The following is a 144,179-nucleotide window of genomic DNA, read 5'->3' as shown; positions in this document are numbered from 1 at the left end:
TGAGAATGTCATCAGGGCATTTTGTACTCCTTATGCCACTGAATCAAAACTCAGAAAAGGGGGTAATTCTGTTGGCTGGTGTGATTGGTTACCAGGGTGAATTTAGGGTGCTACTTCACAACGGAGGCGAGGACTGTGGAATGCAGGGGATCTTCTGGGGGCACCAACAGTAAAGGTTACTGAGGAAACTACAGGAATCAAAACTTTTAAAGTGAGGATTATTGAGAACTCAGATTCTTAGAAATGAAGGTTTGGATCACTCCACCAGGTATAGAACCCTGACCATCTAAGGGCCATGGGTATGTAGAATAAACAGTAGAAAAAGGAGAAATCCATACACTTTAACTCTGGCCTCTTTATCAATTACAGAAATGAGAACTGCAGTAGTTTTACAGGTTTTTTGTACTTTATGTGTATGAGTGTATTTGTATGTTACCATTTGTATATTTAACCATTTTCTTTTTTTCTTTCTTCCCTTCATTATTTTACATATAAATTGTTGAATGTAAACGCCGCAATTTAGCTTTTAGGTAAGAGAATGCTCAAGGGAACTGTGAGTAAATTTGAAGAGTAAGTAACATCACCAGTGGAGGATATAAATGACTGTTGAAACTATCTCCTCACTGGAGGCAGAAGTGAGAAATTCTGCACTTCTATGAAGAAGAACAGAGTTCTATGAAGCTTTGTGTTGACAAAGTTCAAATACGCCTAAAAGGATGCGTGTGGAAGTCAGTAGCCAAAGGAGGAGACTGCTGGTTATTGGCTCATAGCCTCTCAACTCTAACTCCACCTGTGCTGCCCTAATCTGGGCTTCCCTGGTGGCTCAGATGGCAAAGAATCCATCTGCAACGCGGGAGACCTGGGTTCAATCCCTGGGCTGGGAAGATCCCCTGGAGAAGAGAATGCCTACCCACTCCGGTATCCTTCCCTGGAGAATTCCATGGATAATTCACAAAAAGTTGGACACAACTGAGCAACTTTCACTTTCTTTCACTTTTTGCCCTAATGTGGACTGTGTAAACACATCTCTCTTGCCATCTGGTGCTATGTTATGTTTTGTTGGTAGAGTGTAGGAGGGCTACTGCAAGGTATAGCAGAGGAAAGCACATTCCTTCTTCATTCCTCCTTGTCCTTCTTGCTCCTGTGGCTTGCCATCTGTGGCGAGTGGATGATCCCCCACAGTGGCATCACTGTCCAGTGGGAGCTTCCCACTGAGTTTCCCGGTAAATAGGCAGCTTGCTTGCCAACAGTATGTGGAAGACTCAGTGGCGCCCACCTTCCCATAGGTCTTGCCAGATCCTAGTAGGGCTTTCCTGGCTCACTGCTTGGCAGCCCTGGCGAATGGCAGCTCATAAAACTTCACCATCCAGTGGACCAGTCTCTCTCTCTCCAACAAGGTCTAGATCTCAGCCCTCAGAGGAGGGTAACCCTTTCCCAAGTTTATTCCTCCCTTGAGTATTCTTGCTCAGCCCTAGAAGGCATAGCTGCTCCCTATGCTTTCTATTCCTGTGTTCTTTAGCATTTAACTTACCCCTTTGCACTTCCCTGGGACAGAATCCGCCTGCAATGTGGGAGACCTGGGTTTGATTCCTAGGTTGGGAAAATCCCCTGGAGAAGGGAACAGTTACCCACTCCAGTATTCTGTCCTGGAGAATTCCGTGGACTATACAGTCCATGGGGTCGCAAAAAGTCGGACACAACTGAGCAACTTTCACTTTTGTAGTTAATTATCTTTTACTACTTAATAATTATTTAATATGAAATTTTCCCTATTCATATTACCAGTGTAATTTCTATCTCTTCATTAGACACTGACATAATTTCCTTCAGGAAGGAATCCACTTTAGAAAAGTTCTAAGTTTTCCCACAAATGAATTCAAAGTATTTCCAAAATTCTTGGTGTTCAGTCTCTCAGTCATGTCCAACTCTTTGTGACCCCATGGATTGTAGCACACCAGGCCTTCCTATCCTTTACCATTTTCCAGAGCTTACTCAAACTCACGTCCACTGAGTCGGTGATGCCATCCAACCATCTCATCCTCAATCATCTCCTTCTCCTCCTGACTTCAATCTTTCCCAGCATCAAGGTCTTTTCTAATGAGTTGGCTCTTCGTAGCAGGTGGCCAAAGTATTGGAGCTTCAGTTTCAGGATCAGTCCTTCCAGTGAATATTCAGGATTGATTTCCAAAATTACAGCACCTAGGATCTTTCACCTAGGAGATACTCAATAATTGAATATTTGCCAGTTAAAATTGTAAAATTTGCCTTTTCCAAGATGGGGAGAAATTGGAAGCTTCATATACTGCTGGTGAGATTATAAAATAGCACAGTCACTTTGGAAAACAGTCTGGCAGTTTCTCAAAATGTTAAACATACAGTTACCGTGTGATCCAGAAATTCCACTTTTAGGTATATTCCCAAGAGAAATGAAAACATATGCCACCCAAAAACTTATCTACAAATGTTCATAGCAATATTATTCATACTAGCCAAAAAAAGTAGAAACCATCCAGATAGTCATCAATTGATGAATGTGTAAATAAAACATGGTTTATGCATACAACAGAACATTATTTAGACATAGAAGGCAACAACGTATTTACGTAAGTCATAACATGACTAAAACTTGACAATGTTATGCTAAGTGAGAGAAACCAGAGCCAGTCATAAAATACCACATTTTGTACGATTTCATTCATGTGAAATGTCTAGAACAGACAAATCCATACAGACAGAAAGTTCATTAGCTCTTGCCTCAGGTTGGGGGAGTGGATGGCAGGAATGGAGAGTGATTGCTAATGGATATGGGATTACTTTGGTGGGAGGGGGTGATGAAAATGTTCTAAAATTATATTGTGGTGCTATTTGTTCAATTCTGTGAATATGCTTAAAAAGGTGAACTGTAAGATTTAAATAAATTTAAATGCATGTGAATTATTTCATGAATCTCTTTTGAAAATTTGCCTTTTAAGTGGCTTTCATTCTGCAGCTCTACTTCATGAAATGTATCAAAGTGCAACTGACACTGAATGAATTAACACAATCACAAAAATCTCTATTTTAAAGGGCATATCTGGATACTTATGTTTCATTTTATTTGCTTTTAATAAAAATTGTTTTGAGAAACATCTGAGAGAACAATGGATGACTTTTTTTCAGCTGTTTTATAATAGGCTAACTGTTTCATCAGAGGGCCTGAAGGGTATGCTTTATGACTGTGATTTCATGTGTAATAACTCTGAATCCATGTCACAGCCCAGCTCATGAAAGGTAACAAGCAGGAAATGTGATGGGAAATGCCACAGGGTGTCCTTCTGGCTCTACGTCTACAAATAAAGGCCAGTGTGTCAGAAGGCACCTCCACCACCCTGGGCCTCCCTTATCTGTTATAAAAACACGAGTGTTGAAAGAGATGGTCTCTGAGGGTCTTCGTGTCTCTGACATTCTGGATGTATGAGATGATCATGTAGTTGTTAATTAATACTCATATATCAAGGATGGGAGGCAAAGGCAAATCTGGGTGAAATCTAAGCAAATTTGGCACTGGAAGTAAATTTTTGATGTTGAACGCTGAAATGTAATGGCCTAAATGACCATCAGATATGCCTGGGAGCACAGTCTCTCCAAGGTCATCAATGCTACTATTCTTTAGGGAATCAGTCAAAGCACACTAGAGGCTAGATGGGAATTAAAACTAACCTGACTCTTCAGAATGAAAACCTTTGAAGGAGGGTACAAAATTACTTATTATAGTTAGATGCTGTATTTATTTGCTGTTTTCCCTAGGAAAATTGACTTTTTTAAATGAAGGCTTCTGTAGTTATTGCTGGTGGAAAAAAAATGGGCAATTTAGAAATAATTAAATCCTCTATATAGGTTTCTTTCATATAACTCATCTATCCTTTTGCTCTCTGAGGATCTTGCAAAGCAATGCACCTTAGGAAAAATACAGGGGAACACAACTCTTTTTTTCTCATCTTTCTGTGTGCAATAAAAGAGTACCCACAGGAGCTTTCCATCATAGCTCCAAATGTATAAGCTAAATCTAATTGCCACTTACATTAGCTAATCTCACGTTTAAATCATGTTGACGGCATCTTATCAAGACTTGGAAAATTGCTTAAGCATTATGTTTACTTGAATGAATTGTAAGCTAGACATTGCTGAAGGAATTTTTTAAAATTCAAGTTTATTCCCTCAAATTTCACCTCATTTCTTGTAAATTGGTCAGCTGTTCAGTGGATGAAAATCTTCTACCCACAGAATAAAAAAGGAAACTAGACATTTACCCTTTATCTGAGTAACATAAAGTATAAATGAATATAAAGTGAATAAAACCATAAAATATAAATAGATATTTTAATAAAATGAATATATAAGTACATGTAGACTATTTGACACAGGGACAGAATATGAGCTGCATTAGACAGATTATAAAATATTAAATTCAAGTGAATATTTATTTAAAATTAAAAAAGAAATTGTTAAAGTAGAAACTTCTAAAAAGTGGTAAAGAGCATATTACAAAATCCAGAAGTGTATAATACTTGTATTAATTAACTGCCTGATACATTTCCATTAATATAATACTTGTACTCCTACAGCTTTAGCTTGCCCCATCTTATAGCAATGATTTTCTTTTTCCAAAATATCTAATTAAGAAACATTTTTGTCCATTTATGTCCTGTTTGATATTTCACGAATATTATGGGATCATGATTTTTCTGAAAAAAGTCATTAGCCATCGTTGAATGGAGTAGTGCTTATCATAAGTCATAATGGGAGATGAGTGGCAGTGTTAGCTGCTCAGTTGTTTCCCATTCTTTGAGACCCCATAGACTGTAGGCTCCTCTGTTCATGGTATTCACCAGGCGAGAATACTGGAGTGGGTTGCACTCCCTTCTCCCGGGCATCTTCCCAACCCAGGGATCAAACCCAGGTCTCTTGCATTGCAGATGGATCCTTTACTGTCTGAGCCAGCAGGGAAACCAAGAGTACGTATCAAAATCAACGACCAGCTATGGCTGATCTTCATGTCCTTCTGTTGACTGTACAACTGACATTTTCTTTTCTGTCCTTTTCATCTTCCTGCTGCTTTTTCACTTCTCGCTTGAGAAGGTCCTAGTCCTTATCAACATCTTTATGTCTTCTGTCTCCACTTTTATGAACTATATTCTTGGTTGTGCTTAGTCGCTCAGTCATATCTGACTCTTTGTGACCCCATGTAGCCTGCCAGGCCCCTCTGTCCGTGGGAATTCTCCAGTCAAGGATACTGGAGTGGGTTGTCACACCCTCCTCTAGGGGATCTTCCCAAGCCAGGGATCAAACCCAGGTCTCCCACATTGCAGGAGGATTCTTTACTGTCTAAGCCACCAGGGAAGCTGGTATACTTACTCTTATAGTTAATACTGTACACATTGACTTATTACTGAATGTTAGGGGTTTGGCCACTTGAATACTTCCCTCTTCAGGTTTTTTTTTTAATCACACCTGCCATTTGGGGTGTGCCATGTCATCCGGAACCACAGGATTTTATCAGGACAACATGCATCTGAAATGCTAAAATAATCCAATAACCTGGCAAGCAAAAAAACATGTCACACACAGTTTATAGAAGCCATTACCACACCAGTGTAGCTAGCAGCAACTTAGCTCTCCCTGTATATTACCTTCCTATGACTGCTGTAACAAGTTACCACACGCGTGGTGGCTGAGAACACACACATATTCCCTTATGGTTCCAGAGGTCAGAAATGTGAAATCAGTTTCATGGGTCAAGATCAAGCAGGCCACCCTCCCTCAAGAGGCTGTAGGGGAGAATTCATTTCCTTGCTTTTCCAGCATCCCTTGGCTTGTGAAACCTTTTCTCCATCTTCAAAACCAGCAGTGTAGCCTCTTGCTTCCGTGACCATTTTGCCTTCTTTTTGTGTCAAATCTCCTCTGCCTCCTTTTTATAGGTTCACTTGTGATTGCTTTTAGGACCTTCTCATACAGTCTCCCTGCCTCAAAATTCTTCATCATATCTGCAGTCTTCTTTGTCATATAAGGTAACATTCACAGGCTCCAGGAGATAGGACCTAGGCATCTCTGGGGGCCACTGTACAGCCCACCACACTATCTAAGTTTTATACATGTAACCTGTATGAATCACACATAACCCAAACTAGGTGAATATCCAATTCAAACTCCCATCAGCTTAATTCCAAGTGTCCATGGCCACTTAACCATCATAATCTGAAAGGAAACATGACCCAAAATTTAGAGCAGAAAGAGCAGTCTCAATTAATTGAAGTTAGAATATATTATTTTTGTGATTTTTATAAAATCTAGGACTTTATATCAACTCAATCATCACAACTCTTAGGTTTTATAGATGAAGTACTTTAGTTTCAAAGACAGTACAAGTGCCCCAAACAGGAACTTAAAATAGGAGCATGCACATGAGGGACCCTCTGACTAAAGCTGCAGCAGCTGCAGGTAAATCCTTCTCTAATACTATTTACCTCTCCCAGCATTGTGTTTTTGTGTTCTTGGTAGTAAATAAGAGAGACTATATTTGTAGTCAAAGGTATCTCTATGCAGATTTTCTAGTACTATCTTGTTTTGGTTTGTTCATTTTTTAAAATTGAGGTAAAATTCACATAACCTACAGTTCAGTACATTTCAGTCCACTCACAGCGCTATGTAAACGTCACTTCTGCACACATGTTTAGTTCCTTCAGTCATGTCCGACTCTTTGTGATCCCATGGACTGTAGCCTGCCAGGCTCCTCTGTCCTGAGATTCTCCAAGCAAGAATACTGGAGTAGATGGCCATGCCCTCCAGGGGATCTTCCTGACCCAGGAATCAAACCCACATCTCTTATGTCTCCTGCATTGGCAGGCGAATTCATTACCACTAGCTCTACCTGGGAAGCCCAAACATCACCTCTCTAGTTTCAAAATATTTTCATCACCTCAAAAGAAAATGACTTCTTTAAGAAGTCATTTTCCATCTTCCACTGGAAACCACTAACCTGTTTTCCACCTCTGTGGATTTACCTATTCGGATATTCTATATAAATGGAATCATATACCATGTGACATTTTGTGTTTGAGTTCTTTCACTTAGCATAAAGTTTTCAAGGTTCATCATGCTGTCTCATGTATCAATTCAGTTCAGTTGCTCAGTCATGTCTGACAGTTTGCTACCCCATGGACTGCAGCACGACAGGCTTCTTCCCTGTACATCACCAACTCCCAGAGCTTGCTCAAACTCATGTCCATTGAGTTAGTGATGTCATCCAACCATCTCATCCTCTGTCATCCCCTTTTCCTCCTGCCTTCAGTCTTACCTAGCATCAGGGTCTTTTCCAATGAGTCAGTTCTTTGCATCAGGTGGCCAAAGTATTGGAGCCTCAGCTTCAGCATCAGAACTTCCAATGAATATTGATTTCCTTTAGGATTGACTGGTTTGATCTCCTTGCAGTCCAAGGAACTCTCAAGAGTCTTCGCCAACACAATAGTTCAAAAGCATCAATTCTTCGGCACTCAGCTTTCTTTATTGTCCATCTCTCACATCCATACATGACTACTGGTAAAACCATAGCTTTGACTAGATGGACCTTTGTTGGCAAAGTAATGTCTCCACTTTTTAATATGCTGTCTAGGTTAGTCATAGCTTTTCTTCCAAGGAACAAGCATCTTTTAATTTCATGGCTGCAGTCACGATATGCAGTGATATTGGAGGCCAGGCAAATAAAGTCTGTCACTGTTTCCATTTTTTTTCCCCTTCTATTTGCCATGAATGATGGAACCACATTCCCTGATCTTAGTTTTTGAATGTTGGGTTTTAAGCCAGCTTTTTCACTCTCCTCTTTCACCTGCATCAAGAGGCTCTTTATTTTCTCTTCACTTTCTTCCATAAGGGTGGTATCATCTGCATATCTGAGGTTACTGATATTTCTCCCAGCAATCTTGATTCCAGCTTGTGTTTCATCCAGCCTGGCATTTTGCATGATATACTCTGCATAGAAGTTAAGTAAGTAGGGTGACAATATACAGCCTTGATGTACTCCTTTCCCAATTTGGAACCAGTCTGTTCCATTTCTGGTTCTAACTGTTGCCTCTTGACTGCATACAGATATCTCAGGAGAAGGTAAGGTGGCCTGGTATTCCCGTCTCTTGAAGAATTTTCCAGTTTTTTGTGATCCACACAAAGGCTTTGACATAGTCAATAAAGCAGAAATAGATGTTTTTCTGGAACTCTCTTGCTTTTTCAATGATCCAACAGACGTTGGCAGTTTGACCCCTGGTTCCTCTGCCTTTTCTAAATCCATCTTGAAAATCTGGAAGTTCTCAATTCACATACTGTTGAAGCCTGGCTTGGAGAATTTTCAGTATTACTTTTCTAGCATGTGAGATGAATGCATTTGTGCAGGAGTTTGAAATATTTGGAATTGCCTTTCTTTGGGATTGGAATGAAAACTGACCTTTTCCAGTCCTGTGGCCACTGCTGAGTTTTCCAAATTTATTGGCATATTGAGTGCAGCACTTTCAGAGCATCATCTTTTAGGATTCGAAATGACTCAACTGGAATTCCATCACTTCCACTAGCTTTGTTTGTAGTGATTCTTCCTAAGTCCCAATTGACTTCGCACTCTAGAATGTCTGGCTCTAGGTGAGTGATCACACCATCATGGTTATCTGGGTCATTAAGATCTTTTCTGTATAGTTCTGTGTTTTCTTGACACCTCTTCTTAATGTCTTCTGCTTCTGTTAGGTCCATACCATTTCTGTCCTTTATTGTGCCCATCTTTGCATGAAATGTTCCCTTGGTATCTCTAATTTTCTTGAAGAGATCTCCTCTTTTCCATTCTATTGTTTTCCTCTATTTCTCTGCAATGATCACTGAGGAAGGCTTTCTTACCTCTCCTTGTTATTCTTTGGAACTCTGCATTCAGATGGATATATTTTTCCTTTCTCCTTTGCCTTCAGCTTCTCTTCTTTTCTCAGCTATTTGTAAGGCCTCCTCAGACAACCATTTTGCCTTTTTGCATTTCTTTTTCTTGGGGATGGTCTTGATCTCCGCTTCCTGTACAATGTCATGAACCCCCGTCCACAGGTTTTCAGGCACTCTATCAGATCTAATCCCTGGAATCTGTTTGCCATTTGTATAATCGTAAGGGATTTGATTTAGATCATACCTGAATGGTCTAGTGGTTTTCCCTACTTTCTTCAATTTAAGTCTGAATTTGGTAATAAGGAGTTGATAATCTGAACCACAGTCAGCTCCTGGTCTTGTTTTTGCTGATTGTATAGAGCTTCTCCTGGAGAATGCAATGGCACCCCACTCCAGTACACTTGCCTGGAAAATCCCATTGATGGAGGAGCCTGGTGGGCTGCAGTCCATGGGGTCGCTAGGAGTTGGACACGACTGAGCAACTTCACTTTCTCTTTTCACTTTCATGCATTGGAGAAGGAAATGGCAACCCACTTCAGTGTTCTTGCCTGGAGAATCCCAGGGATGGGGAGCCTGGTGTGCTGCCATCTCTGGGGTCACACAGAGTCGGACATGACTGAAGTGACTTAGCATAGCATAGCATAGCATAGAGCTTCTCCATCTTCAGCTGCAAAGAATATAATCAATCTGAGTATTGACCATCTGGTGATGTCCATGTGTAGAGTCTTCTCTTGTGTTGTTGGAAGAGGGTGTTTGCTATGACCAGCATGTTCTCTTGGTAAAACTCTGTTAGCCTTTGCCTTACTTCATTTTGTACTCCAAGGTCAAACTTGCCTGTTACTCCAGGTATCTCTTGACTTCCTACTTTGGCATTCCAGTCTCCTATGATGAAAAGGACATCTTTTTTGGTGTTAGTTCTAGAATGTCTTATAGGTCTTCATAGAACCATTCAACTTCAGCTTCTTCAGCATTAGACGTTGGGGCATAGACTTGGATTTGTGATACTGTATGGTTTGCCTTGGAGACGAACAGAGATCATTCTGCCATTTTTGAAATTGCTTCCAAGTACTGCATTTCAGACTTTTATTGACTATGATGGCTACTCCATTTCATCTAAGGGATTCTTCCCCACAGTAGTAGATGATATAATGGTCATCTGAATTAAATTCACCCATTCTGGTCCATTTTAGTTCATTGATTTCTAACATATCGATGTTCACTCTTGCCATCTCCTGTTTGACCACTTCCAATTTACCTTGATTCATGGACCTAATATTCCAGGTTCCTATGCAATATTGTTCTTTACAGCACTGGACTTTACTTCCATCACCAGTCACATCCACAACTGGGCGTTATTTTCACTTTGGCTCCATCTCTTCATTCTTTCTGGAGTTATTTCTCCACTATTCTCCAGTGGTGTATTGGGTACCTACTGACCTGGTGAGTTCATCTTTCAGTGTCATATCTTTTGCCTTTTCATACTGTTCATGGGGTTCTAAAGGCAAGAATACTGAAGTGGTTTGCCATTCTCTTCTCCAGTGGACCATGTTTTGTCAGAACTCTCCACTATGACTCATCCATCTTGGCTGGCCCTACACGGCATGGCTCATAGTTTAATTGAGTTAGACAAGGCTGTGGTTCATGTGATCAGTTTGGTTAGTTTTCTGTGATTGTGGTTTTCATTCTTTCTGCCCTCTGATGGTTAAGGTTAAGATGCTTCTTGAAGCTTCCTGATGGGAGAGACTGACTGTTTATCTTGTATCACTTCCATCTTTTTTATGGCTGAATAACTTTTCATTGCATGAATAGAATACATGTGTTTATCCATTCATCAGACACTTGAATCATTTCCACTTTTTAGCTACTATGAATAATGCTGTTACGAACATTTGTAAGCATTCTGCACCTAATACCGTCCTGTATGTGTTTTCCCTATACCATTGCGTAATTCTACACCAGTTGGACTGATTGATTTATCTTATAATTGAATTCTGACCCTCTCTACCCAGAGATATCATTAGATTCCACAACTTAAGGGTTCAGTCCTACAAGATTGCCCCACAACTTCAGATGCCAGTTTCAAGCCCAGGTTGCAACCTGTGCTTCTGACTACAGATAAAAGCATCCAACAATCTCTCCTTAGTTCAATTAATTTGCTAGAGTGGTTCACAGAACTCAAAGAAGCAGTTTACTTGCCTTGACCAGCTTATCACAAAAGAATATAGCTCAGGGGACTTCCCTGGTGATCCAATGGCTAAGACTTTTTGCTCCCAAAGTCGGAGGCCCAGGTTTGATTCCTGGTCACGGAACTAGATATCACATGCCACAATGAAGAGTTCACATACCACAACTAAAGATCCTGCATGCCTCAATAAGACCCAGTGCAGCTAATTGAATAAGTAAAGTTTTAAAAGTACATAGCTCAGGAACAGTAGGATGGGAGAGACATGAAGGACAAGTGCTGGGAAGGGGCAGAGGCTCCCCAAATCTCGATGCGCTCACCAACCTGGAAGTTCTCCAAAATGCCTCATTTTGGGTTTTTATGGTGACTTCATTACATAGGTGCCTTCCCAGATGGTGCAGTTGATAAAGAATCTGCCAGCCAATGTAGGAAACTCCTGTTCGATCCCTGGGTTGAGAAGATCCCCTGAAGCAGGAAATACCAACCCACCCCTGTATTGCCTGGAAAATCCCATGGACAGAGGACCTGGTGGGTTAGAGTTCACGAGGTCACAAAGAGTCAGACACAACTAGCACACATGCATGCACACATTACATAGACATGACTGTCACTGGCCACTTATTGACTCAACTTCCAGCCCCTCTCCTCCACCAGTTGGTCAGGGGGTGGGCCTGAAGGTTCCAACCCTCTTAACAGATGATCTGTTTTCCTGCCAACATGCCCTGGTCATCAGGAGATTTCCAAAAGTCACTTTAAGACTCCTCATGTAAGAAATTCCAAAGGTTTTAGGAGCTGTGATCCACAAATGGGGTGAAAACCAAATATATATTTCTTATTATAAATCACAATATCACACTCAAGTAGAAGTTTTTGTTTGAACACCTGTGTTCAATTCATTCGGTAGAATTGCTGGTTCAATAATAATTTTAAGTTTAATTTTGAGGAACTCCCAGGGGTTTTTGCAATTTAAACTTTGTCACTAAGTGAAGAATAAAAAGCCATTTTCTTAACATGGTCATGTAGAGTTATTTTGAGGGGAGACTGGCTAAGAAAGCCAAAGAAGAGAAAATGAAACATCCTAGATCAGCTTCTCAGTGGCTTTTGATCCTGGCTGCACATTGGAATCACCTGGGTAAGTTTTTTCCACTGGCAACTAAATGTCAAAGGAAAACTTGACTGAAAGAGATTAAAAAAAAAAAAAAAAAAAAACACCTGGAAAAAAAAAAAGGTGACTCCACCAAACATCTCCCCTAAAATGTTTGAGTGGAGTTGCACCAGCCAGACAAAGCCGTGATAGCTGGTAGTCCTGAGACGGAGTCCTGCCCTAACCCATATGTAATATCTTCTCCAGCCCTGGGAAGACTAGACATGAGACAGTCCTGAAGAAAAGTGAAATGACTAAGAATCATTTGAATTGCCCATACTTGTCAGCAAGCCATTTGAATTAAAATGACAGTTGCTGAATTAAAACTGAATTAAAACATCCCTGTTGGAGATCTTACAATAATAGGGGCCATGAGATGGAAACAGGTGGTAGGAGGCACTTACCAAAAGGAAAGCAGAGAGGTCAAAGACAGCCATGTTACCACACTGGGACTCTTGTAGTAGGATATTGTTGAATATATGCCCAATAACCATTTGTCCACTTTTCTGGCTCAGTAACCCTATATAGCAATCTGCCAGCCACAGGAAATAAATTATGAAATATGTAAGTCAGCACTTTCTAAGCTATGGAATATGATACACTTGTGAGTCATAAAGTCAATTTTGTGAGTCAAAACCAACAACAACAAATTGTATTTTTTAAAATAAAAGATATCAACAAATGTTAACTTCAAGTTTTGTGAGTTAAACTAATAATACATTAAATATACTCAAGAATTTAGATGCATCTTACTTTTTAAAAAATAAAATCATGTATTTTAGACTTTAGGATATAAAGTCACTTAAATAAAGACAAGAATCACACTTTTTCAGGGCCTTTACTATATAATAAAGTCAACAGAAAAGTGAACCCTTGAAAAGAATGGCTAAATCCATTAATCAGTAAATGTCCATAGAGTAAATCTGTAGAGTACAACAAATATTGTGTTTCATATATATTGTGGAAATTTTTTTCCCCAACCCAAACTATTTATAGGAAAGTAAGCTATCTATGTTTTCTATCTTGAACACTTGGAGCATATTTTAAAACAATAATAATAATAGCAATAGCTAATCTTTATTAAAAAGCAGAGACAATACTTTGCCAACAAAGGTCTGTCTAGTCAAAGCTATGGTTTTTCCAGTGGTCATGTATAGATGTGAGAGTTGGACTATAAAGAAAGCTGAGCACCAAAGAATTAACGCTTTTGAGCTGTGGTGTTGGAGAAGACTCTTGAGAGTCCCTCAGACTGCAAGATCAAACCAGTCCATCCTAAAGGAAATCAGTCCTGAATATTCATTGGAAGATCTGATGCTGAAGCTGAAACTGCAATACTTTGGCCACCTGAGGTGAAGAACTGACTCATCTGAAAAAACTCTGATGCTAGGAAAGATTGAAGGCGGGAGGAGAAGGGGACGACAGAGGATGAGATGGTTGGATGGTATCACCAGCTCAATGACCATGAGTCTGAGTAAATTCCAGGAGTTGGTGATGGACAGGGAGGCCTGGCATGCTGCAGTCCCTGGGGTCACAAAGAGTCGGACACAACTGAGCAACTGAACTGAACTCTTTGTTGAAAATTCTCTTTGCCAGACACTGTTCCAAGCATTTTGATTACATTAGCTCATTTACTCCTCCTAACAATTATTGTGTTTTAAAGATAAAGAACTTTTATGCTCAAAGACATTAAATAACCCCCATATGTTTAAAAATAAACTTCTATATAACTCATAGACCCAAGAAATGATAGAAATTAGAATACATCTTAAACTGACATAATAAAAATAAACATCAAAATTCACAGGAGGTACTAAAGCTGTGCTTAAAGGATAATTTATAGCTTTTTATGCACACAGAAGAAAATACAAAAATCTGATAATCAATGATCTAAAGCATTAATTTCACAAAGTTGAAAGAACAGTAAATTAAAGCAAAGAAACAGAGTAAAAGAAATAAAGATGCAAACACAAGGTAAAGAAACACACACACAATAGAGAAGTCAGCAAAGCCTAGGACTGTTTCTTTACAAGGGGATACATAATTTGCCTAAATAACAGAGGGAGATACCAGCCCAAAGCTCCTTGGCTCCCTAAGCAAAGCTTTCAGGCTGTGGTCTAAAGAGCAACCCATAGCCACCATCTGGTCCTGAAGCCCTTGAAGCACATGATCTTAATAAAAGCAACTTTGTTTATAGACGATGGAGCCAGAAATATAAGTGAAATCGGCTTTTATAAATGCACTCAACAGTGAAATCATTCTTGTTGCAACATATTGGCTAAGTTTTTGACGTCCACATCTTTTCTATGTTAGAGTAACTCTCAAGTTATTATTTTATAGGGAAAATACTGAAAAAATAGTAAATTGCTGCTTATGTGAAATAATATTTCATTTTACACTGAACAAGAAACAATCTGATTACTATTTTATACTAAAAGTAGAAGAATTTTGTTAAATAACATTCTCCATGAGATTAATAGAGTTACTTGGAAAAGTCTTAAAGTTACTGTGAAGATCCTAGGTGGCAGGAATTGTATACACTTACCTGAAACACTCCCCAAACTCCTCCTGTTAATACTCTGCACTCTGTGATATTTCACAAACATTAATTCAAAGATTTACTGCCCTGGTTTCTCCATTTTACCTAGGGTGTTTACACACCCATTTGAGCCATAAATCTCTGTGGATCTTGGAGTATGGTATCAAGACCAGCAGCAGCGCGGGGGGCACCTGGATTTGTTAAATATGAAAATTCTCAGGCTGCCTCCCACACCTACTGAGTCAGTCTCTCCAGATGGAGCCCTGCAATGGGGCTTAACAAGCCCTCCAGGTGATTCTAATGCATGCTAGTGTTTGAGAACGACTGCTCTGAGTTGAGAAAGTCTTCCAGAAGCATCTCAAAATGTCACCTGCAGTACTAGCTTTAGGCAACTCATAGGGTTCAGCACATCCACAGGTGTTGGAAGTTTTTGCAGAGTTTGGCTCTGATAAAGCAGGAGATGGATTATCAGAGGAGGAGCTTCCGTAGCTCTCAAAAGAAGACAGGTTCTACACTGCGAAAAGCAGCTGTAAACAGCACTTCCCAGCATACTGCAAGAAATGACAGATTTAATGAGTTTATAACACCAAGAAATACTTGCCTGACTATTTGATCATGCACCAGAGTATAGTTGTCCCACCCCTGAAAAAAGGTCATTACCAGAAAAACAGAAGTGAAGAAGTCAGCTAAAAAAAAAAAACAACCACGATTTCAAGGACAGCCAATTAAAAATGACTCAATAGAATAAAAATAAGAAGCACCAGCACTTTATCACCAATTATGCTAAGGTGACAGTGGCTGTATTTACTCATCTACACTTTCCCCTGCCTTATTCCTGCCTCTATTTTGAGAAGAAAATGAAGAAAAATGTTTCCCCTGAGTTTCCCCAAGATCACACTTTTTCAACTTAAAAAAAAAAAAAAAAGTGGTCACAGTAGCCAGGAGAGTCTCCTGGGAGTTTAGGAACATTAATCTCTTAACAAAGAACAGAACCCTTGCCTTTCCAGCTATGTTTTCTTGTTGTTCCTTTTTATTTTTTTTAACATACTTTCTTCCTTCCAAAGCAGACAAGAGATTAAACTGAAGTTCTGAGTGAAACTGCAATGATCATTGGTAAGGGAGAGGATAAAGAAACGTGAGCACACTTTACACTTCTCTCTCCTTTTTACCTGATTTCTCACACTGTGTCCAGGTGATAGCACCACCAAGTAGAGTTTGCTATAGGTCAAGGCTCTGGCTACCCTTGGGGGGACAGAAGAGCATTGAGCTGGGGGTATAGCAGCCTTCTCTCCTGTCTCCCCAATATCAAGGCACAGGTGCGAACTCTGCCTTTTCTAGAAAAACATCTCTTTTTACAGTTGTTTATTCTACTTATTAAACTATAAACATTTGATGAATGGTCATTTTAACAAAAGAATCCAAAGATGCACCTATAATATCAGTAATGTTTAAATAAATCTGTAATGAACATTTGTGGGGAAATCTTCTGTTGTGTGAATTTAGGTGGGATCAGATTCAAAGAGCAAGACAAAGGATTTACACATCCCATCTCCCCACCTCCCCACCCTCCTATCCTCCCATGCTCAGGCTGTACCAACACCCCTACTGGGACTATTACATCTAAAGGAAGTGATACAAGAGTCCATGGCCAGTTGGCAGCAGTGGAGGTGAAAATCTGAGCAGTGAATTTGCTAGTAGGAACACGCGAAGCCACGTTACTTAGTAGTGTGACCTCTACTGTGACCTCCTGTACCAAGGCCCTGCCAAATTCCCAAGCCTCGTGCTTCAGTCTTAATCTTCCAACCAGTTGTGTGAGCGCCTTTCAGCCCATACTTTGGAATATTCTCAATAGTGCAAACGTTTTCTCTTTAAGGGTAGATTTGACTTTTGAAACAGCCAGAAGACATTTGGAAACAAGCGATGATACTAATTCATACTATATATGGACAAACACATTCATACACACAAATGAGATATGATTATAAAGTTTTGACATTTTCCTGCCTGAAAAAGACAAAGAAAATGATGCCAAAAATGTTTTGAGCAACGGAAACATTGTTAAAATGAGTGCATTTTAACACTTCTTAATATCACTCTTTAAAAGATGGAACTAATTTGAATGTTTATTCTTGTATTTGTAAATTAAAATCATCTAATTACTGCCTACTTAGTGTGCTACTCATCTCCACCCAGACACAACAGGACCTCACATAGACCCTAGAAATACTACATAATTGATATGACAAAGCTAGGCTTCCAGATACATAATTTAATTACCTTAAACCTAGAAAATAACAATTCTGCTCTATTCTGCCTAGTATTATACTCCTTACACTGTAATAAAGCAAATTAGCTTTGTCCTGATGGTTTGTTTACCTACCTAAATACACTATTTAGAATAGCATTTTTATGATGATCTTCAATAGAAGCAAATGTTTGAGTTCTCTTGTTTTAAATTACTGTGCACTTTTGATACTCTTATCTATCTGTTTCTAGTAGGAGGTGCTGAGCCGTATTTGTCTTTTTAGTTCTATGCCATGAACTGGACACTGAGTTTTTATTTTCTCCTGTGAGTTTTCTGATTTTATTGAGATATGTTTCACATACCATACAGTTCACCCATTGAAGGGTAAAATTCAATGGTTTTTAATATATTTCCAGTTGTTCACCCAACACAGCTGTGATTTAAGAGGCATCAGCCAAAAGAAGAGGGACAGAAGAGGAACTCCTTCTCAAATTATGTACAAATCCATACTGTGATTATTTTGCCTGATACACCCAAAGCATGAAGCTTTGGGGTAGCAAATTCATCCACCCTCCACAGAAATGGCAGGAGGTGAGAGGGAAAGGAAAGGAAAGGAATTTATTTATGGTAGCTGGTCCAATCTTACTATAAGGCTCTACCCTATGGGCACTAAGAAAGTCAGGATTTGCCCAGTAATCCTGGACAAATATAAAATTTAAATATATCAGATGCCTTCTTATCTGACATAATCAAGACTGATATTTGATTTAAAAGTCAAGTGAGGAATCATGAAATATTTAACAAATAGCTATCATAATTATTTCCATTTAAACCATATATATTTAATAAAATGAGTCCCTTTAGCCTGTCAAGATGATATATGCTTTTTTATCACATAGTCCTTCCACTTTTTCATTACAATATTGATTCTGTCTGACACTTAATATTAATAGTGAAATGTAGGGCATCATTGGCTACTGTTAGTTCTGAATTTGATTCTCTTTGCTTCTTTTTTCCCAAACAGATTAGCTTAATTCAGAGAATACATGATTTCTTCATTATTCATGTCACTATGATCTGAATGTTTGTGTCCCCCAACAAAATATATATGTTGAAACCCTAATTTCAATGTGATTGTATCAGGAGATGGGCCTTTGGGAAGGAATTAACTTGGGAAGTCTCCACCCTCATGAATGGCATCAGTGCCCTTATAAGGAGAGGCAACAAGCTACTTTCTTTTTGCCATGTAAGGACACAGCAAGCAGCTGGCAGTCTGCAAGTGTGAAAGTGGGACCTCACCAGACAGCAAAGCTGCCAGCACCTTGACCTTGGACTTCCCAGCCTCCAGAACTATGAAAAATAAATGTTTGCTCTTTAAGCCACCTGAGTCTATGGTAATTTGTTACCACAGCCAAATTAAGACAGTTCATAATTTTCTTTTCCAATAAAGCAGCAAATTAAATAATCCATTCTTTTATGCCTTCCTATGAAGTTATCAGTACCTTCAATTGTCTCAGATCAATTACTATATTTATGATTATAGTCGTAAAATTCAAAATTTCCTACAGCAGGAACTGGCAAAATTTTTCTGGGAAAGACCAGACTGTAAATACTTTTGGCCTTGTGGGTCATTTGATCACTGCTGCGATTCCTCACTTCTGCCTGTAAGCAGGCAGCTTCTCTGCCAGGATTCTTTTTTTTTTTTTTTTTTTAATTTTATTTTATTTTTAAACTTTACATAATTGTATTAGTTTTGCCAAATATCAAAATGAATCCATCACAGGTATACATGTGCTCCCCATCCTGAACCCTCCTCCCTCCTCCTTCCCCATACCATCCCTCTGGGTCGTCCCAGTGCACTAGCCCCAAGCATCCAGTATCGTGCATTGAACCTAGACTGGCATCTCGTTTCATACATGATATTTTACATGTTTCAATGCCATTCTCCCAAATCTTCCCACCCTCTCCCTCTCCCACAGAGTCCATAAGACTGTTCCATACATCAGCGTCACTTTTGCTGTCTCGTACACAGGGTTATTGTTATCATCTTTCTAAATTCCATATATATGCGTTAGTATACTGTATTGGTGTTTTTCCTTCTGGCTTACTTCACTCTGTATAATAGGCTCCAGTTTCATCCACCTCATTAGAACTGATTCAAATGTATTCTTTTTAATGCTCTGCCAGGATTCTATGTGGTAGTGGGTCTCTGCTCTTACAGGCTCCTCACACTACAGTCTCTTCACTCTGAGCTAGCCCACTGAGGTCCCCTGGCCCTTACAGCACCTCTGAGGATGTGGAAAACTTTAGACATGATCCCCTGTACACCAAGCACAGGCCCTGGGGAGCCAGGCACACAGCCTGTCTTCTTCTTCCAGGTTCCTCCAAAGTAACTCCATGATGGTGCTCTCGCACTGCACTGGTCACGGCCCAGAGTGACAGGCTTGTGTTGACTAAGAACCAGAGTCCTTGCCCTACCTCATGCTTTGACAGGGAGCAGAGCACTAGATCAAACATTCTCAGACCGCTCCATGCCTTTCTGACATTTCTATACTCTCTCCATTTGACTCACAGTTCTAAGATGGAGAAATCAAAGACCTTAAAGAAAAAACAGGAACCATTATCTTATGAAACCAAAAGGGTAAAGCCTCTGCTTGCTCTAATCCAAATCCTTCTTCCTAGAGAAATCAAACCCTCTGGACTCAGAGAGGACAGTCTATGCTCTGAGCTAAGTGAGCTAAGTCGCTTCAGTCATGTCCAACTCTTTGTGACCCCATGGACCCCATGAGCCTCTGTCCATGGGATTCTCCAGGCAAGAATACTAGAGTGGGTTGCCATGCCCTCCTCCAGGAGATCTTCCCCACCCAGGGATCAAACTCAAGTCACTTACATCTCCTGCATTGGCAAGTGGGTTCTTTACCACTAGTGCCCCCTGGGAAGTCTATGATCTAGCCCTATCAAATTTTTCTTTTAATATGTTCCGAGGCTTTAAAGAAATTTGGGAAATTCTTTTTTTCTTGACAAAATCAATACTTTCATGCTGCCAGTGCTATTGAAAAACATCCTATTGTAACTAAAGGCTGATCTTTGACTTTTTTCTTTGCATTCTTTTGAACTGCGGTGTTGGAGAAGACTCTTGAGAGTCCCTTGGACTGCAAGGAGATCCAACCAGTCCATTCTAAAGGAGATCAGTCCTGGGTGTTCTTTGGAAGGACTGATGCTAAAGCTGAAACTCCAATACTTTGGCCACCTCATGCGAAGAGTTGACTCATTGGAAAAGACTCTGATGCTGGGAGGGATTGGGGGCAGGAGGAGAAGGGGATGACAGAGGATGAGACGGCTGGATGGCATCACCAACTCGACAGACATGAGTTTGAGTGAACTCCGGGAGTTGGTGATGGACAGGGAGGCCTGGCATGCTGCGATTCATGGGGTCGAAAAGAGTTGGACACGACTGAGCGACTGAACTGAACTCACTCTTAGTTCTAGAATTTCCCATTTTCCCACACATAGTTACAGAAAGATGTCTCCACCTGACTAGGAATAAGGTCATATACATAGACATTCAAGAGAGGAGAGTACAAAGTATATTTCAAAAAACTTTATCTCTTGTTAACTTTCATTAACTGAAGAGAATAAATGAACAAGTTGGAAGTTTATCTTGTGAAGAAAGATTGAAACAGAAAAGCTCAGAGAACATTCAAGAATGTTTACTCAATACACGAAGTCACTGAGATCATGAATATCTGGATATATAAAATATATATTTTATAAACATATAAAATATTTGGATATATAAAAATATATCCAAAGGAATTTGACATCAGGATCTTGAAGAGATATTTGCACTCCCGTGTTCACTGAAACATTAGTCACAGTCCAAGATATGGGAGCCACCCAAGTACCCACCGATGGACAAGTGGATGAAGAAACTGTGGTATATGCATACAATGGAATAGTATTTAGCCTTAAAAAGAAAATCTTGCCACTTGTGACATGGATAAACCTGGAGGACATGATACGAAATAAGCCAGACACAGAAGGATAAATATTTACTACATGATACCACTTATATGAGAAATTTACAAAGGTCAAACTCAAAGGAGGGAGTATAATGGTGATTACCAGGGGATTAGGGGAGGCAAAACAGAGAGGCATTAGTCAAAGGGTACAAAGTTTCAGTTATGCAAGATGGGCAAATCCTAGAGAGCTACTATGTAATGTAGTGCCAGTAGGTAACAATACCATATTCTGTACTTAAATATTTGCTAAGAGGGTAGATCTTATGTTAAATATTCTTATCACACACACAAAAATAATATTAAATAAAGAGGGCAGGAGGAAACTTTCAGAGGTGATAGAAGTTTATGGCACAGATGTGGCACTTATCTGTGAATGTACACTTATCTCCTAAACCATAAAGTTGTATACATTGAAATTGTATAGCTTTTTTATGTCAATCATAACTCAACAAAGTAATTTAAAGGAAAGAGAAAAATAAAATGCCACACTTTATAAAATCTAGGATACCTTTCATTTTTGTGCACTAAAAAAAAAAAAAATGTTTAATGCTACCAATTAAACTGTGACACAGAATCAATTGAAAAATGTATCCTAGTTTCAGAGAAACTGAATCATGGAAATTCTGCTGATACCTGAAGAGGGTGCTGAACAATCAAAGTGCCTAGTTAATAGGAAAGTATAGGCCTGTCTTACAGCAGAATGACTGACCTAAGAAATTCTCAGCAATACAGAGCTACTTTGAAGATATTTTCTGGGAAATGTGCCCAAGCTATAGAAAATTTGATGATCACTATACCCAGTTTGGTTCTGCTTAAAGAATAGCAATCTAATCCCTGCCAATTACCCTTTCTTACCATCTGCATACCCATGACATGCATAAATGATAGAAAAAATTACCTTTCATTAAAATAATACAAATAAAACATAAAAAGAATATAAAAATTTTTAAGACTTCATCATTCTAGACTCTGTCAAAACAAATTGAACAATCAGAAAGCCATAGCATCTAAGTATGAAAAATGTTAGCTGCTTATAATCCCCTATTTATATCTACTATTGCTATTGCTAAGTCACTTCAGTCGTGTCCGACTCTGTGTGACCCCATAGACTGCAGCCCACCCGGCTCCCCCATCCCTAGGATTCTCCAGGCAAGAACACTGGAGTGGGTTGCCATTTCCTTCTCCAATGCATGAAAGTGAAAAGTGAAAGTAAAGTCGCTCAGTCATGTCCGACCCTCAGCGACCCCATGGACTGCAGCCTTCCAGGCTCCTCCATCCATGGGATTTTCCAGGCAAGAGTACTGGAGGATTTAACAAACATTTATACAGTTGGGCTTTTGATTTTGAAAATATTTCACATTGATAATGGGAATATTCTGCATCTTCTGGTTCATACAAGGCTAATCAAAAACATTTTAATGAAATGAGGAATAATTTAGAGATACTTATTTAATAATCTCATTTTATATTGTCAACTAAGGAAAAAAAAACAAATAACCTCAGTTTTGACTTAATGATAAAATTTGAAACCAGGCGTCATGGCATGAGTCACTTGATCTAATAGGACAACGTGAAGCCCTATGGCAGCTCTAATACCACCTTCCCAAACTACTGAAAATTACCATGAATATTAATAATGGTGTGAAAATGAAGCCTGGTTTATATAAGTGCCAGTCAATACAAATAGGGAAAGGAGCATTTATTGTGATGGATGTGTTCACTGAATGCAAAAAGCAAATTATTGAAGACAGAGTGAAAGGGAGAAATCTATAAATATCCAGGGTCCCTGCAGTAGAAGGGGATTAACTACATGGAAATTAAAGAAAAGCTAAAGGAAAACATTGAGTTCACATGTGGAGAAAATATTAAAAGCGTCTCACTGCAGGCAACAAGATTAAGGCAATGCATTTGCAGAGCCAGTTCTAACATTCATTAAACAATTATGAAATGGAACAGTACAGACCCAGAGGCATGGAATATCAGGCTGTTAATGGAAAAATAGAAATGGGCAAATAAAAAGGATCACTCTTATAAGTAAATCACAAGAAGATTCATCAAAAGCAACAATTTTTTGCAACTTTTGGAAAAGCATTGGTACAAATGAACACTGGCATGCCCTGTGAAAACTGAGAAAGAGAATCCACGGTGTAGTAGCAACATAAAAAAGATCCAAAAGTTAATTCCAAGGAGCACTGGAATCTGGATCGACTGGCCTGGAATAAGAAGAGGAAGTCACCTTGGAAAAGTTACTGGAGAGATGCCATGAAACTCCTCACTTACAATAATTCCCCTGCTTACTCTGTCACATTCATGAAATCTCATTACTTGTGCCTTTAGATAAAGTCATTTAAGATGCTCTATTAAAATATTATTATTATAGGGACCACGTGGAATTATTTCTAGCTGCCACTAGAGCCTTATTTCATGCTGGTCCCATTGAGGGAATGCCTTCTGCCTTGCCTTCCTCACTGATGGACACATTCTTCAGGACTCAGCTTAAGTATCAGCTGCCGAATGACATTTTCCATATTCCTCCAACTGCCTTGGAAAAACTGCCTTTCTCTCCTCTGTGACTCCTGCACCCTACCAGGCTCTGTGGCACTGAGGTCATCATCTAGAGTTACATGTAAACAAGTTCATCTTCCTCAGTAGGCCAAGGTTCCTTCAGAGTTATAGCCATCTTCTTTCGATGTGGCATATTAATACTCTTTAAAAAACCAGACAACAACAAAAAACATGACTGAGTCGAAGATCTCTAACTACTTGGATAGCTAGCCAATCTTTGTAAAGAAATGTAGTGCAGCCCGGATAACTTATACTGAGTGCAAAGGTCAGCATCATAGTGATGACCCTGAAGTGAGAGGGCAGTACCATGCGGGCAGTAAGCTGTTTCACCAGCTCCTAAAAGGTATTTCATACAAAACCGATGTTCAACATGCATATGAGCACAGCCATGGAGGTGAGGGGATGAAGAGAAAAGGACTCCAATAAGAAAGAAGAGGCACAGGTGGAGGATATGGGGAACCAAAAATAAACGCCCCCCCGCCACCCGGCCGCTTTCATAGATTTGTTTGGATCAAGGCTACATACCTTGCCTGACAGTGACAGGATTCCACAGGGATAGTGTTGGTGAAGTGGAAAAGTACCAGATCATCAAAGAGAAGACCAGAGTTTTGCATTTATAATTGGGTACCACTCTGAACCCCAGTTTCCTCATCTGCATCTGTCTGGTATTTGCAAGGATTAAGTCAGAAAATACCAGTGAAATCACTGTAAAAAGTGCTCATGGAATGAACAGTATATTTGTTTTGGTCTTGCTGGAGACAATGTAGGTGAAAAGCAACCTGCTAGTGAAAATAAAACATCTGTAAAGAGACTAAAGGTTAGCTCCACCAATCCAGTTGGCACAAAGCCTACTAAAATTTCCTGAGTATTTTATCAACAACTTTGATGAAATAGGTACAGATATATAACACACAAATATTGACCCTAATGATGGAAAACACTCATTAGCTACTGTGGATTAAACCAAGTGGCACAATAACATAAACAGGGGCAGAGAAGTTAGGTATATTATGACAAGCTAAGGATGAGGATAACATTTCTCAGAAAAAAAGCATTTCATGAAGCATTAGCATTGACTTTAAAACCACCCTGATCAGCTTTTATTCTATTTGATGCAGAACTAAGCTTGCTGACATGAGAAGCTGTTCTACTCAGAAGAAAAAAGGATGTAGATAGAAAAATAAGCACAAGGCAATGAAGAGCTAAGTGTGGGAAACGGTTTAAAAAAAAAATCACAAAACACTAGAACTGGAAGCGACCTTACAAATTGTTACTGAGTCCAAGCTCATACGGCTTGCCACAAACCAAGGGACAAGTTGTTGGGGCAAGGAACAGCAACTTTATTTGGAAAGCCAGCAGACAGAAGATAGTGAACTTGTGTCCCAGAAAAACAGCTTGCCTGAGTTAGAATTCAGGCTTCTTTTATACTGAAAGAGGAGGGGATCAAGTGAAACATTTCCTGGTTCAGGCCAGCCTCTGAAGGAGATGTGTTAATTTCTTTCTCCCTTCAGTCGTTCACAGCTGGACCTGGTGTTCTCTGTGAACCAAACAAAGGTACTTTAGGTTAATGCTTTATTACTTGGGAGGCAGGGTTTCCAGAAATGGGCCAGTATATATAATTTAACCGTATAGACAATGCCCTTTTAGTGATTAACTTGTAATAGAAAACAACGGTTCTTCCCTATTACAAAATCACCTAAGCCAAGATCGTCACGTCAACACTTAGGATTAGTTTGACCAACAGGAGGCATTCAATACTTTTCTGCTGCTGTTGAGTCTGTGACTTGCTCAGGTCCACTTGCCTAACTGTTTACTAGTAATGCCAGAAATTAAAAGCCAAATACTCTCATTTCTAACAATACTGGCACTACAAATGCCAGTGGGAAGGACCCTGGGGCGATAATTTAACTGCAAAGAAAGGACTAAGCATCTTGCCTTGAGGTTTTATTTGCTTTATCATGTTTGTTTCAGGTATGGCAGATGAAAGCCTCCCCGAGCTACCCTGTGCTATCACTGCTGTTGCCAACACACTGATTATCTCAGGAACCTCTAAGATGTTTTCTGGGCAATGCTTCTCTGGCTGCTTATAGTATGTTGACATCAGAACCACCAAAGGCATTATCTGAAAACACACATTTTATCCCAGATTTCCATCTCTGCATCTATTATAAAGTGCTTGGTTTAGAGATCAAAAGATTAACTTAGTCTCAGGGATGAGAGTAAAACAAGATTTATGTTAAGGAAAGAGGACAGGCAGTTATTCCCACATTGTAGAAGGCAACTAAGGCAAGCAACTGACTTGCTCAAAATCATCCCACCTCTGTGGGATTTCTCCCTAACCTCAATCCTGCAGGCAGATTTTTCTACTTTAAAGGCTAATAATCTGATATTTATCCCAAATTATCTGCTGCTGCATTTAGATAACTGCTCCTTTTTACCATTTATAGCTCACTTTGGGATAGTAATTAGCAAGCCCTCTGAAGCTTTGGGGGAAAATATGATAATAGAGGAGCCAAAATATTACCCACAGTTACTTTTGTTGCAATAGGGATGATTATTTTTAAGTTTCTTCTTTCCACAATTAATGGCTTAGTAACTACTCAAATATACTTCCCTTTTAAGTAAAATCCTTAGTTTTTCTTTTGGTACAATAATTACCAACACAAGACTGACCCCTACTGGGAATATCTGTTCTTGTTATATGGATCATGACTTGGGAAAAGTGAAATAGCCTAAACCTCCTAGGGCCTTAAGAGATGACTTAATTCAATTCTCTGTGAAAAGGCAAAAGAAACTTTTGAAATCAAAACCATAATCTTAAATTGTATCTAATTATACTTAGTAGTTTAATAAGTAGGAAAGTGAAAGTGAAGTCGCTCAGTCGTGTCTGACTCTTTGCGACCCCATGGACTATAGCCTACAAGGCTCCTCTGTCCATGGGATTTTCCAGGTAAGAGTACCGGAGTGGGTTGCCATTTCCTTCTCCAACAAGTAGGAAGTTTTAAGAAATTTACAAATGATATCAGTATATGTTTTTATTAGTAAATGTTAATTAAATGTTAATTTGTCAGTAAATGTTCATTATTGCTTCAGATCAAACACTGAAGCAATATTACCCAATCAGATTTGAACACCCTGTACATTCTATTTAGAAAAGTCTTAAAATCCTTTCTAGTATCAAAAAGCTTTTAAAGGATTGGAGTCTTTTAGACCAAATTTGCATATGGACAAAATCCACATTGAATAAATTATGCAGAATCAGTAAGCAAGAAGGCTGATACCATTTTTTTGTTTTCCGTGTTCAGATCTTATGTGAAGTAATTTTTCCACCACATGACTCTAATCTTCAAAAGAGTTTTCCATGGTGCCTTAGTTTTTTTTTTTAATAATGATTCTAAAACACACCTGATTTTAAAACTTCAGTCAGTTCAGTTCAGTTCAGTTCAGTCACTCAGTCGTGTCCAACTCTGTGACCCCATGAATCGCAGCACACCAGGCCTCCCTGTCCATCACCATCTCCCGGAGTTCACCCAGACTCACGTCCATCGAGTCAGTGATGCCGTCCAGCCATCTCATCCTCTGTCATCCCCTTCTCCTCCTGCCCCCAATCCCTCCCAGCATCAGAATCTTTTCCAATGAGTCAATTCTTCACGTGAGGTGGCCAAAGTACTGGAGTTTCAGCTTTAGCATCATTCCTTCCAAAGAAATCCCAGGGCTGATCTCCTTCAGAATGGACTGGTTGGATCTCCTTGCAGTCCAAGGGACTCTCAAGACTCTTCTCCAACACCACAGTTCAAAAGCATCAGTTCTTCAACGCTCAGCCTTCTTCACAGTCCAACTCTCACATCCATACATGACTACTGGAAAAACCATAGCCTTGACTAGACGGACCTTTGTTGGCAAAATGATGTCTCTGCTTTTCAATATGCTATCTAGGTTGGTCATAACTTTCCTTCCAAGGAGTAAGCGTCTTTTAATTTCATGGCTGCAGTGATTTTGGAGCCCCAAAAAATAAAGTCTGACGCTGTTTCCCCATCTATTTCCCATGAAATGATGGGACCTGATGCCATGATCTTCGTTTTCTGAATGTTGAGCTTTAAGCCAATTTTTTCACTCTCCTCTTTCACCTTCATCAAGAGGCTTTTTAGTTCCTCTTCACTTTCTGCCATAAGGGTGGTGTCATCTGCATACCTGAGGTTATTGATATTTCTCCCAGCAATCTTGATTCCAGCTTGTGCTTCTTCCAGCCCAGCATTTCTCATGATGTACTCTGCATGTAAGTTAAATAAGCAGGGTGACAATATACAGCCTTGACGTACTCCTTTTCCTATTTGGAACCAGTCTGTTGTTCCATGTCCAGTTCTAACTGTTGCTTCCTGACCTGCATACACATTTCTCAAGAGGCAGATCAGGTGGTCTGGTATTCCCATCTCTTTCAGAATTTTCCAGAGTTTATTGTGATCCACACAGTCAAAGGCTTTGGCATAGTCAATAAAGCAGAAATAGATGCTTTTCTGGAACTCTCTTGCTTTTAAAACTTAGGTACATAAATAAAGGTATCAGTAATTAGAGATAAACTGGACTCGTGGGCTCTCAGAAAGTCAGAACTCATGGGCTCTCATAAAATCAGAGATTGCATTTTATCCCAGTAAAACTATTTTTAGCAGCACACTGTTCTGCTATCATGGTTAAGTTACCACTGTTGCTAAGATCCGTCAAAAGGTCACAAGTTCTTAGCGGAAACAGTGAGCAAAAGGCTTCTTTACTCCCATGTTGGATTAGCCTTACTAACTGATCAAAATAAAAGTACTTCAATTTAAAAAATCAAACATACTCTACCTATAAAACTAATCTTTAGTCCTTTAAAAAAAAATAAGACTTTGTTTTACTAGACTACTTAAGAAGACTACCATGTTATTACTATCAGAGAGATGCTGGCAGCAATGTGCAGAATCTGTGGGGGATGGAAGAGAAGAGAATAACTTGTTACATTCGCTACAAAAGGCTCTGAGTACTGTAAGTGTCCTCAATCTTGGCAAGGAGCCCCAAAAGAGGTATGATAAACTGACAGGACGTAGACAAATACATATATTCTTTTCTATTTTGAAATAGGCACAGTTTATAAAAAATACATTTTAGATTCTTGAAGCAAACAATTCACATAACAATTCTCCAAGATAGAATTTGCCAAAACTGTAAACAGATTTTTAACTAAATCTTAGATGCACTAGAAATGATGATACTTATGTAGCAACACAAATATGCCCTAAACAACTGAAAGTGACATTTTTTTATTGGGCTGGTAGCCTTTAGTTCCATTATTCTTCCCATTTTATTTCTTCAAATTAAAAAAGTTTGAACGTTAATCTTAAGTAGACACTGAAACACAAAAATTCCATCAGAAGTTACTCATTATACTATTAAATTACTGAATACATCTTCCACTTATTCCAGGTGGTGTATTTTTTATATAAGATTCAATAATAAATGCATTTTCAAGTTGACACAAATAAGCAAATTCTCTGTTAATGAATGTGGTCCCAAATTTCAAATCACTTGAATACCCAGGAGCATGTAATTTCTCTAAGGCTTGATAATCAGTTTATGTTGTTGTTTCATCACTAAGTCATGTCTGACTCTTTATGACCCCATGGACACGGACAGGCTCTTCTGTCCATGGGATTTCCCTGGTAAAATACTAGTGTGGGCTGCCATTTCCTCCTCCAGGGGATCTTCCCAACCCAGGGATCAAACCTGAGTTTCTTGCAATCCTGAATTGGCAGGCATTCTTTACCACTGAGCCTAGGGATTTCAAGGTAAATACTTTCTCTAAGGCTTGATAATCACAGTTTACATTTTACAGTAATTTGTTTGTATGGAAGATTCAACATGCAATGATATAAAGGTATTATACTTTTTTGCAGGTTATATGGCTTTAAACAAGGAAATGCAAGAATGATTCCAAATGCCATAAAATTAGAAAATCCAAAGAAATCAACCCTGAATATTCATTGGAAGGACTGATGCTGAAGCTTCAATACTTTGGCAGCCTGATGCAAAGAGCCAACTCGATAGAAAAGACCCTGGGAAAGACTGAAGGCAAGAGAAGGGGACAGCAGAGGATGAGATGGTTAGATAGCATCACCTACTCAATGGACATGAATCTGAGCAAACTCCAGGAGATAGTGAAGGACAGAGGAGCCTGGTGTGCTGCAGTCCATGAAGTCAAAAAGAGTCAGATATGACTTAACAACTGAACAACAACAACGTGTCATTGTGAAGTGAATACTTCAAACATGCAAATACTATGATGATGGATAGACACACGGCTAAATTGTCTCTGACTTTAGTAGGTAATAACACTCTTACTTTACTCCAAGACTTTAATGTTTATAGGCTTTTACTCTTGAGGGTAAAAATAAAGATATAATGTGATACAGCTAAGCACATATAGGAAAATGTCTCTTTAACTGATTCCTCTTTTAATCATGATGAAAGATTTTTGTGACACTGCAAGATAGGAATATTTAGTTTCCTCTTCTTGTACATTCAGATGTGTATATCTTTCCTTTTCTCCTTTGCTTTTCACTTGTCTTCTTTTCACAGCTATTTGTAAGGCCTCCTCAGACAGCCATTTTGCTTTTTTGCATTTCTTTTCCATGGGGATGGTCTTGATCCCTGTCTCCTGTACAATGTCACAAACCTCATTCCATAGCTCAGATCTAGGCCCTTAAATCTATTTCTCACTTCCACTGTATAATCATAAGGGATTTGATTTAGGTCATACCTGAATGGTCTAGTGGTTTTCCCTACTTTCTTCAATTTAAATCTGAATTTGGCAATAAGGAGTTCATGGTCTGAGCTACAGTCAGCTCCTGGTCTTGTTTTTGCTGACTGTATAGAGCTTCTCCATCTTTGGCTGCAAAGAATATAATCGACCTGATTTCGGTGTTGACCATCGGGTGATGTCCATGTATAGAGTCTTCTCTTGTGTTGTTAGAACAGGGTGTTTGTTATGACCAGTGCATTTTCTTGGCAAAATTCTAATATTAGTCTTTGCCCTGCTTCATTCCATATTCCAAGGCCAAATTTGCCTGTTACTCCAGGTGTTTCTTGACTTCCTACTTTTGCATTCCAGTCCCCTATAATGAAAAGGACATCTTTTTTGGGTGTTAGTTCTAAAAGGTCTTGTAGGTCTTCATAGAACCGTTCAACTTCAGCTTCTTCAGTGTTCCTGATTGGGGCATAGACTTGGATTACTGTGATACTGAATGGTTTGCCTTGGAAATGAACAGAGGTCATTCTGTCGTTTTTGAGATTGCATCCAAGTACTGCATTTCGGACTCTTTTGTTGACCATGATGGCTACTCCATTTCTTCTGAGGGATTCCTGCCGCGATTGATGGGGTCGCAAAGAGTCAGACACGACTGAGCGACTGATCTGATCTGATCTTGTACATTAACAGTTCACAAATACCAGCTCTTTTTAAGTTACATTTTCTATAAGAAAGTACAGAAACTCTCTTCTAGAGGTGGGAAGCAGAATCAAGCTCCTGGACACCACAAATGCTAAGTCATGACCCTTATGTCTGTTACATTTGCTAGACCCCAGATATGACTTCCCTGAAGGAAGATGCAGGAACACGAAGTGCTGGGAGAAATTAGAATGATGAATGATTGAATTCATCACTAAGCTCATACACGTGGTATATTCAACCTGAAAAAAATTGCTGTGGTACTCTCAGATTTTCTATACAGAACACTCATTTGATAAATTCCTTACCACAGTCTCTCAGAGCAATGATAATATCTTGAATATTTTTTACTGATTATACCTAAAGATAAAAGCAATTATACATAAATATTAAAAATACCTTAAAAACCATATCTGTAAGTAAACACATAATTGCATCCGTACAGCTTCAGAAACAGCTTGTTTTCATCATTGTTGAAGTATTTTTTGTGGGAATTTGTGGAAAATACAATGGAAAACCATCAGCAGATATCTGTTGGAAGTGACCAGAAGAAACTGCAAGTAAATTTGGCAAAATGCTAGGTAAGACAGTGAAAACCCAAGTTCAATCCCTGGGTTGGGAAGATCCCCTGGAGAAGGAAATGGCAACCCACTCCAGTATTCTTGCCTGGAGAATCTCATGGACAGAGGAGCCTGGTGGGCTACGGTCCATGGGGTCACAAAGAGTCGGACACGACTGAGTGACTTCACTTGACTTGAAGATAGTGAAAACACTGCAAATCAAAAGGCAATTTGAGATATTAATTAGATAGGAAGATAGAAAGTTAGGCTGAAAAATAACATGTGAGCTTATACATAAGATCTTAAAAATGCTCATAAAAATATAAAGCACACTGTCTCCTTGGGAGATAATAAGACACCTTAGTAAGGAGCCTGGGCTGTGCAGTCAGACAGAGTTGGTTGTGACTGCTTATTATGTTACTTACAAGATGGGTAGTCTTGGGGAAGTTACCCAGTCTTACTGAGTCTGTTTCCTGACCTATAAAATGAATGTAAATTTCATATAGGTATTTAATAGTAAACTAGACACACCTAAAGGGAAAAGTGTTGAAATGGAAGAAAGACTGAAGAAATTACCCAGAATGCAGCACAGAAAGACAAAATTATGGAAGCTGGAGAAAGATAGAGGATAGAAAAGATCTAAAATATGTTTAAAAGAGATTCAAAACCAGAGTTGAGATTGTGACAAAGGCAGTGTTTAAAGTGACAGAAGATTTCAATCTTCTTAAAAGGTCCTATAAATCTCAAGTAGAATAGTTACTTAAAAACCTCATCATGTATGTTAGATATAGCATCAAAAAATGCAGATCACCAAAGACAATGAGAAAATCTGAAAAAAAGCAGTTTGCACAGAAAAGATACATTACCTACAGAGGAACGACAGCGTGGCAGTTTACTTCTCACCATAACACAAGCCGGCTAACAAAGAAATGATAACTGTAATATATTGTCACCCTGCTGATTTAACTTATATGCAGAGTACATCATGAGAAATGCTGGGCTGGAAGAAGCACAAGCTGGAATCAAGATTGCCGGGAGAAATATCAATAACCTCAGATATGCAGATGACACCACCCTTATGGCAGAAAGTGAAGAGGAACTAAAAAGCCTCTTGATGAAGGTGAAAGAGGAGAGTGAAAAAGTTGGCTTAAAGCTCAATATTCAGAAAAAGAAGATTATGGCATCTGGTTCCATCACTTCATGGGAAATAGATGGAGAAAAAGTGGAAACAGTGTCAGACTTAATTTTGGGGGGCTCCAAAATCACTGCAGATGGTGACTGCAGCCATGAAATTAAAAGACGCTTACTCCCTGGAAGGAAACCTATGACCAACCTAGATAGCATATTGAAAAGCAGAGACATTACTTTGCCAACAAAGGTCCGTCTAGTCAAGGCGATGGTTTTTCCAGTGGTCATGTATGGATGTGAGAGTTGGACTGTGAAGAAAGCTGAGCGTTGAAGAATTGATGCTTTTGAACTGTGGTGTTGGAGAAGACTCTTGAGAGTCCCATGGACTGCAAGGAGATCCAACCAGTCCATCCTAAAGGAGATCAGTCCTGGGTGTTCACTGGAAGGACTGATGCTAAAGCTGAAACTCCAATACTTTGGCCACCTCATGCTAAGAGTTGACTCATTGGAAAAGACTCTGATGCTGGGATGGGTTGGGGGCAGGAGGAGAAGGGGACGACAGAGGATGAGATGGCTGGATGGCATCACTGACTCAATGGACATGAGTCTGAGTGAACTCCGGGAGTTGGTGATGGACAGGCAGGCCTGGTGTACTGTGATTCATGGGGTCGCAAAGAGTCGGACATGACTGAGTGACTGAACTGAACTGAAGTGAATATCCTGAAACAAAATAACTATCAACCTGGAATTCTACATGCAGCAGAAATAAAAAATGAGGGCATCCCTTAGAGCAAGTATACACTTTAAAATGGTTAAAATGGCTGATTTTATCTTACCTATATTTTACCACAACTTTAAAAAATGTTAAATGTCAAATACCAAAAACCATTTAATTATGGTGCTAACCACTAAAGGTGTTAATTGTATGGTATGTGAATTGTATCACAACAAAGCTGTTTTATAAAAGAATAATAGCAGAGTAAAACATTTTCAGAGAAACAAAACCAACAACTTACTAAACATAAATTCTAAAGAATGTACTTTCAGAAGAAAAAAAGTGGTAAAATATGTAAGTAAGCCTAATAAAGACTATATGTAATAAAGTTTTATGATCTTTAAACACAATAAAATTAAAATATATTACAACAATAATATCTAATTTGGGAGAGTGTTTTTAGTGCTTTCAAGTTCCTGAAGAGTCTGAGGAGGGTTAAAAGGTAATGACTAACTTTAAACTTTGATAAATTAATATGCAAGATGTAGTTTCTAGGGGATCCAATAAGATTAGAAGTGAGATGCTTACGTTCCAAGTTAATAGAAGAAAACATGAAATTACTTTTTAACTTCAAACAAAGGCACGACAGTAGAGACAAAGTGTTACAAAATATCAATAAAGTTTTATACCAAAACATAAAGTAATTATATGAAGTATAATTTGTCTAAATCTTACAATTAAAAATAAAGACTATCAAGTTGGCTTCTTATTTAAAAACATATTCCAATTATATGTTGTGTATAAGGAAAATAACTAAATTGTAAGAATGCAGAAACACAGCAAACAAATGCATCACTAGAGACAGTGACATTTCACAATGGTTTTTTTAAAAAAGTGAAGGAGGGAAGGATGCAGGGAGGTAGGAAAGAAAGAAGTACAAAGTGTATTGTATCTGTTGCTTCATAACAAATCACCCTAGGATTAAATGGCTCATAACAGCAAACATTATCTCATATTTTCTGTGGTTCCAGATCCAAGCATAGCTTAGCCCAGTCTCTCACAGACTACAATCAAGGTGTCAGTGAAGGCTGTCTTCATCACAAGGTTCAACCAACAGAGAATTCGCTTCCATCACCCACATGGCTGCTGGCAGGCATCAGAAGATCCACTTCCAAGATCACTCACACAGCTGTTGGCGGGCCTCCTATCCTCACAGCTATTCCGTAGAGACATCAGTTCCTTGCCTGAGGGGCCTTTCCATAGGACAGTTCATGAGAGAACAGTTGGCTTCCATCAGAGCAAGCCAGGGAGAGAATAAAAGAGAGGGCAAGCAAGATGGAAGCCAGGATCTCTGTAATCTAATCTCAAAGATGATAGCCCAATCCCATTTGCCATATTCTATTTGTTAAAAGCTTCATGAGATCCAAAGCACAATCAAGGAGAGATTTCACGAGAGCATAAACACTAAGACGCAGGGATCACTGGCGACATTTCAGACGCTGTCAAGTACAGAAATGAAAAAGAAAAGTGGCACCATTGCTTATTAAGTGGGAAATGCAGAAAGTCCAGAAGGATCGCACTAGACATTCAGAGCTAATAGGAAAGTGTAGTAAGGCTGCTGACAACAAACATCTGTACACAAAGATTAGTTTATATTTACAATATATAAGCCACAAAAAGAAAATGGAAATTTTAAAATAATCCCATTTACAATAGGATCGAGCATTAAGGTATTTTTAAGGTAAATAATAACTGTTGATGCTAGGGAATTTTGATACAAACTTTTTTTTTAAAGTATCAAATATCTGCCAAGAAATCTAATTAAAAAATTGCAAACCTTTACAGAGATATTTAAATTTCTCACTTATTCTAAAATGGAGGGATAAACCAAGTTCATGGACTAGAAAACTTAATATTGCAAAGTTAGCAATTCTTTCCAAGTAGATTTATACGTTCAATATGATTAAAATCTCAACCCTGTGTGTGCATGTGTGTGTAGCTTGTTAAGCTATTAAAATCTGAACAAAGGTGAAAGAAGTCCAAAACCCATGAACTGATGAAAAAGCCGTATTAATAGTGCAATGTAAAACCACAATGAGATACCATTACACATCTACCACACCGACAATTCACACTCTGACCACAGCAAGTTTTGGTGAGGATGGTACACTGCTGATGATTAACTGGGGCACAACAACTTTGAAAAACTGGTTTTATCCACTCCTCAATTTCACATGTAGGTATGGTTATGTTTTATGATCTCTCCATAAGTATGTTATACATAACAACAAAAAGAGTAATTTTAAGGGAAAAAAATAAAGAAAACAGAAAACAGTAACATATATTTCCAAAGATAAGCAATAGAAGAGGAGACGTTGAAGTCAATTCTACCTTGGGGAATAAATAAAAAATAAATAAAGCAAAAAGTCCTTACTCTTTACTCTAAACACAATTCCAAGGTCGAAGAATAAATGCCGAAACACTAACAATTTCCCAGTACTTTCCTTATTGGCAAAATAAAGAGTACTCAAACCAAAAGGAACACTTCTTTTCATCTCTGAGGGGGCAATATCAGAGTCAATTGCAAGAGGCATTTTGCTACAAAAGAACAGGGGCAGATCTCAAGTGCAAGGAAAAATTAGTCCAAACAGCAGAGCAAGCCAACTACTGAGTGTTGCTCTTTTAGCTTTTTGGGTAATCACTCTTTAGAAAAAGCCTTCAGATGCTCTATAATTTAAGTGTACCACTATTTGCAAGAGGGCAAAGCAAAGCAAAAGAAACAGACAAATCATCTCCTATTGTAAGTCTAGTACAAAAGCCCAAACTCACTTCTTACTTTATCATAGAAATAAATGATTGATATGAAAACACTGGCTAAGGCAATGATACTTAGCATTTGAAGATGCTCACTGACTGACCTAAATAAATGTCAAAAAAGAAACGCCAAGTAGAGTATTAAAAAGAATGGCTTTTATTTACATTCCATTTACTTTAAAATGTTAAGGACGTTGGGGAAAATATACTTATAAAGGAAGTAGTCTCATTTTACTTAACCCATTTGTTTTTCATGAAACAACAAAGATTTGACTTAGAATCACAGGGCTAATGAAACTGAAAGAATTTATCCAGTTTAATTTTCCATCTTTAGCCAAGACTGAAATTATACCACTGTAGGCACAAGAAAATCTACTTCACATACAAATAAACACCAACTAATATGTACATCACAGAAGAACCAGCTTTCATAAAATCTGTCACAACATCCAACAAATCTGCAATAAAAGACACAGCTACTGTAATAAAGAACATGAAGAATCTTGGTGCAACAGTGAAAAACAATTTATATACCAGAAACCACAACTGGCTATTAGGTCAATAGCATCACAGTAACAGTACCCAGTGTCTTTCTCATTCAAGTATATACGAGACTCTTCAGTCATGATCATCACAGACATCAGTAACTAGGAGGTACACACAAATATTTTACAAACACAATAGAAAACAACAAATAAAAAAATGAAGACACCTTAAATTTTTAACAATTACAAACATGTTAACATTACCACTATATATAGTTGTCTCATTATTTTTAATAGATTGGTACCCTTTAAAAATAGCACTGAGTTTTATAAAAATACTGATAATGGCTCAATGTTTCTTGGAGTCAGGAAATTTTTGTATTTATAATTCAGTAGTCTGTGGTTTATGTGCCTCGTTCTTCCATCACCAGAATCCTATAGCCAATCATTTACTCAAAACAACAGCAACAACAGGTCTCTATCCAAGTATTACATCCGAAAACTTCTAGTTCTTTGAAATGGTTGGAAGGGGTTTTTTAGTGCCCACATCAGCAGCTGTGGTTTTGCTTTAGGTTTTTCAGGAAACAGAAGAGCTTCACTTTCTGGTGTAGGAAATCGTTCTTGATAGACTTCAGGATATGATTTTTGAAACTAAAAAACAAAAAAGATCCAAGAAGAGTCAAAAAGAAAAAAAAGATAAAAATCAATAAAATTGGGCACTGTAATTTTAAAATAACTTTAATAATTTTAAAATAAGTTTCTGATCTAATACTTTCCTATTTTTGTTTGGTTTTAATATTTACTGCTTTCCATCAGAAGAGAGAATAAGAAGAAAACAGATCACAAGTTCTCATCAACACAAATCCATCTCTTTTTGTTAAATAAATCACTGAATTCCACTTTCTATAGATCTGATTCATCTTTAATTTGATCTAATGGTCAAATAAATGTCTCACTTAGTCATACCTCTTAAAATTTCTCCCCTGCTAACTATAAATAGACCTTCCTTCTAAAACAGTCACAAGTAACTCTGACTGATGCTCTACATGGTTAAAGAAAATGTTAAAAAAAAAATTTCCCTATCTCCCTGCTTCTCCAACTCAGCCCCACCAGCTTCTGCCCAAATGGAAGAAAAAGCATACTGGTATACACTATTTTACAAAAATTTTATGAATAAGGAGTATGTATTTCCTTTGATCCTCACCCCTGAACTCTTCTCCAAAACTGCTCTGAGAAAAATACAATGGGAGTCTAGAAACCTCATGCCCTATGTGTGTATACATACATGCCCTATGTATATATATGTATACATACATGCCCTATGTAACTCTCATGCCCTATGTATACATATGTGTACGTATATGGTGTGATCAGAAATTAAGCTATGCAGGATTCAGTCTCTAAAAATAAATACCATTGACTTGCTCTTGAATCAATACTTTAAAAATGATGAAGATAGATTCTGAACTAACACAACACTGTAAATCAGCTACACTTCAATTTTTTTAAAAAGATCAAGTTAAAGGTATTCTCAGTTGAAAACTAGTCAAACTGTTGAAAACCTTGTTCTTTAATAGGAACTAAACTTTTAATGATGCCAGAGGAAAGAAACCAATTTGATACTGGCTTATCTAAAACAGAAGACTTTCAAAATTCTGGACATTTTACACTTGTGAACTCAGTCTGATTTGCCTTAAAAAAAAAAAAAAAAAAAAAGAAAGAAAGAAAGAAACTGTCCCCATTTATAGCTTCTCTGAATTCAAAGCAACTGCTCCACTAATTCACATCATCAGTTCAGTTCAGTTCAGTCGCTCAGTCGTGTCCAAAGCTTTCTGACCCCAGGACTACACCCTGTCCATCACAACTCCAGGAGTTTACTCAAACTCATGCCCTTTGAGTCGGTGATGCCATCCAACCATCTCATCCTGTGTCATCCCCTTCTCCACCTGCCTTTAATCTTTCCCAGCATCAGGGTCTTTTCAAATAGTCAGCTCTTAGCATAAGGTGGCCAAAGTATTGCAGTTTCAGCTTCAACATCAGTTCTTCCAATAAATATTCAGGACTGATTTCCTTTAGGATGGACTGGTTTGATCTCCTTGCAGTCCAAGGGACTCTCAAGAGTCTTCTCCAACACCACAGTTCAAAAGCATCAATTCTTTGATGCTCAGCTTTCTTTATAGTCCAACTCTCACATCCATATATGACTACTGGAAAAACCATAGCCTTGACTAAACGGACCTTTGTTGGCAAACTAATGTCTCTGCTTTTCAATATGCTATCTAGATTGGTCATAACTTTCCTTCCAAGGAGTAAGCATCTTTTAATTTCATGGCTGCAGTCACCATCTGCAGTGATTTTATAGCCCCCCAAAATAAAGTCTCCCACTGTTTCCCCATCTATCTGCTATGAAGTGATGGGACCAGATGCCATGATCTTAGCTTTCTGAATGTTGAGTTTTAAGTCAACTTTTTCATTCTCCTCTTTCACTTTCATCAAAAGGCTCTTTACTTCTTCACTTTCTGCCATAAGGATGGTGTCATCTGCATATCTGAGGTTATTGATATTTCTCCCGGCAATCTTGATTCCAGCTTGTGCTTCTTCCAGCCCAGCATTTCTCATGATGTACTCTGCATAGAAGTTAAATAGACAGGGTGACAATATACAGCCTTGACGTACTCCTTTTCCTATTTGGAACCAGTCTGTTGTTCCATGTCCAGTTCTACCTGTTGCTTCCTGACCTGCATATAGGTTTCTCAAGAGGCAGATCAGGTGGTCTGGTATTCCCATCTCTTTAAGAATTTTCCACAGTTTGTGTGATCCACACAGTCAAAGGCTTTGGCATAGTCAATAAAGCAGAAATAGATGTTTTTCTGGAACTCCCTTGCTTTTTCGATGATCCAGCGGATGTTGGCAATTTGATCTCTGGTTCCTCTGCCTTTTCCAAAACCAGCTTGAACATCTGGAAGTTCATGGTTCATGTATTGTTAAAGCCTGGCTTGGAAAATTTTGAGCATTACTTTACTAGCATGTGAGATGAGCACAATTCAGCAGATAGTTTGGGCATTTTTGGCATTGCCTTTCTTTGGGATTGGAATGAAAACTGACCTTTTGCAGTCCTGTGGCCACTGCTGAGTTTTCCAGATTTGCTGGCATATTGAATGCAGCACTTTCACAGCATCATCTTTCAGGATTTGAAATAGCTCAACTGGAATTCCATCACCTTCACTAGCTTTGTTTGTAGTGATACTTCCTAAGGCCCACTTGACTTCACATTCCAGGATATCTGGCTCTAGGTGAGTGATCACACCATCGTGATTATCTGGATCATGAAGATATTTTTTGTATAGTTCTTCTGTGTATTCTTGCCACCTCTTCTTAATATCTTCTGCTTCTCTTAGTTCCATACATTTCTGTCCTTTATCGAGCCCATCTTTGCATGAAATGTTCCCTTGGTATCTCTAATTTTCTTAAAGAGATCTCTAGTCTTTCCCATTCTATTGTTTTCCTCTATTTCTTTGCACTAATCACTGAGGAAGGTCTTTTTCTCTCTCCTTGCTATTCTTTGGAACTCTGCATTCAAATGGGTATATCTTTCCTTTTCTCCTTTGCTTTCGCTTCTCTTCTTTTCACAGCTATTTGTAAGGCCTCCTCAGACAGCCACTTTGCTTTTTTGCATTTGTTTTTCTTGGGAATGGTCTTAATCCCTATCTCCTGTACAATGTCACGAACCTCCCCCCATAGTTCATCAAACACTCTATCAGATCTAGTCCCTTAAATCTATTTCTCACTTCCACTGTAGAATCATAGTGAATTTGATTTAGGTCATACCTGAATGGTCTAGTGATTTTCCCTACTTTCTTCAATTTTAGTCTGAAATTTGGTAATAAGGAGTTCATGATCTGAGCCACAGTCAGCTCACAGTCTTGTTTTTGCTGACTGTATAGAGCTTCTCCATCTTTGGCTGCAAAGAATATAACTAATCTGATTTCGGTGTTGACCATCTGGTGATGTCCATGTATAGAGTCTTCTCTTATGTTGTTGGAAGAGGGTATTTCCTATGAGTAGTGTGTTCTCTTGGCAAAACTCAATATTATTAGCCTTTGCCCTGCTTCATTCTGTACTCCAAGGCCAAATTTGCCTGCTACTCCATGTGTTTCTTAACTTCCTACTTTTGCATTCCAGTCCCCTACAATGAAAAGGACATCTTTTTTGGGTGTTAGTTCTAAAAGGTCTTGTAGGTCTTCACAGAACCGTTCAGCTTCAGCTTTTTCACCATTACTGGTTGGGGCATAGACTTGGATTACCATGATATTGAATGGTTTGTCTTGGAAATGAACAGAGATCATTCTGTCATTTTTGAGATTGCATCTAAGTACTGCATTTCGGACTCTTTTGTTGACTATGATGACTATGTTGACTATGTGGGACTCTTGTCCACAGTAATAGATATAATGGTCATCTGAGTTAAATTCACCCATTCTAGTCCATTTTAGTTCTCTGATTCCTAAAATGTCAATGTTCACTCTTGCCATCTCCTGTTTGACCACTTCCAATTTGCCTTGACTCATGGACCTAACATTCCAGGTTTCTATGAAATATTGCTCTTTACAGCATCAGACCTTGCTTCCATCACCAGTCACATCCACAACTGAGTGTTTTTGCTTTGGCCCCATCTCTTCATTCTTTCTGGAGTTATTTCTCCACTGATCTCCAGTAGCATACTGGGCACCTACTGACCTGGGGAGTTCATCTTTCAGTGTCCTATCTTTTTGCCTTTTCATACTGTTTATGGGATTCTCAAGACAAGAATACTGAGGTGGTTTGCCGTTCCCATCTCCAGTGAACCACATTTTGTCAGAACTCTTCACCATGACCCATCCATCTTGGGTGGCCCTACACAGCATGGCTCATAGTTTCATTGAGTTAGACAAGGCTGTGGTCCATGTGTTTAGATTGGTTAGTTTTCTGTGATTGTGGTTTTCAGTCTCTCTGCCCTCTGATGGAGAAGGATAAAAGGCTTATGGAAGCTTCCTGATGGGAGAGACTGACTGAAGGGGAAACTGGGTCTTGTTCTGATGGGCGGGGCCATGCTCAGTATATCTTTAATCCAATTTTCTGTTGATGGGTGGAACTGTGTTCCCTCCCTGCTATCTACCTGGGGGAGGTAATGAAGATAATGGTGACCTCCTTCAAAAGATCTCATGCATGTACTGCTACACTCAGTGCTCCCAACCCTGCAGCAGGCCACCACTGACCCACACCTCCGCTGAAGACTCCTGGACACTCATAGGCAAGTCTGGGCCCGTCTCTTGTGGGCTCACTGCTCCTTTCTCCTGGGTCCTGGTGTACAATGTTCTGTTCGTGCCCTCCAAGAGTCTATTTCCCAGTCCTGTGTAAGTTCTGGCAGCTCTATGGTAGGGTTAATGGTGACCTCCTCCAAGTGGGCTTACAATAAATTCACATCAAACCACATATCAAACCCAAGGACAAATATTAGAGAATAGCCTCATAAATGAGGATCTCAATAATGGTAAAAGATCTACAGTGGAGACTAAAGATCTGGAAAACTGACCACAGTTGTGTAAAGTAATACATAAAATGAATAATAATACTTTCAAAACTGCTCTGTCTCAGAATATAAGATTCATGTGAAATCTCTTAAAACAGAGAATAAAAAGGAAAAAACAACATAAGAACGGTAGGGAGAAGAAATGACTTAGGAAGAATACCCCTTTTACCTGCTTCAATTTTTTCTTCTTTTCTTTGCTGGAGAGTTTGGCATCTGTGATGACTTCCTCCAACAAGGCTGCCAGAGGTTCCTGGGAGCCATATGCTCTTTGGAATTCAAATTCCTCTGGGCTGATTTGACGGCAAAATGATGGAGCAGATAAAGTAATATCCATGTCAGCTCCTGGGTATTTTATCTGAGGCAAATGGATTATTAGTGAAGTACATTTTCAAATAAATTACAAAAATTAATTCAGATAGTACAGCGTATCTCCTAGAAGGAATGCTATGACATTCATGGGGAAAACTCTATAATGAAAAGTAAAAGTGTTGTGAAAATAACAATACTACCAAATGTAATATACAGATTCAATGCAATGCCTATCAAATTACCAATGACAGTTTTCACAGAACTAGAACAAAAAAATCTCACAGTTCATATGGAAACACAGAAGACCCCTAATAGCCAAAGCAATCTTGAGAAAGAAGAATGGAGCTGGAGAAATCAACCTTCCTGACTTCAGACTATACTACAAAGCTATAGTCATCAAAACAGTATGGTACTGGCACAAAACCAAATATAGACCAGTGGTACAAGATAGAAAGCTCAGAGATAAACCCATGCACCTACGGTTACCTTATTTTTGACAAAGGAGGCAAAAATATACAATGGGGCAAAGATAGTCTCTTCAGTAAGTGGTGCTGGGAAAACTGGACAGCTACATGTAAAAAACAAAATTAGAACACTTCCTAACACCATACACAAAGATAAACTCAAAATGGATTAAAGACCTAAATGTAAGACCAGAAACTGTAAAATTCCTAGAGGAAAACATAGGCAGAATACTCTATGACATAAATCACAGCAAGATACTCTATGACCCACCTCCTAGAGTAATGAAAATAAACCAAAAAATAAACAAGTGGGACCTAATTAAACTTAAAAGCTTTCACAGCAAACTATAAACAAGGTGAAAAGACAACCCTCAGAATGAGAAAAAATAATAGCAAATGAAACAACTGACAAAGAATTAATTTCAGAAGTATACAGTCAACTCATACAAGTCAATACCAGAAAAACAAGCAATCCAAACAAAAAATGGGCAAAAGACCTAAACAGACATTTCTCCAAAGAAGACATACAGATGGCTAGTAAACATATGAAAAGATGCTCAACATTGCTCATTATTAGAGAAATGCAAACCAAAACTACAATGAGATATCACCTCACACTAGGCAGAATGGCCATCATCAAAAAATCTACAAACAATAAATGCTGGAGGGGGTGTGAAGAAAACGGAACTCTCTTGCACGGTTGGTGGGAATGCAAATTGATACAGCCACTATGGAGAATAGTACGGAGTTTCCTTAAAAAACTAGGAATAAAACCACCATATGACCCAGCAATCTCACTACTGGGTATATATGCTGAGGAAACCAAAGTTCAAAAAGACACATGTAACCCACTGTTCACTGCAGCTCTATTTACAATAGCTGGGACATGGAAGCAACCTAGGTGTTCATCAACAGATGAATGAATAAAAAGGCTGTAATACATATATATGTGATGGAATATTACTCAGCCATTAAAATGAATGCATTTGAGTCAGTCCTAATGAGGTGGATGAACCCAGAGCCTATTATACACAGTGAAGTAAGTCAGAAAGAGAAAAACAATTACCATATACTAACACATATATATGAAATCTAGAAAGACGGTACTGATCAATCTATTTGCAGAGCAGCAATGGAGACACAGACATTGAGAACAGATTATGGTCACAGCTTGTCGGGACGAGGAGAAGGAGAGGGTGGCGGGTATGGAGAGAGTAACATGTAAAATAGATAGCCAGCGGGAATTTGCTCTATGACTTAGGGAACTCAAACAGGCTCGGAAACAACCTAGAGAGGTGGGATGGGGAGGGAGGTGGGAGGGATGCTCAGGTAGGAGGGGACATATGGAGGTAAACCTATGGCTGATTCATGTTGATGTTTGATGGAAACCAATGAAATGCTGTAAAGCAATTATCTTTCAATTAAAAATAAATAAATTTTAAAAATTAAAAAATAAAATGAATTTATAAAAAAAGTCCTTCCATAATGACAAAAAAAATTCATATAAGCCACAGTTTTAAACAAGAGTTTTTGCCTCTTTAAACCTAAAAGCCATTTTCATAAGCAAATAAACCTTGTGCCTCTACTAATAAGATCTGAAACTTACACATAAACTAATAAACATGTTGACTAAAATGATTCCAAACACACAAGACGAGCTATGTATAGTGCATATATATATATATCTCACCTACTGTTCTTCTGTGGTGGATAAGATTCCTACCATTACATTCACATCTTTGGTTTAAGATTTTTTTTCCAGAAGCTACAGTTAAAAATAAATGTGTTGCCAAGAAGGGGTATTTCATCAAGTACATTCCATGCCTTGGCACCAGTTTACCAGGTCATTTAGACAACCCGATAGAGAAAGAGAGAGAGAGAGAACAGACCCATAAGGAAAAGGGGCACACACTCAACACTTAATTTTTATTTGAACCAGAAGTCTGGAAAAAGCACCAGAAGAGCCAGAATAAACGGTGAGGCCCAAGTAAAATGTACCAGGCTGAAGCCTAGGAAATGAGAAAAATAACAGATACCTATGCAAGAGGAAAAGAGTTACAGACGAGGCCAACAGAAGGTAGGTGTCAAAAACAATGCAGATCTCACTGCTTATCTATCCCAGGGTCAACCATGAAACACCAGAACATTCCAGGTAACACTTCATTTTCAGAAAGGCATGACCCCAAATATTATATGACAGAGAGGTCTATGTGAGAGAAGAGAAATCTATAGATTCTGAGGGCAAAAACAAACAACTTTTTGGCTATTTGAGTGTGTACTTCTAAGAGAGAAAATGTAACTGGACAACCAGATAGTTATTGATTTTATTCAGGGCCATTGCTGTGCCCCTTCACAGGATCACACTGCTCTGCAGTTAAGTTCATCACCTCTCAGCCTTCTGCTCTTCAGCTGACAGAGAAGAGCTCACAGGGCTGTGCGGTGTGAACACACAAGTCCAAGACACAGAGCAACAGAGTCACTGCCTGCAGTGTTGCTTGCAGAAATGCAGTGAAAGTTATTGTGTTTTCCTTTTTATTTTTATTTTAAAGTTTGGCTCATAAAATATCAAGGGGAGGTGGGAGATTAAACTAAAACAACAGTAAGATTATATTTTCACTCATTCAAATGGCAAAGGTATGTATGTTAATAAATAATACCCAAAGTAGGCAGGGGTGTAAAGAAATGAATACTTTCTTACCAATGATGGGAATGCAAACTGAAACAATCACTCAAAACAGAAATTTGACAGTATGCAATCAATGTTTAACACACATTCATGATCTTTGACCATGCAATGCCACGCCTAGGAATTTATTCTTAGAAAATAATCAGAGGAGCTAAACAAGAAAAAAACTTAGCTATAAAAAAGTTACTGTTATAATGCTTGCACAAGAGAAAAAAATGAAAACCATCTAAATACTAAACCAAAGAAAAACATTTAAATAAAATATGGCATATCTCTATTATAGAATATTATATTACTAATTATAATGATATTATAGAATATTAATTATAATGATTCTATGGAATAATCTAACAATAATGTTAATAATAACAACAGCAGTACCAAATGAGGGCTTACTGTGTGATAAACATTATTCTAAGCACTTCATATGTGTTAAACCATTCAATCCTCAAGATAGCCCTAGAGGTAGGTATTAACTATTGTTATCCCATTTTATGGATGAGAAAAGATATGTTCAGACAGATGCTAAAGCTGAGAGACGTTGTGTGTGTGTGTGTGTGTGTGTCTCCTTAGTTGCTCAGTCGTGTCTGACTCTTTGTGACCCTATGGAGTGCAGCCCACCAGGCTCCTCTGTCCATGGGGAGTCTCCAGGCAAGAATACTGGAATGGGTTGCCATGTCCTCCTCCAGGGGATCTTCCCAACCCAGGGATCGAACCTAGGTCTCCCACATTGCAGGTGAATTCTTTACTGTCTGAGCCACCAGGGAAGCCCACGAATGGGAGTGGGCAGCCTATCCCTTCTCCAGGGCATCTTTCCGACCCAGGAATCGAACTGGGGTCTCCTGCATTGCAGGCGGGTTCTTTACCAGCTAAGCTACCAGGGAAGCCCCAAGAGACATTATAAAACATGCCATAGTCACACAGCTAATAAAGGGCACATCAGAAATTCAAATACCATTTAGCTTGAGTCTGTGCTCCTGGCCATTTTGGGACAATCAAGAATATTTAACGATGTGGAAACTTTTCTTGCTGTATTGTTAAGAGAAAGTAGATAACTTTCTTATAAACTAAGTTATAAAAGAGGAATAAAAGAGGGAGAGATGGAAGGAAAGGTGGGAGAAGGGGAAACAGAAAAACATCTAAAAAGACTCTAACACTGACTTAACATTTAGAGTTACTCTGATATTTTGGGTGTATTTTCTATATTTTCCAAATTCTTTCAACGTATTAGGTTGGTAATTACCAAAAACTAGAAAAAAAAAAAAAAACACTTTGATTTTAATTCTTAAATTGCACATTAAAAAACAGGTAAGTATTTAATGATACTTTGGGGGATAGCAGTTCACTGGTCTTTATTTGTGGAGCCTCAAAAAATGCTTAATGAGAAAGAGATCCAGTCATTCAGAAGGAGCCAAGCAGACCTTCTGCTTGCCTTTACCCAGAGTTCCTGCTCCCACAGGCTGACATACAAACTCTACTGTGGGGCCCACATGATAGTAATACATTATAGTTCTTTTGCATCATTTTAATATAGTAACCACAATGACAATAAAAACAATAAAAATAGCTACCTTTGAAAAAGTATCTGCCATATGACAGACATCTGTGCCAAGGATTTTATAATGCAGCATCTACTCTTTACAACAACTTCATAGAGTAGGTATGGACTATTTTAACACTTGCAGAAACTGAAATCCAGAGGGGTTAAGAAACTTGCTCAGAACCAAACAATCAGGAAAGTAGGGAGCCAGGGGTCTGGCCCAGGTCCTATGGCTCTGAAGCCAGGTGAGTCCTTCTACCACTCTATGGCTTATGGCGAGGCAGTATGGCAGGGTAGTTCAGAGCACTGATTCTGCAGAATGAGTTCATCAATGTGAATCCTAGCTCTGTAACCTTGGACATATTACCTACGTTCTCTGTCCCTCAGCTTTCTCATTCAAAAAATAGTGTCTAGGTGGCAAGGCTACTGTGAATCAAGGCATTATTCCACATAAATCACTTTCATCAGGAAGTATACGCAGAGTCTGAACCAACCCATTTAAGGAATTTGTAAACAAAAGTATGCAGCATTGATTGGCACCACAAAACCTAGTGGGTATTCCAGACATTTTTCAAAGACAAGAACAAACACAGGCGGTGCCTACAATGTACCAAGTCCAGTTGTAAGCACTTTGTACAAATTAACTGAATCTTCATTAACAAAAACGCCAAGAAGCCTAGCAAATGTACATGACTTTTGGCAGGCAATTTTATAGGGCTGGTAACATCCCTTCCTTTACCTGGACTCTTCGTAGATGGGCCACACGCTCCTCTATGGAGGTCTGCAAGGCCAAGGGGACTTTCAGAATCTCTTGGTAATTGTCCATCAGAAATGTCACCAACCTAGCAGCTAGTAAGTCATCCAAGTCCACTTCATCTTTGGAACACAAGATACAATGGGAAAATGTCTGAACCATCTTAAAAAAAAAAAAAAAATGAGGTTAAGGGAGTAAATTTTTAAATAAACACAAGATGAGGATTTTGTTTTGGTTTGGTTTCTTACCTGCTCTGAACTATTTTTCAAAAAAGAAACTGACTAGTCAGTGAGAAATGACCCACAGGACAGAGTGCCCATCTTACCTGTCACCTGGACACACCTGGTCATCTCAGATGGGGTAATCTTCTCATCAACCAGCAAGAACAGAATGTGCCTCATATCTCACAGGGACTTAGCAGAGATGCTTGTCTGAGCAGTTTTTAAAGACATCTCCTTTTATAGATGTTTTAAATATATATTAAACAAGTTCTGAAAATTATTATCACCATCATGACTTGAATCCATGTAGCACTCAAGTTCAAAGTACTTTATAACCATTTAGCCTAATAATATCCTAATTTCATTATTATTTTACTTAAAAAAAAATCAGCTAGCACAATCTGTGCTTCAAACATCATAGTTTTTCCTAGTTAACTGTTATTTTCTCCAGGATTTTGTAAGTGCATTGATAATCATCTTTGATCAAAACCATCAGAAGTGCATTAAGTAATGAAATATAAAAAATATATAGCAGTTGCTTCCATAGAATTCATTTTAACTACTCCATTCTTAATACAATCCTTTCAGTTCAGTTCAGTTCAGTTCAGTCGCTCAGTCATGTCCAACTCTTTGCGATCCCATGAACTGCAGCACACCAGGTCTCCCTGTCCATCACCAACTCCCGGAGTCCACCCAAACCCACGTCCATTGAGTCGGTGATGCCATCCAACCATCTCATCCTCTGTTGTCCCCTTTTCCTCCTACCCTCAATCTTTCCCAGCATCAGGGTCTTTTCCAATGAGTCAGCTCTTCGCATGAGGTGGCCAAAGTACTGGAGTTTCAGCTTCAAAATCAGTCCTTCCAATGAACACCCAGAACTGGTCTCCTTTTGGATGATGGATTTTTTTCCCCTTTTCCTACAAATTTTATTGCTGACAATCTTATCTCAAAACCAATAAGCATGTAAATAAGTCAGGCAGAGAAAGACAAATACTGTATGATATCACTTATATGTGGAATCCAAAACATACAACTAACAAATACAACAAAAAAGAAACAGATTCATAGACACGGAGGAAAAAATGTAAGGCTACCAGTGTGGAGAGGGAAGGAGAGAAGGGCAATGCAGGGGTAAGGGATTAAGGATTATAAACTATTATGTATAAAATAAGCTACAAGTATATATTGTAATATATATATTGAAGAAGAAATATCACCAATATTTTATAACTATAAAAGGACTATAACCTTTACAAATTGTAAATCACTATATTGTACACCTGCAACTTAAATTGTACATCAACTATACTTCAATTTTAAAAACACCAATACACATGACATAATGTAATTCTGTTTAATAAGACTTCATTTCATCCACCTACTACAGGGGATACTTTATCTTCACTCACGTACATGCACAGAGGAAGAGACACACACAGACACTCTTTGTCCGGGGACTCTAGCCCCGAGGGATTTGGGAATCCCTTGAAATTGTATGCAAATTTTACATATACATTCTTCTGGGAAATAGATGCAAAGACTCCTTTAGCATTTCAGAAAGGTCCATTAGCCCACCTAAATATCCACCTACCATAAGAGTTAAGAATCACTCTCCTGGGCACTGACTGGTCCTCTGACCTTGTGCCACACCTCCAAAAGTGGGCCAGTGAACCCTCAGGCATACACAGTGGTCCAACAGCATATGGAAAGCATGTACATACCAATGAGACAATTTTGCTTTGTATTTTCTGAGGAAAATTTAAAAACTTACTAGTAAATAACTCTAAACCTAAACCCTATTTTAAAACACACGCTGACATAATAAAGGAGAAATAAAAATCAGCCTACTTTTTTAAGCAAAATTGAGAATATATTAAGAAATATCCTCACTCATGGACGCTTGGATCATAGCCTGAAAGATACACATTTTCTCTCTCTTTCCAAGTTGTCTGGTCCAACTCTATTTCATTTCTTCGTTTTTTAATCTATGATGTATGGTGCATCTATCCTACTAGTTATAGTAACAAAGACTTTGCAGCCCTTTTTGTCATGAAGGAGAGAATGTGTTTCTTGAGAGGCCAGTGATCTTTCCTGACCACACTTTCTTCTCTTTGTGCTGACGGCAGGCAGGATGCAGCAGCTATCTCTACACTCAGAGTCTACCCCTACTCATTCTTTACTTTTCATTATGTTCTTTAATACTTTGGCCACCTGATGTGAAGAGCTGACTCACTGGAAAAGACCCTGATGCTGGAAAAGATTGAAGGCAAAAGAGAAGTGGATGTCAGAAGATAAGATGGCTAGACAGCATTGCCAGCTCAATGGACATGAATTTGAGCAAACTCCAGGACATAGTGAAGGACAGGGGAAGCCTGGCATGCTTCCGTCCATGGGGTTACAAAGAGTCGGACATGACGAAGGGACTGAACAACAAAAAATGTTCTTTAGTCACTAAGACCAAAAGAATAATACCAGCCTGAGTGGATTTCAAGCCATGGCTCCTTAAGCCAGCCTGCCTTGTACCTTCCTCTGGTTGCCAAATTAGTAAACTTGACTCGAGTGAATTTTATCCCCAAAACCCCAATCCTCTTAGATGTCAGAAATCAACCTACCAGTGTTCGGGTGCCAAAGCCGTCACACAGTGGTGGCATCTCCTTATTTAAGCAGATCCTTGCCATCATCCTCATCAACAGCTGTAACTTTCTCCTATTTTCAGGGGGCAGGAGGAGGCAGCAAATTTGAAAGGCTTCGATGGCCATTTTCTCTTTCTGTAACAAACCTGATTTAGGGGAGGAAAAATAAAAGGTTTTACTCCTTTAAAAACCTATAGCCTACCTGACTCTATTATGGTCACATTTTTATAAAATATGTATTACTAAAATTATATAAAGCACGTTCACATGTTCAATTATACTGGGCTAATTGCTACAGATCCACTGTCACAACGAGCATAGAAAATACAAACCATCAACTAGGCATGGCAAATATATAAAACAAACACAGCCATTTTTCCCTCCCACAACTTGACAGTTAAAACTAAATTTTCATAGCATTCTTTCCCATTGAATCAAGAGCAGTCAGGTTAAGCCTAAGGTAACACACTCAATACTCAGATAGTGTAAGAGACCCAAGATAGCATGGGCAAGAACATGAATGTGCCATCCCTGTCCTGAAGTCTCCCCTTTTGTACTATTTCCTTATGATGAGCAGGGTCACCATATTTCCTGACTCTCATGGACTAAATAACAGGACTAATGCTCTTGGAATCATTCTACTCACTGCCAAAGACTCTACTTCTAAATAACATCTGTCAAATAATCGTTCCTCCCAATTAAGCTATTTTTTCTAGCTAAGTGTGCTGATTCAATTGTGTTACATGTCAACCCTCCTCAGCCTGTATGATTTTGCTAAAATTTAGGGTATTCTAATACTGTGTTCTCTTCAACCGTATTTGTCCATCTTCAAGCCTTCTAAAGAGATGAAACTGCTTTCACCAATGTATTGGTCCATATCCAACATTTTCAAGTTCCCACTAGTCTCTGACTTAAGAGACCAAATCACCTTTTACATTCAGCAGATATTTACTGGCCACATACAACATGCCAGGAACAATGCTAGCTCTCTTTAAAGAGCTTGTGCACTGTGAGAAGAGGCCCATGAAGTAGCAAAATGTGAGGGGCGCTGCAAGAAACATCTGCAAAGGGCATATCAGGGAAACTCTAAGTCACTCAGCAGGACAGTAGCATAGGCTGTGAGAGCCCAGTAGAAAATAAGCTAAAAAGGTCGGTAGAGATGAGATCTTGGAAGGTCTTGAATGCTAGACTAAGGACTGTGTGAAGAAAAGTTTAAAAGGAAAAGGAGCTGGGGAGTGATGGGAAAATACTCCAAGAGTTTTGGTGGTAACTCTGTAAGGACATTTGAGCAGAGATCCAAAGAAAATGAGAGTAAGCCTGGTAAATATCACAGAGACGAATTTTCAAGGTGAAGGAAATAGCAATTACAAAGATTATGACAAAGGAATATGTTTGGAATATTTGAACAGCAATGAGAGTAGTGTGAAGACAGAGCAGAGTGCAAAGAATATTCAAGTCAGAAACGAGGAAATTAGAGAGGAAATTTTTATGGAAACAAAAAAGACTCTGAATGCCTCAAACAATCTTGAGAAGGAAGAACAAAGCTGGAGGTATCATATACCCTGATTTCAAACAATACTACAAAGCTTCAGTCATCAAAACAGTATGGTACTAGCACAAAAACAGACACACAGATCAATGGGACAGAACAGAGAGCCTAGAAATGAACCACACTTATATGGGCAACTAATCTACAATATAGGAGGCATGAACACACAATGGGGAAAAGACAGCCACTTCAATAATTGTTTCTGGGAAAACTGGACAACTTCATGCAAAAGAATCAAACTGGACTACTCTTGTACTATGCATAAAAATAAATTCAAAATCAACTAAAGACTAAAATGTGAGACCTGAAACCATAAAATTCTAGAAGAAAATAAGCAGTATGCTCTTTGACATTAGTCTTTACTATATTTGAAGAGATACGTCTCCAAAAAACAAAAGCAAATTAGACAAATGGGACTACCTCAAATTAAAAGGCCTTTGTGCAGTGAAGAAAACTATCAACAAAATGAAAACTCCAATTATGGAATGGGAGAAGATACTCTCAAAAATTAAAAAACAGAACTATCATATGATCTTACAATTCCACTCTAGGGTATTTATCTGAATAAAACAAAAACACTAATTTATAAAAGATGCATGCTCCCCTGTTCCATTCCAATGTCAATTGAAGTGCCCATCAATGGATGAATGGATAAAGAAGGTATGAGTGTATGTAGATACAAATATAGATATTGGGTTAGCCAAAATGTTCCTTTGGCTTTTAAGTAAAAATAAAAGACACACTTCTCATTTTCACCAAGAACTTTACTGAACAATGTATTCGCCATTTTGTTCCACTACCTTCTGCCATTTTTTCAGGCAACATCATAATCCCATCTTCCCAAAACTTTTTCTTTTTGAGCAAAAAACTGTTCCAGATGCCTTTTACAGTCTACCAGGGAATTGAAATTTTTGCCATTAAGAGAATTTTGTAAAGACCAAAAGAAATGGAAATCCAAAGATGCAATATCTGGTGAATATGATGGATGAATCAGAACTTGCCAGCCAACTGTAACAGTTTTTGCCTGGTCATCAAAGAAACAGGAAGTCTTGTGTTTTCCTGATGGAAGATAATGCATTTTCTTTTGACTAATTCTGGACACTTTTTGTCAAGTGCTGCTTTCAGTCAGTCTAATTCAGAGCTGTACTTGTTGGAATTAATTGACTGGTTTTCTGGAAGAAGCTCATAGTAAAGGATTCCCTTCCAATCCCACCATATATACAACATGATCTTCAGAAGGCAAGAAGGCCCCTGGTGTGGTAGGTGGTGGTTCATTTCATTCACCCCATGATCTTGTCTATTCCTTATTATATGATTATAAGATTTCTTGATACAAATTAATCTGACCAAAGTAAAGCATAAAAGCTTTTTACCTTGTGATTACAATCAAAAGACAAGTCACAGACTATGAAATTATATTTCCCAGACTTAAGGATTAGTACCTAGAATGTATTTTTTAGAATGACAAAAAAGAACCAAAAGAAAAAAATTGAGTAAAAGATAGAAAAAAAATTTACTCAAGAAGAAACCCACATGACTAATAAACAGTAAGAAGATTCCTTTTCATACCCATCAGATTAATAAAATTAAAGGACTGGCAAGGAAACAATCAAATAGGAATATATCACGAATGGATGTGTAAATTGCCAGGACAACTCTGGAAAGCAATTTGCTAGAACCAGTAAAGACATGAATATCAAACAACTTAGTGATTCTGCTTCAACATACACAGAAATACATGGATATCTTTGCAACCTTGCAAAATGTACTGGGTCAGGATGGCGGGCACATGGATGTCTATTATACCACCCTCCTTCCAAACAGTACTTTAGGTGAAAATTTAGAAATTAAATTGCAGGGTTACTTTCTTTTTGCTGTGCTGGGTCTTCGTTGTGGTGCACGGGTTTCTCGTTGCAGTCACTTCTCTTGCTGCAGAGCTTGGGCTCTACGGCACACTTCAGTAGCTGCAGCTTATAGGCTTTGTTGCCCCGCAGCATGTGGTCTCCTCCCAGAGCAGTGACTGAACCCGAGTCCTCTGCATTGGTAGGCAGATTCTTCACTGGACTTCAATGGACCACCATGAAAGTCCAGCAGGGTTACTTTTTAAAGTGCTATTTGAGAATGTTTTCTTTCTATGAACAATACCACCAAAAACAATGAGTACATTTGGCACTAGATCTTGGCTTATAAGTATCATTCTCTACAAAAAGAAACCAAGAATTCTTAAAGAAATGGCTGATTCCAGGGTTGGTAACAGAAAGTAAAACTTGAGCCTGTAGTGGTAAAAATAAAGTGCTTCAAGAATGCTCGGAACACGGCAAAAGGCTACATGAGCATCTGAAGGAACCCCTCCCCCGGGATTCCAAATACATGTGTATTAGACTGTGCTGAAGAACTGATGCTTTTGAACTGTGGTGTTGGAGAAGACTCTTGAGAGTCCCTTGGACTGCAAGGAGATCCAACCAGTCCTTTCTGAAGATCAGCCCTGGGATTTCTTTGGAAGGAATGATGTTAAAGCGGAAACTCCAGTACTTTGGCCACCTCATGAGAAGAGTTGACTCATTGGAAAAGACTCTGATGATGGGAGGGATTGGGGGCAAGAGGAGAAGGGGACGACAGAGGATGAGATGGTTGGATGGCATCACTGACTCAATGGACGTGAGTCTGGGTGAACTCCGGGAGTTGGTGATGGACAGGGAGGCCTGGCGTGCTGCGATTCATGGGGTCGCAAAGAGTCAGACACGACTGAGTGACTGAACTGAACTGTGCCAAGTCACTTCAGTCATGTCCAACTCTGTGCAACCCTATGATTGTAGCCCGCCAGGCTCCTCCATCCATGGGATTCTCCAGGCAAGAATACTCGATTGGATTGCCATGCCCTCTTCCAGGGGATCTTCCCGACCCAAGGATCAAACCCAAGTCTACTGGGTCTCATGGATTGCAGGCAGATTCTTTACTGTCTAAGACACCAGGGAAGTCCTGTAATTAGACTACTTGATATTATCCTATATGTCATGGGGCTGTATTCAGTTTAATTCCCTCTACCCTTAGTCTTTTTAACTCCTAAAGTCCAATTTGGTTCTTTCTTCTTTGTTCTTTTTTTATGAGATTATCTTTTTTTAAAAAAAAAACACATATACAATTGGTTTTGGTATATCCACTAAATTATGCCCATTACCACCATCTTAATTCTAGAATGTTTTTATCACTGCAAAAAGAAATCTCCATACCTATTAGCAGTCACTCCTCGTTTTCTCCTCCCCTCAGTCCCTGGAAGTCACTAATCTCTATCTCTATAGATTTGCCTGTTCTGAATATTTCATATAAATGGAATCATACAATATGTGATTTTTTGGGGTCTGGCTTTTTTCACTGAGAATGTTTTCAAGATTCACCCACATTGTAGCATGTTAACAGTACTTCATTCCTTTTGATGGCTCAACAATATGCCATTGTATAAATATACTGCTTTTTTTGCATTTCTCATTTGATGGACTTGTTTTTTGTTTTTTTTTAACTATTCTGAGTAATGCTGCTATGAACATTCATGTACCAGTTGTAGTGACATGTACTTTCAATTGCGCCTTGGGTATGTGCCTAAGGGTGAAACTGTTGAATCACATGGTAACTCTATGATTACCTTTTTAAGGAGCTACAGAACTGTTTTACAAAATGGCTCTGCCATTTTATATTCCCACCTGTAATATATGATGGTTCCAATTTCTCTACATTCTCATTAATACATGTTCAGGTCAGTTCAGTCATTCAGTCGTGTCCGACTCTTTGCGACCCCATGAATCACAGCATGCCAGGCCTCCCTGTCCATCACCAACTCGTTCACTCAAACTCACGTCCATCGAGTCAGTGATGCCATCCAGCCATCTCATCCTCTGTCGTCCCCTTCTCCTCCTGCCCCCAATCCCTCCCAACATCAGTCTTTTCCAATGAGTCAACTCTTCGCATAAGGTGGCCAAAGTACTAGAGTTTCAGCTTTAGCATCATTCCTTCCAAAGAAATCCCAGGGCTGATTTCAGAATGGACTTCAGAATGGACTGGTTGGATCTCCTTGCAGTCCAAGGGACTCTCAAGAGTCTTCTCCAACACCACAGTTCAAAAGCATCAATTCTTCAGCGCTCAGCCTTCTTCACAGTCCAACTCTCACATCCATACATGACCACAGGAAAAACCATAGCCTTGACTAGATGGACCTTTGTTGGCAAAGTAATGTCTCTGCTTTTGAATATGCTATCTAGGTTGTTAACCATCTTTTATATATAGCCATCCTAGTGGGTGTTAAGTGGTATCTCATTGTGGTTATGATTTGCCCTATTTTGAGGACTATCACCCTAGAGATGCACAGCTTAGTGTGTATTCAGCCACAGATTCAAGGAGATTCCCATGCAGAGTCATGGAGCTCTTTCTATATATAATTGCTTTATATTAGTTTGCTAGTGCTGCCATAACCATATATCACAGATCAGGTGGCTTAAACAACAGAATTTTTTCTCTCACAGTTTTGGAGGCTAGAAACTATGATCAAGGTTTCAGTAGGTATGGTTTCTCCTCAGGCCTCTCTCTATGGCTTACAGATGGCTGCCTTCTTGTTCTGACCTCCATGTCATCCCTCAATTTGTCCAAAATTAATCTCCTCTTCTTATCAGGATACCAATCATATTAGACTAAGGCCAAGTCACACAGCTTTTAAGTGGAGAAGCTGGAGCTTGAACAAATAATAATAATTTAACAAAAAATTAACAAATAATTTCTGCAAATTATTCAAAACATTCAGTTCAGTTCAGTTCAGTCACTCAGTCATGTCCGACTCTTTGCGACCCCATGAACTACAGCACTCCAGGCCTCCCTGTCCATCACCAACTCCCAGAGTCCACCCAAACCCATGTCCATTGAGATGGTGATGCCATCCAACCATCTCATCCGCTGTTGCCCCCTTCTTCTCCTGCCCCCAATCTTTCCCAACATCAGGGTCTTTTCAAATGAGTCAGCTCTTCGCATCAGGTGGCCAAAAGTCATGTCATTTATATACTCAATATTAGGAAAGTGGAGATGCAAGGACAATGGTAAACGAATTAGAACCAAATGACTTTGGAAAAACTACTCAACTTCTTTTATGGTCCACTGAGATTTTCCTCATCTGGAAATGGCAATAATACTAATACCAATCTCACAGGGGTATTGTGAAGGTTACAAAAACAGTACTATAAAACTGTGTCCAAAATTTTGAACAATACTCTTTTTATTCACAATGTACAAGAGAATACCTGTATGTTTATTAAAATTAAATACAGAATTCAGGAAGACTTTATACACTTCAAGGCTTGATTCTATAAGTATCAGTTCAGTTCAGTCACTCAGTGGTGTCCAGCTCTTCACAACCCCGTGGACTGCAGCATGCCAGGATTCCCTGTCCTTCACCAACTCCTAGAGCTTGTTCAAATTCATGTCTATTGAGTCAGTGATGCCATCCAACCATTGTGTCCTCTGTTGTCCCCTTCTCACTGCCTTCAATCTTTCCCAGCATCAGGGTCTTTTCAAATGAGTCAGTTCTTCACACCAGGTAGCCAAAATATTGCAGTTTCAGCTTCAGCATCAGTCCTTCCAATGAATATTCAGGTTGATTTCCTCAAGGATTAACTTGTTTTATCTCCTTGCAGTCCAAAGGACTCTCAAGAGTCTTCTCCAACACCACAGTTCAAAAGCATCAATTCTTCGGCACTCAGCCTTCTTTATGATCCAACTCTCACATCCATACATGACTACTGGAAAAACCATAGCTTTGACTAGATGGACCTTTGTGAGCAAAGTAATATCTCTGCTTTTTAATATGTTGTCTAGGTTGGTCATAGCTTTTCTTCCAAGGAGCAAGTGTCTTTTAATTTCATGGCTGCAGTCACCATCTGCAGTGACTTTGGAGGCCAAGAAAATAAAAGTCAGCCACTGTTTCCCCATCTATTTGTGTTCTCTTTCACTTTCATCAATAGGCTCTTTAGTTCCTCTTTACTTTCTGCCTTAAGGGTGGTGTCATCTGCATATCTGAGGTTATTGATTTCTCCCGGCAATCTTGATTCTGACTTGTGCTTCATCCAGCCTGGCATTTCGCATGATGTACTCTGCATATAAGTTAAATAAGCACAGCGACAATATACAGCCTTGATGTACTCCTTTCCTAATTTTGAACCAGTCTGTTGTTCCACGTCCAGTTCTAACTGTTGCTTCCTGACCTTCATACAGGTTTCTCAGAAGGCAGGTAAGGTGGTCTGGTATTCCCATCTCTTGAAGACTTCCACAGTTTGTCTGGCAAGTATATAATGTTTATTTTCTGCTCTGATGTTGAGAACACTATAGGTGCTAAATTTAGTATATTAAGTGACTGAAAATACTTGGGAGATCAGTTATACCACTATTTTGTCTGTTTAACAATCAAATGAGATTTTGAAAATTCTGCTCCCCTATCTTGGAAGACTGAACATTACTGAATGCCTTCTAGGCCCCAGTTACTATATATTAAGCAATTTTATCTATTCACATTTAATCATTTTGACTATCCTGTAACGTAGGAAATATTGCCCCATTTTGCAAACAAAACCAAAGCCCAAAGCAGTTAAGACCTTTAGACTTTTCTCATAGCTAAGATTCAAACCTGTGAATCCCTTAAATATATAATTAACAACTTCCTCTCAATGAGTCCAATTTGGTTTTAATTTGGTATTAAAAGTGAATGGTCAGCAATCATTAATTATCAATTAAAACTCTCTACTTAATACCATACTCTGCTGCTAAGTCACTTCAGTCGTGTCCAACTGTGTGTGACCCCATAGATGGCAGCCCACCAGGCTCACCCGTCCCCGGGATTCTCCAGGCAAGAACACTGGAGTGAGTTGCCATTTCCTTCTCCAATGCATGAAAGTGAAAAGTGAAAGTGAAGTCGCTCAGTCGTGTCTGACTCTTAGCGACCCCATGGACTGCAGCTTCCTAGGCTCCTCCATCCATGGGATTTTCCAGGCAAGAGTACTGGAGTGGGGTGCCATTGCCTTCTTCATACCATATTCTACATACATATTAACATAGGGCAGGAATAGAGATGCAAACGGAATGGAGAATGGACCTGTGAACACAGCGGGGAAGAAGGCAGAATGAATTAGGAGAGGAGCACTGCCATGCATACACTGCCATGTACAGAGCAGCTAATGGGAAGCTGCTAAAGAAGGAAAGGGAGCCCAGCAAGGTGCTCCATGATGACCTAGCGGGGTGGGTTGTGGGGCTGGGAGGGAAGTTCAAGAGGGAGGGGATATACGTATACATACAACTGAGTCATGTTGTAATTATATTCGAATTAAAAAAATTTTTAATTGAAATTAAAACTAAGAACAACTAACATTCATAATGATAAACCTAATTTATAAAGATGATGAAAATAGCTAACATTTATTAAGCATCTTATTATGAATCTAATAGTATTCTAAACTCTAACAGTATCTCATTTAATCTTTACAATAATCTCTGTGAGGTAGATACTATTATAATTTTTATTTACATATAAAGGAAAATGAGGCTTAAAAGATTATATCATTTGCCCAAATCACACCGTTAGTCAATAATAGAGAAGAATTTGAGTCCAAACAGTCTGCCCTAAATACCAGCCAATTACTTCCTGAGGATAAATTCATAGGAACAGAAATGTTGGTTCAAAGAATATGCACAAATATTCAATAAACAGATAGACAAATAAAATGGCATTCTTTAACTTGAGGCAAGGATTAGAGAATGAAAAGAATGGAGAATTTCTCAATGAAGCTATATTTGAAACTAGCTCTTTTACAAGCGAGTCCAGAAAACCATTTTCTTGAGACTTCAAAATGAAAGCTGGTTTTAAAATAAAAATGATTGCCAGTTCCCCTCCCACAAAGTAAAAACAGAATGGAGTTTATCCCTGAAGATTAGGGATGAAAAACTGAATAGCCCTATAAAACATGAGCCATAGGTAAAAGGTATTTTTATCTGAATGTAAAGGACAAGTCATGTGATTTTTTCAATCATGTGTAAAGGATGAACCATGTGTGAAAGGCAAGCATTTTTCAGTTATCTATTAATACCAGTCATATCTGAACAATATTTTCTGAGAAGTCTTCACTGTGGGGACAATCACATAAGATTGTGGGAACCTCACGTAAGTCCCCACAATCATCTTACTATGTAGGTAGGTAGAGTATTGTTTTCCAAAAATGTTTTACTACAACTAAAATTAAGAAATATATCTTATATCACAATAATATACATACAAATACATAGATATTTAAAACAAAAAAGTTTATAAATATGCCTACTCTTATTATATACAGTGTACTCTGACATTTTATACACTATTCTATGGGTTTATCTGTTTGTTTTTTTTTAATGCTGTTCTACTATATAGAATTCACATCCAACATGATAGTTTATGAAACAATGGCCTATGAACTACTAAATTTGAACTGAGGACTTCATATAACAAATATCCAGGAATACACAGTCAGAAGTCAAACAGATATTCTAGCCTTGAATTTAGGAGGTAGATCTGAGTTGAAGATAAGAACTGAAAATCCTCCTGGGTAGGTGATCCATGAAGTGCTATAGATGTGATCAAAGAGAAGATTTGATATTTCTATAATACTTAACTCCTTCTGGGCATCCTGTCCCAAGGATATTATTTTTCAATCTGTTCAAATGTCAACATTTTAGCTCTGCCTTTGAATCTTGGAGTGCTCTGTATTGCTTTCCTTAGTTCAAATACATGTAGGAATACTTAAATTTCCAAAAACTTTAATTTGAGCTGTCTGTTTCTATTTCCTAACTTCTTTCTCATTACTAACCATTACCTAGTCTTTTTTTTCCTCCCTTGACGAAAGCACACTACAAGATTCAGGAAAAAATGACTGCAAGAGAATTTAGCTTTCAAATATCTATGACAGTCTACAGTTGAACTTGAAACAAGTTCAACAAGTACTTGAAGTACTCACTGATTTCAAAGAGCTTCTTGATTTTTGTTTAAGGTTCAAAGAGTTTCAATGCTTTAGCTATTTTATTCTTTGGACTCATCTCATTTTGCTAAATAAAAACTAAAAGAGTGATTTTTTCATCTTTCATTATTTCTAAAATCTCATCATCACAAAATCAATGAATCCTCCTTCTCTTGAGAAAATAACAAGGGCCTTCTAGAGCCACAGAGGTAACTTGTTACTGCCACTTCAGAATGATATAATAGTGCTTATCCTAATTATAGACTATGAAGCTCTATCACAAATACTTTTACATAAAAAAATCTTCCTATCATTTGAGAGAAGGCATGGCTAGATAGCAACATATGATTATCCTATCTCAACTTATGCATTGTTCCAATACTTTGTAGTTTTCAAAATGAAACAAACAAAAAATACCTAATAGAAAATGTGTTACCCATCACTTTAAGTTCCATATTTTCCTACCCATAAGTATGATAGGCATTATTGCTATTTATCACAATGAGAAAACAGGCCCAGAAAAGAAAAGCAATTTACCAGAGTGGGTACAACTAGGTCAACAAACCAATAAGTTACCTGGGCTTCATGTTTTCATTGGTGAAATATGAATAAAATAATGAAAAAATAAACTAGTCACCAAATTACTTAAGCAATTCATCTGAGACTTTTTTCAATCAGAGAAACACTCTGTTATTTAGCTGAACTAAGGATAAGTGAATAAATAATTAAATCTCAAAGAAACCCAACTGCTCCTTATGAAAGTAATAAAATAAAAATCAATGGGAATTTGTAATGTTCTATGTTTTAGAAGTTAGGTGACATTTTTGGCCATAATGACCAAGTGACAGGTTCAGAATTCTCCAGTGTTTTATGTGACACCTATCTTTGTCACCCTCTTTCCCACTCTCCAAAGATGATATTAGATTTCTATTTTCAAATCATTAGGAACACAAATTTTCATTTTTGCAAAGTAGACCTGATCATTCCATTAACATATACAGTAAGCTATTCCTTACGGGAGTGTCAAAATGGAAGTGAAATTTATATACTTTTGAGAAGGGCTGGAGTTTCCAAAAAGTCAGTGGATCATATCTGTTCAGCCAGAGAATATAAGAGACTTGAGAAGGGTTCACTGTAGTTTTCGAACAACCAAAAGAATATAAAAGTTAAGTCACAGTTTCATTTCCACTGAGAAGAGGTATAAAAAGGAAATGGTTTATTCTAAGCTGTAAGAATTCAAACTACATATCAATTGGTAAGAATTCCCTGCCTACAAATGTTATGTAGCAATTTGGATGGGAAGGGGAGTTTGGGGAGAGTGGATACATGTATATGTATGACTGAGTCCCTTTGCTGTCAGCCTGAGACTATCACAACATTGTTAATCAGCTATACTCCAATATAAAATAAAAAGTTAAAAAAAAAAAGAAAAGAAAAGAACTCTCTGCCTAAAAAGAGACACAGTAAATGAGACTATTTCTCCGGACACTTTTAAGGAAAACCAAGCAAGTTGCCTTTGTGAACTGGCTTAAAGGCAGATACAGAGTCATGCACAAACAAAATGACGTCCCCTTTCCGACAAAAGTGTCCCAAACTGCTATAACACTTTTATGAGTTCTTTAGCTTTTATGATTAGAAAGTCTTTCACCCAACCCAACATCAGATAAATATCAACTATTTTAGATTTGCATTTTAAAAATTTAATTCTCTAATCCAGCTGGAATTAATCCTGCTGAATAGTCTAAAAAAGGTCTTAATTTTTTCCCAAGTTTTGTCAATTATTCTTATGATTACTAGTATACTTATAAATAATGTATGTGTTTAGTTATAGCCAGCGAATGTCTAGGCATTGCCTAAATTTCTATCTTTAAGAACTACCTAACTCACTTTATTCTAATAGTCCTGACATAACAGTAGTCATTACATTTGGAGGTGATTCAGTATGCTTACTTGGTCCATTGGCAACTTCAAAAGCTCGGGCCATAAGCCCTGGGACCTGACAGCAGAGACCTGACCAGAGAGAACTCTGGACTAACATGGGCAAGAGCCCTTCTCTTTGGTCAAGTGCACCAAATAGGCACTCTCTGAAAAAAACTGTTTTTCCCTAAGGATTACCATGGGATAAGGCCCCTGAGACCATCTGAAGCGTAAGGACAGAGAGATGGCACACAGCTCCAGAGGATCTCTACAAGTCACTATACACAAGAACCAAAAAGCAGAAAACCTAACTTCACGGATATTTCTAGATTAAACAACACAGGCGGAGATCTCAGTCTTTGAGCTAGATGATCACATCTAGTCTGAAAGTGAAATTTAGTTACTCTGTAGTGTCAGACTCTTTGTGACCCCATGGACTGTAGCCCACCCAGGCTCCTCCGTCCATGGAATTCTCCAGGCAAGAACACTGAAGCAGGTTGCCATTTCTTTCTCCAGGGGATCTTCCCAAACCAGAGATCAAACTTGGGTCTCCTGCATTGCAGGCAGACTCTTTACCAACTGAGCCACCAAGAGTTAGATAACCAGTCTAGTGAATTCCAATGGCACTTTCTAAATTTCACCTCTACGAGAAAAGGAACAGCAAAGGGGTGTTCAGCCTTCCAGACTATTAGCACATAAACTGGGAGCCATAAGCCCACCTGCCTGTAGGAGCAGACAAACGGAATAAATGAACAGCAAAAGGGGTCAAGTGAACCTGACTTCACCATCTGAGAACAGCAGCGAATCCTGGGGCCTTGGTAAATTGGAATTCATGTCCCTGAAACACTGGCTCCCTCTAGCGGAGGCACTCATTACACAGCTATAGCAGCTTATACCACTGAAAATTCAAGATCCAAAACTGCCAGATTTTTAAAATTAAAAAATTTTAATTTTTTAAAGAAACCAAATCATAAATTCTTACATAAATTTCCCATTTCTTAAAGTTTTACAATTCATTATATTAAATTTTCTTTTTAAAACACACAGGTTAAACCAGATGTATTTATGAGACACGTTTGGCCCATAGTCTAAGATCTCAGATTTTAATACTATACACAACCAGCCAGTCAATTTTCCAAAACACTCTTGCCCCCATGCTCTTCTGTGCTTCCTTTATGTCTTGTTTCTTCCTCTGTATGCCAACTTATTGCAAGCTACACAACTCAATGGATTCCAGGGAGCACGTGAAGAGTGAGTGCATGTTAAGTGTGAGTAAAGGCTGCTATGCTGTCTCATTCACCCTATTCAAGAGTCAGCCAAACTCTGATGTTGATACAAGAAACTGCCATTTTGGAAAAGAAGATTATTATTCAGTTATGTTGTTAGGGCAGACTGCTGAGCCAAAGTAAATCATTTTCTTAATTATAACAGGAAGTCTTAAACCTCAAAAATGGTTTTTTTTTTCTTTTTTTTCATTTTTTTCTTTAAGAACTCTTCAATATCCTATTCCACCTATCACTGACTGTTCTCAGGGTCACATTTCTGGCAACAAGCTAGTATTATTTCATGCAAGAAGCAAAGGAATGACCCTAAAAAAAAAATCCATTTCCATTGAAACTGCTATAGAATTAGCTTCTACACAAAGCAGACTGATTACCTACTTTAAAGTATTTTGTCTAAGGGTATCCTATTTCAATCAAAGTAAGAAAAAAAGTTTAAGGAATGAGTCAGTCCTTCTGGGATTCAACCTACACAACTAGTTTGCATGTACTTAGATATGATAGGCTTTCCCAGATTCTAACAGGCTTGCTATATTAGATAATCTGTTATCCATATAAACAAATTATGGTCTTCCATAACTACATCGTACATTTTCACTATGTAAAGATCTAAAAAATACAGTTTTCAATGCAGGGTATCTGAAACATATTCACTTGAGAATGACTAATCAGGGACAGTTAATATATTACCATTCATACACATTAGTCCATTATTGCTGACACCTAAGTACAATAAATTCTCCATTCTAACCATCCTTCTCCACCTCAAACTGTCTATAGATAATATTTCAGATGGTGGCTGACTCTGCCATCAATTTAGAAACAACCAGCTTCAATTCCTAGATGAGATCACAATGAGCAACTGGGGTTAGGGATAGACAAGTGACATCACAAATATAACTGATTCAAATTGGACTTCATACATTTTTAAACACCTTCCATTTGATTTTCTAGAAGCCAGTTGCTCAAATGAGAATTTTTTCAGTCAGCTTCCACCAAGCTTCCAACTGACCCTGCCAATTTCACGGGTGTCAAAAACCAAAGAAGTTATATTGCAAGTCCAAGCTGCAGTGCAAGCCTCCTGTCATTTAGACTACACACAGAGCATATCCAGTGGTGACCCACGTGTCTCTGCTCAACCAGATTTGATGTCTTCAACCATCATAGTCATCTCCAGAAGAGACAGAACTCAAAATAAAAATAAATTTGAAAGGATGTTAGCTGTGTTGTTAGGTTACAGAGAATAGTGGTTCAATATTACCTACAACAAGTTCAAATTTTCCATATGGGGAGAAGAGACAAAATGGCGGCGTGGAAGGACATGAGCCCATCTCTTCTTATGGAAACACCAAAATCACAACTAACTGCTGAACACACATCAACAATAAATGCTGGCACCTACCCAAAAAGATACCCTACATCGAAAGACAAAGCCACAACAAGATGGCAGCAGGGACACGAGAAAATCAAATCCCATACATCCTGGGTAAGCGACCCACAAACTGAAAAATACTATACCACAGAAGCTCCCTGACAGGAGTGAAAACTGTGAGGTCCATGTAAAGCTTCCCAGTCTGGGGATCTGGCAACTGAAGAATTTCTAAGAATCTGGCTTTGAAGGCCAGTGGGGTTTGATCATCGAAATTCACAGGACTGGGGAGACAGAAACTCTACTCTTTGAGGGTGCACGCAGGGTCTCCTGCTCATCAGGACCCGGGGGGAAAAAAGCAGTGACATCATAAGAGCCTGGGCCAGACTTACCTGCTAGAACTGAAGGTCTCCTGTGGAGGCAGGGGGCAGCTGCAGCTCACTGTACGGACAAGGACACTGGTGGTGGTAGTTCTAGGGAGTACTCATTGGTCTAAGCCCTCTTGGAGGCCACCATTTTCTCACCAGGACTTCATCCCACTCAACTGCACCCAGGCTCCAAAGCTGGCACACTTCAGGCCAAACCACCAAGGTGGAAATACAGCCACACTCCTCAGCAGATAGGCTATTTAGTCTTCCTGAACACACAACTTCCAGATAAACACACCCTCTGACACGGCTCTGACCCCAAGAGGGACAAGACTCACCCACCAGTAGGCAAAACCACTCCCTCCCACCAGGAAGCCTAAACAAGCCTCTCAGACAGCCTCATCCACTAGGCAGCAGATAGCAGAAGCAAGAAAATCTACAACTTTGCAGCTTGTGGAATAGAAACCATAACCACAGAAAGTTAGACAAAATAAGACAGCAGAAAATATGTCCTAGATGAAGGAACAAGATAAAAACCCACAAGAACAACTACATGAAGTGGAGCTAGGCAATCTACCTAAAAAAAGAACTCAGAGTACTGACGGTAAAGATGATCGAAGAGCTCAGAAAAAGAATGGACGCAATGATACAAGAAGATGATATAACAATTGTAAATATATATATATATATGTACCCAGCTCCAATAGGAGCATCTCAATATATGAAGCAAATTTAACAGCCATATAAGGAGAAACGACAGTAACACAATAATAGTGCAGGACTTTAACACCATTCTTGGATCAATGGACAGATAATCCAGATAGAAAATCAATAAGGAAATACAGGCCTTACGTGACACATTAGACAAGATGATTTAATTGCTATTTATAGAGCATTCCATTCAAAAGCAGCAGAACACACATTCTTCTCATGTGCACACAGAACATTCTCCAGGGTGGACCACATGCTGGCCACAAAGCAAGCCTCAGTAAATTTAAGAAAAGTGAAATTATATCAAGCATCTTTTCTGACCACAGTGCTATGAAACCAGAAATCCACTACAAATTAAAAAACTGTAAAAAACACACACACACACACACACACACACAAACAAATGGAGGCTAAACAATATGCTACTTAAAAACCAATGAGTCACTGAAGAAATCAAAGAGGAAATTGAAAAATTACCTAGAGACAAATGAAAACAAAACACAACAATCCAAAATCCATGGAACACAGCAAAAGCAGTTCTAATCTGTGCGACCCTATGGACTGCAGCCTCCCAAGTTCCTCTGTCCATAGGATTTTCCAGGCAAGAACACTGGAGTGTGTTGCCTTTTCTTCCTTTAGGGGATCTTCTCAATCCAGGGATCAAATTCGCATCTCTTACATCTCCTGCAGTGGCAGGCAGGTTCTTTACCACTAGCACCACCTGGGAAGCCCCTCTAAGATCTAAGGGTATAGCAATACAATTTTACCTCAGGAAACAAGAAAAATCTCAAATAAACAATCTAACCTTAAACCTCAAGCAAGAAGAGAAAGAAGAACAAACACCCAAAGTTAGTAGAAGGTAAGAAATCATAAATATTAGAACAAAAATGAGAGAAATACAGACAACAGAAAAGATCAATGAAACTAAAAGCTAGTTCTTTGAAAAGATTAAAAAAAAAAAAAAAAACCTTTAGACAGATTCATCAAGAAAAAGAAAAGGCTCAAATCAATAAAACTAGAAATGAAAAAGAAGAAGTTACAATGAACACCACAGAAATAAGCACCACAAGCAACTATATGCCAATAAAGTGGAAAATCTAGAGAAATGGACAAATTTTTGGAAAGATACAATTTCCAAAGGTTGAACCAGTTAGAAAATATGAACTGACCAATCACAAGTACTGAAACTGAAACTGATTTGAAGACTCCCAACAAACAATTCTATCAGACATTTAAAGACGAGTTAAGATCTATCCTTCTGAAACTATTCCAAAACAGTGCTGAGGAGGGAACACCCCCAAAATCATTCTATGAGGCCCCCAGCACCCTGATACCAAAGCCAGACAAAGATGTCACAAAAAAAGAAAATTACAGGCCAATATCACTGCTGAATACAGATGCAAAAATCCTCAACAAAATCCTAGCAGACTGAAAGGAACAATGCACTAAAAGGATCAAATACCATAATCAAGTGGGATTTATCCCAGTGATACGAGGATTTTTCCATATTCGCAAATCAGTGCTGTACACCATATCAACAAACTGAAGAATAAAAACCATATCATCTCAGTAGATGTGGAAAAAGCTTTTGACAAAATTCAACATCCATTTACGATAAAAACAACAACAACAACAAAAACCTCTCCAGAAAGTGGGCACAGAGGGAACATTGTTGTTTTCAGTCACCCAGTCAAGTCTGACTCTTTGCGACCCCTATGGACTGTTCCCATAGAGGGAACATACCTCAACATAATAAAAGCCATATATGACAAACATCATACTCAACAGTGAAAGCTGAAAGCATTTCCTCTAAGATCAGGTATAAGACAAGGATGTCCACCCTTGCCACTGTTTTCAACACAGTTTTAGAAGTCCTAGCAACAGCAATCAGAGAAGAAATAAAAGAAATCCAAATTAGGAAAGAAATAAAGCTGTCAGTGTTTCCAGATGACATGATACTATACGTAGAAAATCCTAAAGATGCTACTAGAAAACTACTAGTGCTCATCAATGAACTCGGTCAAGTTGCAGGATACAAAATTAATACATAAAAATCTGTTGTATTTCCATATGCTAACAATGAACGATCAAAAAGAGAAACAGACAATCCCAGTTACCACTGCAACGAAAAGAAGAAAATACCTAGGAATAAACCTATCTAAGGAGGCAAAAGACCTGTACTCTAAAAATGGTAAGGTGCTCATAAAGAAATTGAAGATAACAAAAAATAGAAAGATATACCTTGTTCATGGATTAGAAGAATCAATACTGTCAAAATGACTATACTACCCAAGGCAATATACAGATTCAGTGCAATTTCTATAAAATGGCATTTTTCACAAAACTAGAAAAAACTTTAAATCTGTATGGAAACACAAATAGCCAAAGCAATTTTGAGAAAAAAGAATGGAGCTGCAGGAATCAGGTTCCCTGAATTCTGCTTATACTACAAAGCTACTATCATCAAAACAGTAGAGAACTGGCACAAAAACAGAAATAAATCAATAGAACAGGAAAGAAAGCCCAGAAATAAACTACACACCTATGGTCAATTAATCTACAACAAAAAAAGGGAAAGCCATGCAGTGGAGAAATGACAGTCCCTTCAATAAATGGTGCTGAGAAAATTCAACAGCCACATGTAAAAAAACAAAATTAGAACATTGTTTGACACCACGCACAAAAATAAACTCAAAATGAATTAAAGACCTAAATGTAAGTAAAGACACTATGAAACTCTTAGAGGAAAATATAGGCAAAACACTCTGACATAAATTGAACAATATCTTTTTCAAGCCATCTCCTAGAGTAAAGGCAATAAAAACAAACAAATGGGATGTGATTAAACTCAAAAGCTTTTGTAAAGCAAAAGAACAGGGGCAAGGGAAGGGACATATGTACACCTATGGCTGATTCATGTTGACGTCTGACAGAAAACAAAATTCTGTAAAGCAATTCCTTCAATTAAAAATAAATTTAAAAAAAAAGAATGGGGGCTTCCCAGGTGGCACTAGTGGTAAAGAAGTCCCCTCCCAATGCAGGAGATGTAAGAGATGCAGGTTCGATTCCTGAGTTAGGAAGATCCACTGCAGGAGGGCATGGCAACCCACTCCGGTATTCTTGGCTGGAGAATCTCATGGACAGAGGAGCCTGGCAGGCTATGGTCCACAGGGTCGCAAAGAGTTGGACACGACTGAAGTAACTTAGCACACACGCACAACGAAGGAAACCTTAAAGAAAACAAAAAGCCCACAGATGGGAGAAAATATCTGCAAACGCTGTGACCAAAGGGATTAATCTCCAAAATTTATAAACAGTTCGTGTGGCTAAATATCAAAAAAACAAACAATCAAAAAATGGGCAGAAGTCTTGACATTTCTCCAAGAATACAGATGGCCAAGAGGCATATGAAAAGATAATCAACATCAATAATTATTAAAGAAATGCAGATCAAAACTACAATGAGATATCACCTCACACCAGTCAGAATGGCCATTATCAAAAAAAATGTACCAACAATAAATATTGGAGAGGGCCTGGAGAAAACAGAACCCTCCTACACTGTTGGTGGGAATGTAAATTGATACATCCACTATGGAGACAAGTATCCCACTTCTGGGCATATATCCAGAGAAAAACATGGTTTGAAAGGATAAATGCACCCCAGTGTTCACTGTAGCACTGTTTACAATAGCCAAGACATGAAAGCAACCTAAATGTCCATCGATAGATGAATGGGAAAAGAAGCTGTGGTACATATATAAATGGACCTACTCGGTCATCAAAAGGAATGGAATGTCATTTGCAGCAACATGGATGGACCTAGAGATTACCATACTGAGTGAAGTAAGACGGAGAAAGGGAGATAACATGCTATCGCTTATATTTGAAATCTTAAAAAAATGATACAAACGAACTTATTTACAAAGCAGAAACAGATTCACAGACTTAAGAGAACAAACTATGGTTACCAGAGGATGGGCAGGAGGGAGGGGAAGACTGTGAATCTGGAACTAATATGTACAAACTCCTATATTTAAATACATAACCAACAGGGACCTACTGTACAGCACAGGGAACTCTGCTCAATACTCTGGAATAGCCTAAATGGGTAAAAAAACAATGGATACAGTTATGTCTATGCATAACTGAATTACTTTGCCATACATCTGAAACTAACAACATTGTTAATCAAATATACTCCAACATAAAATAAATTTTTTAAATACAATTTTTTTTAAAATTCCAAGTTCTTCTGTTTCAAAATCAGATCATTTTACCATAAAAAATTATGAAAATGGAAAATGACAAGAAAATCTAAGAATTGGTTTTTAATCTTGTCTTTGGAATTATTTTACCAGTGGCATAAAGGCACTAAGTTGCCATGAAGAGAATCTACTCAATTAGTCCTTATGCATATTAAACAACAGCTAGTACTCATCATTAGGCATGATATTCACAAGTACACAAGCCTCCAATACTCCCTAGTGGAAAACAAAATATCAAGAAGACCCAGTGGTCTCAAAACACAGTAAAAGGCCTAAACCCTTCATCTGTTCTTAATATTGGGACTTCCAGTTCTTAACATTGATCTCTCTGAAACAAACTCCCTCTTAGATACATGATTTAAAATTGTTTCATGTTGTTTATTATCAGAAATCCTATGAAATCTTAAAATTTAAAGTATTGTGCTAAGAGACTAGGTATATTATTCACATATTGCTGATACTTTGTTAGGATACTATGGCAGCATACATACTTTCTAAGAAGAAAATAGGACAGGAGAAAGGGAAGAGAAGGGGAAGCAAGAATGAGATCAAGAATGGGAAGGTGAAGACTGCTAAACTCCACGACACTCAAAACCAAAAGGACATTAATTTCTACAAATTTACATAAAAGAATATGATACCCACACAGTGATTTGGTCATTAAAGCAAACATTTGTTTACAAGAAAACAATAATACTTATTCAACAATCACGACAGGAACAGAAAAAACTGATTTCCAAGGAGAAAGGAACAATATCAGAAAGACCTACACCAATAATATTGATTTTTCCCTCTTTTACCATGTTTCTTTGACAGTGTACAACATTCTGAAACATCAATATATGTAAGAAATCGCAATAAGTTTTAGAGAATAAGAGTTACTATATTTATTTTACATGTCACAAATAAATAATCCTACAAAACTCTGTTACTTCTATAAAAAGAAGATTTCTACATGATTCTCTCTCATGGTTGACTATTCATGAAGTCATATCCAGAGTAGTCATGAACAGTAAATGTCAAATTTACATTCTTCTCTATCAATATATGTATTTTTTTTTTGGTGTAAAAATGACATGAACATATTATTCTTTCCTGAGAAATAAAAACTACTGGTCCATGTTTAGGTTTATTAATAGAGCTTAACTATTTTCTTTTCTTCCTGCATAGAGCAAGACTCCAACTAGGCAAGCAGCTTATTTGTTTTTATTTCAAAAATACTACGGAAATTGGGGAAAAGGAAGTCTCAAGATAAAGAAAAATGAAATGTTCGCATATCGATGATGAAGATATACGTTCACTATATTCCAACTTACCTAATACACTGACAAAGGCATCAAAAAGGTGAAACGTAAGTAGAGGCTCTTTCAAGTGACCATAGTAATCAGCTATAGTTTTAAAGACATCTTTTTCAAATCCTAAATACATAGGCTGCTTCAAATCTGAACAATTAGGCCCTGTTAAAGAAAAGAAAGAAAAACATTAGTAAGGCAATCACCTGCAAGTATTGCTATTAGTCTCTGTGCAGATATGTGGTATATACAGATATGCAAAATCAGAAAAGTTTTCAAGGGTAAAATCGATATCATACATTTTACTTATATAAATATGCTTTATGTCTAAATTAAAATCTATTATAAAACAATGAGGAAAACACTGGCTCACTTCCATTGTCAAAAAAACCCCAACTCTTTTGTGACCTTCTGAAAGGTATTTTTATTAAATGCAGACAGTGATACTTTTCTTTGAAATATAGAATATTTGCCTAGTCTAATATGGTAACTACCTCACATATGTAACAGATAATCTATAAAGCAATTTTTAAAGCTTTTAATTATTTTAGCATTGCTATATTATAAAGTTCTAGAATCAGAGTTGAGTGAAATAAACAATTTCTGCCTCTAAATAATTTGACTCATAAGAATGTATACTCTTTTTCCTGAAGATATTCTGAAAAGGAGATCTTACATTGTGTCTTAAATTCATTCTGATTATAAAATTCTCCATTTGATCACCATCAAAAGATAATGTGTATTAAAAAAAAATTTTTTTAATGTTAAAGCTGCTCAAACAGAGACCATAGAAGACTAGATAAAGTGGCCTCTAAGTTCCTATTCAATTTTTTGATCTAAGAATCTAGGTTTTATTTACCCAATGCTTTTAAGTGAATAGTGGTATTTAATGAATTTTTATTAAACAAAATTATAATAGAAAATAATACCAAAGCAGAATCAAACTGATGTTTTCTGTTAAAAAGAAGTTTAAAAATAAAAGATAATTTATCAAGCAGAACCGTATTACAAAGTAACTCTAAGAAACTTGGAACAACCAAAAAACCAAGAAGCTTGGGATAAGTGAAGCAAAGATCCCCTTGTATTAGGGACCAAAGAGGAACAAGAAATGCTTAGCTCTCTACGGTGAAAGTGAAATTGTTAGTCACTCAGTCGGGTCTGACTCTTCGTGACCCCATGGACCATACTCTGCCAGGCTCCTCTGTCCATGGAATTCTCCAGGCAAGAATACTGGAGTGGGTTGCCATTCCTTTCTCCAGGGGATCTTCTTTACCCAGGGATCGAACCCAGGTCTCCTGCACTGCAGGCGGATTTTTACCATCTGAGCCATCAGAGAAGCCCCAAGCTCTCTACTGAGCTGGCAGCAAAGACACACAACAATCCATATACAGATGGAAGGATTTACATCTCCAAGTAGAGAGGGCAACTAACTGGATCTGCCCATGCCTGAGCGAAACGGCAAGTGGCCCACTGCCACTGTGGCTGGCCAACACTGTCTATTTCCATCACAGCATGGAAGAAAGTGATGTTGACTGCACTGGTCAGTTCTGGGCCAGCAGAACACAAGACTAAAGAACTGTACCCGAACAGATTTCTACCCTCAGGACAGCAGAAGAAGCCAGTAAAAACTGAAAGGAAATTCTTCCTACGGAATCACTGTAACTAATGAGAAAGGATCAAACAGAAAAGAACAGTTAAGGATTCTGGGCCATTGAAACATTGTGAAAACCGCTTTTTGTCAGTCTCCTTAAAAAGTCTCTTACCTTTTAATGTTCTATATGCTGCTTATAAAATATTTGGACTAAGATAATGAAAATTATTAGATGTGTGGTACCTCATTAACCTAGTGACAAACATAGCCATTTTTACTTGCTTCCTCTCCTGAAATATCCCAAGCTTAGTCAGTTGAAATTGTGTGACATGTCTTAGCAAGCAATACACGTCACCTTGAACTATTTATTCCCTCTAAGGATAAGTATGCAGTTCATTCTAAGCAGTTGTATCTCTTACAGAACACTTAATCATTCTTGACAAAAATACGCAAAAATAAGCCAAGAAAAAGTTTTCTTTCAAATGCCAGTGCATGGCAAGCCCATGAGAGAAGCCTAAGTTCGAAGATCTTTTGTTTTTCTATCATGTTGAATTTCAGAATACATTTTTAAGTCCAGTTTTTATAAATGTTATTCCTGAAAGACTTTGGACAAGAACTGTTTACATCTACTTTTATTGAATTCTTGCAATCTACGTGCACAAGGAAGAAAAACAGCTAACCTGGTTTTGTATTATTTATTAACATCAGTCCCTCACCTAATGGCCAACCGTGAAAGCACCCAGGTCTGCAACAGATCGCCCCCAAGGAAGAGATGAGCAATAAACCTACAGAGTAAGAAGCACGAGGCCTCCAAAAGTCTCATATCTTTTCTGTTTCCTATTGGACAATAATGGAAACCCAGATTCAGTAAGGATAAGGCTATGACTTAAGTCATAACAGGCTATGACTCTGACAGAGTCATAGTAAATTCAGGAGATGGGGAATGCAAATTTGGAAAAATCAATAATTTTATAAAATTATTCAAAAGGCTGACCTCGCCCTTTGGCCACCCTTTTTTCTTTGACACATAGGCAAGCATCTTTATGGATGTGCCAACCATTTCTAAAGTACTACACTTGATACATGGAAGACAGGTCCCCATTCCCAAGAATTTCCACCTAACCTAACACTACCTCACACATGTGGAGAACAGGACTAAGTCAATCCTCATGTCTTTTCTCTCCACTGGTAATCTCAGTTAGTCTGACCTTTCTGCAGAAGTTTCACGGATTATATATACATCTCTCTTGGGGGTTTATTACATTCTTCATTACATTTTGATCACCACTGAGAGTTCAACATCATAACTACACCTTAATATATACTTTACAACATATTATAGCTTAGATTTGTTATACTGGCTTCCTCTGTTCACTCCCAGTTGACCAACTTTCAAGATCCTTGGTTTTCCCAAAAGTCATACACGGGTCATTGAACCCATTCATAGCTTCTATTTTGTCTTTGCCAACTCTGGCCAAACATATAATTTAGATTAGTTTCTTTAAAATGATTAAGCAAGAATAAAAAGCATTCCTCCAGACTAAAACCACAGGACTCTACATCTCAGATGTTCTAAAACATGAACCAAAACCCAATGAAAATCTTAATAAACTCAGAGAACTTTGATCTTCACACACACTAACATTGCTATTCATTTTCAGGATGATAGTATATCATTTTTATATCATCACTAAGATCACCCACAGTGAGTTAACAGTTATTTTAGTTTCATTCTATAATCAAACAAAACTAATCAGTGAAATTAATAATTCAGAGCCTACTAATTTAATAATTTATACAGCAATCTCTATACATGCTAGTCTTACTCAAAAGGGAGGAAAGAAAGTAACTCTCTGAGGTGATCTTTAAGACTCTAAAGACTCTATAGACCAAATATCACAATTACCAGTCGGCTAAAATAACTAGAATTCTTATTACAATCACTTGTTTGGCTTAAGCCATTAACCATTAGAATCCCTTCTTTGAGTTAAGACTTCTAAAAATTCCAGAGCAACAGTAGTGTTAGTGAAATACTCTAATAACTCATTTCTTCACAGTGCCCATGATATCCTACGAAGAAGACTTCATATGCCTATGAAAAACTTCAGCAGGATCATCTTGTCCAGGCCCCTCATCTGATAGCCAAATTACTTAAACAGTCTCTTATTTCTCTATATATAGGTTCTTCTCCTTCCAAACTCTGCTGCACACTAATTAGATTTGTCTTCGAAAACATTTCTCTCCAACTTAAACCACTGCCCTAAAAAAGCCAGTGGGAAACAGAATCTGCTGAGTAAATTAATGATGTAAATATAAGGCATACTTAGGAACACATGCTTTAGGAATACACTGCTGACAAGCATTTATCTATTACAATATTGCTTTCAGTATTACTAATTATTCTTTTTTGTGATGAAGCATTCAAAACAAGCAGTGTGGATGCTATTTGCAGTGTGATTTTACGCACAAGAAAACAGAAGTACAAAAATCCCTTTTAAAATGCTCTATAACTCAGCCCTTCCACTAAGTCACAAATTTATCACTGAAAGCACAGGAATCCCCAGTTAACTGCCAGTCTCACAGGTGTCAAATGCTCATGCCATTGAGCAAAAATATTCTGTAATTCAGGGCACTAATTTCTGTCAATTTCATAAAAATGGCAGAAGTCGGACATGACTGATGAGACTTAGCAGCAGCAGCAGCAGTACTCACAATTTGCCAAACACTTCATAGCTGACAGTACCCAATGAGGAAGTTCTTCTGCAGAAAAAGGAAAATAAAAAGATGTTTTATTCAATTACATATAACTCAAAGTATTATATACACACTTGGTATCATAAGAATGATATTTGTCTCAAGTAATATGAAACATATTGGCTAATCACAAATCACTTACTTATGTATCAGAACACTGAGAAGATAAAAATTTTTCCTTAGCAGCAATGTTACAACTCATTCTTATTTAAACCATACCTGTAAATTTCTCTAAAGACAAGATGTACTTGTACAGCTTTAGGGAAAAGAAATTTGATAGTTTGTTCCAAAGAAACAAATCAATTATCCTAAGAATTATACAGAAAGAAGAAAAACACAGAAAAAGCAGAAGTATGAGTCATCAAATGCATTTATGAAACAAGTTCACCAAATACCTTTCAAAAAACAAAAAGGTGAATTCTGTTATGTCCAATGTTCAATCACTTTACAAGTTTCAATTTTCAAAATGTCTTAAGGCAAGAAAGTGCCACTGACATATCAGTATAGGCTATCAGGATTAGGACAGCCTTAAAATAATAATGACTTCCCTGGTGGCTCAGACAGTGGAGCATCTGCCTACAATGCGGGAGACCCAGGTTCAAACCCTGAGTTGGGAAGATCCTCTGGAGAAGGAAATGGCAACCCACTCCAGTACTCTTGCCTAGAAAATCCCATAGAGAGGAGCACGGTAGGCTCCTACAGTCCATGGGGTCACAAAGAGTCGGACACGACTGAGCGACTTTACTCACTCACTCAAAATAATGGTTAGCATTGCTACAAAAACCCCAGCTGAACTTTTTGGTGCAGAGTCTCTTCCCCTGGCCCTGCCACAGACATCTGATGGACCAGCACGCATGTTTCTACTGGACACCTTCTCCACTGTCTGTGAAACTGCAAAGACCCTGGTTGACTTGTGTTAGAGCTAATGAACCTGAGGCCTATGAAGTGCTCTCTTCTTTCTCAAGTATGTACTTAATAAAACAAAACTGATCATCCAGCTGTGGCTGGAAGTATTCATGTCTGCTGTACTCAGGAGACTGCAGAAGGATTTTAGAAGTATTTCAAAGGCTATAGCCCTCTCATTCCATGTAACTTAATTTTATACATTGATTAACCTGACAATTCAAGAAGTCGCAAAGCTGTTTATTTCTGTTTCCTAACATTCTCCATTCCTGATACATGGGCTTTAAAGGAAACTGTTTCAGGTTTCAAAGACACATTCAGCTCCTGTCAAGAAACATGACCTAGAAAAACCTCTTCCCTTCTTACTGCTCATACTCCTTCTAGGCCAGCTCTGCTTGCTGCCCAGGAGCCTCCAGTGCTTCATTAATATTAATTTATAAAAACCCGAAAGTATTATACCATCTTCCCACAATCAAAGGTCATTCTAGCTCCAGCTAATTGCTAGGATCAAGAGTTTGAAGCAAGTTCAATTCAGTTCAGTCACTCAGTCATGTCCGACTCTGCAACCCCATGAAACGCAGCACGCCAGGCCTCCCTGTCCATCACCAACTCCCAGAGTCCACCCAAACCCACGTCCATTGAGTCGGTGATGCAATCCAACCATCTCATCCTCTGTCGTCCCCTTCTCCTCCTGCCCTCAATCTTTCCCAGCATCAGGGTCTTTTCCAATGAGTCAGCTCTTCGCATCAGGTGGCTAAAGTACTGCAGTTTCAGCTTCAACATCAGTCCTCCCAATGAACACCCAGGACCGATCTCCTTTAGGACGGACTGGTTGGATCTCCTCGCAGTCCAAGGGACTCTCAAGAGTCTTCTCCAAACCCACAGTTCAAAACCATCAAATCTTTGGCACTCAGCTTTCTTTATAGTCCAACTCTCACATCCATACATGACTACTGGAAAAACCATAGCCTTGACTAGACAGACCTTTGTTGACAAAGTGACATCTCTGCTTTTTAATATGCTGTCTAGGTTGGTCATAACTTTCCTTCCAAGGAGCGTCTTTTAATTTCATGGCTGCAATCACTATCTGCAGTGATTTTGGAACCCAGAAAAATAAAGTCAGCCACTGTTTCCACTATTTCCCCATCTATTTGCCATGAAGTGATGGGACCAGATGCCATGATCTTAGTTTTCTGAATGTTGAGCTTTAAGCCAACTTTTTCACTCTCCTCTTTCATTTTCATCAAGAGGCTCTTTAGTTCTTCTTCACTTTCTGCCATAAGGGTGGTGTCATCTGCATATCTTTATTGCATAGGTTATTGATATTTCTCCCAGCAATCTTGATTCCAGCTTGTGTTTCCTCCAGCCCAGCGTTTCTCATGGTGTACTCTGCATATAAGTTAAATAAGCAGGGTGACAATATACAGCCTTGACGTACTCCTTCTCCTATTTGGAACTAGTGTGCTGTTCCATGTCCAGTTCTAACTGTTGCTTCCTGACCTGCATATAGGTTTCTCAAGAGGCAGGTCAGGTGGTCTGGTATTCCCATCTCCTTCAGAATTTTCCAGTTTATTGTGATCCACACAGTCAAAGGCTTTGGCATAGTCAATAAAGCAGAAATAGATGTTTTTCTGGAACTGTCTTGCTTTTTCGATGATCCAGCAGATGTTGGCAATTTGATCTCTGGTTCCTCTGCCTTTTCTAAAACCAGCTTGAACATCAGGAAGTTCACGGTTCACGTATTGCTGAAGCCTGGCTTGGAGAATTTTAAGCCATTACTTTACTAGCATGTGAGATGAGTGCAATTGTGTGGTAGTTTGAGCATTCTTTAGCATTGCCTTTCTTTGGGATTGGAATGAAAACGGACCTTTTCCAGTCCTGTGGCCACTGGTGAGTCTTCCAAATTTGCTGGCATATTGAGTGCAGCACTTTCACAGCATCCAATGTGGATCCATCTCTTATTCAGGGGAAGGAATTTTTAAATCAGTCTGGGGACTCTGGCTCACTACAGTTACAAGCACTTTATTTTTCTTAATCAAAAACCAGGACAGGGAGTTGCTAAATGTTTATTTTCCCCAATTTGTAAACTGGCTTGGAGTAAAAAGGTATAAAAAAATTAAAGCACCTTCAACATCTAAAAAGCTACCTTTGTTAAAAGAAAAAGGGGGGGAATGATATAAACCAAGACTATCTCAGAAAATCTGACACAAAGACACCATAATGAAAAGGTCAATGAGAGCTCTGAAAATCAGTCAGGCCCCAGGACCACCTAAAAGGTGACTCAAAGAATCTATTAGGCATTAAACTTACCCACTTCTCAGGGATTTTCTGGGGATGATAAAGAACCACTTTATACTACCATGTGGCTACCACTGAACTAGCCTCTAGATGGATATGGCTTAGACCTTCACTCCTGGCTATTCATCTTCCTACGACATTTTCTGAATACAAACAATTAGTATAAAGGTCTTTGGAAGTAAACTAAAGCTATACATAATAAGCAGGTAAACTTATGTAGAGTTTACAGAAAGGTCAAATAGAAGCAGATGGACCTGTACAGCCGATATACTAGGTCAACTGAGAACAAAATGGCTTTTATGCACTTACTTGACTTGTCATCAAGGATAACAACTCCTTGCTTGCTCACACTGTATACATTATGGATGATGAACTTGGAGTTGACAAGTTTAATGTCTAAAACCTCTTCTAAGGAATCCAGGCCAAGGATTTTCTGTAAACTAAAAAGACAAACAATGATTATATTAATTACTTTTTAAAAATCATCTGCCCAAGACCCAGCACTATAGAAGATCTTTAAACTGTGCTGTTTTCATGTGTTTCACCTGATTTTTATGGGGCAAAAAGGCCAGACATTGAGTATATAAAACAAACTTAAAAGAGACCCTTTTGTCATTAATGTACTACTTCACTAATTTAAAAGCATAACACACTGAATGTCAAGAAAATTATTTTTTAACTTAAATATTATAATAACAAAAACTAGCTTAACCAATGATAAGAAACTGCTACGAGTATATCTTTATAAAATTTCTTTTAAAAAACCTGCTATCATATTGTTAACTTTAGTTACCTACTGTATATCATATATCTAGAAGACCAAGTTTTCCATTATATATTTCATTAAGCTTAAGATTTCAGTGTAACTAGAAAGTTTAAAAACTTTACAACACTAATTATTAGATAAATGCAAATCAAAACAAGTCACCACCTCACACACTAGTCAGAATGACCATCATCAAAAAGTCTACAAATAATAAATGCTATGCAGGGTGTGGAAAAAGGGAAACCTTCCTCTACTGTAAATGGGAATGTAAATTGGTGCAGTCACTATGGAAACAGGGTGGAAGTTCCTTAAAAAACTGAAAATAGAGTTACCATATGATCCAGCAATCCCACTCCTGGGCTTATATCCAGAATAGATGAAAACTCTAGTTCAAAAAGATATATGCACCCCAAGGTTCACTGCAGCAATATTTACAACAGCCAAGACATGGAAGTAACCTAAGTGTCCATCGACATATGAATGGATAAAGATGTGGTACATATACACAAGGGAATATTACTCAGCCATAAGAAAGAATAAAATATAGACATTTGCAGCAACATGGATAGACCTATAGACTACCACACTAACAGAAGTGAGACAGAGAAAAATAATTACATGATATCCCTTACATGTGGAATCTAAAAAAATAATACAAATCAACTTATTTACAAAACAAAAATAGACTCACACCAAAGGTTACCAAAGGATAAAGGTAACTTCCAGAAAGTTAGAGATACCGAGGGAATATTTCATGCAAAGATGGGCTCAATAATAAAGGACAGAAATGGTATGGACCTAACAGTAGCTGAAGATATTAAGAAGAGGTGGCAAGAACACACAGAAGAACGGTACAAAAAAGATCTTCACAACCTAGATAATCACGATGGTGTGATCACTCACCTAGAGCCAGACATCCTGGAATGTAAAGTCGAGTGGGCCTTAGAAAGCATCACTACGAACAAAGCTAGTGGAGGTGATGGAATTCTGGTTGAGCTATTTCAAATCCTAAAATATGATGCTGTGAAAGTGCTGCATTCAATATGTCAGCCAATTTGGAAAACTCAGCAGCCAATTTGGAAAACTCCAGTCCTGGCCACAGGACTGGAAAAGGTCAGTTTTCATTCTAATCCCAAAGAAAGGCAATGCCAAAGAATGCTTAATCTACTGCACAACTGCACTCATCTCACATGCTAGTAATGCTTAAAATTCTCCAAGCCAGGCTTCAGCAATATGTGAACTGTGAACTTCCAGATGTTCAAGCTGGTTTTAGAAAAAGCAGAGGAACCAGAGATCAAATTGCCAACATCTGCTGGATCATCAAAAAAGCAAGACAGTTCCAAAAAACATCTATTTCTGCTTTATTGACTATGCCAAAGCCTTTGACTGTGTGGATCACAATAAACTATGGAAAATTCTGAAGGAGATGGGAATACCAGACCATCTGACCTGCCTCTTGAGAAACCTATATGCAGGTCAGGAAGCAACAGTTAGAACTAGATATGGAACAACAGACTAGTTCCAAATAGGAGTACGTCAAGGCTGTATATTGTCACCCTGCTTATTTAACTTATATATGGAGTACATCATGAGAAACCCTGGGCTGGAGGAAACACAAGCTAGAATCAAGATTGTCGGAAGAAATATCAATAACCTCAGATATGCAGGTGACACCACCCTCATGGCAGAAAGTGAAGAACTAAAGAGCCTCTTAATGAAAGTGAAAGCGGAGAGTGAAAAAGTTGGCTTAAAGCTCAATATTCAGAAAACGAAGATCATGGCATCTGGTCCCATCACTTCATGGCAGATAGATGGGGAAATAGTGGAAACAGTGGCTGACTTTATTTTTCTGGGCTCCAAAATCACTGCAGATGGTGACTGCAGCCATGAAATTAAAAGACGCTTACTCCTTGGAAGGAAAGTTATGACCAACCTAGATAGCATATTCAAAAGCAAAACCTTGTCAACGAAGGTCCGTCTAGCAAAGCTATGATTTTTCCAATAGTCATGTATGGATGTGAAAGTTGGACTATGAAGAAAGTTGAGTGCCAAAGAATTGATGCTTTTGAACTGTAGTATTGGAAAAGACTCTTGAGAGTCCCTTGGACTACAAGAAGATCAAACCAGTCCATCCTAAAGGAGATCAGTCTTGGGTATTCATTGGAAGGACTGATGCTTAAGCTGAAACTGCAATACTTTGGCCACCTCATGCAAAGAGTTGACTCATTTGAAAAGACCCTGGTGCTGGGAAAGATTGAGGGCAGGAGGAGAAGGGGACGACAGAGGATGAGATGGTTGGATGGCATCACCGACTCAGAGAACATGGGTTTGGGAAGACTCTGGCAGTTGATGATGGACAGGGAGGCCTGGTGTGCTGCGATTCATGGGGTCACAAAGAGTTGGACACAACTGAGCGACTGAACTGCACTGAAAGGATAAACACCAGGAGGAGGGATAAATTAGGAGTATGGGATTAACAGACATATACCACTATATACAATATAGATAAACAACAAGGATTTACCGTAAAACACAGTATATTGAACTATATTCAATATCTTGTACTAACCTATAATGGAAAAGAATCTGAAGTTGTACACCTGAAACTAACACAATATTATAAATCAACTACAGTTAAATTTTTAAAAATAAAAATATTTAACCAGTAGATATTTTTGGTCCTGTGGGCAAAAGAAAAAAAAAGAACTTTTAAAGTTCTATTCTTAATTAGTATATAAATGATAATAGAAAATTCCCTGAATTCAGTTAAGGTCTGCTTGCTAAGCAGGATAGGTGCAAATAACGCACTCAAAAGTTGAGATTTTTATACACAGTTTCAGAAAATTAAGTATGCAGAGAGTAGCAGAGAAGCAAAACAGAAAAAAACAATATTAAAGCTCTCATTAATATCACACGCACGTACTATGATAACGTCATCGACTTCCAGATCTCTTCTACATTGGCCTCTGTCACCTGTCTGCGGTGGACAAGACGGCAAGCCGGCACCTCTCCAATAGCAATACTGTGACGCTTGTACCACATCTCAGGATTCTAATTGGGGGTGAGGGAGCCGAGAAAGACAGAAAGAGAGAACAAACATTTCAGTAGACAGTGGTATCATTTTATAAAAACGTCTTTGATTTGGTTCTTTTTAAACTTGATTTAAATAATCATTTTAATTATAAACTAACTTTCTTTGCATGGACTACAGAGTAATAAAGCATAACTCGTAAAGATCAGATCAGATCATAAATGAATAGTAAAGAATTGCCAAAGGCAATGGCACCCCACTCCAGTATTCTTGCCTGGAAAATCCCATGGACGGAGGAGCCTGGTGGGCTGCAGTCCATGGGGTCGCTAAGAGTCGGATATGACTGAGCGACTTCACTTTCCCTTTTCACTTTCCTGCATTGGAGAAGGAAATGGCAACCCACTCAAGTGTTCTTGCCTGGAGAATCCCTGGGACAGAGGAGCCTAGTGGGCTGCTGTCTATGGGGTCACACAGAGTCGGACACGACTGAAGCGACTTAGCAGCAGCAGCAGCCAAAGAACTATAGCAATAAGAATGACATTAGCTATTTTCTCCTGTGGGAGTGCCAACTAACCAGTGAAGTAGCAGTGATAAAATTTCATTAATTCAAAATTAACTTGAGGAATATCAATCCAAATTCACACACTATTCAAATTAAGTGACTGCTTACAATAACATTAAAGTCTATTACTTTCAAGAAATCTTTAAAAAAAAAAGAAAAGGTCAAGTAAATACAATGTTAGATAGCAGTCCTGAGATCTTAGACATCTGAAGAAGGCAGGAAAAACAAGAGCTCTACAAGGACATCTGGGTATGACCAGGAAGAAAAACTAAAGTCCAAAGAGGTTAAGTAATTTGCTCAAACTCACACTGCTTTAACACTTCAATATTCTTAGCATCTCCCTTCTCACATTTAGGCTACTAAACAGAAGTCTTAAAACTCCCTTTTGGTAATCACAGAGAGGAACTTTTGAACTTTTAAAGGCAAAACATGTAAGAAGTCATCTACAAAGTGCTTTTTTTAATAAAAGGTTGGAAAGTTGTTCTTTGATATGGTTTTGGGGTTTGTTTTTGAGAAGTACTGAATTGCAAAAGAAACTTGAAGATCATGTGGATTTGTACTTTTTTTAAAACTATCTAAATTAGGTGTTCTCTTTTGAAGGCAGGAGTGTCAGTTGTTGCATTTGCCTAGCAAATTCACTTCCAGTTATCTTAAACAAATATTCAATTATTTATCTGTAAAGATACTGCTAATTAAATTGTTTACACATAGAACAAAAAAGTTGAAAACATGTTATAATACATATCTAACCATGAAGGACTGGATAAATATAGTACTTTACAGACAAGATGCAGATATTAAAAATTATACTGAATGTCTAATAACATTAAAAAATTGACAGAACACACTGTTCTAAGTGAAGAATATAGGCAACCAAAACAGCACAGCATGATCTCATTACAGTGTTAAAACATGCATAGCAGTGGGAGCTCAACATGTCTATGTGCCACTCCAGACAGATAGATATCCTTGCTGGGCAGGACAGGTGTGCCCCCGCAGCAGGGCATGGAGCCCCATAGCCTGCACCAGGGTGTCATGTCCCCCCCCACCCCCACAAAGCCTCATAACCAAGCAGAATTTCATGCTGATGAAGCAGCAGGCCACGGGGGGTAAGGTCTACAGCCAGCCCCCCGACATGTGCTCCCCACAGGGCTCCCTCCTGGGCCTCCCACCCCAGCAAAACCTCATGATTTCCCACCACCTGCAGCAGCGCAGTGTGTCTCTGGACAACCAGATGGGCTACATCCCAGCACCGGGTGGCATGGCCAACCTGCCCTTCTAGCAGGCCCCGTGAGGGGCTGGACCTGGGGCCATATTGCAAATATGACAACCTTTAAAAAAAATGCATAGGGAAAAAATAAAAGAGTTAATATTAATTCTCTCTGGATGACATTATGAGTAATTTTTTTCTTCTGTCTCTATCTATGAACAACTCTATTAATAACAGCAATAACAATTAACAGTTTTCCAAAGTCTGTGTGCCAGGCACTCTTGTAAACACACTATAGATATGACGTCACTTGAGTCTTATAACCATCTTACCCCTGGGGGTGTTATCATCCCACTTTTACCAAAAAGAAAACTTAGACACAGACACAGCAAATGAAACAGAGAAACAAGCTTGCATAGCTAATAAACGAAAAACCAAGATTCAAACCCAGTAGTCTGCTTCCAGAGCTCTCTCTCTACCTGCTGCCTGTCAGTAAACACAAGAAACTGTTTTATTTGCTGCACCTCATTTTATTTTATATAATGGCTGGGCAAGAGAGAGGACAGGACAGAACAAAAACAAACCAACAGGCAAAGTGGAGGCAGAGATAGAAAGAGGGAAAGTAAGATAAAAAAAAAAAAAAAGGGAAGACGAACTCAAGTCCTTTAAGAAAGATGGACTGTTTCTCTGTTGACCACTAACATCATCAATCTAACGACTGCATTGAGGCCCAACCAAGGAAACAGATCCTGCTCTGCCATTTTTCCTCTGGACACTTCACAAGAAGCAGAGCCCAAGCATTAGAGGAGCTGGAACAAGCGAGGAGCTCAAACCTCCACCACTTAATTTAAGGTTAAGGCAAGAAAAGACAAGAGCAAGGTTATCAGAAATATACAGATAATCAGGGACATGACAAGCTATGGGGGGATGGGTGAGGAATCAGAGTCACTGGCAGATGACTTCAGGGTTGCTGAAAATGAGACACTGAAAATGGACGAGAGAAGAGAGAAGACACTGTCTTCTTCATTGGTGCATGAAAATGACTAATGTGCAGCTAGTCTTCCTAGAGGTTCACAGAACCACAAGAGCAGAAAAGGGAAGTTATTATATTGATGACATACATACACATTAGTTTAATATGGGGTTCTACCTGTTTTGTATAAACACCACTAGATAATCTTACAATGAAAAAACATCTGCTGAATAACCACTCTACTGATTGGGGTCATATTAGGTGTTTAAATACAAATGTTTTTTAAAAAAACAAACCTGATTTCATGGAGCTTATATTTTAATTTTCTCGAGCACAGAAACTATCAGCTAGAGCTTAATTAACTTCTCCTCATTAGTAATGAATTAAATGATCCTCAAATACCCTTTGTGCTCACTCTTTCAGAGTAGTCCCTCCTAATCACCTATCACTGCATGAGCTCTTCTGGAGGAAAAACTATATCACATTCAACTGCATCTGCAGAACCTGGCACAGTGCATGGCACACAGCAAACAATAAATGTTCACTGAATGAACAAACTAATGACTTTAAAATACGACCTCTCATCTAACTTCCAGGGCCATTACCTCCCTCTGCCTGTTAGACATTTCCATATAATATCACCTATCTTTATCATCAAGCATAATTAAAACTACATTCATCACTGTCCCTGACAAATCTGCAAGTCCACAGGGAGTCCCCATTTCTGTCACTGGTCTCACTCCTGAATTATTTCTGATAAAGGCTAAGCTGCTTAATTATTCTCTCCAAACTGAGATACAGTATAACCACATTCAATCTCATTGCCTAAAAATGTTTACAACACACCTCTGCAAATGTAGGAACTGGACATCTAGTCCTATAAGACTAAATTAACTTAAAACATGGTTGTTAGTACAATTCTTAAAAAAAAAATTGCCCATAGAAGTTTTTGTCTATATTTTATTTTTTAGCATTATCTCAATCTTAGTAGTTTTCTATTGGGGATATTTCAAGAGAAAAGTACGCCCCCAAAAAGGCAGTTTATTCTACAATGTGCTTAGGTTCTCCAAACTATACCTTTGTTCATATTATCAGAGCTCGGTCCACAATTCTCCATGTCCCAACCTTCACACTTTCAACGGGTAATAATTATAACAAAGTTCAGGAAGAGGAGACAAAAAAGGAATTGAGGAAATTGAGAATAGAAAAGAAAAGGAAATTATAAGGGAGTTTTATGAGAAACCTGCTCAGTCTAAATGTATGAAAACGGCTACCACCTATTCGGTCAAAGTGTCAATTGGTAAGAGTGAAAAAACGCAAAAGCCAATCTTCTTGTGCTACCAGTCTCCCTAACCAACAAAAAACTGGACTAAGCCTAATAGTTCACAGACTTTTTCTAACTCTCCCGCTGCTAGTCCACCGGCTTCTATAATGGCACTTACCATCACAAGTGGCCTCACTGGGATGTTCTCTTGTGAAGTGCCTGGTGGGGGATCATCCCATTTTGGAAATTCAATAACATCCTTTTGATACGGGGGCCTCTTTGGATAAGGTTTCAGGGGTGAAGAAGGAGGAAATCTAAAAACCAAGAAGAAAATTTCTATTATTGCAGTCAGTGGGAAACATAGATATTTAACAGTAATCCCCACTTCTTGTACCCTTGAGAATTTATATAATTCCAAACTCTGGATAATCAATTCATACTTACATCATTACACACATCTAATTACCCAACAACATATGATTTTTAAGAAATATCCATCCATTACATCCATCAAATAACCTTTATGAAGAAAAAACAGAAGCCAAACATGTGACACATTTTAAATAAATAAACCTTGGTCTGTCACTTGATTTTCATGATTAAAGATGCTTTTAATGGAACCCTAACCCTAGAGTGTCATTTCTTTCACCCAGCTCAAAACCCTTACTGCCATCTAACTCCAGCTGAAATTTTTAGCTGATAAGTATGCAAATAAGTTTCCCTGGTAGCTCAGATGGTAAAGAATCTGCCTGCAGTGTGGGAGACGTGGGTTCAGTCCCTGGGCTGGAAAGATCCCCGAGAGGAGGGCATGGCAACCCATTCCAGTATTCTTGCCTGGAGAATCTCCATGGACAGAGGAGCCTAAAAGCTACAAGTCCACGGGGTCACAAAGAGTCAGACACAACTGAGCGACGAAGCACACGTGCACGCTGAAATTACTGATAGATAAAACTTAAGTAATACTTGCTGACGAGATGAACATTAGAACAAAAATCATCTGGCCTAATATTTATTTTCGTAACTATTTCTAATAAAGATTAACCCTCCTTTCCTTGAATATCTAACACTTCACACTGAGATTGAAGCTACAGTCTCAAATTTCATCTTGGAGGAGACAGAAAGCTTCCCAGGATCCTGTGCTGCGCTTAGTCTCTCAGTCGAACCTTCTGAGACCCCTCAGACTGCAGCCTGCCAGGCTCCTCTGCCCATGGGGATTCTCCAGTCAGGAATACTGGAGTGGGTTGCCTTGCCCTCCTCCAGGTCCCAGTATCCTTATTCTGCCATTTATACCCCTTCTCTGCTTTTATCCACCCTAGGTATCATCACTCCATGGACAAATACATAGAAGTCTAAATACAATCTGACTCTCTTTAAACTGGTCTAGGGCATACCTCATAAACAACAACAGAGGCAATTAAATATATATTTATCTCCGAGCGTCTTTTTCTGTTAGCTTGCCAGAGAAGGATATATTGTACTGCGTTGAAAAAGTAACATAAGAACTCTAGTTCTTAAAAGTTGACATAGAAATCAATAGATAAAGACTTCTATTTTTATTTTTTATTTATGTAAGCCAAACTAAAGGCTTAAAATCTTGTCCATGATATCCATAAACAAGAAATCCAAATAAAACATAAAAATACTATTCATAAGGCAACTGCAGAAATAAGGAAATTTTAAATGTCTACAGTTTGCAAGGAAAGTCTCTATCAAGGTGAACCAGAAGAATTATAAATAATAAGAGTACTATGGAGAAACATTTCAAAAACAGTCACAACAGACTTCAAAAAGGATGACTAACACCCCACTCCAGTACTTTTGCCTAGAAAATCCCATGGACGGAGGAGCCTGGTAGGCTGCAGTCCATGGGGTCACGAAGAGTCGGACATGACTGAGCGACTTCACTTTCACTTTTCACTTTCATGCATTGGAGAAGGCAATGGCAACCCACTCCAGTGTTCTTGCCTGGAGAATCCCAGGGACGGGGGAGCCTGGTGGGCTACTGTCTATGGGGTCACACAGAGTCGGACACGACTGTAGCGACTTAGCAGCAGCAGCAGCAACAGAGAGTAGTTGAGTTCCATCTTTTGAAAAGAACACCCAAAAACTGCACTTTATTTGAAAAGTCAGTTTTGAGTAAGGAAAAAAATGAGATCTGGAAATTATTAAACTAAAGATAAATAAACTGAAAGACAGCTTAAATTTTTGGTAATCAAGTTACCAAGGCAGGTATTTCCAAACAATTACAAATTATAAATTAAATGAATCTCTAAAACTGGTGAAAGTTATTTTGCTTTGTAAGTAAAGGCTGGCTTGCTGCTGCTGCTAAGTCGCATCAGTCGTGTCCGACTCTGTGCGACCCCATAAACGGCAGCCCACCAGGCTCCCCCGTCCCTGGGATTCTCCAGGCAAGAACACTGGAGTGGGTTGCCATTGCCTTCTCCAATGCATGAAAGTGAAAAGTGAAAGGGAAGTCGCTCAGTCGTGTCCGACTCTTCGCGACCCCATGGACTGCAGCCTACCAGGCTCCTCCGTCCATGGGGTTTTCCAGGCAAGAGTAGTGGAGCGGGGTGCCATCGCCTTCTCCAAAAGGCTGGCTTACCACAGTCCAATCCTATTTCTTAGAAGCCAACAATCACATCCAAAATATAGCAAGTGTGTGCACACACATGCACACAAATACACACAAACTCTCACATTCATATACATATGCATGCACGCATGCTAAGTCACTTCAGTAGTGTCCCAACTCTCTGCAACCCAATGGACTGTAGTCTGCCAGGCTCCTCTGTCCATGGGATTCTCCAGGCAAAAATACTGGAGTGGGTTGCCATGCCCTCCTCAAGGGGATCTTTTCAACCTAGGGATCAAAACTCTATCTCTTATGTCTCCTGCATTGGCAGGAGGGTTCTTTACCACTGGTGCCACCTGGGAAGCCCTGACATACATGTAATAATTCCAGGGAATTCACAGACCACCCACCTCTCAGTCCTTTAAAAATTAAACATAATCCCTACTCCCATTCCATCACTCAAATCCACTGCTTACTTCTTTTCTCCATTCCCTCACTATAGTGTGAAAAGTATAAACTTGAGTTCCAGCCTTAGCTCTCTCACAAACTGTCTGTTTGTCCTTTGGAAAGTGGGTGTCTCTAAATCATAGCTTTTTCACTTTTAAATAAAGGAATTAAATTGGATGATCCATACGTTTCCCCCTAGGTTCAAAATACGTTGCTTGTCTTCCCACACTCAGAAAAAAAATATCTTCCCTGGACCAAGGCAACCTTTCTTATGTGGAGAACTGTGACCAAAGAAATACCAGGGAGTCACCTTCTTCCCCTGCCCTGACAAGATGAGGTCTGCGCTACAACATCCGCAGCTATTAACATCAGTAGCTGATGCAGTTACCGTCATACCTGACTGGCAATCTGGCAAGAGACAAAATGCAGAAGAGCTCCCTCTAGTGGACTACTTGTATTTTGTGTATTCAAAGTTTTCAATTTCTAATATTTTAATCTTGTCATCTGGGGCTTGAAAACCTGTTAGAGATGATCTATTCAAATGTCACATTTTTCACTTAGGGAAATTAAGGCACAAAAGAGGAACACAACTTATTACAAGCCTCGCAGCTAACTGGCCAAGAGAGTAAATCTTGCACAAAAGATTTGCAAACCTTTTAATAAGAAAATTATAAAGTTTTATTAAAAGGTATCAAAGAATTGACAGAAATATCATATTAGTGAATAAGAGGATTCAATATCATAAAATATCAATGCTCCTCATGAAGATATAAAGTTATAATGAAATTCCAACCAAAATATAAGGTTTTTCATGACACACGATAAACTGATTCTAAAATTTATATGGAAACACAAATGGCCAAACATAACTAAGACATTCATTCTTAAAGATGAAAAACAAAGTGAGGTGACTTACTCTACCAACTTTAAGCTAGTTAAGATAATATGGTAGGACAAAACTGGTGGTATGGGCCATGATTTCTCAGTTTCAGCATTACTGACATTTGGGGCTGGATGATTCTTTGCTGCGGGAGGCAGTTCTGTACATTGTACGATCCTCAGCAGTAAGCCTGGCCTCTATTCCCTAGATGCTAGTAGCTCCTTCTTCCAAGTATGACAGTATCGTCCCCTGCAGAATAACCCCCAGTTGAAAATCAGGAGTGCAAAAAGGCAATCTAAAACAAACACACACATGTTTAGAAACCTGATTTATGACAGAACAGACATTACATATCAATGAAAGAGAACTGACTGTTCAATAAAGAACTCTGATGCAATTGGTATCCATTTGGGAACAGTGAGGCTGCACCCCTGTGGCCAACATAAGTCCCAAAGATGTTGTGCAACAATACTCCCACCTACATGCGCTTCTGCAGTGTGATCCTGCCACTTCCCTAACAAGAGGTAGAGTCGATCTGAGTTAGGGTGAGCCGTCTCTAATTACTTTGATAAAAAGAAAACGGCACAAGTGACAGCGGCAGTTCTAGGCACTAGCCTTTAATCGGCCTGAAACTTTTCTTCCTGTCTCTTGGAACCCGCGCTCATCACTCACTCTTGCAAAACTCTCTCTTGGAAACCATTCATCATGTAAGAAGTGCAACCACCCTGAGCCCAGCCCACTACCCTGTGAGATGCCTAAGTGACAGGAAAGAGGCCTGAGAAGATGAGAGTCTGCATGAAAAGAAATTGAGGTCAAAGAGCACAGAAGTTCCAGGCTTGTGGATGGGCCTCAGCAGTACCAGCTGATGTCCAGCTAACCCCTTCCTAAAACCCACAAAATTACATAAAAATTACAATGATTGTTTTAAGCCACTAAGTTTGGGCATAGCTTTATTAAACAACAACAGATAACCAGAACAGTAATGTGTGGCATCAGGGCCAGGCAGTGAGTGGAGGCCTAAAGGGTCTCAGAGACACATGTTAGTGAAGGCTGGAAGAACAACGACGACGAGGTTGTTACTGGAAGATGGAGAAAGGCCCGTGTTACACAGTTACATAAAGTTTAGTTACAACTGGCACTTTCAGTAACAAGGTAAATACAAAAGGCAGGCCTGGCTAAGGAGTCTTCCAGGATGAATGGTCAAAGTGCCAACTTATTCCTTTTAGCCTTGATAACAAGATTTAGACAGAGAAAGATAAACTAGAGAAGGAACTTTTTAGCTTTTAAGCAGAATTTACAGGAACTATAAAGGAGTCATGACTTGATGATTCAAAAGTAAAGCTGTTTCTACCCCTAATCTCTCCCAGCAAAAGGTTCTCAAAGTAAAAATGGCCTTATAACAAATATCAAATTCAAGCTGTTTCTAGTATAAATTATTGTCTCAGAGTAATCACAAGTGTGTGGCTATAAAACTTTTGCTATAACCTCAGAAAGATTTAGGGCAGTACCTTATAAAGCAGCACTTTAGGAATCTTAGAGTGTTTTACCACAGCAGACTTAATAACAGAATAGAGCCTATCTCAAAGAGATTTATGAATATGACTTTTGTCTGATGGATTAAAGCACAATAAGATTCACAGAAATAGTACTAACAGAATCACCATTGGTTTCAATAGGCAGGTAGCTAGGTATGAGCAGAGAAATGGGAACAGAGGACAGGTGGCAGAAAATCATACATCTTAAAAACAGCAGGTGCCCGTGGGCAGCCAGAGAAAAGCAGGAACCTCCAAACTGACAGGAAAGCACATATTTTGGGTCATTAAGTGTCCTGGAAGCAGACAAAGAAATGTGTGGAAAGATGGGAATCTCCTGAGTCCAAACATTACCTGTTGCTCATTATGTTCCCATTACAATAAAAGCAGACTTACAGATAAGAAGTTCCCATTATGCACCAATACCATGGCACCTCTGATCTAAGCTGAAGTGAAAAGTCAAAGTGTTAGTCCCTCAGTTGTGTCCAACTCTTTGCGACTCTGGACTACAGCCCACCAGGCTCTTCTGCCCATGGAATTCTCCAAGTAAGAACACTGGAGTGGGTTGCCATTTCCTTCTCTAGGGGATCTTCCCAACCCAGGGATCAAACCTAGGTCTCCTGCATTGCAGGCAGATTCTACACCTTCTGAGCCACCAGGTAAACTAAATAAGGACAAAAATCCCTCCTCCCCTTGGGAAGATGGAGCTGGGATGAAAATCAAGGAATACAACCCCCAAACTCCTGCTTCCCCAGTGAATATTCCACCCCTTCATTTGTATAGCCCTCATAAACAACTTGCCAAAGAAACCTAGGGCAGCAGCTCCATGCCTGTCTGCTTGCTCTCCCTCTGAGAGCAGGTCCTTGCTTAAATAAACTCACTTTACTTACTTAACCTCCCTGCTTTATCTCCAAATTCTTTTGAGACAAAGAAAAGAACCTTAAATTCACCAGGAGCACATTCATCTGGACTAAACAATTTCAAATAAAAAAAAACCAACAACTAAGAATCTCAAGCTTTTATAAGCAAGAAGCATCTTAGAAAGCTATTCCACTGCAATCATGGACCAAAATGACTCAGAATTTAGAACTAAGAGTACAAGGGTATAGCCAGGAACCACACAGAACCCAGGAGGCAGAACTGTGACCTAATCAAGGAATAGCAGTCATGTCTCAAGTACATAATAAGTGCTACCTATGAGTTCAGTTCAGTCGCTCAGTCGTGTCCAACTCTTTGAGACCCCATGGACTGTAGCATACCAGGCTTCCCTGTCCATCACCAACTCCAGGAGCTTACTCAAACTCATGTCCATCGAATTGGTGATGCCATCCAACCATCTCATCTTCTGTCATCCCTTTCTCCTCCTGCCTTCAATCTTTCCCAGCATCAGGGTCATTTCTAATGAGTCAGTTCTTCACATCAGGTGGCCAAAGTATTGGAGTTTCAGCTTCAGCATCAGTCCTTCCAATGAATATCCAGGATTGATTTCCTTTAGAATGGACTAGTTGGATCTCCTTGCTATCTCAAGAGTCTTCTCCAACACCACAGTTCAAAAGCATCAATTCTTCAGCATCCAGCCTTCTTTATAGTCCAACTCTCACATCCATACATGATTAATGAAAAAACCATAGCTTTGACTAAACGGACCTTTGTTGACATAGGTCAATAAATATAAATAAATTTTGAGAGTTTTGACGAAGGGGGTGAATGTAGTTTCAAAATAAATGTTTTTGTGGTCAGACTGTATTTTTCAAAGATGACCACAATAATATCTCCCATTCTTTATGCTTCTTCCACAGTGTGGCTTTGACACTCTCCATCAACAGGAGGAGGTTATTTTTCTCTACCTCTTTGAATGTGAGTGAGCCCCATAATTCTTTTGACAAATAGAACAGACAGAAGTGACACTGCGAACTCCAGGCATAGATCTTAGCTGCTTGGCAGTTTCCTCTTCTTGCCTATTGGAAATACTAGCTCTTGGGATGCTCATTCTTGGAATACACCTCTTACAAGTCAACAACCACATAAGAATAGCAACTACCCAAAGCCCATCATGCTGCAAGAAGCATAACCTATACAGAGATGTCCTAGAGGATAAAAGTTCATGTAGAAAAAGAAAGGAGCAAAGATGCACGAAGGCACCACATTTGTGAGCAGAGAAAGAAGCCATCTTGGAAGTGAATTTTCTAGCCCAACTAATGCCTTGTGGATAAGGGGCATCCTGCCAGCTGAGCTCTTTCTAAATTCTTGACACAAAAATCATGAGCTAAATAAAATGGTTGCTTTCAGCCACTAAAGTTTGGGATAAACTGTTTTTCAACAATAGAAAACCAGAATAACCCCAAATTCACACTATGAATAAGAATCATGGGCAAAACCATAAAATTTAGGGCACTGGGACTTCCCTGGTAGTCCAGTGGTTAAAAATTCACCTTCCAGTGCAGGGGATGTGGGTTCGATCCCTGGTTGGGGAACTAAGACTACTGAGCCTGCACACTCTGAAGCCCTCACATCACAACTGGAAAAGCCTGCACACCACAGCAAAGACCAAATACAGCCAAAAAGAAAAAAACTTAGGACACAATATAAGACAATCTCTCTCTGACCTTGGGCAATAAAGGAATTCTTTTTAAGCAAGATATAAAAACTATAGGGTACAAAAAGTCTGATACATTCATTCACATCACAATTAAAAACTTTTCTGTTCATCAAGACACCATATGGTGAAAAAAAGGGAGGTTTTATAATCTATATAACTGACAAAGGATTAATATCCAGAATACATTTTTTTAACTACTAAGGATTTATGAGAAAAAACAAAATCCTATTGAGAAGACAAAAGACATGAAGCAGGCATTTCCAGGTATGGAATCAGGAATGATAAAGAAACATGGAGTGGGGGATAAATTAGGAGTATGGGGGATAAATTAGGAGTATGGGGTTAACAGATACATACTACCATATATAAAATAGATAACAAGATTTACTGTATACCACAAGGAACTACATTCAATATCTTGAAATAATCTGTAACAGAAAAGAATTAATATATATACATATATGCTGCTGCTGCCGCTAAGTCACTTCAGTCGTGTCCGACTCTGTGCAACCCCATAGACGGCAGCCCACCAGGCTTCCCCGTCCCTGGGATCCTCCAGGCAAGAACACTGGAGTGGGTTACCATTGCCTTCTCCAATGCATGAAAGTGAAAAGTGAAAGGGAAGTCGCTCAGTCGTGCCTGACTCTTCGCGACCCCATGGACTGCAGCCTACCAGGCTCCTCCATCCATGGGATTTTCCAGGCAAGAGTACTGGAGTTGGGTGCCATTGCCTTCTCCGAATATATATGTGTGTGTATGTGTGTGTATATATATATATATATATATATATATATATATATATATATGAAACCAAATCACTTTGTTGTTGTACACCTGATACTAATACAAGATCATAAATCAACTATAATTCAATTAAAAAAAGACACTGAGAATCCCACGGACAGAGGAGCCTGGTGGGCTATGGTCCATAGGGTCGCAAAGAGTTAGACAGGACTGAAGTGACTGAGTGCAAGCACAAGCACAATCTCATTAGTAATTAAGGGAATTCAAAAAAATATCACAATAAAGTATCATTTCACTCTTAACAGATCTGCAAAAGCTAAAGTCAGTCAATAACAAATTACTTCCTACTACTGAAATAAAGGGCTTCCCTGATAGCTCAGTTGGTAAAGAATCCACCTGCAATACAGGAGACCCCAGCTCAATTCCTGAGTCAGGAAAATCTGCTGGAGAAGTGCATAAGCTACCCACTCCAGTATTCTTGGGCTTTCCTTGTGGCTCAGCTGGTAAAGAATCCTCCTGCAACAAAGGAGACCGGGGTTTGATCCCTGAGTTGGGAAGATCCCCTGGAGAAGGGAAAGGATACCCACTCCAGTATTCTGGCCTAGAGAATTCCACGGACTGTATCATGGCGTCACAAAGAGTTGGACATGACTGAACGACTTTCACTGAAATAAAAATTAGCATATTCACTATGGAAAACAATTAGCACGACCTAGTAAAGTTGAACTTGCACATATGAACATATACATATCCTGTATACTAATTCCATTCCTCAGTAACTGAGTAACCTAAAGATACACTCACACATATGCAAGGATGCATATCCACGAATGTTCATGGCAGCATTGTTTATAAAAGCAAAAAACTCAAAATAACCCAAATCTCCACTGACAGGAGAAAAAGACAGATGATAGAGATTATACTGATATAAGAGAACATGTAACACAGCTGAGGAAATTCTAAGAACTACAATTAAGTATACCAATTGGATGAATCTCAAAAACCATGAAAAACAAAAGAACAAGTCAGAGAACATACACTCTTTGATATCTTTAATATAAAGTCCAAAACAAAGAAAAGTGTTTCAGAAACAAAAATAGTATTTAAGGAGACAAACCTAAGTGTTAAAACAATAAGCAAGCAAATGATTAATGCAGATGTCGGGATACTGAGGACCTCTCCAGAGAAGAAACTGTGGGTAATAGGTGTTTGCTTTATTATTCCTATATAAATTGTTAAAATATAGTTTATACACTCTTGCATGAGAAATGTATTTCTCAAAATTGAGGACATTCAAATAGAGCAGAACTCTCTCTAGTGGAGGGGCTCCCATCGTGGCTCAGACAGTAAAGAATCTGCCCACAATTCAGGAGACCTGGGTTACGTGCCCTGGGAAGATCCCCTGGAGAAGGGCATGGCTACCCACTCTAGTACTCTTGCCTGGAGAATTCCATGGAGAGAAGAGCCTAGTGGGCTACAGTCCATGGGGTCACAAAGAGTTGGACACAACTAAGCAACTAACACCTTCACTTTCTAATGGGCAACATTTGTCTTTATTTTAAAAACTATAAGGAATTCTCTGGCAGTCCAGTGGTTGGGATTCCTCGACTTCACTGCCAACGGCCTGGGTTTGATCCCTGGTTGAGGAGCTGGGATCCCACAGACTGTAGAGTAGGGTCAAAAAATAAACAATAAAATACAAACTACAGATTTAATCCCAAGATAATCATGGATTCCAAAATTATAAAGTCCGCTTAGAAATGATCTAGCACAAACTCCATATCTGTACACTGAAAAATCTGAAGCAAGAAAAGGAACTAACCACAGTTAATCATTCAACTAACCAACGCAGGTCTCCTACTGCTGCCTCATTTGCCAAATACTAGTTGGAAAAAAGCAATTAAATAATAATCCATACCCAAACTACTATCCTTTGACAAGTGTACTCTAAATAAAATCGAATTTATTACCTAATCAATCAACATTCCAGGGCATCTGAACACTAAGGAAAACAATTTATAAATCTTAATAAATCTGATTCATAAATGACAGGAGATGGAATGACTTAAAGTGCTTTCCACAATACATGCTAAAAATTTTCCTTTAGCATCTGCAGAAATCTGCAGCATCCCCAGCTTTTACTCTTTGCCTTAGTAGCCTGAAGCCTTTGTATAAAAAAGCCAGCCCAGTAGTGATTATTACAGGAGCTGATCTCTCTAAGACCACTGTTTCCCAGAAACCCGTAGGTTAGGCAAATTTACAGTATTTTGCTGGGTTTCACTGTGCTCTATAAACCCATTCAACATATTTTTTGAGCCCAATAACAGTATATAGTCCTGTATCACTTAAATCCTGAAAAACTACCAATGATTACATCCCACGATTCTGCTTAAATGTGTAGCAGGAGCTAAAAGTATTTGAGGAGAGGAGGAGATATACAGGCTTCCTTGATAGCTCAGTTGGTAAAGAATCTGCCTGCAATGCAGGAGACCGAGTTCGATTCCTGGGTCAGGAAAATCTGCTGGAGAAGGGATAGGCTACCCACTCCAGTATTTTTGGGCTTCCCTTGTGGCTCAGCTGGTACAGAATCCACTTGCAATGTGAGAGACCTAGATTCAATCCCTGGGTTAGGAAGATCCCCTGGAAAAGGGAAAGGCTACCCACTCTAGTATTTTGGCCTGGAGAATTCCAGGAGAGAATTCCAGGAGAGATGAAGCTGGAAAAAGTTATTTGATACACTAAGGAATTCTGAACTATAAGCTCAGAAATTATTCCGCATTCTGTATGAATAAAGATTCCAACATAAGTAAATGACCAAATAAGGAGGGGAGAGACATGATCTAACCTGAAAGAAATTCTTGATTTAGATTAGCAATAACTATTTAGAAAATAAATTCCATTTACAACAGAATAAAATATATTAAATATTGATGATAAAAAATAAAGAAATGCACAAGTTTTCTACAGGGAAAACTACCACTATTTATAACAGCACACAAAAAAAATGAACTACTTAGATCTAAATCTAACAAAATTTGTGAAGTCTGTATATTTAAAGCTATAAACACTGCTGAGAGATTTAAAACCTAAATAAACTGAGAGATATACCATGGTAATTTAGAAGACTCAATTTTGTTATCAAAAATCCCCAAACTGACCTACAGATTCCACACAATTTCATTCCAAAATCTCAAAAAGAAATTTTTCCAAAAATAAACAATTTGATTCTAAAATGTATATGAAAAGGCAGAAGAATTAGAATAGCCAAAACAACTTAAAAAAATAAAAATTAGAGGACACTGTCTGAATTCAAGATTCATTAGAAACCTACTCTAATGGAGACAGTATGGTACTGGAGACAAGGTGGACATACAGAATGTATACGAGTTACGTCAGAGGGCTCTACAGTGCTGGGTCCAATACACACATGAATACCTGCCCAGGACCAAGCGGTGGACGCAGGAACAACCCTACATACCATCTTTCCCATGACCCATCCCTAGGACCCTGGGCTCTGCAGTTACAAGTCCCATCCTCCAAAGAGAAGTAAGTTCTCCTGCCAGGATCTGGCAGAGAGCAACAGGCAAGAAGAGGAACCCCTTACCTTAGCAGGAGTAATTGATCCTGACCAGCAGAAGGAAGCAGGGCTGCTCTTACCCTGGGGGCAGGAAGGAATGAATACCCCCAGGGCACCTCGTGCTCCCCTCCCCCACTGCACTGTGAACAGACACTTACACAAACATCATGCCTGAGGAGCGAATGGTTACCAAGGGTCTAGATTCTCAGAATGAACTTCCAGGTCACACTTCTAGGTAAGCCACCCAAGTCTGCCAATGTGACAGCTGAGGGTGGGGGAATCGACCATGGAGAGTAGAGAAGGGAGAGAATCTGCACCAGTCTCAGCCCTGAGACCATGAGCTACAGCAGCAGAATGTAATTTCCATCTCCTAGATTTTGCCTCAAAAAAAAAAAAAAAAAAAAAGGCGCCCAAGAGCCAATCTGTGCGGCACAAGAAAGGATGGTGCCCCGACTCAGAGAAGCACGGCTCACACCCCTCTTCAAGAGCAGCAGCCTCTAGGACAGCCTCCAGCCTCTAGCTGTTGCACCTTTCAGGCTTCCCCCAGGATGCTTCTAGCACATCAGTGAGCTCAGTGCGGGTACTGGAGCCAGGTCAGTCCCACCAGAAGACACAAGACTCCCCCAGCAGGTAACGCTTGCCCAAGGACTTCCCTTCACATCAGCCGGGCCGAGACTGAGACCTTTTCAGAACTGTTCCCTGTGGGCTTGGCCCTCGTTCCTTAACTCCTCTTTCCTTTCTTTTATCTTTCCCAGGTGCTTCCCCCCAACCCTGGCATTATGATGCCTGCGTATCCACTGCCTTCCCGGTGAATCCTTCTCTTCTTGGAGGACCTGAACCTACAGAATCTTCTGTTAATGTGCACTCCTTTCTGTGTGATACCTTCAAATCAATTCAAACAATCTAAGCGCGTGCTGCATATCAGGCATGTTTCCATGACTTCTGTAAACCTAGTCTTATAACCTACAGGCTTCCCAGGTGACTCAGTGGTAAAGAATCTACCTGCCAAGGCAGGAGACACAGAAGACTTGGGTTCGGTCCCTGGGCCTGAAAATCCCCTGGAGAAGGAAATGGCAACCCACTCCAATATTCTTGCTTGAAAAATCTCAGGGACATAGAAGCCTGGAGGCATCGCATGGGGTGGCAGAGTCAGACACTACTGAGTACACACGCACAATGAACAACCTGTGCGTCGAGGCAAATTCCCACTCTTCTCAGAAAGCTAGTTTTAGGATTAACTGAGAAGAACTGATTGATGCCCATATGATCTCTATCACTTGAACAACACAGGTTTCAAGTGTGTGGGTCCACTTGCAAGGAGATTGTTTTCAATAAACATAGTGGGAATTTTTTGGAGATTTGCAACAATTTGAAAAAACTCACAGATGAACCATATAGCCTAGAACTATCAAAAAAATTAAGAGGAAAAATTAAGAGGAAAAATGCATAAACCATATGTAGAGACTAGTCTATTTTATCATTTACCACTGTAAAATAAACACAAATCTACTATAAAAAGCTAAAATTTATCAAAATTTACAAACAAACTCAGAGACTGTACATGGTACTATTTGCAGTTGAGAAAAATCTAACCAACATAAAAATGCGATATTAAAACTACATAAAACTGTGTACACACTGTACTACTGTAGCAATCTGCAGTCACATCCTGTTGCCATTACAGGGAGATCATGCTCCCAGTATCTGCTTACAATGCTCTGTGACTCACCACCTCCACATGAGCAGCTCATATCTCCAATAAATTGTGTTTCAAAGTAAAAAGCGATCTTTCACAGTTCTCATGTATTTTTTTTATCATGCCTGGTGCCATAAACCTTGCGTAACACCATGGGACCCATACAAAATGCCGCCAGTGATGCTGGAAGTGCTGCCTAAAAAGCAGAGAAAAGTCATGGTATGACAAGAAACAGCTGAACTACTTGATATGTACCACAGAGATTGAGGTCTAAAAGTGTGGTTGCTCAAGACAAATGAATCCAGTGTAAGGATCATTGCTTTAAGAAAAAAAAAAAGGGGGGGTGGGGGGAGAAATTCGTGAAGCTGCTGCTGACACTAAGAAGCCAGCAGGTGCAAAAACCTTGCACTTTTTGAGGAATACCTTTTTTTTTTTTTTTAATATATAAAATGTAGCTTTTATGTAGGTGCAGGATTGCTATAAGAAAGATGTATAGACTCTAATATGATTTGAGAAAAAGCAAAATCATTGTTTGGACAACTTAAAGCAAAAGAAAGGTGAAGGATCTAAAATCGGAGAATTTAAGGCCAGCAAAGAATGGTTTGGTAATTTCAGGAAAAAGTCTGGCTTAACAACAATGCAGAGATAACAGGACAAGCAGCTTCTGCTGAGCAAGAAGCAGCAGGTGAATTCCCCAACACCATTAAGAAGATCACTGAGGAGAAACTCAGATATGTGCCTTAACAGGTTTTTAATACAGATGGAAGAGTCTATATTACTTGGGGTTGAGGGGGTGAGGAATGCTACAAAGGGCATTTATTAATAAGGAAGAGACGGGAGCACGAGGATTTAAGGCAGAGAGAGTCAGGCTGTTGGTCAGGCTGTTGTGTGCAAACATGGTAGAGTTTACAATCGGGATTGCCCTTGACTATAAAGCTGCTAACCTCTGAGCCTTGAAGGGAAAACTAAACATCAGTTGCCAGTCTTCTAGTTTTACAAGAAGGCCTGGTCAACAAGAACCCCTTTTCTGGACCAGTTCCATTGGTGCTTTGTCCCTGGAAATATTTTGCCAGTAAGGGACTGCCTTTTAAAGTTCTTTTGATACTGGACAAGGCCAAGGCCCCCTGGCCACCCAGAACCCCATGAGTTCAACACTGAGGATGTCAAAGTGATCTACTTACCCTCAAATACATCTCTTATTCAGCCTGTATATCAGGGGGTCATAAGGCCTTTAAGGCTAATTTACACAAGATATTCTATAGAAAGGATTGTCACACTATGGAAAAGAACCCTGACAGAACGTCAGGAAAGTCTGGAAAGATTACACCACTGATACCATTGTTGTTATGGTAAAAGCTCTGAAAGCTCTCAAATCTGAAACAGTAAGTTCCTGCTAAAGAAAAAATATGTCTAGATGTTGTACATGACTTCACAGTATTTACAACAGAGCCAATCAAGGAAATCATGAAAGCTATTGTGGATATGAAAAAAAGGTGGAGGGCGAGGGGTTCAAGACATGGATCTTGGAGAAATTCAAGAGCTAACAGATGTCACACTAGAAGAATTAACAGAAGACAACTTGATGGAGAAAGATGCCTCCTAACCTGTGCCAGATGATAAGGACGAAGATATAGAAGAAGCAGTGCCAAAGGATTTCAGTTACTCAAGACTGCTTCTGACTTCTTTTACTACACAGATAGATCCACCTAGGATACAGGCACTGAAACTAAAACAAATGGTAGAACGATTGATTCGATACAGAAACATTTTTAGACAAATGAAAAGGCAAAAAAAGAAGTCAGAAATTATGATACATTCTGTAAAGTTCACCAAGTGAACCTGCCTCTCCTGCCTCCCTTCCCACCACCTCCTCTCCTCTCCCACCTCTGCCACCCCGAGACAGCAAGACCAACCCCCGCCCCCTCCTCCTCTCCAGCCTACCCATTGTGAAGACAGGATGAAGGCCTTTATGATGATCTACTTCTACTTAATGAACAGTAAATAATCATTATACTGTACAGCTAATAAGCTTATCTCCATGTGAAAATCTAGTGACACATCATTATCATCGTCACCTAAATATTCACTGTGAACATCTTGTGTAAGACGTGTACTGAAGTGGACAGCCTATCCTTAGACAGGCATAAGATGAGTGATATTTAATATATAACTAATAATGTAAACAATCAATATTAATAATAGCTATTTTATATTATTATATTGTTTCATATTATTTATATTTACATTATATAAATATATATTTATATAATATTCGTTTATATTTATATTATATAAACACAATATATTTATATTATTTTATATTATTAATATAAAACTAATAATGTAAATAAATAAATATTTAATATAAAACTAATAATAAACTATTTCATTACTTTGCTTTCAAAGAATTATATTATCATGTAGTATGTGGTATCTCTCTCTCTCTCCTATCTGGAGAAAATATCAGTCTATCATCACAGGTAACCAGCTTTTTTTTCTTAAATATAAATGTTTCTAATACTGTATTACGAATATAACCTTAATACTATACACCATAAAAATTCTGTAAGAATTCATTCATTAGTGTATAGGGTAGGCTATTGTGGAGCAATCATACTGTTACTTCTTTGTTATCAATGCATGAGTCATCATAGTGAAGTGAAAGTCGCTCAGTCATGTTCATGGACTGTAGCCCTCCAGGCTCCTCTGTCCATGGAATTCTCCAGGCAAGAATACTAGAGTGGGTAGCTGTTCCCTTATCCAGGGGATCTTCCCAACCTAGGGATCAAACCCAGGTCTCCACATTGCAGGCGGATTTTTTAGTGAAGCACTTGTAGCTCAGATCTTCCCTGGGTTGGGAAGATCCCCTGGAAAAGGGAATGGCAACCCACTCCAGTATTCTTGCCTGGAAAATCCTATGGACAGAGGAGCCTGGCAGGCTACAGTCCATGAGGTCACAATGAGTCAGTTTGAACTGTTATACCTGTAAATAAATATTAATTTATTTTTCATATTATCTCTTCATTTTTAATGTCTATTGTTAGTGATATAGATAACATCTACAGTGTTTTTATCATATAAGACAATATTGATTGCGGTACTGACAGACAATTCATCCTATAAACAGAGTCAATTAACAGTATCAATAAATACAGGCCATAAGTATATCTTCTTTGGAAAAATGGCTAGTCAGGTCTTCTGCCTATTTTTTAAACAGGTTGTTTTTTGATATTGAGTTGTATGAATTGTTTATATAGTTGGAGTATCAACCCTTTGTCATACATATTATTTGCAAATATTTTCTCTCATTCAGTAGGACGTCTTCATTTTATCAATGGTTTCCTTTGCTGGACAAAAGCTTTCAAGTTTAATTAGGTCTTATTTGTTTATTTTTTATTGTGTTTTCCTTGCCTCAGGAGACAGATTGAAAAAAAAAAAAACAAACTATTGCTAAGACATGTCAAAGAGTGTACTGTCTGTGGTTTCTTCTAGGAGTTTTATAAACAACAGGCACATGAGAAGATGTTCAACTCTGCCAGTCATTAGGGTGATGCAAATCAAAACCACAGCCAGATTATCATCTCACACCTGTCAAAGTGGCTACTGTCAAGAAGGCAACAAATATAAGTGCTATAAATACAATACAAAATTATAAACATAAACATAAATGTTACTGAGGATGTGGAGAAAAGGGAACCCTACCCACTACTGGTGGGAATGTAAAGTGGTATAGCCACTACAGAAAACAGTATGGAATGTCCTCAAAAACTAAAAATAGAACTACCAAATGACCTCGTAATTCCACTCCTGGGTATATCTCTGAAGAAAATAAAAACACCAATTCAAGACGACATATGGGGCCTTCCCTGGTGGTCTAGTGGTTAAGAATCCACTTTGCAGTGCAGGGGATATGGGCTTGATCCCTGGTCAGAGAACTACGATCCCACAAGCCATGGAGCAATGAAGCCCAAGCACCACAACTAGAAAGCCTATGTGCCACAAACAGAAGATGCTGCATGACACAACAAAAACCCCACATGCAGCAACTAAGACCCAAGGCAGCCAAATAAATAAATATTTTAAAAAGGAAGACACATGCACCCCAGTGTTCACAATGTTGCTCAGTCCTGTCCAGCGCTTTGCAACCTCATGAACTGCAGCACTCCAGGCTTCCCTGTCCTTCACCATTTCCAGGAGTTTGCTCAAACTCATGTCCATTGAGTCAGTGATGCCATCCAACCATCTATCTCATAGCAGCGTCATTTACAACAGACAAGACATGGAAGCAACCTAAGTGTCCATCAACAGATGAATGGATAAAAAAGATATGTTGTGTATACACACACACACACACAGTGGAATATTATCCAGTTGTTAAAAATTAAATTTTGCCATCTGCAACAGCATGGTTGGATCTGGAGGGTATTTATTATGCTTAGCAAAATAAGTCAGAGAAAGACAAATACTGTTTGTTTTCATGTACACGTAGAGTCTTTAAAAAAAAGAATGAATATAACCTATAAATATAGTTTAATACTATAAATGCATTTTTTCTTCCTTAAGATTTTCTTACCATTTTGTTTTAACTTATTTCGTTGTAAGAATACAGAGTATGATATATAACATACAACATATGTGTTAACTGACAGTTAATTATCATCAATAAGGCTTCCAGTCAACAGTAGGCTCTCAGTACTTAAATTTGGGGGGAACGGGTGGCGGGGGGAATCAAAAGTTAGACTCAGATTTTGGACTGTGCAGGAGGTCTGCACGCCTAACCCCTACGTTGTTCAAGGGTCAACTCTATTTTGTCTCAAGGTCAACTGTATTGAGAACTGCTATTCAATCTACTATTCAATCTACCTTCTCTGACTGAAAAGAGCTTTCTCCCCATCTGAAATGGGAGCATTCAGTGAGTTGAGCACCTTTGATTTTTCTAGATTCCACTGCTCCATTCCCTACTAATGACACATCATTCCCTATTAATGATAATAACCAGGCATCATAAATTCATAGAAAAGAAATCTGGTCAAGGATTTAAAAAGAAAAAATTTCAAGAGCAAATCCAAGAAGACCAAGTAGATAAAACAAACAAATATCAAGGGAAGGGATAATAAAGTAACCTGACAGGGAACATGTAGCTATGACCAAAAATGAAGGCCCAAGATCGAAAAATAAATCACAAATTTAAAATTTGCATGAGTTAATCACCAAAAGCCTAAAAAAGGACACTACAAAACAAAAGTTTATCAGTTACCAGGAGTTGCCTTTTGTGAGTTAGGACAACCCAGTTCAACCTTCTGCGTAACACACTCTACTGGCATCTTTTACATCCAAAGATAGCAATGATAATGTAACCTCAGACTAAGCCTGACTGATATAGAACTTTCAGCCCTCGGGCCACGCGTAACCATTATTCTTAGTAGACTCTGCAACAGTGCTGCAGGGATCCCGAGCTCTGTGCCCAAGTCTCTGGTGGCTTCGGGCCAATCTGATCCAGTGCTTGGCTCTGAGGCACACAGAAAGTATGGAGCTATTTCCTAGGCCCAGAAAGCTGCCCCAGTTCTGTCACTTCCATAGGTGCTGCTTGTTTATCAGTCTGAGTCTGGAAAACTGGGATCAGAAAATTTTTTTAATTTAAAAAGCTAGGACAAGGAAGAGAAAAGGAAGTCCCCCAGCACACACAGTAGGAACCACAAGTGACAGGTGAGTGTGAAAGACGCCACTAGCACCATGGTGACTTGTCCTTGCTCCCGCAAGCCACCACTGCCATCTCAAGAAATTCTAAGATGTCTAAAGTCCGAAGAAAAACACACCAACTGCCAAGGGCAGGTGGCATGCCTGCACGCCAACCGCTTAGGGGCTGGGAGAGAGCGTCTCACCCACCTAGGCTTCCACTAGGGTCAGGAAGGAGGGGCGGGGCCTGTCTCCCACCAAAGCTCCCACAAACAAGTTCTCCTGCAAAAAAAAAGTTTAGAATGTGTGGCAGCAAAAAAAAGTCAAATGCCTATTGCATATTTTCCCATCATTACTCCCCAACTATGACACCACAACCTGGACATTCATTCTTGACCCATGCGGGAGGCACGGGGACAGACACCCTGAGACGCTCATCCAGTACCTGAGGCCCCAGAGCTCTTGAGACAGGAAAGAGGAACAAAGCCATTCCAAAGACTCAGACCCCCCACTGAACACTGTAGGTGTCTGAAGAACTACAAGGTATGATGGATTGACAGTTGCCTTGAAAAAGACTTTTGTTACATTCCAGTCATCAGTAAAAGAAAATGCTAAGTATTCACAAAAATTCTAAATGAAAACAACAATTTCAGACTAATGGATAACACGTTTAAAAAGTATCAGACTTCAAGCAAGCCTGAAGGTCTACAGAACAGTTAGGGGCTCGCTTGGAATTTGGCTATAAAATAAGGGTCCGTCCTTCCTTTTCAACCCCATGGCTGACATTCTCATCTGGGCAACACCCTCCCCCACCGCAGTTACCTGAAAACCTCACCAGTTTCTCTGCCTTAACTATTCTATTACTACTATTCAATTAACTCTATTCTAGAACACAGACTTCATTTCTACTCAAAGCATGGGCCTTGGCTGCTTTTTCCTTTTACATAAACATCAACGCCACAGCCAGGTGTTTAAGAAACATCACCAAATTTAGCCCTATGACTTCCTATTAATAAAACTCCTTCCTCCCTCTTCTCCCAGTAAAGCTGCCTTAGGCATACCTGACTGAGAGCCGAGGTCCTACCATCCCTGTCTCCTGTAATTCCCGCCCCCTCCCTTTCCCGTCTGATCATCCAGACCCTACCCTATTCTCAGGACACAGACAGATGTCCTCCACCTACTATTCCAGGAGGCTGCACAACTTCCATCCACATTGACTGGCTCACAAACTCTTCCTGCGCTGACCAGGCAGACAACAAAACCATGATACAATCTGGTAGGATGTAGAGAAGTGATGGGAAAGGTGGCAACTGGGAGGGTGGGGGAGGATTTTCTATTCTAAAGACTTGCAGTATCACAAATGTTAAGACCCTGTGTTAGAAGCTAATAATATTAGATGCCTGTGGGAAAGGCAACTGGGTGGAGAGTTTGTCTTTTTCTCTATTCAGTTCCATATTTATTTATTCCAGGTCTATTATCACACTGTTTAGCCCCATGGCATTTTAGTTTCTGATAAAGCAAAAAGTCCCGCCCAAGATTTTTTGCCTACTTTTGTGCCTTTTCTCTTCTGGATGAATTTTTACTCTTGTCAACTGAAACCATAACTCTCAGAGACTACTCTGAGAGACTGCTCCAAAGAGGTTAGGGGAGAGCCAAGATATAGGAGTTTTGTGACAAAGTCCAGATAGTGGGAATAATGAAAGATTACTGTTAATTAAAGAGAATCACATATCTCAAGTTAATGAACTTAGCACTTTTATGTATACGGGAAGATGCAAGAACTGGGCTTATGGAACTCACTCCTCTGATATGCACCTCAGCTACCTGGGACCAGCATCCTCTGCTTTCTCATCCTGAGTCTCAATGGCTGCAACATCCTCTGTTTACTGACAATGGCAGGAGGCTTTCTTAGTCCACAGAAGCAAGTGGGATAATGGTGTGGAGCAGGGGTGCCTAAAAGAACTCATTCTGTCCCTGATGCTGGGAAAGACTGAGGGCAGGAGGAGAAGGTGGTGATAGAGGAAGAGATGGGTGAATGACATCATCAACTCAATGGACATGAGATTGAGCAAGCTCCGGGAGATGAAGGACAGGGAGGCCTGGCATTCTGGGGTCCATGGGGTTGAAAACTCTGGCATGACTTAGCGACTCAACAACTGTCATTGTAAACTTTCACACAATAAGATTTATCCCTGTTTTACTGCTATGATTTAAAAAACTGAAAATAAAAGCAATATACATTCTATGAGTAATATAAAGAAGAAAATAATTTGTGCTGTCTTTAAACCCTCTATCCAGAAATAGCTACTGTTAACATTGTGACTTTTCTATATTTTTTTTGCTAAAGCTTTTATATGGAAAAAAGAAACAATAAAGTATTTTCTAATCTGCTATTCCTCCTCTACTGCTGTTGTGCATTTGAAAGTTATTTAACTTCTTCTCATCCAAGTCAAACTGGAATTTAGGGTATAAAAAGCCAACACAACTTCAGAATAATAAAAATAAGAAAGATTCAATGCAAGTTCAAGGCTTGAACCCCACCTTGGGGATGCAAAGTAGAAGGGAGATTTTCACTGAATATGCCTTGTCTAACTCAATGAAACTATGAGCCATGCCATGTAGGGCGACCCAAGACGGACAGGTCATAGTGGAGAGATCTGACAGAATGTGGTCCACTGGAGAAGGGAATGGCAAGCCACTTCAGTATTCTTGCCTTGAGAACCCCATGAACAGTATGAAAAGGCTAAAGACATGATACTGACAGATCACAGGTAGGTGCCCAACATGCTACTGGAGAAGAGTGGAGAAATGACTCCAGAAGGAATGAAGAGGCAGAGCCAGAGCAAAAACAACACCCAGTTGCGGACGTGACTGGTGATGGAGGCAAAGTCCAACGCAAAGAGCAATACTGCATAGGAGCCTGGAATGTTAGGTCCATGAAACAAGGTAAATTAGAACTAGTCAAACAGGAGATGGCAAGAGTGAACACTGACAGTTTAGGAATCAGTGAACTAAACTGGACTGGAATGGGCGAATTTAATTCAGATGACCATTATATCTACTACTGTGGGCAAGAATCCCTTAGAAGAAATGGAGTAGCCCTCATAGTCAACAAAAGAGTCCAAAGTACAGTACTTGGGTGCAATATCAAAAACAACAAAATGATCTCTGTTCATTTCCAAGGCAAATCATTCAATATCACGGGAATCCAAGTCTATGCCCCGACCAGTAATGCCAAAGAAGCTGAAACTGAATGGTTCTAAGAGGACCGACAAGACCTTCTAGAACTAACACCCAAAAAAGATGTCCTTTACATCACAGGGGAATGGAATGCAAAAGTAGGAAGTCAAGAGATACATGGAGTAACAGGCAAATTTGGCCTTGGAGTACAAAATGAAGCAGGGCAAAGGATTTTTGCCAAGAGAACATGCTGGGCACAGCAAACACCCTCTTCCAACAACACAAGAGAAGACTCTACACATGGACATCACCAGATGGTCAGGTTGATTACATTCTTTGCAACCAAAGATGGAGAAGGTCTATACAGTCAGCAAAAACAAGACTGGGAGCTGACTGTGGCTCAGATCATGAACTCCTTAATGCCAAATTCAGACTTGAAGAAAGTAGAGAAAACCACTAGACCATTCACGTATGACCTAAATCAAATCCCTTACAATTATACAGTGGAAGTGACAAATAGATTCAAGAGATTAGATCTAATATACAGAGTGCCTGAAGAACTATGGACAGAGGTTTATGACACTGTACAGGAGGCAGGGATCAAGACCATCCCCAAGAAAAAGAAATGCAAAAAGCCAAAATGGTTGTCTGAGGAGGCTTTACAAAGAAAAGAAGAGAAGCTAAAGGCAAAGGAGAAAAGGAAAGATATACTCATTTGAATGCAGAGTTGCAGAGAATAGCAAGGAGAGATAAGAAAGCCTTCCTCAATGATCAGTGCAAAGAAATGGAAACAACAAAATGAAAAAGACTAAAGATCTCAAGAAAATTAGAGACACCAAAGGAACATTTCATGCAAAGATGGGCACAATAAAGGACAGAAATGGTATGGACCTAACAGAAGCAGAAGATATTTAAAAAAGGTGGCAACAATACACAGAAAGAACTATACATAAAAGATCTTCATGACCCAGATAACCATGATGGTGTGATCACTCACCTACAGCCAGACATCCTGGAATGGGAAGTCAAGTGCGCTTTAGGAAACATCACTACAAACAAAGCTAGTGGAGGTGATAGAATTCCAGTTGAGTTATTTCAAGTCCTAAAAGATGATGCTGTGAAAGTGCTGCACTCAATACACCAAAAAATCTGAAAAACTCAGCAGTGGACACAGGACTGGAAAATATCAGTTTTCATTCCAACCCCAAAGAAAGGCAATGCCAAAGAATGTTCAAACTACCACACGATTGTACTCATCTCACACGCCAGCAAAGTTATGCTCAAAATTCTCCAAGCCAGGCTGCAACAGTATGTGAACTGTGAACTTTCAGATGTTCAAGCTGGTTTTAGAAAAGGCAGAGGAACCAGAGATTAAATTGCCAACATCCACTGGATCATGGAAAAAGCAAGAGAGTTCCAGAAAAACATCTACTTCTGCTTTATTGATTACGTCGAAGCCTTTGACTGTGTTGATCACAACAAAGTGTGGAAAATTCTTTAAGAAATAGGAATAACAGACCACCTTACCTACCTCCTGAGAAATCTGTATGCAGGTCAAGAAGCAACAGTTAGAACTGGACATGGAACAACGGACTGGTTCCAAATTGGGAAAGGAGTACGTCAAGGCTGTATATTGTCACCCTGCTTATTTAACTTATAGGCAGAGTACAACATGCAAAATGCTGGACTGGATGAACCACAAGCTGGGATCAAGATTGCCAGGAGAAATATCAATAACCTCAGATACACAGATGAACCACCCTTTTAGCAGAAAGTGAAAAGAAAATAAAGAGCCTCTTGATGAAAGTCAAAGAGGAAAGTTAAAAACCTGGCTTAAAACTCAACATTCAAAAAATTAAGATCATGGCTTCTGGTCCCATCACTTCATGGCAAAAGATGGAGAAACAATGGAAACAGTGACAGACTTTATTTTCTTGGGCTCCAAAATCACAGCCATGAAATTAAAAGACGCTTGCTCCTTGGAAGAAAAGCTATGACTAACCTAAACAGCATATTAAAAAGTGGAGACATTACTTTGCCAACAAAGGTCCATCTAGTCAAACCTATGGTTTTTCCAGCAGTCATGTATGGATGTGAGAGTTGGACTATAAAGAAAGCTGAGTGCTGAAGAACTGATGCTTTTGAACTGTGGTGTTGGAGAAGACTCTTGAGAGTCCCTTGGACTGCAAGGAGATCAAACCAGTCAATCCTAAAGGAAATCAGTCCTGAATATTCACTGGAAGGACTGATATTAAAGCTCCAATACTTTGGCCACCTGATGCAAAAGAAATGACTCATTGGAAAAGACCCTGATGCTGGGAAAGATTGAAGGCAGGAGGAGAAGGAGATGACAGAGGATGAGATGGTTAGATGACATCACAGACTCGATGGACATGAGTTTGAGCAAGCTCTGGGAGTTGGTGATGGACAGGGAAGCCTGTCCATGGCATACTGCAGTCCATGAGACCACAAAGAGTCGATAGAACTGAGCAACTGAACTGAACATCCAGGTCAAACTGTAATTTAGAGTATAAAAAACCAACACAACTTTAGAATAAATAATAAAAATAAGAAAGATTCAGTGCAAGTTCAAGACTTGAACCCCACCTTGGGGAAGCAAAGTAGAAGGGAGATTTTCATTGAATATACTCTTTGTGCTGTGTTCAATTACTTCAGTTGTATCCGACTCTCTGTGATCCCATGGACTATAGCCCACCAGGTTCCTCTGTCCATGGGATTCTGTCCATGGGATTCTCCAGGCAATAATACTGGAGTGGGTTACCATGCCCTCCTCGAATATACTCTTCTGTACTTTGTAAATTTTGATACAAAGGAATGCATTACCTTCACAAAATTGAAAAATAAAAATGAGAAAAAAATTTTCAATGACTGAAAACATAATGCTGCTGCTGCTGCTGCTAAGTCGCTTCAGTCGTGTCTGACTCTGTGTGACCCCATAGATGGCAGCCCACCCGGCTCTCCCGTCCCTGGGATTCTCCAGGCAAGAACACTGGAATGGGTTGCCCTTTCCTTCTCCAATGCATGAAAGTGAAAAGTGAAAGTGAAGTCGCTCAGTTGTGTCCGACTCTAGCGACCCCATGGACTGCAGCCTACAAGGCTCCTCTGTCCATGGGATTTTCCAGGCAAAAGTACTGGAGTAATGCTAGTCAAACAAAATAGCTATGTTAACCCAAGGACTGTAAGTGCAGTGCCTCTTATTTTTTGGTTAAACTCAATACTGCCTTGGTTCTACCACTTATCTTTTTCATACATGTATACTCTCTCTTAAGAGAGACTGCAAAACTGAGGAGGAAAAGAATGTTGTATTTATTTCTTATCTTCTTCATCACCTAAGCCTTGGAAAACCCCTGTGATAAGTACTCAATATTTGGAATGATGAAAGTTTAGAATGGAAAAAGACCTTAGAGATCTAGTTCAGGGGCTTCCCTGATGATCCCGTGATTAAGAATCTGCTTTGCAATGCAAGGAACACCAGTTTGATCCCTGGTCCGGGAAGATCGCCTTCCCTGGTGGCACAGTTGATAAAGAATCTGCCTGCCAATGCAGGAGATGCGGGTTCAATCCCTGGATCAGGAAGATCCCCTGGAGTAAGAAATGGCAACCCACTCTAGTATTCTTGAGGGAAATCCAATGGACAGAGAAGCCTGGCATGCTACAGTCCATGGGGCTGCAAAGAGTTGGACACAACTGAGCACACACACACACACACTGGGAAGATCCCACACGCTGTGGGGCAACTGAGTCCGTGTGCCAACGGAGTCCGTGTGCCAACTACTGAAGCCTGTGCACCCGAGAGTCCACACTCTGCAACAAGAGAAGCCACAGCAGTGAGAATCCCACGCACCAAAACTGGAGTAGCCTCCACTCACTGTGACCAAAGAAAGCCTGTGCACAGCAACAGCGACCAGTACAGCCAAAATAAATAAACGTTTTAAGAACTAGTCCCAGTCCTGTCATTTTATAGATGAAAAAACTGATGCATAAGAAGGGTACAAAATTTATCTAGCCATCACATGATAAGAACACAAGACTTGAGGAAATGAATAAAAAGAAAAGAAAAACAAAACCACAATCACAATTTTGAAATTTACTATAAGAACAAAAGGTGTCCACTAGAGGGAGCCAATAGTCCATTAACTTGAAGTTCTTATCCCCCACTTCAAAAGATGCTATTGTTTAGTCATTAAGTCGTGTCAAGTCGGACTCTTTAGTGACCCCAAGGAATGTAGCCCGCCAGGCTCCTCTGTCCATATGGCAACAATGAAGACTTTTTTCCAGGACCACAGGAGCATTTGGATTTCTTTCACTAGAGGTACAAATAGAAACTTTTCAAATCTCCAGTATTTTAAACGTGTTATTGGCATATAGCAAAATTGATCACTTTTTCCATTGTGTGTGTGTATGTGTATACTGCTCTATCAACAGACACTTGTGTAACCACCATCCCAATTAGGAAACATTTCCATTATTCACCAAAAACCTCTCTCCTGCTCTGACTGTATAGTCACACCCCTCACTGCACCCCATACACACAGCAGCATTCCATACAGATGTTCAGTGTTTATCCATTCACCCACGGAGGGACAGTTGAGTCAGTGGAGCAGCTATAAACATTCACATGCAAGTTTTTGTGTGAACATAAGTTTTCATTTCTCTAGGGTAAATGCTCTGGAGCAGAATATGGAGTCATATGTAAGTAATACATGTTTAATTTGAAAAGAGACTGAAAAATTGTTTTTCAAAGTGACTTTGTTTTTCAAAGTGTTAACCAACCTAGACTTCCCACCATCACTGGATGAGATTTCCAATTGCTCTGCACCCTCACTAGATTCTGGCATCATCAGTATTCTTATTTTAGCCATTCTACTAGGTATATAGAGGTATCTCACCAGGGTTTTAATTTGCATTTCCCTAGTGCTCTAATGATGAAGTGTCCTTTCAAATCTATTTTTTGAGTTGTTTTTTCACAGTTGAGTTTTGCAAATTTTTTATATATTCTTGATATTAGTCCACTTACTTGTGGTTTACAAATATTTTCTCCCCAACAGTCGCTAGTCTTCTCATCGTCTCACTAGCGCCTTTCACACAGCAAAAGTTTTTAATTTTGACGAAGTCCAATTTATCATGTTTTTGCTTTTATAAATCATACGTTTGATGTCATGTCTAAAAGCTCCTTGTCTGACTCTTGGGTATAAAGATTTTCTCCTGTTTTTTTAAAATTTTCATAGTTTTACACTGAAATCTATAATTCACTTTGAATAAATTTTTGTATAAAAAAATGAGGTTTAGGTGGAGCTTCATTTTTTTGCATGTAGATGAACAGATGTTTAATTGTTCCAATGTTGTGACTGCCGGTGGTATAGTGGCGAGCACAGTTGCCTTCCAATACTTCCAATGTCATTCGCCAAAAAGACTGATCTCTTCCTTTAAAGGAGCTTTTATATTTTCATCAAAAGTCAATTGGCCATATTCTTAAGTGTGTTTCTGGACTCGATTCTATTCCACTGATCCAAGCATCCATCTACCCCTTCACCAATACCAGTCTTCATTACTGGGGTTTATAGGGTAAGTTTTCAAACTATGGAGCACGATTCCTGTTTTTTACATTAAGAACTGTGAAACTTATATTCAAGAAACCTGACAAAATCTACATGACAAATTTTAGGTTCAAATTAAAATAAACATGTTGGAAATAAGCCAGAAAAAATAAAAAAGCTAATATAAGAGAAAAGACAGAAAGAAAAGGAGAAACTAAGTAGAAGAAAAAGAAAAGGGGAAAGAATTGGGAACATGAGATGATACATATAAAGAGACAGAAGCAGAAGGACGAAGAAAAAAGGAACAGGAATACGTAGAAGAAGAAAATGGTTCCCTACACGTTAGATCAGAGTTTCTCTGGTGGCTCTGTGGTAAAGAACTACCTGCCAATGCAGGAGACGAGGGTTCAATCCCTGCGTCAGGCAGATCCCCTGAAGGAAATGGCAACCCACTCCAGTATTTCTGCCTGGGAAATCCCATTGACAGAGAAGCCTGCTGGGCTATAGACCATGGGGTCGCAAAGAGTTAGACACAACTTAGCAACTAAACAACACATTAGCTCGCACACACTACACTGGAACTAGTGAATTCCTCTCTGTAAACCATGAGCATCCAGTTACAACTGCATTCCAGAGCTAGCACTGGTAACAAGAGCAGGGCAAGGGCCAGGTAGAGGCTCCAGATCAAGGACCTATCCCGCTAAAAATCTGAAATAGACCAACCAAATAGACCAATAGCTCTTCTTATTAAATAGTCCAAACAACCAAACAGTATATACTTCTATTTTTATATAATCCACTACATTCAGTTCAGTCACTCAGTCGTGTCCGATTCTTTTCGACCCCATGGACTACAGCATGCCAGACTTCCCTGTCCATCACCATCTCCTGGAGCTTGCTCAAACTCACGTGCATCGAGTCGGTGATGCCATCCAATCATCTCATTCTCTGTCGTCCCCTTCTCCTCCTGCCTTCAATCTTTCCCAGCATCAGGGTCTTTTCTAAGGAGTCAGTTCTTTACATCAGGTGGCCAAAGTATTGGAGCTTCAGTATCAGTCCTTCCGATGAATATTCAGGACTGATATCCTTTAGGATTGACAGCTTGGATCTCCCTGCAGTCAGAGGGACTCTCAAGAGTCTTCTCCAACACCACAGTTCAAAAGCATCAATTCTTCGGTGCTCAGCCCTGTTTATGGTCCAACTCTCACATCCATACATGACTGCTGGAAAAATCATTGCTTTGACTAGACGCACCTTTGTTGGCTTTGGCGTTGCTGTTGGCATTAGGTTCAAATAATCCCACGTGACTATCTGTTCACATACATAAATGGGTGATTCAGGGATCAGCATGGAATTTCCTGGTGTTCTATTTAGATGCTTCAGAGAGACAAGTGTCTGGTTCTCTGAAGATGAAATATCCACTCTGTCTACTTCACAGGGTTGTCACAAAGATCAAATGAGATCATAAAGAGAAACTGCTACATAAACTGAAATTTCTCGTAAAAATACAAGGTAGTGCAGGTTCTTTTAATCTGAAGTTGAGGGCCACAAACTTGGTTAGACACAGATGATAGCATCCATCTGGCTGGACGATGATGACCCTATCATGACCCCGATGACTATGATGTAATTGTCTTCACTGGTAGCAAATCTAGCCACTCTTTCTAGTCATCCGTGTTACCAACAGCAAAGAAGTGGTTCAGTAAATAGCTCTGGACCTTTCTCTGCAATATCTCTGATTGTTAGGAACATTCTCATATTAATTCACTATTTCCTATTATTCTTAGATTCTTGAAAAATAAAATATAGTTAACACATGTGAATGCAATCACACAATAAATACATTTTTTAAACTAGAAATAAGATTTAATACAGTAGAAAATAAAAACATAACTCATCATTTCTGTTATAAAATTCTGTGTGTGTGTGTAATTTCTGTCTTCAAAAAATAAGAGTCTTTATATTTCATGTTGCTTTGTCTGCCTATGCCTTTCTGTAACCGAGGCCCAGGCAACCACCCATCCCTACATTTACATAAGTATTTCAGCTGATTATGTTCACCCTACCTCGTCTATTTGAGAAGACAGTTGATCATTCAGTATGTATTACATAGTACTTAACACATTCCTGGAATTCTGTGACTATATGAACACATGTTGACTACACCGACTATTTTTTTCTTGTTTACTATTCTGTTTTCTCATTCAGTCCTTAAATTAGTTAACAAGCTAGTCAACCTCATGCTGTGGAAATGGAGGCAGTCGGGCACACCGCAAGAACACAGGCCTCAGACGCAGAGCCCTCAGTCCAAATTCTCTTTTCCTACCACCTGAGTGACTGTGGACAAGCTGGTACCTTTGGTCTCATTAATTTCCTTATTTTTAAGATTAGATAAGAGACATCTGCAGGTGCTGAGGTAAAGGATGACTATGCAGTGGCTCTGGTCCGTCACAGGCACTCCACAATGCTAGCTCCTTTCTTTCCAGTAAGAACTCTGAGCTGCCCACTCCGACTTCGACACTATTTACAGAGGCTCCTCCTCCACAAAGCATTGTAGGCATTTACCTTATAGATTCTTCACCTATTTTTCAAATCTAATATGCCTCGAGCTCCTGATGTCGCTCAAGGGCACTCATTGTGGTTTGGCAGTGGTACTATTCGACCTCAAGGAGCAGGTGGGCACTGAGCAGGGACGGCAGCCTGTCCCCAGTCCTCCCCGGGGCGCTGGCGAGCCAGTATGTCATCCCAAGCTGTATGCTCAGTCTTGGAAGCTGCCTCATGCCAACAGGTGCCTCTGCACTCCTGAGTGAGCTGACTCTCAACTCAGGGCACGGGTCCCTTAACAAACCATTGAATGTCTAAATAGACTTCATCCCCAATTAATCTGAGAACATCAAACACCAGTTGTTAATATACAGGACTTAACACTAGAAAAACAGAAAGCTATGCATCTTCAAGTGGTAGATAATGAAAGAGGTACTACTCCCTTTACAACTCACAAGTATTTTATGAGAAACTGGGTAAAAAAACCCATTATTTCATGGGTGAATGTAATCTATCTGTGCACTTTATTTTTTAAAGGACAAACGATTAAGTCTTCATACTGAGGTGAGACACGCTCTGACAGTCACTACTCGGGGGCTGGCTCCTGGAACAGACTCCTGTTTTACTCGCCTGGCATCTCTGAAAGCCTCATGGGACTCAATGGATGGTACCCAATCTAAGGTCACAATAAAACACTCTAAGTTACTCCTCCAGACAACTTCCTAGAAGTGTGAGCTACCTCTTGATGGGGTACAAGCAATTATAGCTTCCCAAGAGAAACAACCACTTAAGCATTCCCAATGAAGTGTGTCATGTGGAACCAGGGCTAGAGTCTCCACTGCCTGATACTAATAAGCACTATGGTCTCAGAACAGGCTAATATCACCCAAGATTCTAATTAAAAGTTGGATCAGCAAGCCAGAAATAACTGCCAAGTAGAGAGACAACTAATTGCCCAGCTGACAATCCTGATGCCTAGAGGAGGAGACTGTTGATGAAACTCCATGAGGAAGTTAGATCCTAAACATACACCACTGTCTGGTGTTAGCCTGAGTGCAGCTGACCACCCTCCACTTGCTCCACAGCCTTCCTCAGCAGCTAGTCCCAAAGGAACCAAAGACATGACTTAGGTAGGGAACAGTCACATTTTCTCTGCTCAAGGCCAGGTGTCCCAGTGGCCCCAAAATGCCTCGCTGAAGTGCTGTAAGAGCATTCCTTATTCTTCTATTGGAATAAACAACAGCAAATATTAAGGGCTTGTCATCTTCATTTCTTCCTTTAATCCCTCACAGGTTCTTGGTGTTCTGGTAGCCCTCTCTGTAGATAACTCAACGATTCCTCTTTTCATTCTTCTTTAAGTATTCCCCCATTTCCTGAGTCTCAAGCAGGCCCTTTCCACCTCCAGGAATAAACCAGCCTAGCGTGCAATGAGAAGGGCAGTGTCAACAGAGGGACATCCTTGCCCTCAGATTATTGCATAGTAAGTAAGCAATCACAGAAGAGCACTGAAACGTGGCGGGGAGCAGCCATGCACTGCAGAGTTAATCTGAGACATGGGGAAATTCCAGCACAATTCTTCATGATAAGCCTGAGCTCTACTTGAAGACGAGACACCTCTGCCACTAACCCCCTGAACACACACCCTCACGCTGCTCAGAAAGGTGCAAGCCAGAGCTACTGTTTCACCCTTTCAGATTCCCCAGGAGAGACACTCTGCTACTATAGCCATCCTTCCAGGTTACGGAAGGCACGAAAAGGTTCCATTACTGAAAACCACTGCAACAAAAGACTACTTAACGGGTGCTCTATGAAGCCAAGAACAAGCACAATCAGTTTTCTCATAGCAACAGATGCAGTTCTCCACCCTGCAAATCACAAATACAAGCATCCCTCCCGGGGACAAGGCAAGTTCTCTCACAGGAGGAATTTCATCAGACTGACCAGATCTATGCATGCTCCCCATGCTCCTCCCCATCAGAGCTGACATGCCGTTACCTGTACAAGTGACGGTTGTCCTCAAAGTCTTCCTGGCCCCATTTTCCCTTGATGTCTTCAATAACGTGGTTCTTCAGGAATTTTTTTAGCAGTTGGACCGTTTGTTTGCGGGTCACTTCGGGGCCAAAGTTTTGGCTGCGCCTCAGCAGCTCGTGTAGCCAATCCACAGCTTCAGTCGCTGTGAAGCAATGCTCGTAACTTTTGAAACGACAGCGATGTTTCCGTAATGGCATCTTGGCGCGAAAAAGTTCAACTGTTTCATTCCACTTGGGGCAAAAACAGAGGAAAGCATTTAGTGAATTTTTTAAAAGGTTACTGCATCCCAAATATTTAGGACAACAAATGGTGTTTTTCCATTTAAAAGACTGCCTTAATAAGAGAAGCAGTCGAAGTTTTTTTTTTTCCTATTTACGACCTTTAAATGTTAAGGTAACTTTATACAGTACCTGGTGTCAAAGCATGTTTAAAAATTCTGCACAATACTTTCCTATTCCAATACAAGCAAGCTTCCCATACAGGGGCCAAGGGTTTGATCCCTGGTCAGGGAACTAAGATTCCACATGCCACATGATGCAGCCAAATTTAAAAAAGAAAAAAAAAAAAATTTTAATCTAGATATCCACGCCATTATCAGCCATCCCAAAATTAAATGAAATGTTCACATGTGATGTTCTTCCTACATAATTACTCCATTTCCTTAGGACCCGTCATCCCACCAGTCCTACAAGTTCCGAAAATTCAGTCTTACTCTTAGGACCATTCTCTCTTCTTTCATGCTCCTCTTTCAAGTCTATTAATTTACAGACTCTGCATCTTATTTTTTACCTACCTTCCTACTGAAATCAGTCCTTCCTTTTTCTTTCAACGATAGTTCTGAGCTCAACATATTCTTTTTATTTCGCCCAACACCGTAACCTCGTTTTCCTCGTCTTCCGAATTTCTCTTTATACTCTCCGCTGCCCAGTCACCTCTGCACCTGTGGTCGATTCCTCTTCTCCCTTTGATCGCTAGCCTCTCTCAAGCACAGTAACCGTCCCTGAGTACACAGCACCACGTGCGTCAAGGGCCCAGGTCGGGTCGGTCTATTCACACATGCTCCCTGGACGTGCAGCACAGGACACAGGCAGGTACTCAACACGCAAACGCCTAACTGGTCTTTCCCTTTTCCTATTTTTATTAAACCACCTCCTAACTTCATGCAATTTAATTCTACTCTGATTCTCAATCATGTCTTCCTCCTGGCCAAATTCAAACATCTTTATGCCCTCTGCATATCAATTTTTCTACTTCATTTGACACTATAAGCCATGCTTCAAATTAAGTTGGTCCAGATTTAAACTTTTTTAAACTCTTAAAACCACACACAAAACAAATGCAATCTGTAGAGTAAGATAACATATAACCAGAATTTCTAAGACAAAATGAAAAATTCAACTCAAGAAAGGGCATTCAATAGAAAAATGAAAAAAACACTTAAACAGGCACTTCACATAAAAGAATCTCCAAATTTACCATAGTATATGCAGAGATGTTCAATCTCATGAATTAGCAGTGAAATGCAATAAATCCCCAATGCAATAATATACATGCCTACAGAATGACTAAAATGAAAAAGACGGGCAATACTAAGTGCTAATCAGAACATGAAGCAACCAGAAATTATGTGCACACTGTATAACCCAGAAATTCCATTCTTAAGCGTGTATATATATTCCGCAGAAGTATGTTAACCAAAAGCCACACTGTTCAAAATAGCACTATTCTTACTTAATTACATTCTTACTTAATTAATTAAAAACCCAAATGTCCATCAACATAAGAATAAACAAATTCATGCAACAGAATACTGTAATGAGAATAAACAAACTATTGCTTCATGCAGTAACATAGATGAATAACACAGATAAAATGTAATTGATAACTGTTTTTTGCTTCTCAACACGAGTCAAATTACAAAACACAACACTGAGTGTTGAAGTCAATCAGTTCAGTCACTCAGTCGTGTCCAGCTCTTTGTGACTCCATGGACTGCAGCACGCCAGGCTCCCCTCTCCATCACCAACTCCCAGAGCTTACTCAAACTCCTGTCCATCAATTCAGTGATGCCATCCAACAATCTCATCCTCTGTCGTCCCCTTCTCCTCCCACCTTCAATCTTTCCCAGCTGCTGCTGCTGCTGCTGCTAAGTCGCTTCAGTAGTGTCTGACTCTGTGCGACCCCACAGACGGCAGCCAACCAGGCTCCACTGTCCCTGGGATTCTCCAGGCAAGAATACTGAAGTGGGTTGCCATTTCCTTCTCCAATGCATGAAAGTGAAAAGTGAAAGTGAAGTCGCTCAGTCCTGTCCGACTCTTAGCGACCCCATGGACTGCAGCCTACCAGGCTCCTCCCTCCATGGGATTTTCCAAGCAAGAGTACTGGAGTGGGGTGCCATTGCCTTCTCCAATCCTTCCCGGCAACAGGGTCTTTTCCAATAAGTCAGTTCTTTGCATCAGGTGGTCAAAGTATTGGAGTTTCAGTTTCAGTATCAGTCCTTCCAATGAATATTCAGGACTGATTTTCTTTAGGATGGACTGGTTTGATCTCCTTGCAGTCCAAGGGACTCTCAAGAGTCTTCTCCAACACCACAGCTCAAAAGCATCAATTCTTCGGTGCTCAGCTTTCTTTATATCCAACTCTCACATTCATACATGACTACTAGAAAAACCATAGCTTTGACTAGACAGACCTTTGTTGGCAAAGTAATGTCTCTGCTTTTTAATATGCTGTCCAAGTTGGTCATAGCCTCTCTCCCAAGGAGCAAGCGTCTTTTAATTTCATGGCTGCAGTCACCATCTGCAGTGATTTTGGAGCCCAAGAAAATAAAGTCTCTCACTGTTTTCATTGTTTCCCCATCTATTTGCCATGAAGTGATGCGACCGGATGCCATGATCTTAGTTTTCTGAATATTGAAATGTGCTTCCTACTTTTTTCTCTTGAACATTATTCCATTTCTTCTTAGAATCAAAAATATTATGATAGTGGAGTTATAATACAGCACTGGCCAGGGACTTCAGAGATAAACAAGTGCTAGATATAGGTGTACTTGCCACACACTGGCAGTGTGAACTTGACCATGTCAGTTCACCACTTTAGGCCTAAATAAAATGAGAGTCCCCTTCACAGATCACAGCCTTGTTGTGGCGAGGGGGCTTGCATTACTTAATGAAGCTACAAGCTATGCTGTGCAAGGCCATCCAAGACAGACAGGTCAAAGTGAAGAGTTCTGACAAAATGTGGTCCCCTGGAGGAAGGGATGGCAAATCACTCCAGTATTCTTGCCCCAAAAACCCCATGAACAGTACAAAAAAAGACAAAATATATGACACCAGAAGAGGAGCTCTCCCAGGTCAGAAGGTGTCCCCCTGGGGAAGAGCAGGGAGCAATTACTAATAGCTCCAGAAAGAATGAAAGTGCTGGGCCAAAGCAGAAATGATGCTCAGTTGTGGATGTGTCTGATGGCGAAAGTAAAGTCCAACGCTGTAAAGAACAATATTGCATCAAACTCCAGGAGACAGTGAAGGACAAGGGAGCCCAGTGTGTTGCAGTCTATGGGGTCGAAAAGAGCTGGACACAACTTGGCAACTAAACAAAAACAACAAAATGAGAGAACTGGGATCTTTAGAGCCCATTCAAACTCTCAGAGTCAATGACGCCTATAAGTCTTTTAAAGTTTACCTGTTACATCAGAAGATACAACTCAGAATTAAGTTCAAAGAGTAGATTGGTAGATTTATGCTGTTTTCAGAAAAATCAATTTTCTTTCTCATCATTTCTTGTTAACTAAGGTTTACAGAACTATTTAATACATGGATTACAAAAATGAAAGTTATTTCAGTGAAGATGAGTAAATTGCTAATTAGCGTCCATATTCACCATGAATTGACTTACAGAGTCTGTCATTTGATTTTGGGCATAGACATTTACCTAGTCCGTAAAATGTTATTTTCAGATAAGACTTTGGTACCTTAGAAAATGGAGCTGTACATGGTTTGAGAAAGTATAGTGAGCCGTGAAAGGAGAAAGCAAAGGCCCACTCACTGAGTACCACGAGGTTTTTCCCAAGCTTTTCTGAAGATTGGGTTGAGTGTGATGGTGGGAGAAGATGGAAATGGTAAACTGGGAACCAGGGAGGTAAGCAGAGCCGAGGCAGAGAAAGGGGGCTAGCTGATTCAACTGATAAAAGCTGATAACACTTAGAGACTTTACAATGGGGGGGGGGGGGGGGGGGTACCTGTAATGACTACAGAGATCACCAATAAATCAGGAATTCTCACTTAAAAAAAAAAGCCTATCACTTTCTGTGTTTTCAAAAATCTGAGTTTAAGTTCAAGATTCTCAAACAGAATAAAGTCGAGAACTAACTGATACTTAGCAAATTCTGGTGAAACTGAGGTGTTTCATCAATTATTCACATAATTTAGTTTCCTGTTTAACTTGATCAGTCTTGGCTAAATGTGACTTGAAAATCGCTTCTTGGGAACTGAAACTTCTGAAGAACAGAGTACTTTTCTTCATAAATTCTTTTGATAATACTTTAATGTGACTCAGAATCAAGAGTGTCTTTCACATAGGCAGGCTCCATCTACAGAGTTACTTCATACAATTCTGTGAATATGAGATTTTAAAAGTTTCAATTATCATGTAATTTATTTTTTTAGTCTAAAGCTGGAAGAAGGGGAACAAGTCACCCCAAGATCCAGCATCTGTTTCCCCTGTGCAGTGAATAAATTGGCAGTTGTTCAGTCGCCAACTCACATGGACTGCAGCGCACCAGGCTTCCCTGTCCCTCACCATCTCTGGGAGTTTGCCCAAGTTCATGTCCATTGAATCCGTGATGCCATTCAACCATCTCATCCACCATTGTCCTCTTCTCTTTCTGCAGTAGGAGAATATTACTTTCCCTCCACAAAGGAGAGTAAGCTTTTTTGCTTTTTTTGTTTTTTAAGATCTTTTTTGATGTGAGCCATTTTTAAAGTCTTTATTGAATTTGTCACAACGTTGATTCTGCTTTACGTTTTTTTGTTTGGAGGGTGTAGGGTGTTGTTCTTTTTCCTTTTTGCGGGGACGGGGATGGGGGGGCACCTAAGGCATGTGCGCTCTTAGCTCCCTGACCAGGGATCAAACCCACAGCCCCTGCATTGGATGGAAACGTCTTAACCACGGGACAGCCAGGGCAGTCCCAAAGAGAGTCAAGTTTTTGAATGTCCCTGATAAAGCACAATCTGTATCTCATCCCTAAAGATGGACCGACCAATAGCCTTGACCCCAGATGGTTCCAAGTGGTAGCTGCTGCTGCTGCTGCTGCTGCTGCTAAGTCGCTTCAGTCAAGTCCGACTCTGTGCGACCCCATAGACGGCAGCCCACCAGGCTCCCCCGTCCCTGGGATTCTCCAGGCAAGAACACTGGAGTGGGTTGCCATTTCCTTCTCCAGTGCATGAAAGTGAAAAGTGAAAGTGAAGTCACTCATTCGTGTCCGATTCTTAGCGACCCCATGGACAGCGGCCCACCAGGGTCCTCCGTCCATGGTATTTTTCCAGGCAAGAGTACTGGAGTGGGGTGCCATTGTCTTCTCCGTCCAAGTGGTAGAGGCACTGTGAAATGGAACTTGATAAGAAAACACTATTTTAAAAAACTCTACTTGTCCCCTGTCACCAGCATCCATACCTCTTAGAGACTAGCCCAAAGGAAAACCTAAATTTATATGAATTTTTTAAATGAATAAATCATTATGGGTCATATGTATACCTATGGCTGATTCATGTCGATGTTTGACAGAAAACAATAAAATCCTGTAAAGCAATTATCCATCAATTAAAAAATTAACAAATTTTTAAAACATCATTATGGGTGTCTGAAGTGGATTATTTGCATAAATGAGGGCAATAACATCTTCCATCCTGTTATCTTTTCCTGGATATTGCTTAGGGGTGCAAGGAACAATGAGCCTAATTCTCAAGTTAGCTGTGGCCAGAAGTGGTGACAGACCAAGGAGTGCAGTCTCTTCCTCCGAAATCACCTTTAAGCTTTCATAAAAAGTCGTCTAAAACCGACCCTGGACATGACCAAATTATCTCCACTTATTCCATTATGAAATTGCTATAATCACTTGCTTCAGGTCACAAAGAAATCAAGTATGCCTCAGAACTCTGATTAACAACGCTCTTCTCCCAGGAAAAAAAGGCAGCACCCTGGACCACTGGGGTCTGAAAGAAAGTGAAGTCGCTCAGTCGTGTCCGACTCTTTGAGACCCCATGGACTGTAGCCCATCAGGCTCCTCTGTCCATGGGATGTTCCAGGCAAGAGTACTGGAGTGGGTTGCCATTTCCTTCGCCAGGGGATCTTTCCAACCCAGGGATCGAACCTGGGCCTCCCGCATTGCAGGCAGACGCTTTACCGTCTGAGCCATCAGGGAAGCTGTAAAGGCTCTTTCAAATCATCCGTCCGGGCCCACCCTTCCCCTTCATTTAGGTGGGTGCTGATAGAAAAAGAAACATCAGGAGCCGGAAACGTGGCCAGAGAGATCCACCTCTGTTTAGGGTACCGTTGCAAAAGAGCCTCAAGTGTCAACCACAAGTGACACTCAGGATGACACGCCCTGCCCGTAACGGGCGGCGGGTGGCCCGAAAATGACGGACTGACGGTCTTTCCTTTCCCGGCGGGGGACGTAGGGTTCCGGAGGACCAGGAAAGGGGAGGAGGGTGCCTTCGTGCTCTTCCGGGCGCTTTAAACCCGGAGTCGCCGTTCACTGGCGAGAACCCAGCCACCGTCTCGGGATCCAAGCTGCGCCCACCCTCGACAGGCTGGGCCCGCGACCGGGCTAGCCTTTAAGCATCTAGAATTTGGCCTCACAGGCTGAAACACGCCCCGCCTCCAGAACTCGGCCGGACTAGCTCTGGAGAAGCGAGCACTGAAGAGTCAGCGGTCGGCCCGCAGGCCGGGGACTCGCTTCGCCCAGACCCCCGCACACACACTCACCAGCCTGGTGGCCCGGTATGGCCCGGGCCCCACGATGCGGTGCTCCATGGGCCCGCACGCCACGGCGGCGACCAGCGCCGATCCCCGAGTCCCAAGCGCCGCAGTTTGAATCCCGAGCCCACGCGCTGCAGGCGCTGATTGGGCGGCGCGGCGGCACGTGACGGGAACTGCGGGGCGGGGCTGTCGGAGCCCCAGGGAGGGGGCGGTGGGCGGCTCCTTCCGAACCTCCGGCGGAGGAGCGAACCACAAGCTTGAAACCAACTCTGTTCGAGTCGGTGCCCACGCCTGCCCAGCCTGCGCGCACGCAAGGTGTCTCCACAGAGGGGTCGCTCTGAACTTGTGTATTTCAGAGACCGAAACCCGGCCGGGCTGGATAGACAAATCCGTGTACACCGTTTCAAGTGCGCGGTTGAATCTAGAGGTTGCGGCTAAGATTGGGAGAAGTGGGTAGTGAAAGGGAGCGAGTGGACAGCCTCTTCAAGTGGAGGGACGTGTGAAAACTAGATAAGAGCACTTGGCCACCGGGAGTGTTGACAGCGTGAAAGAACAATAAAGAGCTGAAGAAGAGCCCCATTCAGCTTCCTTTGTTGTTCTTTTGGTAGCGTACTCTTTCCCAGGAACTTGAGTTCTTTGGGTTTTTTTTTTTTTTTTTTTTTTTTGAGTCTAACCGAAATTTTCAGTCCTGTGCCGCAGGGCTGTGAGGTGTTTTTTGTTTCTCAGGATTTTCCCCCTAGGACTTCATGATCTGATTTGCAACTGTTCAAAGGACAATTGAGGTCATTCTCTACCTACCAGTCGAATTCAAAGTTCAAATCTGGTCCCCTCAGCGATCATTCTGGATAAGATATAATGAGAAAGAGACAAGGCAGGGATCAGATGCCCATGCTCTATTAATACCCTTCTTCCATTTCCTGAATTAGATATGTATTAGCTGCATTTTCGGAGAAGGCAATGGCACCCCATTCCAGTACTCTTGCCTGGAAAATACCATGGATGGAGGGAGGAGCCTGATAGGCTGCAGTCCATGGGGTCGCTAAGAGTCGGACACGACTGAGCGACTTCACTTTCATTTTTCATTTTCATGCATTGGAGAAGGAAATGGCAACCCACTCCAGTGTTCTTGCCTGGAGAATCCCAGGGACCGGGGAGCCTCGTGGGCTGCCGTCTATGGGGTCGCACAGAATCGGACACGACTGAAGCGACTTAGCAGCAGTAGCAGCAGCTGCTGCATTTTAGAAAACCCCCAAAATTCCTAAAATAGTACATATGTATTACTTTTGTAATCAGAAAAAAAAAAGCAATAAAGATACTTTTTTACTTCCAATCTTATTAGAACTTTGTGGGGTTTTTTTGACTTCTAAACCCCGTAGAGCGTGCTAAGTCGCTTCAGTAGTGTCCCACTCTTTGTGACCCTAAGGACGGAAGCTCACCAGGCTCTTCTGCCCATGGGTTTCTCCAGGCAAGAATACTGGAGTGGGTTGCCATGCCATGCTCCAGGGGATCTTCCCAACCCTGGGATTGAACCCACATTTTTACAACTACCTGCATTAGCAGGAGAATTATTAACCACTAGGTCCGCTTCCGAAGCCTCCGTAGAAGGAACACCAATGGGGCACAAGAGACAGAAGGGAAAAAGGATTTCAGGGTCTTGTCCATCTGGAAACTGTCGTCACTTGTCATAGAGGTGGACTTGGGATCTGATAAAAAAAAAACATCATGCCCTGCTTCTTGAGCATTTTCCCAAGAGTCCATCATGAGCAAAAGACAAGACAGTTCCTTTTTCTGGAAAGATATATCTCCCGATGATCTATGTATAAGGCCACAGTCTTTGTAAATGTAGTTTAAATTCAAACTACATAAAGACTGATTATCTACCAGTCTCTCAGCATCATCAACTGGGAGATTTCTCACCCTCTCTCTGCCCTAAATTGCTTTCTACCTTTCTGACTATGTTCCAGGCACAGTCCTCTTTCCATTCAAACTTCATAGTCTCTGCACCATTCCCCTGCTGGGAATTTTCTTGCCCCAGCTCTTTATAAGCCATTCAGATCATATGCTGACTTCACACCTGACTTGTCACTGACATTAAGAAATTCCAAGCTGTTGAGCAAAAGCAACATAGGCCTCAGGTATTTTGTGGGTTTGGAGGCTGTGTTTCTCAGTAATGCCCCAGGAATTCCTGACTGCTACATGCAGGCCTGCTGCTGCCTGAAAGTTCTCCCAGCCAGCTGGATGGGTCATTTCAAAAGAACTCCTCTGTTGAAACCCAAGTCAGTGCTTACATTCAACTTGAGCCTTTCGGATTGTACGGCAGCTATCTTCAGTTGTATTTGTTGGCATTTAGCCCATCAACACTATTTGCCAAGGTTCTTAGAATTGTCATATCAGTGACTTGATTTCCATGCTTATTGGTCTATACTGTCACTGTTCTATTAGGAAATCTTCCCCCAAAGCTTGCATTAACCTTATTCACCTACAGGAACATCATGTTCTTTTGGGTATGGTGAAAAAGAAAGGACAAAAATATATGGAAAACATAAAACCACACTATTTCTTTGAAACTGTTGAATAATATTTTTATTTCAGCATTTTAAAAATAAATGCCCCAGAGAAATAGAGGATTTATATTTATTCATTCATTGCAGCTAGATACAGAATGGAAACAGGGCTTTTGAGGCTACATTATGGGCTATAGGATTTGGACTTTACTCTGAATTTTTGAAAATATATTAGAAAGTTTTCAGTGTGTCAAGATCTTAAGCAGGGTTTTTAAAGCATCACTCTGGCCATTGTGTAGATAATAGACTGGAATGGGTGCAGGTGAGGCATGGAAGCAGGAAAAGCAATTAGGGATACTGTAGCAATACACTAGTAGGAAAAGTAAATAAACATGATTGGTACAGTGTTTGTCACACAATGACTTTCCACAAATATTTGTTGAATGAATAAATGAATGAGCAAATGAAACTAACCTTCAGTTATTTATCTCCTGAGGTCAATTCAGTTCACTTTATCTATAAGTGTATTTCTTATATGTATGTACTCTACAGTATAATAGCTAACTTTTATATTTTCAATGTAACCTATACAATTTGCTTCTGAAACTACTACTCTGTTAGTTCTTACTGTTAAAGGATTATCCATATTTGTTTCTCCCTTTTGAATCTGGGAAGATACAATCCATACTCCATGCCTTGTATTATAAGCACATGCATAAACACACACACACATGCACACACATTTCCTGCCACCTCACAATCATGCCATTAGAGTCTGGAGTTAGCACCTGAAAATCTTTAGCAAGGATCTAGCTGAATGTATTCTTACATTTGCACACAAGTTCAGTTTCTGGAATGTCATAGCCATGCTTCTGTTTTGCTATAGCTAAGTATAATTCTCTAAATCCAGGAAAGTATACTGATGGGAAAAAAAAAAAATTTTTTTAACAGACATTGGTTTGTCCAAGAAACGTAGGATGAATTACAGGAGGAAGATCCTGGAGATGAGAATCTCCAAGGTAGCTTGTTTAAAATCCTAGGTACCTAGATGGCATAGGTGGTTGATGGGTTTGACTCTTTATCAGCAGCTGCAAAGATCCATGTACATATTTCTAATTTTGATGAGGCAGAACTTTAAAACTCCCACCTTAGAGGCTAGTGTGCAAGAGAATGTCATCCAGCTTGAATATAAGCCCAGCCAACCCCTATGAGTTTCTGTTCAATATGACCTTGATATTCTCTACTGTTTTTGTTTATGTATCTTATGGGGACAATATTATGCTATCCTCGTATTTCAGAATTACTCAAGTCAGTGGACTTATTCTTCATAAATGCCAAAAGCTGGAATTTGGATATGTAGCCTGTATAGTGAAACATCCAAATAGAAATGACCCATGGTTGAAAATATTAGCTCAAGAGGGGAGGGTAGAGTTGGGGAAATTGAAGCCCTGTAGATAAATGAGGACTTTGAGGAAGGAAGAATATAGAGAGAACAGAGGCCCTCACTATCCCATCTCAGCCCTTTAGCTTACTACCCTGACTGACTAGTTTCTCTGACCCATAAATCTGCTGCTTCACCTCTGAGTCTAGGCTTGTCTGCCCACTCCTGGCATTTCATCTTCTGAGATTCCTCAGCCTGCCCTGAGCCAGTGCTAGCTCAATTAGGGAATCATCCTAATCTCTTGGTTCCCTCCCTAGAGGCTTGAACTCCAGGCTTCCATCCAAGATTTCCCCCTCTATTTCACTGTCAAAGGCTCAAGATTCAAGTTTTCACCTCAGCAGAATTACAATCATTACCTGTGATTGAACTTTCAGGTAGCAAACAAATTTTGAAATGTTAAATTCCAGTATCGGTACAGTACATAAATTGCCTGACCCCCATAACCCCCAGTTGAGTTCAGTTCAGTTGCTCAATCATGTTTGACTCTTTGTGACCCCATGGACTGCAGCACGCCAGGCTTCCCTGTTCATCACCAACTCCCAGAGCTTACTCAAACTCCTGTCCATCGAGTCAGTGATGCCATCCAACCATCTCATCCTCTGTTGTGCCCTTCTCCTCCCACCTTCAATCTTTCCAAGCATTGGGGGGCTTTTCAAATGAGTCAGTTTTTCACATCAGGTGGCCAAAGTATTGGAGTTTATAGCCCCTAAGCTCAGTTTTAAGAAAAATCTAAAGATAGGATAAAATGATCTGCACTTTTAAAAGGTTCATCACAAATGTTCCCTGAAGTAGCAAAGATACTTAGTATAGCCCTAAAGAATTCAGTTTACAAAAAGGAAAAAAAAGGTAGAGGAGGACAAGCATGTGCAGAACTTTTAGAAAGCACTACTGCAACCCACATCTTGTAGTTAGTAAGGTGCCCGGGGCAGAGGTAAGACCCTCTGGGCAGCAGAGGGTCCTGGGAGCCAAGGCCCATGGACTACAAACACACGCAAGAGCCCAGAGAGGCAGAAGTGGGACAGTGGTCGGCAGCACCGAGCCAGAGCAGAATGAAAATGAGACTGGGAGGCAGAAGCAGTTGGGGAACAAGGAAGGTCTGTGAGCTGCGCTTGGGGCAGGGTGTCTGTATGTACGGGGCTATCTTGAAGGACTAACAAAGGCAGCAGTGGTGATTGTATTCGCCTACAACACCGCCACTCTTATTTTCTTTCAGAGCCAAGTGACTGAAACTGGCTTGAATAAAAAAGAAAAGAGTTATTTTAAGCATTTCATCCTTATTGATGACTTCTCTTTCGTTTTGTTTTGATGACTTCTTTATATTTTGTGGTTTTCTTTTGTTGATTTCCAACACAGATCTTTTTCCTTTCATTCTTTCAAGTTTTTACTGGGTTATAACGCATGGACATTACCTATATAGGGCTTGGGGAATTTTCACTGACTGACCACATCTTTGTAACCAGCACTCTGATCAAGAAACAAAACCCTCTGATCAAGAAACAAAACCTAACCAGGGCTGGAGCCGACCTCCAGTCTCCACCTGCCTAAACATAACTGGTGTAGATCTTCTACTGTGCAAGAAAAAAAGAAACAAGGAGTTTACCCTAAAGCTAAAGGGGGAATAAGAGCTAACTCACAAATAACCCAGAATTTAGTCCACCTACATTGTAACTCAAAAGCCAGCTATAAAAAGTGGAGGGGAAGGAGACAAAAGGATTTTATTTCGTGGACAAGTGCACACAGCATTCAGCTTACAGCTTGACCAGATATACCATTTGTGGATTTTTGTGGGTTTTCCCCTTTCATTTAAAATTAAAGAGAGGCCTTCTAGACATTCAAACCCTCTTGACTACATTTCCTTATTTAGCTGTCTCTGAAAACTCTCTAATTGGGGGGCTCCTGGAATTAACGGCAGGGCAGTGCTTTGATTTCAGCTCCAGTGAGGAATTAGAAGGGAGAGAAGCTCCTCAGTTTCCTTGTGAAGTGACCTCCATCTCATCTACATACCAGAACCCTGGAGACTTATTTAAAACACAGATGCCAGGCTAACTCCTCTCCTGAAAGTAGCTTCTTTGGGGCGTAGGGGGACCAGAGGAGTGAACACAGGTATGCCATTATTATCTGATTCTCTCCATCAGACCAGCTGAGGTCTGGAGTTGGGCTCTGCCAGAGGACCTGGGCAGCATTCTAGGAAAAAATGCTTCTTACATGTTCATCTTTGCATGATGATAAAGTTATCAGAAATATCCTAAAGAAATGTTAGACAAAGGTTGTAAGGAGAGTCAGATTTCTCAACTGAGCCTGGAAAAGTACAGAGCCCAAGGAGATGGGAACAGGGGAGGTATACCTCAAATGAGACAGGAGGTTTGAGGCAGAACCTGGGATAGCTACAGAGCTGCAGGGCAAATAGTTAGAATCAAGTTTTAGCGATAAGGACCACAGCTTCATCTGCTAAGGATTCTTGCCCCCCAAATTGAAACTGAACCTGACCATACCTCATTTTCTATCACGCAGTTACTGATTTTCAGGAAATGCAGAGGATGGAAAAATAATGAGGTGTGGGGTTGCAACTGGTAATATTTGGAACATGGGAGAATCTGTGAGTGACCAGCTATTTGCAATTACAAGGAAGAAGGTAGGTGGAGAGTAGAGGGAGAACCCATAAGACATCTGAGACAAATGAAACTAATCACAGCATGTGGGTATTATTTAGATCATAATTCAACCTACTTTAAAAATTTTTTAAACTAAAAATGTTTAAATACAATTGTGGGACAATTGGAAGATGGAATATTGAAGAGATATTTGAAGATAATCGAGAATTAGAGTTTAAAACTGTATTGTATGATAGTTATCTTTTAAAAGACTCAGTCCTTAAGGGCATGGATCAGAATCACCTGGAGGACTTGTGAAAATGCAGATTACTGTGTCTAACCCCCAAAAGTTCCTAATTCTGTAGAACTTTCCTGGGGCCTGAAAATTTCCATTTCTAACAAGCTGGATAATGAGTACATGAGAGTTCTTTATTCCTGTTCTCTCTACTCTTGTTATGTGTGTAATTTCTATTTTTAAAAGGGTTTATTTAAGATAAGAGAAAAGAAAAAAATTGAAAAAGTGTTTGACAATATCCATTTCTGAGTTTTAAAAAAAGCTCTCAACGAACTAGAGAATACAAGGGAGCTTCCTCAACTTAATAACAATCTATGAAAATCCTCAGGTAATGTCATACCTGATGAAAGACCAAATACTTGCTCTCTAAGATCAGGAACAAGACAAAGATGTCTGCTCTTACCATTTCTATCCAACACTGTACTGGAGGTTCTAGCTAGCACAATGAGGGAAGAAAAGGAAAAAGCATCCAAATTGGAAAAAATAAAACCATCTTTTTTCTTTTTTTTAACAAGTGGAAAGAGGTTTATTATGTACATAGAAACAAGAGCTTGTGACACTGTTGAATGGATAGATGCAGATCAATGGAACAGAAGATGTATGACTTTGTTGTTTAATTTCCAAAGTCAGCTTTAATACAAGAGACTTAATTAGCATTTCCCCAACAGTAGCTGGATCTTTCTAGGTAAAATGCCGAGAAGCATTTCCTCTAACAAGTCACTGCAATCATTTTGGATAATTCAGCAGTCCTTCCTTTGTCCATCACTTTTTTGTTGTTGTTCTTGATGATTCTCTCAGTTTTTTAGCTGCCTTTCCGATAACTTCAACCAACTCCAGATATTTCCTTCTAAATAATTTCACTGTTATCTGTATGGTTCTACTTAATTGTATTACAATTATTATATGTATGTAAGTTTTTTCACCTTAGATTGAGAACTCATTGAGGTTGGGGACCATGACTTAGAGAGTAAAACCATCTTTACTTACAGACAACTTGATAACCTACGTAGAAAATTCTATGAGGGCCATAAAATAGCTACTAGAACTAATGAGAAAGTTCTGGAATACTGTGGCCAAGGACAGACACTACAGTTGGGTAGGAGCTGAAAGGCTGTGAGGAGGGGCTTTCGATCTTTATTTTCTGAAGCCTCTAGGAGCTTTTGTTCCTTCTGAGCTTGCATCCTATCACAACCTGGGGGCATTCCCTGACTAACGTTGACACTGAATACTTATTCCTTACCTAATCATATTTCTCCAAGGAGAGACTTCTTACAGCAGCAGTTCTCAAGCTTGTCTGAACATTGGAATCACCTGAGGAGCTTCAAAAACTCCTGATGCCTGGGTTCCACCTCCACAGAGTGATTTAATTATGAACTCATGGATTCCTTGTTTATTTAATGAATTATGACCCATTACTGTCATTGTCTTTTTGAAACCAGCTCTTGTATTGTTTCCATATGTCCCCATTAGTTTTTAAATGGTGTCTTTATTTTCTGCTACAAGATATTTTAAGCTCATCAGATATATTTGCTTCTCCAGACCCGGAGTTGACCATTTCTCCAAGGAGCACCTATTGCCTTTAATTCGAAATGGTATTTATTATGCCTTTTCTCTTTGATACAAACAATGAAATTTTTTTTATCTTTGTCTGCCTGAATCTTGCGTCTATTTCCAGGTTTGTTCTAAACTCATGCAGGTTAAAAATAGGTGCTATTATTAACCCCTCTACCCCTCAATGCCTGACCCAGTGTAATATAGAATAGGCTCACAACTTATCATTACATTAATATATTGAGTCAACGGATATTTTTCGAATACTTACACTGTGCTAAGAACCCAGGATTAAAATTTGAAGCAAGACAAACAGAGTCATGGCCTTCCTGCAGTTACAATCTAGTGAAAAAAGCACATATGAATCAGAAGATTATATAAACATTTAATTAAAAACACTGTAAGTGTTCTAAAAAATAGGCACACTGAGCTCTAGGCATACATCAGGGAGTCTGATATATTCTGGGTCGGGAAAGTTTCCCTTAAAATAGGAAATGAGGGACTTCCCCAGCCGTCCAATGGTTAAGACTCTGCTTCCACTGCAGGGGGCGTGGGTTCCACCACTAGTTGCAGAACTAAGATCCCACATGGTGTGATACAGAAAAAAAAAAAAAAAAGACAAAAAAATAGGAGTTACTCAGTTCAAAGGAAAGAGGATTTTGTGTGTGTTCGGGGCAGTAAGGGAGTAGTGGATCTAGCAGTTTCCAGACTTTATCTCTTTATCTAGAGATAAAGAGAGGAACTCGGAATATCTGAGAAACCAAAAAAATGCTGAAATCTTTGTTCAGTCATTGTTGTTGTTTAGTCGCTAAGTTTTGTTCTACTGTTGGCAGCCCCATGGACTGTAGCACGCCACGCTTTCCCGTCCTTCACTGTTTCCTGGAGTTTGCTCAAACTCATGTTCATCGAGTTGGTGATGCCATCCAACCATCTCATCCTCTGTTGCCCCCTTCTCCTCCAGCCTTCAATCTTTCCCAGCATCAGGGTCTTTTTTTAATGACCCGGCTAGGGTAAGGAGCTGTAGGGTAGCTGGTCAGCTGGGCAGATGCTGACTCTGCAGGACCTTGAAAGCATGTTCAGGGTTTCACTTTTTATCTTCCAGGTAACTGAAAGCCATTGAAGGGCTCAAGCAGGAAAGAGACAATATTTGATCTATATTTTAAAATGAATATTGACAAATGCAAAAAAGACTGGCTGAGTCAAGGGCACACATCAGCACTCCAGCTGAGAGGCTCTTTGCAATCATGCACAGAGAGCTGACAAGTAACATGTACCAGGGTGGTAGCTGTGAAACCTCACTGGCACTCCCTTTCCCTAAACCTAGCACATGCCTGGTGGGCTGCAGTCCATGGGGTCACAAAGAGTCGGACACGACTGAGCGACTTCACTTTCACTTTTCACTTTCATGCATTGGAGAAGGTAATGGCAACCCACTCCAGTGTTCTTGCCTGGAGAATCCCAGGGACGGCAGAGCCTGGTGGGCTGCCGTCTATGGGGTCGCACAGAGTCGGACACGACTGAAGTGACTTAGCAGCAGCAACAGCAGCATATGCCCATTTTGTGGCCCATTTTAAAGATTTCGACAGACAATAAGAAATCGAGTTATTGAGCTCCTCCTTGAGCCCAATCCAACCCTGGATGCAGCCCCTACTCTATCTGTTCCCCTTTTTTCTTTGATAAGGGAAAACAGAAATTCCTCTTTTATTTGAGAAGGGAAACACAGAAGTGAAATTGGAGTTGATAATGGTGGGAGTTTAGGAACACACAGATACACAAAGCCAATAAACAAACATGCTCTAAAAGCCTACAAGGCAGGGTAGAGGTCTCTGGAGGAAGGGAAAGAAAAGGATAACAGCTGGAAACTTGTTTGACTGTTTTGCTAGGAGGAGGAAAAGATGGGTGAGAGGGTTAGGGAGGGAAGTGTCTGAGCACAGGGCTGAATGTCACCATTTCCTTACTTCAAAGGATCTGCCTTTTTGCCCTCATAAATGAAGCACTGAGAGTTCAGAGAATAACCTGAATGATTCCTTAAAACTATGTATAATTTGTGAGGCATGTGGAGATGCTCTAAATTTTTTTTTAAGCTTTCCAACTCTTTCTACAATGCTAGCAGAACTGACAGCAAATCTGATTGACATAGTAATGCAAAGAGGAAGGAGCAACATAACGTTACCATCTTAACCATTTTCAAGTCTACGGTTCAAGTAGTATTAAGTACATTCTCATTGTTGTGGAACCAGTCTCCAGAACTAATTCTGGTGAAATTGAAACTCTGTACCCATTAAACTCCCTGCTCCTCTCTTCCCCCAGCCCCTGGCAACCACCTCTACTTCCATCTCTATGAAGTTGACTACTCTATGTACCTCATATAAGTGGAATCACGCAGTATTTGTCTTTTTGTGTCTGGCTTATTTTACTCATCAAATGTCTTTAAAGTTGTAACATGCCTACAGAATTTCCTTCTTCCCCCCGCCCCCAACTGCACTGCATGGCATGTGGGATCTTAGTTCAATTTTACTTCTCCAACCACAGATGAAACTCATACCCTTTGCATTGGAAGCACAGAGTCTTAACCACTTCCCCACCAGCGAAGTCTTAAGAAGTCTTCCTTTTTAAGGCTGAATAATATTCCATTGCATGTATATGCCACAGTTTGCTTACCCATTCATCCTTTGAGGGACACTTGAGTTGCTTCTGTTAGGTAGTTAGAATAGGAAAAAGGAGTCCAAAATGGCAGTGGCTAAAAGACAAAGAAAGAGAAAAGCCCACAAAAAAGGAACAAAAGAAAATATGGAGAACAGAGTGAGAACTTCAGGCGAAACAAACACAACCCCTTTCTCGGCTAGCCCAATTTGCATAGGGCAGGCTCAGGGGGGAGGAGACAAAACGTATAAAAAGAGGAAGCCAAGACAGATTGAGGCCTCTCCTTTGGGGCTGGCCCATACTCATGCCTCTAGGGTGTATTTTGCTTGTGGAATAAAACTCTGAGCTGTTACAGAGCTGTAACACTGGTCCACCATTTCAAATCTTTGCTGTGGTGAGACAAACCCGAGGAAATTACACACTCCCCTGAAGCTTCCATCTTTTGGCTAGTGTAAAGAATGCTATAAAAGAAAACTGGCTTGTGGTTGCCAAAGTGGAATGAATTGGGGGAGGGATGAAGTGGGATGTTGGGGTTAGCAGATGTAAGCTTTTATATATAGAACGGATAAACAACAAGGCCTTACTGTATAGCAAAGGGAATATATCTAATTTCCTGGAATAAATCATAATGGAAAAGAATATAAAAATCAATTTATATATGTGTATAACTGAGTCACTTTGCTGTACAGCAGAAATTAACACAACATGGTAAATTAACTATACTTCAATCAGTCAATAAAAAGGGAATTAAAAAAAGATTACTATGAACATGAGTATACAAACACCTCTTTGAGACCATGCTTTCAATTCTTTTGTATATATACCCAAAGGTGGAATTGCTGGGTCATGTGGCAAGATCAAACCAGTCAATCCTAAAGGAAATCAACCCTAAATACTCGCTGAAAGAACTGGTGCTGGAGCTGAAGCTCCAATACTTTGGCCTCCTGATGCAAAGAGCTGACTCATTGGAAAAGACCCTGAAGCTGGGAAAGACTGAGGGCAAGAGGAAAAGAGGGTGACAGAGGATAGGATGGTTGGATGGCATCATTGACTCAATGCACGTGAGCTTGATCAGAATCTGGGAGATAGTGAAAAACAGGGAAACCTGGCATGCTGCTGTTCATGGGGTTGTAAAGAGTTGTACACTATTTAGCTACTGAATAACAACAACGATGGTAATTCTATTTTTAATTTTTTGAGGACCTACCAAACTTTTCTCCATTTCAGCTGCAAAAGGATTTCAATACCTCCAATTTACCAACCTTCATTATTTCCTGTTTGTTTTTTTAAAATAAATGAGGGTGTGTTTATTTAAGTATACATATTTATTGCAAAAATTAGAGATACAGAAAAATATAAATGAAAGAAAAAACAAAAATGCTTTAAAATGTTCCATTTTAAAATGAGGAAATATAGGATTGCTATGTAAATAGCTGTTTTAAAAAATGCAAAGAGATTAGTTAATAGAAAAGTGACCAAAGGATAGGCACAGGAAGGTGGGCAGGGATGAAAGAGAAGTAGCCAACATGAAATGTGAAAGGGTTGGTATCTGGTATTGTGGAGACAAGAGCAGGAGCCTGCATAGTTCACTGGCTACTTCTACCTGATGAGGACACAGTTGAAGGGGCTTCATTCAGCTACTTCAGCTGGAGGGGTGTCAAAGACACTCTGTTCTGTCCTGTACAGACTGTAACCCCAACTGGTTTATCCACTGAACACAGGAAAATGGAAGCTAGACAGCCAAAGGAAACACTGCCTTCCCTAACTCTGAAACCAATGATATATTTGGAATGCTCCACAGAAGATACAGAAATGAACTGAGCCCATTAAAATCTCTAAAAACACAAATGATATGGTTACAGCACATATTTTGTTTTAGAGATAAGAATGCTGGGAAACAATTTTGGAAAAGCAAGAATATGAAGCACTCTGTCCATACTGTGATGCTAGACAATAGTCTGCTCTGCATTCCCTGTCGGTTATCATACTGGGAGCAAAGCATCTTACCAGGGGAACGCCGATGGCACAGACTCCTACTGGAGTCTGAAGCTATGCGGTGGTTTGGAAACAAGCCCTCAAATGCACTGAAGCACCTCCCCTAAAGAGGTGGGTCTCCCCAGTGAATCCAGGGGGCTTGTGACCGTTGAAGCAGATAGAGTATGACAGAAGTGATTCCATACGGCTTCTGGAACTGGGTCCTAAAAGGCCATTCAGTTCCCCTCAGTTTTCTTGGACCACTCACTCTACAGAAGTTCCTTTACTGGGTCCTCACTCCAGAAACCCAGCCTCCATGCTGTGAAAAGCCAAGCTTGGGAGAGGCTAAGTGTTGGTGCTGGCTGACAGCACAGCAGAGCCCAGCCTTGGGGGCATTTCAGCCCAGGAGCCAGACGTGTAGATAAAGAAGCCTCCAGATGATTTCAGCCCTCAGCCTTTCAAGGCATTCCTCACCTTCTGAATCTTCAGAACAAGAGGCCCCAGTCATCATGGAAGGGAAATGAACAATATATGCTGTGTCCTGTCTAAATTCCTGATCCAAAGAACCTGTGGACCTTTGTCTTTCAATGCCACTGTCACTGTCTTTGGGATCATTTGCCAAATATATATATATATATATATATATATATATATGTATATATATATATATATGAAATATGTGTGGAGAAAACTCTTAATTCAAAAAGATGCATGACCTCAATATTCACAGCAGCATTATTTACAACATATATATAGGCTTCCCCAGTAGCTCAGTAGTAAAGAATCTGCCTGCAATGCAGGAGATGGGAGTTCAGTCCTTGGGTTGGGAAGATCCATGGCCCCTGGAGGAGGGCATGGCAACCCACTCCAGTATTCTTGCCTGGAGAATTCCATGGACAGAGGAGCCTGGTGGGCTACAGTCCATAGGGTCACAAAGAGTCAAACATGACTGAAGTGACTTAGCAGGTAGGCAGGCAAGCATATATGTATATATACATATATTTGTTTTGGGATCATTTGTTGAGGAACAGTAGATAACCCAACCAAACAGTTAAATTACTAGTGCTACAAAGAAAATAATTTGAACTACTGGTTGACTATTGATTCACTGCATCTAATAGAAGAATTAGTGTAGTTATAGGTGCCTAAAAATCAGAGAACACAGACTCTTCAGCTAGCAGTCACTTTCTAAGAATGCTGTCTTCATTCCACAGAGAGATTATCCTTATGGTTGAAAACCCTGATAGGCTGTGGAGATAGACTATTTTTGGTCTAATGGGTGAGTTTCCCATCAGTGGAAATATCCTATTGGAAGGAAAGTTATGACCAACCTAGATAGCATATTCAAAAGCAGAGACATTACTTTGCCAACAATGGTCCGGCTAGTCAAGGCTATGGTTTTTCCTGTGGTCAGGTATGGATGTGAGAGTTGGACTGTAAAGAAGGCTGAGCGCCGAAGAATTGATGCTTTTGAACTGTGGTATTGAAGAAGACTCTTGAGAGTCCCTTGGACTGCAAGGAGATCCAACCAGTCCATTCTGAAGGAGATCAGCCCTGGGATTTCTTTGGAAGGAATGATGCTAAAGCTGAAACTCCAGTACTTTGGCCACCTCATGCAAAGAGTTGACTCATTGGAAAAGACTCTGATGCTGGAAGGGATTAGGGGCAGGAGGAGAAGGGGACGACAGAGGATGAAATGGCTGGATGGCATCACTGACTCGATGGATGTGGGTCTGAGTGAACTCCGGGAGTTGGTGATGGACAGGGAGGCCTGGCGTGCTGCGATTCATGGGGTCGCAAAGAGTCGGACACGACTGAGCGACTGAACTGAACTGAACTGATGGGATCTTTACAATAATGTTAGATGACAAAGAGGATGTCCTGTATGATTCTCCATGTGGGAAAAAGGAGATTTTGTCCTAGTGGCTGTGAGCTTCCCAGAACCTCAGTCTAGAAGAGAGTGTGATGAGCCAGCCCCTTAATGAGGACTTACTTTATTAAACGCAGGAGAGGACAAAACTGGGCAGGATTAGTAGAGAGCCCTTTGGGTCAGTCCCCAGGAGTCCTCTTGGGGTTTAACAGAAGAATGGAATGGCTGGTTATAATGCTGTTAAACCCTGGGAATCTGTAGAAAATGCATAGGATGACAGATGGTCTATAAATGAAAAAACAGTAGAACTGCTTTGGAATTGATTTGATTATTCCTCCCAGGGGCAGGAGAGAGAGTGGTGATCCTGGTATACTCATTATTAAGAGATTTTCCAGTTTTATCTGGATCTATTATTGAAAACACACTGAACCAAACAAATACAACAAGTCTGGAGTGTCAATAAAAATTGATGGACCTTTGGAAGGATCTTAAGATCAACTGTTGACCATTACAGGATTATAGGTTAGACACACAATATTTGTTACAAAGTATTAACAATACTACTACTACTACTAATATGGTATGCAGGCTTAAAGGATTGGGATTAAAGAATTTTCTAATAGTAAAAACAGTATTTGGATACAAATTTAACTCCTTATTATGTAAAAATTTTAACATATGAAAGAATGGAGAGAATAGTGTAGCAAACCCAGTTTCAGTAATTAGCAACTTATGGCCAATGCTGTTTCATCTGTAGCCCTGCCCACTCTTTATCAGCCTAGCTTATACCCTCTTCATATCATTTTCCTGAAAAATTTTAGTGCTGTGTCTTAAGCTGGGGCCCAAAATAAGTCACATGAGATGGACTCAGCCCTGACCTGATGCGGATAGCCTGGCCTAACTGAGTCCAGCCAAAATCAACCCAACCAACCCACAGACCCATGAGTTGCAAAATAAATATTAGTTGTTGTAAACCACTGAGATGTTGAGGTTGTTTACATAGCATTATTTGCCAGTACTTATCCAAAATTTATATAAAAATGTTAACAGTGGACCTCTTTGGATGGAGGGGAATATAAGTAGATTTTTCATTTTATAATTGTACTTTTTGTGTTTTCCACATTTTCTACTTATTGCTTTTACTATCTTTTAAATTAGACTGGGAAAAACAATGTATTTGAAAAGAATTAGGA

The 144,179-nt window shown here is 39.6% G+C and overlaps 1 protein-coding gene across 1 annotated transcript; it reads right to left on the bottom strand.

The window, feature by feature from the left end:
- Positions 1-36,459: 36,459 nt before the first annotated feature.
- Positions 36,460-128,232, bottom strand: DEPDC1B (DEP domain containing 1B). Its single transcript, XM_019982724.2, has 11 exons — positions 128,124-128,232; positions 121,107-121,372; positions 88,285-88,420; positions 83,990-84,117; positions 80,610-80,740; positions 77,058-77,105; positions 72,779-72,919; positions 50,966-51,132; positions 48,118-48,294; positions 42,549-42,734; positions 36,460-37,461 (listed from the first exon to the last, which is right to left on the bottom strand). The coding sequence occupies exons 1-11, from the start codon at positions 128,169-128,171 to the stop codon at positions 37,300-37,302; spliced, it is 1,590 nt and encodes a 529-aa protein (XP_019838283.2). The 5' UTR covers positions 128,172-128,232; the 3' UTR covers positions 36,460-37,299.
- Positions 128,233-144,179: the final 15,947 nt, after the last annotated feature.

The sequence above is a fragment of the Bos indicus genome, chromosome 20 (assembly GCF_029378745.1).
Source record: "Bos indicus isolate NIAB-ARS_2022 breed Sahiwal x Tharparkar chromosome 20, NIAB-ARS_B.indTharparkar_mat_pri_1.0, whole genome shotgun sequence".
Lineage (NCBI taxonomy): Eukaryota > Metazoa > Chordata > Mammalia > Artiodactyla > Bovidae > Bos > Bos indicus.
Note: the sequence above shows the minus strand (reverse complement) of the source record. Positions and strands in the feature narration are given on the sequence as shown.

Coding starts and splice junctions, on each gene's coding strand:
- DEPDC1B (XM_019982724.2), bottom strand. CDS start 128,171: ATGGAGCACCGCATCGTGGGGCCCGGGCCATACCGGGCCACCAGGCTG. Junction 77,106..80,609: donor TATCCTTGATGACAAGTCAA/GTAAGTGCATAA, acceptor CTTTTTCTGCAG/AAGAACTTCCTCATTGGGTA. Junction 51,133..72,778: donor TGCCTTTGTCAGTGTATTAG/GTAAGTTGGAAT, acceptor CCCCTAAATCAG/GTTTGTTACAGAAAGAGAAA.